Source organism: Diadema antillarum, unplaced genomic scaffold (genome assembly GCF_040938485.1).
Source record: "Diadema antillarum isolate AM-2024a unplaced genomic scaffold, OU_Dant_1.0 seq00001066_RagTag, whole genome shotgun sequence".
NCBI classification, from domain to species: Eukaryota; Metazoa; Echinodermata; class Echinoidea; order Diadematoida; family Diadematidae; genus Diadema; species Diadema antillarum.
Genome location: NW_027271892.1, coordinates 421,231 through 558,629, shown reverse-complemented (window position 1 = coordinate 558,629; position 137,399 = coordinate 421,231). Strand labels below are relative to the sequence as shown.

Genomic DNA, 137,399 nt, shown 5'->3' with positions numbered 1-137,399 from the left:
TAATCTTCTTCTTGTTATTGTGTGTGTGGTCATTGCTAGTTGCTCCATCAAACGATGACGACACTCCAGAATACAGGCCACTGCCAATTCACATCGATCGCTTCACAAGCAGTCTTGGACCCCAAGAGGATGTTGGGTCAGTGCATTAACCTTCCGTCTGCACTAGACAAGCTCTGAGCCAAACCACCCATGTTTTTTTTTGTGTGTGTGTGTAGTGGCACTCTCCCGTCGCGTTGCAGGGAGCTTTAGATTTCCCTCTGCAAGTCGTGTTTTATATTCCACAGAGGATCGTGCGTGGAAAATTGTGTCCTGAAATTTTTGTCGGTCTCTTTTGGGTTCAAAGCAACCAGATTTGTAGATTTTATACGAGGAGTGCAAGAAACGTCTTTCTTGTTGCAAACAGCAGGATCTTCTCGGAGAGTTCATTCCCAGAGTATGGCTAGTTGATTGAGGACGTATCTTTTCCCTTTATTGACGTCGCAAATGAAAGGGAATTCTGTATTTCTTCCCTGAATAATTCTCTAATGCTGTGTTAAACTGGCACAGAAATCGCAAACCTTGTGACTGTGAATACCCTGAATGACACGTAAAGCAAGGAAATATTCCTTTCTCTCTCCCCCTCCCTCCCCCCCCCCCCCCCCCATATGGTTGGGGTTGCAATATTTGGCAGATTCTCTTTGAGTACTTTGGGCTGAGTCCTTTATACTCCGTTCCTATCTCAAATAGATCGTTTCTAGTATAATCCCACACTGTCGATAAAATCTCATGTCCTCCCCCCTCTTATTATAACCATAAATGTACAAAATTGTATCAGTCATCACAACACTGACCACACGTTTAATTTGTAGTTGTCGAAGCACTCTCTCAGCTCATTGCCAGTTGAGAAATGGGATATTCCCTTTGAAAATTTTATTTTTTATTGTTTCATTTTCTTTTTTTTGGGGGGGGGGGGGGGGAGGAGCAATGACAGGTACAGGGGTGTCTCCAGCCAGCACTTAAACTGCATTCCATCAAGATGTAAATGAAAGATTATTTAGTCAGGACCGGCTGAAGAAATTTTTCTTTCATGTACAATGGGTGGGTTTGTTTGTTGTTTTTTAAATCATGTCCAAATGAAAACACATACTTTGTATTTGAGGTATGTAATGATATGATAACTGCCACCGTGACAGACTATATAAGTTTGTCCTATTTTAGTTCATTGAATAGCTGTTTATTAGAGATGCTGAGTTGTAATGTTAAGAAATCTTGGCAAAAATACAGCCTGTGGGATGTCTGTTATACTCAGCACAGCTGTCTTGTGGAGATACGAATTGGGATGTTATGTCTGGACCCCCCCCCCCAATAATTTAATGATAGATAACTGTAAAAGCATTCCCACCCCCAGCCCCCACCCCCATTCCCCACCCACACTTCTTTTTCTCATTCTGGCATGTAGGGGGAAGAGTAATCATATACTTCCACTCCTTGTCATGTTCACACTCCATTCCACTGCCAGTTTGCGAGTTTGAATTTGGAAACTTAATTTCCTCCCGTTCCCGACATTTTCCTTGTAGCTCTCGCAATGTAAATATGAATTGTTTTCTGCGATGTAATATATAGTATACATACATACATATATAGATATATATGATTGTTATTTTTTTTTTTTTTGCCCATCTTCCCACAAAATGGCATTACTAATAATTGTAAAGTTAGGCACCGTCAGTCTGCATCACATATAAAACGCTGTATTGGTCAAACTTTCCTTCTGTCTGTTTTTAAAGCATTTTTTTTTAAATTTCAGTAGTGTATGTTTATCTTGTACGGTCTACCAAAAACAGTCGTCAGTTGTTCGTTCAAGAATACTGTGTGGCAACCGTTGCGTGTTGCCTGTGAAATCTATATTTGTCGTTCACAATGTCGTTTACTGTTGTCGTGCACTACTTGTGCATCAAAGAAAAAAAAAGAAGAAGAAAAAAAAACAAAGAAATCATGTATGAGATAATAGAATCATGTGTATTACTGGAATACTACCGACACTTTTACGATTTACATTGGTGCTAATAGATGTAAAGATGATGATACAATGATTTCTTACTCAGAGATTGAGCATTCTTTTTTTCCTTTTTTTTTTCGCAAGAGAATCATTTTCTTTCTCCAGTGCTGCCTGTGTGGAAATTCACTCAATCAGCAAATACGACTACACCTTCTCAGGAAAAAAAAATAAGATCTAGACACAGCAACGTGATACGCAAAAAAAAAAGAAAAAGAAATGAGAACAAATTAAGGAACGAAATGGAGATGAAGTCGGCGATCTGTGCGTGTCTTTCGAGGGGGACGCACGCTACGCGTATGACCGCTGTGGAATTCTGGGAAGGGATCGAGTGCTTTGCCTGATGCTACTTTTCACTGCCGCATCTATCCGGGACGGATGACCACATCTGATATGATGACATGATTTTTTGTTTTTAGTGTCGATTTGGACGAGGAGGGCGTTCTTTGCCCCACACGCCTCTGAATATATCTCTTCTTACTCCATCATCATCTGCCGACACCGGTTGCATGCCACGACTGCTTGGGGATCCCATGCGGAGACAAAAAGTGCAGAGATGAAAGCGCATTACTGCTCTGTGCTGCCGTTGGCACCGAGATCGTCAGAGTGCGCCGGCGGTATGAGTTTTGACTCTCTCTATTTTCAAAGCACTTTGAACGTTTGGGAGTTGACACCATTCGCCGAGACATCGTTGGCACCCGGTGCTCAGAAGATGCATTGGAGGAGATACAGATGGTGAAAGATTCAAGAGGAGGAGGAGGATGAAATTCTTGGGTGTGGTTTAGATGCCTCTCTGTCTGCAATAAGCAGCAATAAAAAATTATTTCAAAAGATGTAATTGTGTGTTAAACATAATATGATGTTTCTCTCTCTCCTCTCTCGCTCGCTGCGTACGTGAGTACAATACTGCTGTAAGGCACCGAGCCAGGAGAAATTATATTTTCCCTGAATTCACACGTGCATTTGTACGTATGGATGTATAACAAATAGTGCTGGGAGATTGCTGAGCAGAGACAACACGAACTGAAAGAGCTGCTACCAAGTCCCCCTCATTTCTACGAACAAGACCCCGTGCTCACGCTTCACTCGGTATCTCCGCGATCCCTGACTCCCCCAGTGCATGTTTTTTCGGTTGTATGCACAAGTGTGGAGCTCTACCATACGCCATTCTCTTTGCTTACGCTCCTTCTCTTTGTCAAGTGCATTGAGCATTGTTTTTATCTTCTTCTTTTTTTGAGCGACTAGTTCTTTTACCACATTTTTTTCAGCAAAAAAAAAAAGAGAAAAAATGCTGATACTTTCTGCGAAAGGTCGGATCGTTACCATCCAAGATTCCCCGATCAATGTAATTGTGATGGGCTGAGTTGTTATTAGTTGCATGATTTTGTGAGGAAGGATCCTATGTAGTGATAATGGCAGTAACACTTAAATCAGATGTACAACAAAAAAAAAATAGTGTTATGTATAAAAGGGAAACAAACGAATAATTAAGTCAAACATGAACTGAAATACTATGATGTAGTCCTAAGGTAGGGGTTTTGTTTTGTTTGTCTGTTTGTTTGTTTGCTTTTAGGTTATAAAAAAAAAAATGGGATAATATTGTACAAAAGTCTGTAGGCATAGTCTGTTTGTTTTTTTTTAGAATAAAGTTTAAGGTACTGGATGCTTTGTTCATTGTCTTCTTCGTTTTTCTTCCTTTGCTTTTATTGCCAGAGCTTGCTTCAGGCTATTGTTAAACTGCTATGGTAACAATGTTGTTTTGTTTTACTGCACTTTAAAAAGAACAGGCATGATATCAAAGTTAGTTTTGGGGACGACTGTCGGTGAGTGGTTCAAAGCAGAGTCGCACGCACTCAGCTGTGGATTATGGGAGATATATTTTGAAGAATATAAGAAATCTATGGCTCAACAAATCTTATTATTGTTGTGCCTGCAGTACTAAAAAAAATTGTGTTAATAGTGGCTCAAAGTCACATGAAAAATATATCAAAGATTGCTCTTGGTTGGCTTAGAAAGCATTCTTGCCCTTTTATTTGTTTGTTACGGAAAGGACGTTTATCATTCTCATTTCAAAAACCATGGAGTGAAAGATTGGTGTCCTGATATTAAGCATTCGTCATCTTCATGCTTATTTCATAAACAACCTCAAAGGAGTAATGAATATATTACTGTTTCTGCAAAAGAGAACATCTTCGTGTGATAGATTTCTTGTGCTATGTCATGTATGATGAATTTAGTGTATTTTTTTTGTTTTGTTTCACAAACTGTTGACATGTTTTTAGTAATAGGATAATATCACACGGGCAAAATATTGAGAACAAATTACAGGTACACATGCATGTTTGATTTTGTCCGTAGTTTCGTAGCGAGCAAACTGGGCGATGGTTTGCACACCGTGGGGTAGTGCACAGTTACGATGTTCGGCAGTGATGTCTCCACAGTCGCTTCCTTGTTAGTGTGAAAGAGCCACCGATATGTACGGCTGTACATCAGACTTCGCGACAATGAAATGTTTTGTCCTTCCTATTCTTTCCAACGTGATAGCTAGCCACCAAAACATGTGATTTTTACCTGGACAAGCATTAACAATATGGGGAGTTGTGTCTTTTTTGCAGTTTTAAAAGCCATCTCATCCAAAGAGGGAAGGATATGTTTTTTTTTTCTGTTTTTTTTTTTCTACCCATATGAAGATGCTTCCATATTTGTCAAACCATGGATATGACGAATATAAACATTCTTGGCTCCCACAAGACTAGCCAAGCAGTCCAGAGACTATCAGAGCTCAGCAAGGGTAGGAATATCAGCCTGCTGAAGGCCGACAAGTGTCCAGTTTCTTATTGATGTTGTGTGGTCAGATCATTCGGGCCTCCCTCTTTAGTTTTTCCTTCAATCTACAGGTTGCGGAAATAAATTAGTGAGAAAGATATGTAGAGTTAGATTGCTTTATATACAAAGTGTATGTTCTTTTGTTTCTAGTAGAGTTAAGTGCTAGGCATTGACAGAGTATAAAACATTCTCCAGAATAAATTGTCATCGGTTTAGTTCTCCTCTCTTCGGCAACTGGTCCAAGAACTAAAACCAGTTGGTCAGGATGAGGAGTTTTGTGTCCATATTTCATATCCTCTTTCTGAAGCCCGAGTGTGATGTAAACTTGCTGTCAAACAAAATCACACAATTGTTGTTGGTGGTGTTTTTTTTCTTCTTTTTTTTGGTCATTGTTGCTAAGTTCGCAGGTCATGTTCTTTATAGCCTATGCCGTAACACACCAAAGAATGCTTGCGTGCCAGTTGAATGCAGTCGGAAATATTTGGACACGCACACAATTTTTGATGGTACACCAGTGCTAACAGTCTTTGAGCCTAACCCCGACTTTTGTAAGCAACACAGTTGGTCAGCACGCACCCTGACTCTTGCAGGGTGAGTGAACCAAAAGATGCAAGCAGTAAAACATCCTCAGTTTTCATCTGCTCGATGACACCCCTTCCCCAAAAAATTTTGTGTATGATACGTGACAATTAGTTTCATCACACGGGGCTGCAGCGTTCTTGCTTCTAGTACTCCCCCTATTGTCAGAAAGGTAGTGTTGGTGATGACGAAGAGAGTGGGTTCTGTATTTATGAAAATTAAAAAAAAAAATCCTATAGCGTATTTTTGCAGCTGGTGTCGTAATGTAAGAACTCACTGAAATTTGTAAACTAAATAAGCTTCATTTATTTCTCTTGGATAGCATAATTTTTCTCTCTTTTCTATTCATTTTTTGTTTTTCCTGAGACAGATGTGAATGTTGATATGAAGTAATATTTGTAGTATCATAGCGGTATGGATAGAATGCAGCGGGTAGTAGCGTAGTATATTAAGCAGTGTGTCAGGGTGTGCAAAGTTGGTAGGAGTTCTGTTTCTTCCAAACATATTGTGCAGAAATGATGCAAATTACCATTCTGAAGGCAGAAGATATTGAGACAGTGACGAAAGTGTTCAATGTGCTTTGTTGCCTTGTGTTACAAGTCACTGGAGAAGGAAAAAACAGACCACAAAATCATACTGCGAGACGCAATCTGTCATTGTTTTCAGTGTACATAAGGAAAGTTAAACCAGTCGCCAACATATCAAAACAACAGTAAAGAGGAGGGTGAGCGTGAGATGGTGATACGGTGCTCATTTCTTGTTCCTATGGCAACCGTCCGCATCCGTATTCTGCACATCAAGCAGACATCTCAGCCACGCAGATCTCTGTGGAGCTCCGCGTCTGAACCCAAACTGCCTTCCAAACAATGTGGTACAGAGTCTCTATGGAGGCATTCAGTGTTTCACGCAGATCACGTGTGAATGAGCGCTTCATTGTTGGTTGATAATGGAATGCGTAAACGATCGATTATTGTGTTCGATTAATGTTAATTAAGAAATGTTGATGACAACTCTAGGTGTTGTTGGATGCAACAGTTCATCACTCGCTCGCCGTCAGTGAGGGGAACATTTGATATAAATTGTAATGATGTATCTAATCTATGCAAACGTCCACTGTATACACTTTATGAGTGACGAAGAGACTCTATCGTGAGCTGTTGGCGGACTTGGCATTGCTAAGAGGATGTAGCACTGCTGAGATGAACTTACACTAAAATCTTTTCAGACGCCTCATGTTGCTTTGAATTATATCTATCGCCATAGGTTCGTGCCGTGAAGGTGCTAACTCCATGGAATGTGCGTTAGTAAAGAGTTGATGCTCTTGCTGGTGAACGAAACCACGAAAATGAAGATGTCTGGTTTTTTCGTCACACAGAGACTTGTAGACTCTGAATGTACAAATAAAAGTTAGGAAGTCACTATTCGTCTTCATTCTCTAGAGGAAGAACTCAAAAAGTAAACAGGCTGCCAAGATGCTCACTGTCTTATCTTCATTTCTTTCTCTCTTTTTTTTATTTTTGTGGTGTTGTTCTCATCACTACTTCTATCTAAAACATTTCCCTTTCATGTCTGTTGTTCCTTTCGCTATAAGGAAGTTGTAAATCTTACATTTATCATACCCTTCACTTTGCTTTTTGTGACTGTCAGACTACTAAAGTTGTTTGAAAGTTTGTATTTTACCGCATATTGTTTCACCTGTTTTAATCATTAGTCATGCTGTACTTTTTAATTGTTCCCTTTAAACCTTTGTTGGCTATTTGTCGTCATTTTTGTTTTTATGTTAACATGAATATATATTCTAAATATATATTTTGAATCATGACCTATGTATAATAATTAAAAAGAAAGAAAGCAGAGCCATTTTGGCCTCCTATTGTTTTGTAAATTCTGTGTTCACTTCCTTTACTGTTTGTATATCTACGATGTGACACTATATACGATAGATCACTCATTGTTAAAGAGATATTAAAGTATACAGAAGTTGAACTTAAATGTCCATGTTGAGGTTTAACTTGTGTTTGATAATTTGTGAAATATTTAAGATAATGCTTTTTAGCCGTAGGAAGAGTGTTTTATTTTGTTGATGATGGACAAGTGTTGGGGGAAAAGTTTGTAGAGATGGCAGAAGAGAGAAAAAAAGACATTACTGTAAGCAACAAAAAATTTACATTTTTGAACAATACAGATTAAAAAAAAAATGTGAAAAACAATATATCAGTATTTGGTGTGTTTCTTATGTCCAAGGATATCCATTGATTTCATGTGTGATGTGAGAGGTGTAAGTTTTATCATTTTTGTAATTAAAGGACCATCCACCTTCATATACATAAGGATTGAAAGAATGCAGCAATACATGTATTAGTAGAACACATCAGTGAAAGTTTGAGGAAAATTGGACAATCCGTTCAAAAGTTACGAATATTTTAAGTATCTGCGCAGTCACTGCTGGAAGAGAAGACTACTACAGTGTATGATGTCACATGCGTACAACTTTATAAGGAAAATAAAAAGAGAATTTCACAAAACTTTACTTTTTTAATAAAGTGCACATTTCTTCGACTTGCCACTGATGTATGTTAAGGGTAATATTCCCCCTGCCTTCTGAAAGAGAGAAGTCGAGTGTTCTTTTGTTATGCAAGAATAATGAAAATATGTTGAATTTTCTCTATTCTTTCTTTATATCGTTGTACTCACGTGACATCACAAGGTATAGTAGTCTTTTCATCCAGCCGTGACTGAGCAGAAACTTCAAAAATTCATAACTTTTTAACGGATTGTCCGATTTTGCTCAAACTCTCACTGATGTGTTCTACTAATATTGCTGTATTCACTCAACCCACATGTCTATGAAGGTGAACTTGTCCCTTAAATTTGACAGTCACGCTGACGACTAAAATGTAAACAAGTTGTAGACCTACATGGTAAGATCACAACAAATGGACAGACGTAATTTCAATCACAAGCTTTACAACTTTGCAAGTGCATTACATCGTACTTATATTACTTGCTACTGACAATACTCTCAATTTACATTCCTAAGAGCACTTTGAATTACATATACCTTAAAGGGATCGTATTGTTTTGGTTGAGATCTATCTCAGGTTTCTAATATTTTTTTGGTGAGATAATGAGAAACCTTGTACGAAATATGAAAGAGCATGTAAGCCCATGAGGAATTCAACGTTTATTTGATGAAAATTAGTTTTGAAGTGGCTGAGATATCTAAAACAGAGCAATCCTAATAAAATGTGGGATCCACCTTTTATTACTATCGCTTTGTTTTACTTTGTTTTTGGATGTTTCTGCCATTCCAAATCGATTTTCACCAAATAAACTTTGAATTCCTCTTGAAATGGTGTGCTCTGTACTATTTCATAAGTGTTTTCTTGGTATCTTGCAAAAAGTTGTAAGCCCATTCTCATCTCCACCAATACTGTACCGTCTCTTTAAAGACAGTGACCGACATGATCCATTTAAAACATACAAGTAATGCATGACTATGAGTGCAATGGACAGAATTTTCCTGAGGTGAAAGATGAAATAATCCATTCAACTCTGCTGCGCCTCGTTGAATGGATCATTAATTTCATATTTCACTGAATGAAATATTCTGTCCATTGCAAGAATGAAAAGCATTTGTTTTATTTAACACCTTGAAGATAGATTCGTCATTTGAGGTTAAATGAATGTAGAAATGAGAGATGTGTGAGATCTGAGATCGAGAGAGTGCTCACTGAGGGCTGTTCGCAAGTGCGCTGTATGCACACTGCAAATGCAAGCGTTTTACGTACATAGTTGTTTTATTTATTTGTTTTCCAATCATTGCATATCATTTGTAAATAATTTGATTATGTTTGTGATATGATTCAATAAATCATACAAATTAAAAAAAGAAATGAATGATGATGTAATAGTGAAGTTGGACAAATTATCAATATCAAACAACCACCAGTCAAATGACAAGGATCTACAATGTATCTAGGTGTTATATAAATCTCATTACCACATGGACTACGAACAAGCAAGTGGATTCCACTGCACAGTTATAAATATGTAAAGTGAAATGGATTCCATCTAGGATAGATCTCTGTCATAATGCTATGGTTACTTTAAACAGAAAAAAAAAATAAACAAAACTGAATTTAAAAATGTTACTAAACATTTACCGCTATACAGTGGACAAACAGATAAGGTAATGGAAATCCTAATGTTATTACAGTATTTTTTTTTTTTTTTGGGGGGGGGGGAGGTGTCCTCAAATGCTGTGGTCTGTTTTCTTGTTGACCTATAAATTTACAGGCTTTAGGTATTTGGGATTAAAGTATAGAATAAAAGCCATACAGTGGAAATTTATAGCCATGTATTTACAATCGTATATTCTCTCAGTATCAACACTTGAGAAAGAGCAAATCGCTCGAAAATTTGTGTGCAGAAATAACCTGTTGGTGAATACAGCATGAACTTTGTTCCAGTTTTGTTTTTTATCTTATATACAAATATATATAACGCTATTTTGGGGCATAGGGGAATTATATAATTTGTTAATATTTTTAATGATAATTCGGTAATTAGGGGGAATTTTATAAAAAAGACAAAAACAAACATTTTAATGAAATAATTGATCTCATAATTGATAAATGAAAACTAGTAGCCTAACTAAACTTTACTGTATAACAAAAGGATATTATTTCCTTTGTTTTATACGATTAATATTGCATCATAGATTTTTTTTTCAACTTTGCTCTTATTTTATTTCCATCATCACAAAGAAAAGAAAAGAAAAAGTTGACATAATCCAAAGTGATACAATTTTTTTTTTCATTTCTCTTACACTCGTCCGATAAAGGATTTTTTTTTTTCAATACAATATAAATTATACACGAATGATGTCGTAAAAAAGAAACAATGCACTTTGTCATGGCAACAAAAATAGTAAATAATCACAATGATGGAAAACAGTGTTCCACTAAAAAAGCCACGCTTGTAAAACGTGGAACACTGGAACAAAACAACAACAGCACCAATTTGTTATACCAATAAGACATATTCATTTTAAATTCTTCTATATACTATTGTACATTTTACTCATTGATATAATGATGTTGATACTATGAACAATACTTACTAGGATTTTAGGATGCAAACGTATAAACTATATAACATATCACATTTGTGGCACAGACACTATGGGGCCAGGTGTGCCAGGAAAATTGAACTGAAAGGAAGATATGCAATCGGCCACAAAAAAAAAACATAACGGCGACAACAACAACAACAATAACACAATACACAGAAACAACAGAATTTGAGGAAATGCACTCAGACAGATACTGGACAACGAAGAACGAGGAAAAAGGAGCAGGGAAGAATAGAGAAGGAAAAGGAGAGGGATGGAAAAGGTCTGTGGACACACTACAAAATCTCAAGGAAAAGTGAAACATGACGGGTTTTTTCATTGAACAGAATTAACTGGTATATTTAGAAAACAAATATTTTTTGAGTTTATACCTAAATGTAATTAACTTCACAGATTCTTTTAGATCATTATCTAAGCTATTCCAAAACCTTGGTCTGGTATAAACAAATGTATTTTGAGTGTGTACAGTTCTAACTAAGGGAAGATGAAATTCTTTAGATTGTCTAGTGGGATAGTTATGTACGTGGCTGTTACGGTGAAATAAAGAATAAAATATTTTGGGTAGATGATTGCAGTTGTAATTAAACATAAATTGACCAAGTTGAAACAAATACAACTCTTTTATTTTCAGAATTTTGTGCTCAAGGAAAAGCTTGTCAGTATGTGCTCGGATATGAAGGTTAAAAACGATTCTGAGCGCCATCTTTTGCAGAAGAAAAAGTTTATCTAACAATGTCGAATATGTATTCCCCCAAGCAAGAATTCCGTAATTCAAGTACGGCAATACCAAACTTGAATAAAGCGTAATCAAAGCCGAAGAAGGAAGATAATATTTCAATCTATTCATTATGCCTATGTTACGTGCAATTACTTTACAAATATTGTTTATGTGACACTTCCATGATAACTTATTATCAACACAAACACCTAAGAATTTAATAGACGAAACCTCTTCTAGGGGATTAGTGTCAAATATAACATTACCTGGTAATCTATCTAAAGAATTACTGAAAAACATATACTTTGTCTTCTCAATATTCAGTGACAATTTATTTGCATATATCCATTGTGAGACATTCTTCAATTCATCATTCACTGTACTAATCAAAGTATTAGGGTCAGGGTGGGAATAAAAAAGATTGGAATCATCCGCGAATAATATGAAAGAGAGTTTATCTGAAGATCTATAAAAATCATTAATGTAAACTATAAATAACAGTGGGCCTAACGAACTTCCTTGCGGAACACCACATTCTATTTTCTTCATAGAAGAATCAAAACTGTTCACATGTACATATTGAAATCTGTCAGATAAATAACTCGTAAACCATTGCAAGGCTTTTCCGCGAATACCATAATGGGATAACTTAGAAAGAAGTATACCGTGATTAATCGTATCAAAAGCCTTTGAGAAGTCCAGGAAGATGCCTATTGTATGCGAGAATGTATCAAGTGCATGTGTAATCTTTTCCACAAAGGTAAGTAAAGCGTGGGTGGTGTTGTGATTTTCTCTGAATCCAAATTGAAAATTCGTAAATATATTACTCATATTGAAAAATTTTACAGTTCGGATATATACTATTCTTTCCAAAATTTTAGAAATTGAAGTTAATAACGATATTGGTCTGTAATTATTGACATCATTTTTCTCCCCTTTCTTATAATTATAGGTATAACTTTGGCAGTCTTCATTTGACTTGGTACAAGCCCAGTACTAAGTGATAGATTAATAATATATACTAAAGGATCTATTATTTGAAGAATTATATTTTTCAACAAATAATTATCGATTCCATCACAACCTGGGCTTTTCCCTTCTTTCAAATTATTAATAATATCAATAACTTCTTCGTTATACGTAGGGTCCAAAAATATAGTTTTAGGATTAGGTATATCTAAAAAATAAAAAAACACTTTATTAGATGAAGGGATACTTTGTGATAATTTTTTCCCAATCGATGCAAAAAAATCATTAAAAATTTCGGCCATACCAGCAGGTACATTGCTTGAGGTATTACCCCATCGTACTTCTGAAATACTAGATGCATCATTAGATGTATTCATAACATCTTTTATTGTTTTCCAAGTATTCTTTATATCATTTTTATATTTCATTATCTGGTTGACATAAAATTTTCTCTTTTGTAAACGCAATAAATTAGTAAGCGTGTTTTTGTAAGTCACATATTTTTGTCTGTTTTTATCCGTAGGGTTACTCCTGTATTTATAAAACAAATTATTTTTTCTATTAATCGATCTTAAAAGTGATTGGGTTATCCATGGGAGTCTTGGAGTTCTTTTATAAGAACTTTTCCTTGTGCAAAACGGAATATGTTCATCAATTTTAGAAGTGATAGTTTTCATAAAATAATCATAACACAAATCAAGATCGGTATTGTTGTATACAAAAAACCAATCAATATCTTTTAAACTATTTTGCAAATTAATAAGATTATTGGCCGTAATCTTACGACGTCTCTGATAATTATTTTGCCTAGGAGATAACTTAATTGGCACTTGTGTAAAGATTGGATAATGATCAGAGATGTCAGATAAAACAATACCAGACTCGGGAATTGGGAGAATATTACAAAAAATATTATCAATCAAAGTGGCAGATCGGTCAGTAACACGGGTCGGCTTAGAAATTAACGGTAATAAAGAAACAGACATTAAGGTTTCTACAAATTCTTGCGAAATATGTTGGGAGTTACATTTCATAAGATCAATATTGAAATCACCCATTAAATATACATGTTTATTTGTAAAAATAGAGTTCTGCATTAAATTTTGTACATACAACAAAAAATCATTCGGATTCGATCCAGGGGGTCTGTAAACAACTCCAATCAGTATGTTTTTCCCATTCGGGTTTACCATTTCAACAAAAAGAGATTCAACTACATCAGTCATGACATTCAATTCTTCGTGGATAGAATATTCAAATTTGTTGGGGATGTATAAACCCACGCCACCACCCATTCTTTCTTTTCTATTTCTGTACACGAAATCAAAGCCGGATATAGAAAATAAATAACTTATATTGGGAGTCAACCATGTTTCGGTCAGACCTATAACAGAACAGTTATTACCAGAGTTTTCTAAAAATAATCGCAACTTATCAAAATTTCTACTTATGCTTCGTATATTCAAATGAGCTAACAAAAGATTGTCATCATCACTATTCATAACATATTGTTCATACTGATTTACAGTCAGATAAACACATGATGAACTTTGCACAGGATCTTCAGGATCAAAATTATATTCAAATTCTTGTGCTGAAGCATTAAGTTTGTTCGATATGTATGCTTCATATAAGGTGGAAGTTTTGTTTTCCTGCGCGGACGTAAAAGAGCGCCCAACTGTATCATAAAATTCATCATCGTTCACAGAGTTGAAAACAAATGTTGGATTAGCCATAAGTATAAAGAAAATCACACCGGAATCGACAAAAGTTCCACTTAGACCTAGACCTGGAGATTGTAGTTATGTAGGAATGTACAGACCTGGAAGAAGAGAAAGAGAAACGCATATACACAAACATGAAACACATACAAGAAACACACACATGAAGCATAGACATGAGACACAGACAAGACAAGACATTTTTTGTACATTAACAATTGCCCTTAGTGCATTAAAATGCGCTAAGGTGAATTATATGACAATCCATGTGGTGAAACATAGGGTGCATTAGGAGAACTCTCCTATAGGGCTCACACCTGTAAATAAAATGGACTGTCCCAGACCCCTTCACAAATTCGTACCAAAGATACCAAAATAAATGAAGAAAAAAAATAATTAAAAATCAATGATGTAGTTTGGCAAAAAACTGAATAGCTGTAGATATTGAGTATGAATTCTTCTACAAACTGCATTTTGGTTGGAAGATGAAAGTTTTTCTGATGGAATTTAAGGGGACTATATTTCATTGGGTACGTGTACGGAAAATAGGTGATTTTTTGAGTGACAAGAACTCGTAGTCTGGCTTTGCGGACCCCTGGACAGAATTAGAGCAGAACAACCCACCCTGGCAATCTGATGGATGAAAGGTAATATCTCACTTATTCAGGTTAGTGAAGATGAAACACCTCATTTCTCCCAGCTATTTTACAGAATTTTTTGAAATTTGAATTTTAACACACGTCTCTATGGGGAATTATTTACCCGTGTGAGCCCTATAGAGAATGCACGCAATACATGCAAGTCTATGGGAAGTATTCATCCCATACAAGCTCTGCTGGTTTATGTTGATCTTGTATTGTGTCAGATCTCTCTTCCTCCCTCCCCCTTCTCCTCCCTACTCCCCCCCCCCCCCCTCCCTCTACCTCTCTCCTCTACTCCCCCCCCCCCCCCCCCACTCTATCTTGCTACAATTTCTTTTCTTAATATTATGTTCTTGTGGTACTAGATCTTAGTAAATAGCAGTCATCAGTATCACACAACTTTGAATGACTTCTTGTATTGTGTATCTTGTATTATGTCAGATCTCTTCCTCCCTCCCCCTTCTGCTCCCTACCCCCCCCCCCCTCACTCTACCTCTCTCCTCTAACTCCTCCCCCACTCTTCCTTGCTACACTTTCTTTTCTTAATATTATGTTCTTGTGGTACTAGATCTTAGTAAATAGCAGTCATCAGTATCACACAACTTTGAATGACTGTGTTAATCTTGTATTGTGTATCTTGTATTGTGTCAGATCTCTTCCTCCCTCCCCTTCCCCTCCCTACCCCCCTCTCTCTACCTCTCTCCTCTACTCCCCCTCCTCAACTCTGCCTTGCTACTATTTCTTTTCTTAATATTATGTTCTTGTCACTAGATCTTAGTACATAGCAGTCAGTCATCAGTATCACACAACTTTGAATGACTGTGTTATTTTAATGTATTTCTTTGTTTTGGCTACCACTGAAACAGCTCAAAATACATAAAGTTAGTCTGTTTGACAAAACAAAGTCTTATCAAGTACTTTGTAGGCTATAAGGTGATGATGACACACCCACAATCAAGGATAACTGCCTGGATCTATGTATTCATCTTATGAAGAACTGATCAAAACTGCAAGATTTATTTTAAAAAAACCCTAAAGGGCATGATTTTCTAAAAGTGTCCCTTTGAGAAACTTTATAATCCTTGAAAGTGTAATTTTTCATATGATGTAGGGGCAAATATCATAAAAAACACATTTATGATGTTTAAAAGTCAAATAAGAAATATGACCTCCACTATAGAGAATACATGCAATACATGCAAGTCTATGGGAAGTATTCATCCCATACAAGCTCTGCTGGTTTATGTTGATCTTGTATTGTGTCAGATCTCTCTTCCTCCCTCCCCCTTCTCCTCCCTACTCCCCCCCCCCCCTCCCTCTACCTCTCTCCTCTACTCCCCCCCCCCCCCACTCTATCTTGCTACAATTTCTTTTCTTAATATTATGTTCTTGTGGTACTAGATCTTAGTAAATAGCAGTCATCAGTATCACACAACTTTGAATGACTTCTTGTATTGTGTATCTTGTATTATGTCAGATCTCTTCCTCCCTCCCCCTTCTGCTCCCTACCCCCCCCCCCCCCTCTCACTCTACCTCTCTCCTCTAACTCCTCCCCCACTCTTCCTTGCTACACTTTCTTTTCTTAATATTATGTTCTTGTGGTACTAGATCTTAGTAAATAGCAGTCATCAGTATCACACAACTTTGAATGACTGTGTTAATCTTGTATTGTGTATCTTGTATTATGTCAGATCTCTTCCTCCCTACCCCTTCTGCTCCCTACCCCCCCCCCCCTCACTCTACCTCTCTCCTCTAACTCCTCCCCCACTCTTCCTTGCTACACTTTCTTTTCTTAATATTATGTTCTTGTGGTACTAGATCTTAGTAAATAGCAGTCATCAGTATCACACAACTTTGAATGACTGTGTTAATCTTGTATTGTGTATCTTGTATTGTGTCAGATCTCTTCCTCCCTCCCCTTCCCCTCCCTACCCCCCTCTCTCTACCTCTCTCCTCTACTCCCCCCTCCTCAACTCTGCCTTGCTACTATTTCTTTTCTTAATATTATGTTCTTGTCACTAGATCTTAGTACATAGCAGTCAGTCATCAGTATCACACAACTTTGAATGACTGTGTTATTTTAATGTATTTCTTTGTTTTGGCTACCACTGAAACAGCTCAAAATACATAAAGTTAGTCTGTTTGACAAAACAAAGTCTTATCAAGTACTTTGTAGGCTATAAGGTGATGATGACACACCCACAATCAAGGATAACTGCCTGGATCTATGTATTCATCTTATGAAGAACTGATCAAAACTGCAAGATTTATTTTAAAAAAACCCTAAAGGGCATGATTTTCTAAAAGTGTCCCTTTGAGAAACTTTATAATCCTTGAAAGTGTAATTTCTCATATGATGTAGGGGCAAATATCATAAAAAACACATTTATGATGTTTAAAAGTCAAATAAGAAATATGACCTCCACTATAGCGCGATATTCTCTGCTGCCCTCTATGTTTCATTTCGTGCAGTTTCAAGAGTACAGGGGTACAGGAAAACTCGTAAACAAGCTTGAAAACGCTAAGGGGAATCAAATTTTTTCGCCCTACAGACGGATTCCCCTTAGGATACCTGGTTTTCACATGGAAATTCCCCGTATGCCCAAATTATATATATATATATATATATATATATATATATATATATATATATATTTGTATATATATGATATTGTGATTGTATTCTCAAAGTGAACTTAATGGCTCTTTTTTGAGTTGACCATTGTGTTACTACAATGTAGGTCCTATTATTTATCTTTCATGTCAAAATAAACTACCACCACCAATAATTCATTCATTCATTTATTTCCATATCAAAACATAACATCTACAAATATCAAAACACAATTGCCTTGGTACATTTATACATTTTGAATGGAGGGACCATACAAAGCACACACGAGGCTTGTTGGAAATGATCCCCTACAAACAATTATCAATACATTTCAACTAAACAATTATCATACAAACTACGCTGCAGCTGAAAATGCAATAGAGTAGAATTAAGCAAGCAGACTTGGAATGAGGAATAGTAAATTATGGAACTTCAAGGTTTCATTTATTTTCGTGAAAGACATTAGATATGACAATCCCAAATACGGATGTGAAATAGAAACAAATACTTCATATGAAATCAAATTATGAAGGTGGCGAAGCCAATATAATGTTCAAGCAAAAATGATGATGGTTGCATACCCTGCATATGACATGTAACCATGAGTAATTTGAATATACAGGAAAATACATTTTTATTTCATAGCAAAACAATCCACTTGTTTGTAACCCTGTCATCTCAAAGGATGAAATCTATGTGTCTCTCTTTTGGCCATCTGTAGGAAAAAAAAAAGGAAGAAAATGTGGAATTTTGGCATTTCTGTGTGTAGTTCATGATAGTTCGGGGTTGACAACCATTAAGTGGCAGTGATGACTAATGTGAATATCAGTATCTCAAGCTTTGATGTTGTTTTCAAGGTGCAACACTCTGGGGAAAGACTTCCCTTTAATACAGTGCACTCCCGTTATAACGAAATGCTCGGGACCGGCAGTTTTCTTTCGTTATAACGAAATTTCGTTATAACCGAACAAATACAATATATAACGAAAACAAAGAACCACGTATATATATCATATTATGTTTGCTTAATACTCATCAAACACTGGAAAGCTATGTGAAATGTGATGGGATAACTGTATTACAATTATAAACGCTAGTTCCCCTCAGAAACTGCGCGTGACACAAGGAGCGAACACACAGTGGTGTGAAGCATTCATCCATGCAGAGACGCTATAAATGCATGTTCCGCTACGTATTTTCGAAAGCAATTCGCATTTCGTTATAACGGAGCACATTTCTTTTGTTTTTCTTTGTCTGTGGCGCTCGGAAAAGACTTCGTTATAACGGATATTTCGCTATAACCGTGTTCGTTATAAGCAAATTTCGTAACATAGACTTTAATGGTGATAATTTTGGGACCAGAAGATTTACTTCGTTATAACGAATAACCGTGTTCGTTGTAACGGGAGTGCACTGTATATCCAAAACTAATACACTTGTAGGTAGAAATGCTATAGTCAGTGCATGAATACAGAGTGGTGTTTATAGTGAAAGAGATACATGTAACATTAGTACCGTCACCCTTTTGAAAACCTCATTCATTTCAATCAAGTTTGATATGAAAAGCAACTTTTAATTTTCAGCAAACATGACAATTGTTCTGTTGTTTGCAAACATAAAGAATTTGGAGGAAAGTGTAAAAGAAAAAGAAATACTTTTTTTTTTTCATTCTGAAAACCTTTTACAAGTTTCTCTATAAAATGTATGATAATAAACATGCAAGGGTAATGGAATGTGCACAGATCTGGAAACTAATGTCTACACAAGACTGAAAGCAACAATAACAATAACAAAATAAAAGCCATGCATATTCTAGCAATTCTAAGAAGACACTAATTTTCCATGACTCTGAGTGATCTATTTCGCTTCTTTTTTTTTCCAAGTTCATTAAAACTATGCATATGTGCCAACTATTAACACAAAAATCAGATAAAGTCACTGAAAATCAAGTTTCTGATTTAGGCATATTGTGTACAATGTACTGTCCAGATTCCAAAAACTTTCTAATGAGGCATAACGTGTCCCATTTCATTTGCCAAAACCTGCAAGTATCACAGAAAATTATGAGGGCTGACATTCAGACAATCCAGGGTTTGCAAATTGAATACTGTAAAACGTGATATATTCGTGGCATGAAATTTTCACGAATTGGAGCCGACAGCTTTTTTCGTGGCATGAAATTTTCACGAATTGCCACTGGCGTTCAATGCATATAGTGTAGACAAGAACTTTCGCGGGCATCGTATTTTCGTGAATCTTTGCACCCGTGAAATATGTGAAATTAGAATGCACGCAAACATTCCTCGTTTTACAGTATTAAAGAAGTTTTGATGCAGTGAATACACTATAATGTAGGAGATTAGATATTTAAACCCAACAGGGCCAAAAAATATCCCATGAAAACTTGCATCATGAGGAATGAAAAGTTTCTCTTCTTTTTTGTTTGCATTCTTTAAGTAGACTTTGACACTTGGAAAGAAGGAAAATATGAAACTTCCAATTTACGCAAGTAAAGTTTTAAGATACTGTAAAAGTGGAATTTTTCGCGGTGTTTAAATTTTCCCGCATTTCGTGCAATCCGAAATAAGCGCTAAAATAAAAGCATGCAAATATTTTTGCTTGTTGTATGTTCCAGTAGTTGATGTCAGGATTCCGCGGAATTAAAAACACACGAAACTCTTCTTACCCAGCCGAGCGTGGAAAATCAGTTGCGCAAAAATATCCACTTTTACAGTATTACAGCCGAATCACCTTATAGTCTACAACATAGGTTCTCAGCATCGATGTCTGATCTTACGAGGTACCAGGACTATGGGTCACATATACTGCTACACTAGCATGTCATTGCTTTTAGAGGAGAATGTGCTTTTACACTGCAGAGATACTTGTTTTATTGTGAATAGCAGTATTTGTAGGTATATATTTTTGTTGGTCAATACGGTGCGCACACATTAGTGAAAGAATTGGCGAACAAGAGAATGTAAACTTATAAGTGGAGAGAGAAGAGACAGTTGCATAATCACAAGGCACATGTACATTGGTGGTAGATCAAGATCTGAGCTCTCTGCATTTTATCTCTTTTGGAGACAAAATCCAAAATACTGTCAAGTAGAGTAAAAAAAAATACTGACATGAAACAAGGATGCCTTGTTTGTTGCAAATTATACAGACAAAGGTATAATACTCTTTCATCATCATTTACAACCTGCAACTTTTGAGAGTTTTTTCCACTCGCATCAAGATGCCTCCTCCAGTTTGTATATCTTTCTGAGGTGGCTGATGTCTGATCGTGTCACTCGTGCAACTGCGGGCGGGTCTTGAACACTGCTACCTGTTGTCTCCTCCGCTGGTTTTTGTTCACCTTTTGCATCATCTGCATCACTACTGTCTTGTCCTGAAATTACATCCTCATCAGCTCCACCACTTGAGGAGGATGAGAGTGGTGGAGGAGAAGGAAGAGGAGGAGGAGGAGAATTATCACTCTCTATGGCCCAGTGTTCAAGCTTCGCAAATAGACTCGTCAGCGTCTGCCGCTCTGCCTTGCTAAGAAAGTCCAGGGAGAGGCCGAACCTCCCCGCCCGTGACAGATGCAGCAAAATGTCCGCCACCTTTCGCGAATCGTCTGCGCGCGAGCCACCGTCAAGCACCGCCACGATTTCTCCCAGGAGCCCAAAACTGATCTCGGATCGGAAGACTTTCGCAAGGGCCTCTCCACCGATTTCCAGGAGGTACAGGTAGCAGGCGTCGGTGGAAGATTTCTTCCGCAATCTCCACTCCTTTACAAATTCATGGCCATTCTGGGGGAGCGTTTTCACCTGGCAAACAAATTCGAAGGAACAAATACAAATCTAACATTATGCCCAATATATTCCAGTGCCCGTAAATGGAGCTTCAATGGCATCAAAACACGTTACCTCAATTGTTCATGGTTGGTCAATCAAATCGCATCCAATGTTTGGATGTATATTCGATATGCCTCTACACTTGCCAAGTCCTGCAAATGTGTTCCTATTGCATTTATTGATAGGTTGAAACGATTCAAACAACAATAAAAATCACCTCATATATATATATTTTTTTTTTTTCCATGAAAAGAAGCAGAAGAATAAAGAAAGAGATTAGAAATAGTTTCAACTGCTAAAGACTACACACAGCAAAACGCCTCGGAGATCATATGAAATGAGTTACCCATAGAAATAACTTTAACAATCGGCCTGTGCTGATGCTGGATAAACGCTCTAAAGTGTGCATTCCTTCCCTGTACAGTAATTTCTTGTTGTTATGACAACTTGAGAGACACTTGAATCAGCTTTGAAAACAAAACATTTTTGTGAGTTTATCAAACATAGAGATGAACTGTTATATTTTGAGCCCTAATGTCAAATATCAAACATTACAAGTCACAGATTAATGTCAACAATCTTGGAGTTCAAAGAATAAGCGAAGAAATCCTTGATGAAATCTGATCAAACCTTGTAAGATCATAATTCATGAATGGGGCTAGCGATACAAATTCAGGAAAGATCCTGTAAAGGTCAATGGCACAAGGGATAAAAAGGCTGATTTCAGTAATACTGCTCAATTCTTTCAGACAATGGATCAGTGCTTGACTCTTTTTATTTATTTGTTTTAACAAGTGGAGCAGAATCAGAAATAAAAGAAACACAAAATTTCAACATCACACAAATATCAAATCAAGCCAAAACATATCACAAACAATATTGCCACTTTAAATCTCTCTGTTATGTGATGGATTTTGGTAGTTTTTTGGTAGGTTTTTCTTTGGTTGTACTCTCATTCAAGACACCTTTCTCCTTGGAGAACATTCAACTCTAAGGCTAATGTGCACATCTACCTGTTTGCTTGCAGTGTCGGGACATTCAGGCTCTTTTTTCGAGGAAGATGAAGAGTTAGATGATGATGAGGATGAAAAAGGATTCCATGGCTGTGAGCGTTTCCCCTGACCAAATTTGTCTTTCTTCTCCAGTGGCTGGATGTGAGCGGCCGCAACTATGTCTCTGTTCAAAACAGAGAGAAAGCAAAGATTGAGGAGTGAAACGCTTGTTTGAATGTGAAGAGTCCCTACAGCGGCTCAAAGAAGATGGAGAAGTCGTAGAGAGATCTTTGAAATAGCACGCTCAAAGCTCCTACAGAGAGCCTGTCTTCCTAATTGACATTGTAAACAACAAACTGAATTATTTCCCCAGTCCAGATGACGCAACAACAGATGCATGCAAACAAGATCTTACAGTATTAACCCGTTGAGGATGGACCTATATTGCTACAACACGCATTTCCCATAGACACCTGCACAAGTGTACTCGGGACTTGTCCTCAACGGGTTAAACATGCATTTTCCAATAGTAGGAACAGGTGGCTTGAATATGATTTTATTAAGGAAAAAAGAAGACGAATAAGTACAGTAGTTGTGATTTAACATTGTTTTGGAACTGGAGATACTATAAGAAACCACCTATGAATGAAATGACACAGAACATACAATCCTAGGAGGAATTCAAAGTTTATTTGATGAAAATCTATCTTAAAATGCCTGAGATATCCAAAAGTAAGTAAAACAAAGGGATCCCAATAAACGGTGGGTCCCGCTGATTATCATGATCCCTTAGTTTTGGATATCTCAGCCATTTCAAAACCAATTTTCATCAAATAAACTTTGAACCCCTCTAAAGAATTTCATGATCTTTCATATTTCATATTTTTCTCATTATTTCACACAAAAAAGCTTGAAACCTGATGTGCCTGAAGCCCCATTTCAACCAAAACTATCTATAGTACAATGTATATACCCATCCCTTTAAACCTCACAAAGACTGGCATGCCCTTTGTTCCCTAACCTGAACTGTTCGTACGACTCCACGCGCTGGTCTACTGCCCTCAGTTTGGCGTCGTTTTCCCTCCAGTAGCGAGCGTCGGCGTCGACTGCAGACAATAGCTCCCTCTCCAGTTTGTCAAAGTCTATTCTGTCCTCCTTTAGATCAGCCATGCCTGTATCGAAGGGATAGTACAGTTTTGGTTGAGATGAGAAATAGGCTTTCAAATTTTTGCAAGATACCAACAAAACACTTATGATATAGCACAGAGCATACCATTTTAAGAGGAATTCAAAGTTTATTTGATGAAAATCGGGTTTGGAATAACTGAAACATCCAAAAACAAAGTAAAACAAAGCGATCGTTACAAAGTGTGGGTCCCACACTTTATTAGAATCATTCTTTTTTGGATATCTCAGCCATTTCAAAACCAATTTTTATCAAATAAACGTTGAATTCCTCATAAAATTGCATGCTCTTTCATATTTCATATGAGATTTCTCATTATCTCACCTAAAAATGTTAGAAACCTGAAATTAGGTCTCAACCAGAACTGTACGATCCCTTTAACAAATACAATAACATCAACTTCCTCTAATAAAAATTTGATAAGATATAGAACCAAATTTACTAACATTCTGTGAGATACCATTCACAGACAAACAAACAATTTCCACAAATCAATGATGAAAGATTCTCAAGACCCTTGGGGAAAGAGAAACATTTTGCAATTGTTCTTAAATGCACATGACATACAGCAAACACATTCTCTCTCAAGTGTAAAGTACATCCAGCATGGAAAGACTGTACCAGCACTATGCAAAAAAAAAAAATTGAGCACAACAGGTAAATACATAATACATAAGTAATGTACTTTCAGGTCCCACTAAATTACTAACAGGTACTCCACAGTACAAGATCTTTCTGCTATTAAATGATTTTACAAGACATGTAGACAGGTTTTGACAACAGACCCTAGGTAAGAATTTACTATAAAGCGCACTTCCGTCACAATGAACATGTTTATATCAAGATTCTGGCTACAACAAAGTAAGAATCCAGTTCTCAACATCATCAGCTCCATGTTTGTTTGTTTGTTTGTGTGTTTGTTTTGTTTTGTTTGTTTTGTTATTTTTACCACCGCCAAGGAAGGAGGAAATGTGTTCATCGGTGTTGGTTTGTCTGTTTGCAAAATAACTCAAAAAGTTGTGAATGGACTTGAATGAGACTAGGAAAAGTCAATAATGACACAAGGAACAGACTATTTAAGTTTGGTAGTAATCCAAGAATTTTTACAGGTTTTTGAGGAATTAAAAAAAAAATCTTTTAGTACCGGTATACAAGGTCAATGAACTTGGGAGTTCAAGCAGCACATACTGGAGGTTTATATACGCGCTCTAAAGCACATGCTCAGCTTGGGCTAGGCGTGGTGCAGCTGGAAGCTGGGGATGATGACATACACAAAAGGCTTCTAGATATTTAAATTGCATGCATGGGTGGAAATCAAGTTGATGGCTTGGCGGAGGCTTGCGTTCAGTAACAGAAGTAGTTATGGGTAAACTCTTCCACTAGCGCCCTCAACAAGTGGCCAAGTTTACCCATAAATACAGTACAACAAAAGAAAATTGCCAGTTGCAAGCACTTGACTGTATTAAATTTACAACAGTAAGCAGTAGTAAATTACTAGTAGACTAATTGTTTGATTAGACCTAGATTATTTTCTATGTTTTCTTCATACGTACATGCTCATGCCTTAAAATATTAATTTTTTCGCCATTTTCAATTAGGTTCAAGGGTCTTTTACTAGTTTATCGAATTCTGCTGATAAAGTGAGATATCAAATATACAATTGGTTCCCCATACAATTTTATGTTTTTACTTGCAGTAAAAATGCACCTTCCACTTTTTATTTCAAATGCTCCCAAACGTCACTGTTGACCATTGACTGCACACTTTTGATGAACTAGTCTAGTCTACTTTGCCTTGGCAGCTCACCACAGCTCACACAGGAAGCTAACTACAGTATGAATTACATCATGTAAACTTACCGCTATAGAATCTGTAGAAGAGGTCTAGTCTAGGCCTAACTGCGACCAGCCCCAACGTGCATCATAGCGGCGCGGTCTCCGGGGCTAGTCTAGGCCCTACGGGGGCCATGGGGTGTGGTGATAAGCAATACCATCAACATACATTCCTAGCTAGCTTCGCTTGCTTCCAAAGCCAAGAGGCAAGACTGCAGCACTGCCAAGGCAAAAAAGGAATGAGGGCTTCAAATGTGGGGAAGGATCAGGAAAGTTCAAGAAATTCCAAAGTGCACTCGACAAGACCTGCGGGCTACCCTGCCTGATGTTGGGTACCTTTTGGTATTTCACAGAATCTGAATGGCAAATTATATCTTCTTCTTCTTCCGTTGAGTGCAGCTTCATGCCTGAAGATTACGCACTGTAGTGTGTGAGAGTGCTTCGAGCATGTTTCAGATTTCGTTCGAGCATGTTTCGTTCGAGCATGTTTCAGATCTCGCAAGACTCAAACCTCTTGCATGTCTTACTTAGTCCCACCTGTTTGTGATATAAATGGCGTAACTTAGGAGGTCCACTGCGGCACTTGACTGTCCACTGCTGCAGTAGCCCCGGAGACCGCGCCGCCAGGCGCGGTCCTGGCGGCTTCCCCGCAGTTTCGCTTATGTTATAGTTCAAGTATTCTGTGCGCTTGTGCAAGTGATTGTGAATTCTGTGAACATCGGTGAGCTGCTTATAAGACATCATTTTGTGCATCACAAGCAATGAAATGCATCAAACAGTCGCCGATGATAGTCATTTAGGTTTCATCGACCCATGTAAGTATTCCTAGTAGTTTCTGTTGAAAAATTAAGGAAATATAGCGCCGCAAAGGCACCCGTTTGTTCAACATGAAGATCTTATATGGGAGCACGGCGCAGCCGCCACACGCAGGTGGCGGCTGTCGCAGTTACTGCTGCAGGTACTTTGTACTACGTCTCACGTTGAACCACAGGATTCACATAGTACCCTGCAACGCGCGCTGTCGCGATTGACTTCTGTAGTATCACTGACCTCCGTAGTAGTGTGGTTGTGCGTCTACGGTCGCCGAGCTGAGTAGCTCGAGTCGAGCGAGGTCGAGCGAGGCCGGCCAGTTACTTTTGGTGGGCTTTTTGTCTCTGCCTTAGTTCGGTTGCACTCCGCTTGCTCACTGACACTGCAGCCATGCCAGCGTCTTAGGTCGGTTCGAGCGTCGTCGTTGTTGTTAAATTTTTTACGATGTGCGTCACCATTCACGTTGTCAGATTACGCGTCTTTGGCAACGACCTCCGCCTGACGATTTCGATTGCCGAATGAACTGCACACGTCACGTACGTTAAGCGCGCATACGGTACGTGTTCCCTTTGTGTACGCTGCCATTTCCTTGCCGCTGTGCACACTGTGGACGTTGAGGTCGCACTCCATTCAAATCACAAAATCGCCGAGAATGTTTACAAATGCACATGACGTCAACGAAATCGCGGGAATTTTGAAATTTGTATAAAATTTAATACAAGACTTCACATGAAAATCAGTAGTTATGGTATCTGACATTGATATGAGAAAGTATTACTTCACATAATGCCCACGTACCGACGCGACCTGCGCCGTCTCCCGGTACTCGCGATCGGACGGGGCACAGGCACTTACATTTCCACAGTAATTATATAACAAAAATCCACATTTTTCATTATCAAATTTCATACATTTCGTAATTTTTCTGTACTTGTCTATGTGTTTCATGTGATTTTGTGGTGTTTTCATGTCAGACTTGCAGGGATCTTGTATTCGTTAGAGTTTTTTGTGAGAAGTTACAGGGAGTTCATTTGCAGCTACAGTGTATACCGTATGGATAGGGAGGGGCATGACCATCATTTGTTTTGCCTGTCACAGCTGTGCAGGTTCTGTGGCAAGAGGTTAACGAAGGCAGGGGGGAAAAAGGGGGTGGCACATACAGTAGCTAAGTACAAAGAAGTGCTAAATTTGCTGGGCATAGATGTGAGTGATGATGATCAAGACTCACATCCTGGGAATTTTTGCCATGCTTGCTATTCCAATATCAAGGCTGCCGAAATAAAGAAGTGCAAGTGGCAACCTGCTGTGACAGGGTGGCCACGACACAAAAGGACAGGATCAAACTGTACAACCTGTGACATGTTTTCTGAATCACAAAAAAAGGGGCGGCCAAAGAAGGTGAAATATGGGGGAAGGCCGAAAAATCCTGGACAAAGTGTGTCATCCTTCTTTGACAGTTTGACAGAGAGTGGTAGAAAGGCTTCAAAATGTACGAGAGAGGGCTTTGTGGTGCAACCCTCCGACTCATTCCTTGTGTGCACCATTTGTAACTGTTTTGTCGCTAGTCCTGTACAAACGCCATGTCAGCATCTCTTTTGTGTTGACTGCGCTCGTTCTTTGTTTGCCAAAGTAAATTCACAGTGCCCAACATGCAATTTGAAGATCCACTACACTCAAATCACATCAGCACCAACATACATACCATCCATCCTCAACAACGTAACAGTGACATGCACAACATGCAAAATGACAACTCACCATGCAAATATGAACACCCACATCTGTACCCATGCATCACTCACTGACCACACCTACTCAAAACAAAAGACTCACACTTGCCTCACCCCAGACGAAGAGGAAAAAATCGGGAGCGATATCTTAAAAAGGAAATTTGCAGAGTCAGCCGATGGTAGGACAGCCGTCTTTAAGAGGCCTGGAAAGGTACAGTATATTTACAACCTCTGATACAGTGTTTTTATCCAGTAGGCCTACAAATAAAATGTGTACACATGCGTATCTATTATAATCACGGGTAAAGGTCATATTTCTATTCCTATACAGTAATACATACATGTACAAACATTCTTATGACAAAAAGGAGCTTGTGCAATATACTTGCACCATAGGTGCTATTACGTATGAAAAAAATTATTATAGGCCTATATGTATATATATATATATGATATATATATATATCATATATATATATATATATATATATATATATATATATATATATAGGGCCTATATACATCTATACAGGCATATATCTGAAGCAAGAAAATAATACACAACTTGGTATAAAGTCCTAAATAGTGGAGACATTGTATTTTACAGATGCAAAATATAACAACAATTTCAAGAGACATAGTTTCTTCTACCTTCCTTTTATTCCATACTTCTAGGCTCTAGTCAGGTCTTCATAACAATACCCTAGATACATTATGAGTGCCGGTAGTACATTAGTGCGTACATTTTCTATTTCAATACACTAGGAGTATTTACAAACTGTATGATCTTGTAGTGGTGAAGTTTACATCAAGGCATACTTTCAAAAAGGTTATGTCCCTCTCATCCCCAATGATTACCAAGATGCAACAATACAGGAACACAATAACCTCCATAAAATGCTGTGTCCAGTTCTCAAAACAGAACTCTTTTATGTTGACCCTATATACTGTATACCACGGTACTGTATGCTGCTATTCACATTTCCCTAGACATAGAAGATTTTAAAAAACACACATAAAATGGGATAAAATCAAGGAATGTTAGAAGAAACCCAAAATAGCATATGAAACATCTTTTCTTCATTTCTTTAGTTTGGTTTTTACTTGGCTTGAGATCAGCCATTCATAGAATTTTCATAGGAAATCCAAGGGAAACCTCCTTTAACCTATCGCTACAAACACTATCCTTTGGAGGGGAGGGGGGGGGGGGGGAAGAGCTGCATGCTTCTTTTCAATGTTAAATCATTGCTTTCTGTAAGTTTGAAAATACAAAATTATTACGCCATTATTGCCTGAATCACCTGCTCCTAAGGCTTATGTAGGCTGAACCTAAACAATATTTAAATATATATACATGTATACATACATAAATACATTTTTTCTCTCTCTCTGTGACACCAGCCCTTTATCACTACCAAGACTCTGAACCCGAAAACTCCAAGCGAAGAGTGTGCCACATCAACCCTACGGAAGCGCTCCCTTCAGATCGCTGGCTTCAGAGAAAGGGTGTCGTGCTGTTCGTCAACTCGTCAGCAGCTTGATGAACTTAAACATCTCCGTTCCGACGCAGAGGTGACAGACTTGCTGCAAAGTGGAGGAGCATTGCTGAAGATCCCTACCACCGACCTCGTGGAGCTGAAAAGTTTCTTCAACCTGAGTTGGACAAGGCTCCGAAAGCTGAAAAAGTGAGTGAAATTCATGACAGAAAAGGAGGAAAGGACACCTTTAGTTTATACTTGTATATCTGACATAAATATAAATATAAGACCAAGGTGACATCTTACTCAATTTTCCACTTTCTTGGGACAACCAGAGTGTATTTTTTTGTTTGTTTGTTTGATTTTTTAATATATTATCATGTTGAACACACAAACTAAACATACTGAATGTCAATCAATCTGATCATGTGATTTCTAATCATTGTAACTTTAGTACAAGGAGTATGGCTTAATTGCTGCAGTTTATTAGATTGCACTTCAATATTTAAACATGCGATATGATATCTGATATATCTGAATAGAGGAAGTGTAAATATTGATTGTCATTGAAAAAAATGTTTTTCGTATGTTAACCATTTGCATATTATCATGCTTTTTTATTTTTGCTTAGATGGCTTTATGAGAGAAAGATTTCTACTGCCAATGAGCAAGATGTGAGAGAGGCTCACAAACACATCATTCAAGACAATCTCGTGGGTGCTTGGCAACTATTGCACTTCTACACTGAAGAGGGACATGCCCAGGAAATCCGGAGAGCTCCAATCATCACTGTAAAGAGCATCAAAGACAAAGTCTTCTCTATCTTGGATGAATACAACGAGTAAGTTCTCATTGATTCATGACATTACTTGGTATTTTCCACATTCAATTGTCTTCATACAAAATAATGCACTCCTTTATAGATTACCAGGTACTCTATCTTGAAGAAAGAAACACAAAACAACAGAAATGATAAATATGGAAGTAAATAACCCCCCCCCCCAAAAAAAAAAAAAAAATACTTTACTTTTACTTTTCCAGAACTATGGTGTAGGACAGGGCTAGATCGTCGGTCATGGTTGGGTTATCCTCTGCTGCTGTAGATCCTTCCTGTAGATGAATCCGACTTCAGAGCACTGTAACCAATGACGGCCATACCGGGGGGGGGGGCTTATGCAATAAGACAAATACCACATTCTTTCAGTGCTCATAAATTTTACAAGACATTCACAAAACATTCTGAGGCCACATCATTTGGAAGAAAATTTCACACATTAGCCACTATGTACTTCCTCACATCCAATTTAGACGATATGATAATAAAATACAGTCAACCTTGCTTACATCAACTTCACATAAGTTGAATAATCACTGAAGTTGAAGTCTTTTTCTCTTTATATTCTATTGATTTCAGTCCATCATAATTTTCAATTTTTCTCTATGTCCAAATATTTTTTTTTTTCAGTCCATATAGATTTGACATTAAAAATGTAGGCATTGTTGACTGTAAAATACAATGACATTTATTAATTATATTACATTTAGTCATCCTTAAGCTGTATTGATGTTATCTAACCAACAGATTGAACCAGCTCACCTGGCATGATGGTGCCATCCCCACAAGCGAAGTATGGCTAAAACTTGGCGGGGACAAGGGAGCAGACACATTCAAGATGATGGTCCAAGTTGGCAATGTGGCACGGCCCAACAGCCTCTTCAACACACACACCATCTGCGTCTTTAAAGCACCAGACTCAGCCCTGAATATGGTGTTGGCCCTACAAGGACTGGATGAGCAGGTTGATGACCTCAGCAAATCAACCTGGAGGTTGGTTCTTTTCAATGTATACACATTTTGCTGTGGAAAAAAAAATGGAAAGATATACAAAGGAATAAAATGGAAAGCTTCACGACATAAAAGCTATCACAATTAATTCGGTACTAATACTGTTGCCTGAGCAGCCTATTAGATGAATTTGCATGTTTAGTTTCATTAGATAATCATAGAATGTTGTCACAATGTAATTGCATCATCCATCAGCAATTTGATTATAACTGTGACCTTACTAGCAGTAAAATAATACAGTTAACTGTACAATATCATTGTTTATGATTTTAACATGATTTTCCCCTCCATTCTTTATTTATCTATTTCTACTCGTGTAGAGGCAAGCAGATCCGGCTCTTTATGTTCGGTGACTACGAGTTTCTCACAAAGATCTATGGGCTCACTGGACCAAATGGTATGTGTGACAAGGTGCAAATTAATGGACAAATAATTAGCCTTTGGGATAGGTGAATTCTCGAAGACAGATTTTTTTCTTTTCTTTTTTAGGTGATCCGAGTATCCTCTCGGATCACCTTCTGTATCTGTACGGATTCTTTGTTTTTCTTCTTTATTTCTCCTCAAAAGTTGTGCAGAGGTTAGCTCAGAAAGTCCGCTGCCTGTCAATTTCAAAATTATATCATGTATGCATCATGTCCCAAAGACGGCAAATCTAATGTATCATTGTGATCAGTCGACCGTGACGTCACTATGACGTCATTATATGAAAACACATTCTCAATCATATCTCATTAATGAAATAGAATTTTTCAATGAAATTTACGTCACATATATTTAAAGTTATGCGCATTCTACTCATGTTCTCAAAATTCATATTTTCTCTTAAAACGTGCGCGTACGCGCGCGTTGAAATATTTGTATGCTCCAATCGAGCTCAAAATTTTTTTGCACACGTTTCAGACCATTTGGAGCATTTTTTGAAAAATTGAAAAAATCGGACGGACGCGTACGCGCGCGCGCATATACGCACGCACAGCTCATATGCAATTGAAATTTCCAGTTTTTTCACTTTGATCGCATGTCTGAAATGTCAAGGAATATTTATACCACGTTTCAAGTCAATCCAACTCAATATGACGTCATACGGGGCCGTCAAAGTTGAAATTCCGCGCGCGCGTCAATGGCGATATACAGTGCAACTATGCCAAAAAACTGCCAATTTTAAATCCGATTTTACTCGTCAGGATGGACGGTGACCCCCCATTTTCTTTACATATATTGAAAGCTGATGAGTTGTACATGTCATTTCATGGGTAGGCAATGCTGACAAAATGATTAAAAGATATCAAATTTCTTAATAAAGTAAAAAAAGTAAATTTTCAAAATGACGTCATCAAATTACAAGTTTACTCGAGCGTATCTCACTTATCCTCTGCCAATTTTCTCCCATATTTCAGTATGTTGTAGCTTATGAAATGTTCTTTCATTAATGTAAAAACAACATTTTGATTGGATGACGTCATCGCCTCGTAAAAATGGATTGAATGTATCCTTGTAGAATTTGACCAGTTTACGTGTTATCTCTATGGGAGAGCAGTTTTTCTGGCAGTGAAAATTGACATGACTCTCTTTTTCGAGCACTAGCTCACTTTTGCTTCGGTGAATTTTTCCCAGATTTTAGTATGTTGTAGCTGAGACTTTGGGCTATCGTAAGTGTGCCCTTCATTTTTTCATACGACGTCGGCATCACGTCGAAAAACTTGGTTGAAAATGGCACGTGGCTTCGATGCAGCGTCATTTTGCTTAATACACAGGGCCTATGGAGCATGAAATAGGTCATTGCATAGCGCATCCGACTCGTAATCCTAAGGTCCCTGGTTCGAGGCTCACCCCTGCCAATATTTTTTTTTCATTTTTTTAAACACTTTTTTTCTTCTTTTTCTTTAGTTAGTCTTAATCTCCCTTCCTAACTTTATCTTTTTCTGATTTTTTTATGCTTCTCCTTCAAATTTCTATAAAATAACATATTTTTTTCTTTATTTTTCTTTCTTTCTACTACTTTCTGTGCAATAGATGAACAACAACAATGGCTATCAATCCCATATTTTGCACATGTTTAGTTCATGTCACGTACATTATTTCATAAAATAACAACTACTTGATCAGACACCATCTTGGGTATGTAAATTAGGGTCAAAGGTCATAAATGTTTCATCCTGTATCTTGGTGAATACATGTCCTATCTTTCCCATATTTTGCACACACAAAGACCATGTAACAAGGATCATTTCACAAAATAACCACTTTTTGCTCAGACGCCATCTTGGGTGTGCAAAGTGAGGTCAAAGGTCATATGTACTTCTTTCTGTATTTTCGTTATGACGTGTTATCTCTATGGGAGGGATTTTTTTTTAATGTGAAAATCGACATGCTTTTCTTTATCGAGCACTAGCTCTCACTTACCCTTCGGTGAATTTCTCCCAGATTTTATGTTGTACCTAAGACTTTGCATTTTGCATCTTGGTGAATACCTGTCCTATCTTTGCCATATTTTGCACACGAATATAGACGATGTCGCAAGAATCATTTCACAAAATAACCACTTTTTCCTCAGATGCCATCTTGGGAGTGTAAAGGTGGGTCAAAGGTCATATGTATTCGTTGCTGTATCTTCGTTATTCAGTGTATACAGAATTGGTACCAAAGATGGCAGATATGACTCCCTTTTCTAAATGAGAATCCAAACCTCACACGGCCAATGTCTCTAAACACAGATGAAACTTGTATTGTCATGCCTATTACGATCAGGACTCGAATCATTGATTAAAAAAAAATCGGATCACCTTAATTTGTCAGTGATGACAAATTACAATCTCTAGTTTTACTTGTAGTTCAAACAAGGCAAAGAGCTTCCACATTAATTAATCACATTGATTAAAAGAAAAATACTTGATCAACATTATATTTGCTTTTTATCATTCATTATGTGTCTACTTAAATCAACCTTAATACATCCCTGTATGTATGAATGAGTGTAATGAAGATATTGCTTTTAACTGTTTACTGGGCAAATTTAACCACTCATTTCTCATTGCTTCTTGTGATGTTTGTTCTAGGCCGCCACTGTTGTTTATATTGCAAGACAACAAAGAAGGACATGGCAGTGCCTGAGAAGGTCCATGAAGAGCGCACTCTGGCAACTATGAAGGAGTCCCTAGAAAAGTTCCGTGAGAAAGCAGTCGCCAAGGAGTGCTACAATGTCATTCGCCCCCCTGTGTTCAACATCCCTTTGGATCAGGTAACTTCATGTTACTCAATCAGAGCCAAATCATTTATGATATTATGTCTGTACATGAATTTATCTTTGGCCTTCAAATTCTGACAAGGAATTGCATATTGCATCTATTATTGATACCGGGGTAATTAATGCATTTGTGTGATATAGAACACTGAAACCCAGACAAGCTAGATGAGCTACATCCTTCATCAGCAGGCATCAGCAGGCAGGATGAAGCTTTACCTTCAACACATCTTGTGAATCAACTGCATGAACCAACTGATCCTGGGTGGACAGATCAAATTGCTTCTGCTCAGTCACTACCATGTGCAGCTTGTCAATGTGATCAAAACCTGTATTAAAGCAAAAATAATGCAAAGAAACAAAGGATAACTTCGAAGGGAAAGAAATCAAGAAATTACTATAATACATGTAATCATATCTTTCATTCAACATGTCAAACACCTAACAATTCATTGATGTACACTTGTTTGCAACATGTGATTTTCTTCCATGAGGAAATAAATGCAGATGCAGTTAACCCTTTTGCAATACTCATGATCCTATGAGTAGTGTATTATCACTATCACTATATGCATTCTTCAATCCATAGGTGTGCCCACCCGGTCTTCATCTGTCCTTGGGCATCTTTCTCAAACTCTATGTTGCATTTGAGAGAGAATGTCATGCCCTTGACATGGCAATGGCAGGCAAACTTCAACAACAATCTGTCATCGGAGAAATGCGTCAGCAGTATCAAGAGGCAGTGAAGCACGCCCAGCTTGAGCTCCAGAGAGATGATCTGGCGAGAGAAATTGCAGAGCTGAAGGAGCAATACACCATGATTGGTCTACTGTACACTGACAGCGAGCCACCTGCCATGATTTTGGAGACAGCTGCTGAGAGAGAGCAGGAGTTAAAAGAAGTGGTGAGAGTGACATGCAGGCCCTATTCACTACAGTAATTCTAGATTACAAATTGCATGCAATAGAAAAAAAAAATGGAACAGGGAAATCTACCTGAGTAATTTTTGAATTTTGAAACAGTTCATATAATTCTGTAATGACATGCCATTGACATTGGAAAACATAGAGCCTTAATCAGTGCTAACAATGAATCTCCCCACTTATTTAAAAAAAAAATACTTATTTGAAACACAAGACATCAGCTTTTCCACAATGTTGCAACAAACTTAATGAATGAAATTCTGTATTTTCTCTTTGTGCTTTCAGGAAACTGCTCTGTCAAAGACAAGGGCCAACTTTCCGATTGAGAGTGGACCAGTTGTATGTGGTGTGGAGAAGGTATTACAAGATCTGAGTGTCCACCGTCAGGCGTACCATGGGAAAAGCTTTGTTGGCAACCACATCCACAAATGTTTGAAGGTAGATTAACATCGCAATATACATCTGTGTTCTCCCACTCTTTATGCAAGAGCTTGAACGCAGCTTTGAATGCTTAGTGTCCTAGTACTGTATTCTCATACCATTTTCTTGATTGTTCTGTTTCCAAAGCCCACCAATATCGACCGCCTGACTGGCCAGGTAGAGGAGACGGTGAGGTCCCTGTGTCCAGCACTCCATGATGAATCCAAGGCTGTTGCGGTGAAGTACAATGCCATTTTGAAGTTGTATGGCAGGTGCCACAGTGCCATGAATGCCGGGTATTTCCTGCCTGATCATGAGATTGATGAATTAGGTGAGAAAAGTATTATATATTTGTGAATATAATTTGGTGCAATCTTAAACATACAGTATATAAATAGTGCACATTTTTCATGTTAAACATTCTGACATTATTCATCATGTCTTACACCTAAAATTCAAGTCCCCTGTTTCATAAAAGCTAACAGCAAACTTGACATTTTTTTTTTGGCCCCCCAAATAGTTTTCATATCACTTGTACTCTATAAGAATTTCTTTCATGTTTTCTTTTTCTTCATACAGAGGACAACATAAAAGGCTTCTTCACCTGCTTCCGAACCGACTTCCATGGGGAAAGCACCACTCCCAAACTGCATATCATGGAAATGCATGTTGTACCCTGGCTCAGGAGATGGCATGCCGGTCTAGGCGTCATGGGAGAGCAGGGAGGTGAATCCGTCCACGTCCAGCTGAACACCATAATGCGGGACCTGCGTGGATTCACCAATGACCTGACCATCCTTGAGCATGCTGTGAAAGCTCAGTGGATACAGAGCAGCCCTCATATGTATGCAAAACATGCAAAGTAAATGAGAAGAATGATCACAGAATGCTGACAGTGTACATGGGAAAATGACTAATGAAGTTTTGAGCAAGTCCAAATGTACGGATAGATTTTCCATTCAGCCCATTTTCCAAGGGACTGTATGTAAGGTGTGATTGGTGTCCCGAGTATTAACCATTTTCTTTGTGTGTGTGTCTTTTTTTTGAGTGTGTGTCTAAGTGTGTGTTTTGTTTTTGTATTCCTGAAGATAGCTGGCATATTTTCCTCTTTTTTTTTGGGGGGGGGGGGGGGGTCAGATTGTGCAGTAATCATTCATATATATATATACTTCCCAAACATAGGGCTTTTTGCAGCTTTGATTATATTTGTGCCTGTCTTTATTGCAGCTTACACTAAACAATATATATTGGCAATCAATTAAGTATACCGAGAAAAAAGGTTTCCTCTTTCAATAACACAGCTCTTTATGAAGCAATGGAAACATGCCATACTGGTATGCAATCTTTTTGTGTGCTTATCTTTCCACTCTCCAGTACTGTGAATTTATTATATACAGAAAGACAGAGTTAGAATGACTTGATGAACTTTTGGATTCATCATACATTTGTAAATGAACCACTGTGAGCTACATGTACTCACAAAGATGTATAACTGCATGCACATTAAGTTCTTATAGACCATAATTTTTACTTCACTGATCTTCATGCTTGCAAAAAAATGATTTTGAGCATTTTAGCAATGAAACGACTGTGATCAGTAATTAAGTATTCGACCTTAGGGTATATGTTCTATTTGAATGCTGCAATCCACAAGTATAGTGGCAGGTGAGGGTAAAACCTTTGCCCATTTTGATGTACACACATTGTTGTGCTAACGACAAACTAGCATGCTATGTAATGTATGCCTATAAGACAGCCTTATTGTTGAATGTATCGATGAAAACATGTCTAATTGAATACCACGCATCATCCATGAGATAATTGGAATCATCCCCTTTAGTCTAGATTGTTATATGTGTTCCACGAAGCATAATTTCATTACATGCTTGCAGAAGCTACTGGGTTTGAGGCCTCAATATAGTGTTATGGGCCGTGTTATGTTGGCTCTGCCCATCAGGCTCATAAATTGTACGCATTCATGGATTTCTTGGCCCCGAAGGCATGGTGGTGTTAATGTGGTCACTGGTCATGGAAACAAATAAGTGACTGAAATAAGTAGATAAGAAAAAAAATATTGTACATGTATCATATTAGTATAGTAGGCATGCGGAGAATGTCTGTTACACTACACGGTGCACTAGTAGAACCGTCTACTGAGAAGTAACCACCGGGCGTCTTTCACACAGTTAGACTGTGAGTCTGTGGGATTGAGCTTTGTATTCAGTCTGGTTGCAGTTAACCGAGAGGATGTGATCACCATGATTACAGCATGTCATGCGTATCATTAGTAGTACGTAGTACACATGATAAATTAAAAGTCCGGTAATGCTGTGACTGTGAGTGTGATGTTATGAGGCATTGTCTATGTTTTATCATCACAATTAAGAATGTGTCAGTCATGAGTCATTTCATTCTTTCATCATTCATGATCACAATAACAAGATTCTGGTGATCGACCGACTGGAAGTTGGTTTCTGCTCTGGTTGTTTCATCTGTGATTCTAGCTTCTGATTTGTTTTCCAAGAAGGTGGAAAGAGAATGGATGAGAGGGACAAATTTATGGACATCGTATGACTTATTTATCAAATAAGACGTAGATAAACAAGACATACGATGTCATGTAATGTGGTAATTGTATTGAAAAGACTACGAGATGAGATGAGAGAGAGAGAGAGAGGGAGAGATACGTGGACCAGCAGAAACTGAGAAAGAGAGAAAATGTCAATTCAATCTTTTTTTTTTTTTTTTTGTACAAGCTATAGTATTACGTTGTATTAATATTAGGGGCTCCATCTCATAAAACCTACACCAAAGTATTACTTAGTATCGAATAGTAGTAACTTGTTATTGTTATTATGCAATAAGTTTGGCTTGGCAAAACCCACACGTCCACACGACACACACACAAGCGCTCACCCACACACACACACACACACACGTTTGATAATAAATTTTCATGGTGTTTTGAGAATGGACACGTTTCGACATCATTGAGAATATTGGGGATAGCAATTTTACCTCCATCTTATCATAAAACAAGTATAGGGTGTATCTAGGAAAGCAGGAGTGCATTTGCCCATTACGCGCTTCTGCGCGTGCACGAACATTGCGAGGTGGGACTAAAATCGCAGGCCGACAGACCAGGCGATGCGACAGACAGCGACCGCTCAAAAAATTTGTTCAGCGGCTGCCTGATACCAGTTTCTTCAGGTGTCATTTTCGTACCCGCGTTGAATGAAACAAAACAACAGTTTTTGTGATTGTTTGAGGGCCTATACTTCACTTAAATACCAAAATTACACACAAAATCGATACTACAACATTCAAACAACATTCATTTCAACTCACAAGCATATTTGGCTCACATTTTTACGCAAAATTCGAGTTTTCATATCTTACTTTGGTTGCTCCTCACAGTAAGGGAAAAACTCTAACGCACAAGGTTTATGTAGGACGAGGTTATGTCCATATCAATAGCCATCTAATTTTTCAAAGAGAGAAAAAATTACTTCATAAAGTTATTAAAATTAGATTAAAAGTATCAAAATATTCCGTAATTTACAGTAGTATTTTTGTTTTTGTAAGGTCAAGTTCAAGTGGATAGAATTTGGCTAACTTATGTTATTTTTGTGGCATTTCATGATATTTCTTTGCAATACATATTCATCTCATGAATATTCATCAAAAGGTGATATTGAGGAATTTCATTGGCTGTAATTATATTGATTGACATCTGCCTTGATGTGAATGAAATAACAAAACATAACCGAACGATTATTCAAATTTTTGTGCGCGCGCGTGCACAAAATGGCTCCGCCCACTAAGAGCACAGCGTTCCACAGAACTCTTACACATAGAAGAATCACTCGCCACCCGTTTTGTCGCCGTCGCTCGACTCATTGTCACGTACTGTCGGCTAGCGCCAGCCGTGTTGCCATTACAGTTTCCATTCGCCATACACACCGCACCCGTGTACCCGCGCGTACGCACTATACACAGTCACAGTTTCAGATGGCAACACGGGTGTCTGTCTTTTATTGAATAAAAAGTGTATTTCTTGATGTGTCATTGAGATGGCAACACGGCTGTCTCTTAATGAAGTAAAGTGCATTTCTATATGTGTCATTGAGATGGCAACACGGCTGTCTCCTATGCTATGGAATAAAGTACATTTCTATCTGTTAAATATAGATGGCAACACGGCTGTCGATCTCTTATGAAGTAAAGTGCATAGTGTCGTTGAGGTGGCAACACGGCTGGTTGCATGCTGAGCTGAGCTGGTGATTCTTAAAATTATCTGCAAACATTATGAAAGAAGAGATTGATGAAAATCAGGTCATTGGGAATGGGTATACCGTGTTATTTGGAATTTTCTAATCGTTTTCATATCAAGTCGACCCCAATGACGATTGCTACAGCTACGGCTACGCTGATGATCACCGTTCTTCAGTAGTATCAGTCAGTCTACCGCACGCACACATGCCGGGCAGCGTGTTTTTTTTAGACGGCACAGATTGGGGAAACTAAAAATCTATCGGGGACCCTATCCCTAAACCTAACCCTAATCCTAATCCTAACCCTAACCATCAAACCCTAACCCTAACCCTAACCCTAACCCTAACCCCACCCTAACCCTAACCCTAACCATAACCATAACCAAAAACCCTAACCCAACGTTTTTCCCATAGGTTTAACACGCGCCATGCCCCAATCTGTGCCGTCTTAAAAAAAAAAACGCTGCCGGGCACTTCCTTAACGGACCAATGAACGGATGGCAACACGGCTGGCGCTAAAAAAAAAAAAAAAAAACACGCTGCCCGGCATGTGTGCGTGCGGTAGACTGACTGATACTACTGAAGAACGGTGATCATCAGCGTAGCCGTAGCTGTAGCAATCGTCATTGGGGTCGACTTGATATGAAAACGATTAGAAAATTCCAAATAACACGGTATACCCATTCCCAATGACCTGATTTTCATCAATCTCTTCTTTCATAATGTTTGCAGATAATTTTAAGAATCACCAGCTCAGCTCAGCATGCAACCAGCCGTGTTGCCACCTCAACGACACTATGCACTTTACTTCATAAGAGATCGACAGCCGTGTTGCCATCTATATTTAACAGATAGAAATGTACTTTATTCCATAGCATAGGAGACAGCCGTGTTGCCATCTCAATGACACATATAGAAATGCACTTTACTTCATTAAGAGACAGCCGTGTTGCCATCTCAATGACACATCAAGAAATACACTTTTTATTCAATAAAAGACAGACACCCGTGTTGCCATCTGAAACTGTGACTGTGTATAGTGCGTACGCGCGGGTACACGGGTGCGGTGTGTATGGCGAATGGAAACTGTAATGGCAACACGGCTGGCGCTAGCCGACAGGAGGTTGTCGGCTAGCGCCAGCCGTGTTGCCATCCGTTCATTGGTCCGTTAAGGAAGTGCCCGGCAGCGTTTTTTTTTAAGACGGCACAGATTGGGGCATGGCGCGTGTTAAACCTATGGGAAAAACGTTGGGTTAGGGTTTTTGGTTATGGTTATGGTTAGGGTTAGGGTTAGGGTGGGGTTAGGGTTAGGGTTAGGGTTAGGGTTAGGGTTTGATGGTTAGGGTTAGGATTAGGATTAGGGTTAGGTTTAGGGATAGGGTCCCCGATAGATTTTTAGTTTCCCCAATCTGTGCCGTCTAAAAAAAACACGCTGCCCGGCATGTGTGCGTGCGGTAGACTGACTGATACTACTGAAGAACGGTGATCATCAGCGTAGCCGTAGCTGTAGCAATCGTCATTGGGGTCGACTTGATATGAAAACGATTAGAAAATTCCAAATAACACGGTATACCCATTCCCAATGACCTGATTTTCATCAATCTCTTCTTTCATAATGTTTGCAGATAATTTTAAGAATCACCAGCTCAGCTCAGCATGCAACCAGCCGTGTTGCCACCTCAACGACACTATGCACTTTACTTCATAAGAGATCGACAGCCGTGTTGCCATCTAGACATTTAACAGATAGAAATGTACTTTATTCCATAGCATAGGAGACAGCCGTGTTGCCATCTCAATGACACATATAGAAATGCACTTTACTTCATTAAGAGACAGCCGTGTTGCCATCTCAATGACACATCAAGAAATACACTTTTTATTCAATAAAAGACAGACACCCGTGTTGCCATCTGAAACTGTGACTGTGTATAGTGCGTACGCGCGGGTACACGGGTGCGGTGTGTATGGCGAATGGAAACTGTAATGGCAACACGGCTGGCGCTGGGGGTACACGGGTGCGGTGTGTATGGCGAATGGAAACTGTAATGGCAACACGGCTGGCGCGGCACGTATTCAGCGTGCGCGCATATACGTACGTCGCCATATTGATTATGACGTAATCGAACTTGACAACATGAACAATTCGTCGCTGATGAGCTCTGCATTTTTAATTACCCCTGTATTGAATTGCAACTGGAAAAATAAAAACAAAATAAGGGTGGAAAGTACAGGTCTCCTCACTTCATGCATATTCATATGTTCAAAACACTACATTCATAGTTGCAAGATCTTAACAAAATTTCCATATAAGTGTACATTTTTGTAACCCTAATTTTATGCATTAAATATGACTTTATGCAAATTATTTATAGCCTATCAATAACATGTTAATAATAATTTTTTAACAATTTTTTATATCTATTCCTTTTAAATTTGAATGAAAGAGGTCACGTCTACCTGTTTCATGCAGTCGGCTTCCATCCTACAGTTTTTTGCTCATTGACCCAGCCTCCCGATAGAGGGGTATAATAAGGTTTCGTGAACCCTGTAGGCTACTGAAATATGACCTGTTGCGTTGCTAGCGTCAGATTTTTATTATATTGAGGTGATATATTTATGATCTCGTGTCAAGTTATTGTTTCTGTTATAACGATCGAGTAGACTGCCCTTGATATTGCATTTTTTCTCTGTAGCGGAAAAAATAGTACGTTCTTTCCTGACAAAATAGCCGCAGAATTTTATTTCTATCGGTTTGGCGCTCGCGCTTCCCCCTTGTGCGTAGGCGCAGCGATTTGGTCCCACGTCGTCCATTGTTCGATGCGTGAACGTGCATTTTGGGAGTTGGCGCATGCCTGTGGCCGCTGCATTATGACGCGCTATTTTGCTGGTTTATAGGCTAGTTTGCATGCAGAATGCATGTTGTACCGCATGGTTCATTGGTCAATAAGTTTTTTTTTAATTAAAAATAGACCAGAAAGGACTAGGTTCCTATGTGTAGCCAGCTAGAGACTTATTGTTTATAGAGTGCTAACAATTGCTACATTAGCAGTGATTAGACTGCAGTCTGTCGTTGTTATAGGTCTAGACGTAATTTAAATCAGATCATCAGTAATAAAATAGTCGGCCTACATATCAAACCTAAGGTATTAATTCGTGCATTTACACATTGGCTTTGCAATATCTTGTATTGAGTGTAGCCTGTATATAAACTAGTAATAGGGTCTAGTATTTATTTTGATAATATTAATAATATATCTACTAGGCCCTAACAACACTGATAGTAGACCTACGTGTAGGTTGCTACAGGCAATTTGCTACATGTGTCTAATAATATACTTGCCAAAAAAGAAATTAAAAAAAAAGTACCTGGTACATATTAAATTTCTATAGCAAATATACATGATACGTTACGTGATATAGGAGTCTAAAGTGACAGTGCATGCGAAGGTTGTTTACTTTGTATCTTTGTTGATGAATTTGACAAAATGCACAATAATAATGTGACGTGACCTGAAAAAGTACCGGTATTAGCTACTGCTGTAGTGATGTTTTTTTTTTTTTTTTTTTTTTTTTTACAGTGTTGCACAGAGAGATGTAATTTCCTGGTCCTTTGTTGAAAGTACAGATTTTTGCGCTGCAAAACCATGCAGTTGATGCAATGAAAGTTCGTCAAGTTTTTTTTTTCTTTTTATTCAGCGACCAAAGTAATGAAAGGTGATGGTGTTAACTATATTATATAGGGGTAGGAAAATAGTGGGGTACCGGTACCCAGTGTTGAACAAAAGTTTCTTCTAGCAAAGTACTACAGCTGTACCACAAGCAATCACAGTCAATGGGTTCAAATGATATTTGTAGCATAGTCAACTGTTCATAAGTTGTTGAGATACTGCTACCACACACAAACAATCATGGAATCAATTGGTTCAAATGACATATTCATGATATTTGTAGCATAGCCATCTGTGATAAGTTGTTGAGATACTACTACCACACAAACAATCACAGAATCAATGGGTTCAAATGACATATTCATGATATTTGTAGCATAGTCCTCTGTTCATATGTTGTTGAGATACTTCTGCCACACAATCATAGAATCAATGGGATCAAATGACATGACATCTGTAGCATACTTAACTAGTACTCAACTGTTCATAGTTGTTGAGATGTACGTACAATATAATGTGCAGCAACAAACAAATAATTTGAACTAGGTGTACTCGTATGCCAGATGAAATTATATTGCACTGTATCTTTTGATAAACAAATTAATCAAATTACAGCTACCAGTATTTTCTGCTTTCCTGTAAATTGTCTGCAGTCTCAATTTGATAGTGATACTGGTAGTGGTACCACCAGGTACATATCACTTGTAGTTGTATTGTGATGATAATGATAATCAGCATGGCAATAATGAAGTTATGATTTCAAAGTAGATTTCACTTGCATACAGAGTTGTGCAGTCTTGTATAGTGCTATGTGCAATCCAGTCTTTTTTAATTGAAGGAAGTTTGATTGATTGTAAGCTTATGACGGCAGCAGCACAATACAGGAAGTAGTGTAATGAATATTGACACACTCCTTTGATCCATCCTCCCTCTGCCTACCCGCGCCCGGCGCGGCCCGGCCCGGCCCGGCCGCGCCCAGCACACAACCCGTGTCGGGCGTGTGAAGCAGAGCCCGCGCGCGGTGACCATCTATTTGATTTGCCGTAAGCGTGAATCGAATAGCCCTGAGCAGTAACACAAGGTCAAATGTAAGGGGCATAAATGATTCACAAAAAAACTGTAGGATGAACAGAAACCACAGATAATTGTCAGAAATGTCCTAAATGATGTCAAAAAGACTATCACATTTCACAGAAAATTGCAACTTAAGATATGAAAAAGTCAAGAAAATGTGTTGAAATCTGATGCTAATTACGATCCTGTCTATGTGTCCCATGGGACCGACTCATGCACGATAGCGACACATGGTTGAAACATCGAGCATTGTGAAGTGAATATCCAGCTAGGAACGTTCTGATTTTTTGTGAGAGATTGTGTATGTGTTGCTCCTTTGGATTTTAGTTTTAATATGTTTGATAACTGTCAAACAAGCGTTCAAAGAACCAGTCATGACTCAGTCAGTTTGAGATAACAACATTCAATGTGAATGATACAATGGCTTTTATTCTCCCAGCTGCCGTACTGCAAACTGCCGGCCCAAGGGCATTGCAAGATCTTATAACATTCCACAATACGCGTTACCATAGTTGCGTATATAAGTGAGGCGCATATTGACAATGACATGCGCGTGAACTGCGCATGTGCTTAACACATTATTACATCCCTCCTTTCATATAAAAAAAGAAAGTGTACTTGAGGCGTTTCAGAAATATACATCACTTGTAGCCTTTCTACCACTTTCATTTCTAACTTTGAATTGGATATTGAAAAATTCAAAACCTTTGCCAAAAAGATTATACATGTATGTAAATACAATCATATCAGTTATAAGCACTGAACATTTACCATGCATGTACTGGAATAGCATTCGTGCAACAAATGTCATTCTTACTATGTACAATAAAATTGTAACAACGCCTTTAACACTGTGCATGAGAAATCTTTATCACACAACATGTTTACTTGAGCAGGAATATAATCAATCATACTGGAAATGTACAGAATTTCAATACAGCATGCACACAGTTATCTTCAATAATTGCATATGACTTAACTTCACTCTTTTGAACTTCTTTCATTTTTTTTTTAAGTTACTGTGTGAATACATGTTTTAATTGAAATTAACATGCAAGCTTAATCATTAATGTTTTCAAATGCTTTCGTCAGACATTTCAATATACATGTATGTGGCTTGAGAAACCATTCTGCGAATTATACATTGTAAATATTGTGCAATCCATATTACTTATTCTGATACAGAATATATTCTATCAAATCATGTCAATTGCTAAACAAATTCCTGTAAATTATACGTCTCATGGATGAACACCATAAGTGCAGAACTGTACAAACTCATCATATACAATATCTAATCCAAATCATTACCACTGTTAAACCAGTGTATAAAATTAATGCTCAATTAGACGATCAGGCTTCTTGATCAAGCGTCCTGATCTGGTGCGGTAAGCTTTGTTTGTTTGCTTGTCACTTTCATGTGTTGTCATGTTGCTTCGAGGAAGTAAAGGTCTGCTGTCTTCCTGATCATCTGGAAATTGATCTGCAAATCGAACGCGCTTTTGTTGCATTCCAAGACTACGCAGGTGTCTTCTGTTGCGGCGTAGAACACCTCCGTTGGGGGTTTGCACAAAGTATGATCTGGGTTCCTGGCATTGTCCAACTACTGTTGCAGGATTCCATGTTCCAGATCCATGATCAAGCATTGTGACCTTCTGACCCACAGAGAGTGGTGGTAATTCACGAACACCTTTGGAGTCAAAGTCTCGTTTCTGTTTCTCTTGTCGATTTCGAAGTTTCTCGCTGACCTCATGATGGTATGATGAGTTGCTCATCTTTATGGGTAAGTCACTCCGAAATTTCCTCCTCTGTAGTAGTTCTGCTGGTGAAGGCAAACTACTGTCAATTGGTGTTGTTCGTAAACACAACAGGGCAAGATGTGGATCACCTCCAGACAGTTTCACTTTCCCCAGTGTCGATTTGACTGTCTGTATCGCTCTTTCCACAAATCCGTTGCTCTGTGGATAGTGTGGGCTTGATGTCACATGTTCAATGTTCCACTCATCGGTGAACTGCTTGTATTCTCTGCTGGAGAATTGGGGTCCATTGTCACTGACAATTTTCATAGGAATGCCTTGCTCACTGAAAATGTTCTTTGTGATCTGAACAATTTTCGAGCTATTGCAGCTACCACTGATCTTCCGGACGATAGGAAACTTCGACCAATAGTCTGTCACTATGAGATACTCATCACCGTCAAAGTGGAAAAGGTCCGTTCCAACTGTTTCCCAAGGATGTCTGGGAACATCGTGTTGAAGGAGTGGTTCTTTCTGTTGAGCATTCTGTAGCTCGTTGCATGCTCTGCAAAACCTCACCATATTCTCAATGTCCTTGGATAGTCCATCCCAGTAGACACATGTCTTTGCTCTGAGCTGTGTCTTTGTCGTTCCTTGGTGGCCTGCATGAAGTTTCTGCAAAACTTCCTGCTGCATAGGCTTTGGTATGAAGATTCTTTCCCCCTTCATAATGAGACCATCCTCGACTGTCAAGGAGTCCCGACACGACCAGTAGTGACGCACCTCTTTGGGGACTTTCTTCACATCTTCAGGCCAACCTGTGTGGATGACTTCCTTCAGTGTACTGAGGTCACTGCATCTGTCTGTCTCTTCTTGTAACTGTCTTAGCTTAGTGGGAGACACATAGATTGCATGTATTGTCTTGTCGAATTCCATGGTTGGTTGTTTCTCTGGATTGATCCTAGACAAACCATCTGCCAAGGCAACTTGTGGTCCTGGTTTGTACACAAGCTCAAAGTCGTACGGTTGCAGACGGAGAAGCATCCGTTGCAGTCTAGGTGGAGTGTTGGCCAGATTCTTCCTATGGATACTTTCCAATGGCTTGTGATCAGATTCCACTGTGAATCGTGATCCGTACACGTATGTGTGGAACCTTGTGCAGCCAAACACAACTGCCAACATTTCTCTCTCAATGTTTGCGTATCGACTCTCGGTCTCTGTCAATGCTTTGCTTGCGAAAGCAACTGGTTTCCCCTCCTGGAGTAAAGCGGCTCCAAGTCCTCTGGTGGAGGCATCTACTTGTATTGTAGTGTGCTTCGAGGGGTCAAAGTACGTCAAAGTACACATGGATGACACTAGAGACTTCATGTGCTCGAACGACTTCTGGTGTGATGGCGTCCATTGCCATTCACTGTCCTTCCTAGTCAACGCTCGTAGGTTCTCAGCATTCTCTGCGAGATTTGGGATGAAGGGAGACATGTACTGCACCATCCCAAGGAACTGCTGTAACTCTTTCAAGCAACTAGGTGTAGGAAGGTTGGTGATGTCTGCAATCTTTGCAGGATCTGGGTGTACACCTTCTTTGTCATAGAGACAACCGAAGAACTTCACCTGTGATATCTTTATATCACATTTGTCTGCGTTGAAGACAAGTCCATACTTCCGTCCAACAGTCATGAGGTTGTGGAGGGCTTTGTCATGTTCTGCCTCATTCTTCCCAAAGACAACTATGTCATCAGCGATGCCGATAGTACCTGGACACTGCTCAAGGATTTGATCCATCTTCTCCTGGAATATGTCTTGAGCCACTTTGATTCCGAATGGCAGACGCTTGAACCTATACCTGCCAAAAGGAGAATTGAATGTCGTCAGGTAACTTGATTCCTCGTCAAGCGCGATGCTCCAATATCCATGTCTGGCATCGAGCTTCGAAAACACCTCGGCTCCATGTAACTGGTGGGTAATCTCCTCAAGTGTTGGAGTCTTGTGATATGTGCGTTTACACACCTTGTTGAGGTCCTTTGGGTCAAGGCACACTCGTAGTTTTCCATTGCTTTTTCGGCTAAAAGCAAGTGATGAGACCCAATCGGTAGGCTTGGTCACCTTTTCTATGACCTCGATCTTTTCCATCCTGTCCAATTCTTCTTTCAGTTCCTCTTTTAGGTGGATGGGGAATTTTCTTGGAGGATGAACAACAGGCTCAGCGTTTTCCTCTAGAGTGATATGGTATTCACCTGGGAAACGTCCAATGCCGTCAAATCGATCTGGATATTGCTTCATCAGATCATCTTTGGATTGAATCAAGTTGTCAATTTTCTGGTGCAACTCGCAGTTCACCTGGACTAGATGCATCTTGACTGAACTCTGCAGTCCGAGGATAGCAGGTCCTCTTGTGTCCACAATGAAGAAACTATTGCGGAACCACTTTCCATCTTGGTACCTGCAGGGAAGGTCGACACAACCATATTGAGGTATTACTGTCTCGTTGTAGGCAAACAACTTGACGTGCTGCTGTCCGACAGCATATTCTAGAGGGTATCCTTTATCATCAAGAAGTTTAGGAAAAGCCTGCCTGAAATGACGAAGTGGTAGCACATTCCCCTGTGCTCCTGTGTCCACCTTCACTTTCAAGGTATGATTTCCTGGAGTGTCCTTCAAGTGAATGTTTAGAGTGGCAAAAATCTCATCACGTTCCACCGGAACACTGTCAACCTGCACATCGCCGACTGTGATAGATTCAAATGTCATTTCCTCAAACCCTCTCTCAAGATTATCTTGGCTTGCAATAGGATGAAGATCCCTTGTTGAGGCTGGGCTACGGCTTCTACTGCGTCCCCTTGAACCTCCTTTCTGAGAGCTACCTGTGTGTGCTCTGTCTTGTTTATTGTGTCTCGACTGTGAATATCTGCATTGCTTCTTCCAGTGTCCTGTCTTACCACATTTGTGACACTTTGATTTGAATGCAGGACATTTCTTTGGTGGATGTCGCAATCCACAATTCCTACATGGCTTTGATTTGTGCACTTCTTGCACCGAGGCTCTATCCAGACTGTGCAGTTGATTCATATGAGAGTCACTGGCCTCGTGTGTCCTGGCAATCGTTGCAGCTTCATCTAGCTTCAATGTTTCGTCTTTGCTGAGTAGTACCTTTTGTACTTCGGGATGTCTGATTCCCGCAATCAAGACTTCAATAATCCTCTCCTCGATTGTTGCATCAGTCTTGAAATTGCACTTTGCTGCTTTCGTGCGGCACCTGAGAATAAAGTCATCTACGGTCTCTGTTGCCCCCTGCCTGTATCTCTGGAATTCTAACCTGTGGATCCGAAAATTCTCCTGGGGCTCTATTTGGGCAGAAAATGCCTCCCAAATATTCTTTGGATCCTTGAGTTGTTCTTCAGACAGCTTCCATGTGTTGAACATGCGAAGACCTTCTGTTCCTGACCACAGGATAATGTAAGTGTGTTGTTCTTCTTCTTGAACTTTCTTAATTGCGAACCATAAACCAGCAACCTGTTTGAATTCTCGCAATGCTTGCGAACGGTCGGGGTTGGACCAGTCCATTCTGGGACACGGTATAGACCCACTTGCCATGGTGTATTAAATCCTGTAACAATTATCTCTCTAGAGAAATGTCATACCACGTACTATTACTCCAATAGTAATTTTGACTTGTTACATATGTTACAGATCACGTGCAAATACCTGAATTGTCATGCAAATCGAACGTACAGGAAACATTTTTCAGTTTACACATATAACTGTAGACCAATTTACGTATAACGTAAATTCCACGATAAATCTATTCATTTAGAACATTTCTTCAACAATTATGCATACGACCATAGCATAGCCTTAGTGGATAGCTACACGCTCGATCTAGACTACTAGTTTCGGATTCCTTAGTCTAGACAAACCAGATTTGCATCACATGTATCGACAATTCACTATAACATCACGGAAACATGGCAATCACAAATGAATTTTTTTTTTTTTTTTTTTTTTTTTGCTGCTAGTTCCTGGAACTGCTCTGGATTTCACAGCATAGCGTTCATTCGAAAATAAACTCTAAGCTAGGTTTAACACGATCCTATTCAGTTCAGAGTCAGACTTTAGACATTTCTATACAAACAGCTTGTATTTCTGATGAACTTGGTATTCAACCTGTGAGTTATAATGCAATGGTTAGCGTTAATTGTAGCTTAATATGTCAGTCAGTTCAATAACTCACGTAACTCTAGATTGCTTGTTTGTTATCAGGCTCTATTCAACTCTTGCAATTTAACTTATCGCATTGAGTAGATAGGTCATCACATCCTCCTAGTCCTAGGTCGCCCAGTCACCGTTGTCACTACTGTAGTAGGCCTGCGGACGGTCGTTTCTGCGACGCGCGATGTGTAGCAAGAGAAGTCACTCCCGTCGCCTCCGAGGAGTCAGCACAAACATTCAGTTCTGATCCAGACGTTGATCAGCTACGGTAGTTTGAACATCCGGTTCTGTCCTCAATCATCTCTGGTAGATATTGACATCTAGTTCTGGTTTAGACCTCTAGGCTAGGTCTAACTCGAAGTAACAGTTATAATCTATTCGTAGACTCGCCCGATCCATGTCCGTCTCACATGTAGGCACTGTAGACAGTCTACGTAAATCCATAAACACGTAACGTTATAGTCCTCCGTAGATGCAGCTGTAAATTATCGTGCAAAAAACGCGAAGTTAATGAGACAAATCTGTCCAATTCACGATAAAATTCTTTGGTTCCGTCTTTAGCCGCTGCCACCATGTCAAACAAGCGTTCAAAGAACCAGTCATGACTCATCCCGGCGCTAGCCGACAACCTCCTCCTGTTGATCCCTGCAGCGTTCACGTACGTGACACTGTTATGGAAATGCGCATGTGCGATGAACTTTGTGCACGGGTGGGGAAAACCCTCTTTCGGAAGCTGCCAGAAGCTGGTACATGGTCTGCTTTTACGCGTCATCTACCGGCACCAGTAAGCTAGTCATAATCAGCAAGAGGGACTTTAGCGTATGAAAACACATTCAGCACCATATTACAGTTACATCTATTTTTACACTCACCGGGAATTTGTGTAGCTCATCCACCGCTGCGCTGCTTAGCAAAAACATTGGAGAACGGAGAGGACAGAAGATATTACTGACTTAACAACAACAAGACGAGACAGACAGAGTCGAATCAACGAATTTACGAAATTAGCTGGAAGCAACTTTAATCAGCGTGCTAATCTACAACAATCATGCACTGATCCAGTTCAAGCGAAGGAGGGAGGTGAGCAGTGTGATTTTTAAAACTCTTCTGTCAATTCGTGCATCAGCACAGCACTATTAAACAATTTAGAGAGTTTGCTGATACAGTGAGTTCCGATATATTGTAACACTGGTAGATATTATACTTTCTATCTGAAATGTTTTTCTGCTGTAGCTGTGTACTTCCATGCCCATTCATTATGAATACAGTGCCTTTACCAATGGCAATGAATGCAAAAACACATAAGTCATTGGTATGGTGATCTGCACTAGCAACTCTATAATCTTAGAAACAAAATAAACCAAATAGATTCCAGATGAAGATCTTCACATGGGTAGAATATTTGTTTTGTCGGTAGGTTAATTCTAAAGCAGCCTGTAACAGTATAATGATAAAGTGCACAATTGCCGAAAGAGTATTATTTGTATTAAATCATGACATCTCCATCGGATTGTATGGAGGGTATCAAAGAAATCCTTATTCAGGCAGCAAAGTACAAACCGCCGTTGGCATATTTGATTATTACTTGTACATGTGCTCTTCAATTGCCCAAATGAAAAAGGCGGGTAAAAAACTCACTGCAAATTTGAGCTTGGCTACATGTAACAAAGACAGTGAGAGGCTTGATGATCTGAAATTTGTCTGGATTCCCACATTTAGGGATGACAATTGCTGGTATGAATTTAAGTGTTTATCTGGGTTGTTGAGTGGCCCGTGAATTACAGAGTAGTTCTGTATACCATACACACTCTTTGCTGAGCCCTTCTCTCCCACTGGAAAGACTTCCATATGTACCCCCCACTATTATACACCTACATTGTACATTGTTCTATGAGCTTTCTCTAAAGTCCGCATTTCCCTTGGACACCGAGATCAATGACTATACCCTAACCCTAACCCTAACCCTAACTCTAGGCTAAACCCTAACCCTAATCCTAAACTGAGTAAACTCTATCTAATCCTAATCCCAAAGCCACCTAAACTTATTCATGTTAGCGATTGATGACATCACTTATAATGAATCATGATGCATAGCGGGGGGTACATAGGCCCTATGGAAGTCTTGCCCTCCCACTTTCTATTCATGAGAAAATGACTCAAGAGTAGAGTGGTTCATGTTCCTATGTGTATTTGCCTGTGCATGTTGCACTGTTTTAACAGGAAGTGAAAATGTGTCGGTGCTGTCTGCATATAGCCTCTGCCTGTAAAAGTTTTACTTGTTTTTACTGCATTGCAGTATTGGTGATAGCAACACTTGCAAGTTTGATGAGATGGTGATGTCATAATACACCAATTCTCTTCTATTGTTGTACACTCATACTCAAAAAAATGTGTACGTTTTTAGACAAGGTACCAACTACAGCTCTTTTGATTCATCAGCATATTAAAGAAAAGGAATGTTTGGATTAAAATGCAATGACATTTGATATATAATGATGTCCTTTTCATATCATAATTGTAACTGAAATTAGTATTTTGTAATCAAGATGTGTTTTTCTAATTTTAGGTAGATCTACCGTTGAAATAAAATCTTCACCAATTTGAATATGATTTTGAATTGAACATGGAGTAAAGTTGTACTCTACTCTTTTCTAATTTAATGTGTTTGCTGATGTATTATTTCAGATAATTTATCCTAGAACTGGCATAGTTTGAGAAAAAAAAATGGGTGAAATTGACCATAAATATAATTATAACTATAAGAACTTGGTTGATGAAAATTTCACGCTGCAATTGATATAATCTCAATCAAGGGAAAAATATCTGTACTGTAGGTGATTAATATGCAAATATGCATAAACTATGTCTGTTCAAAGTATTGCTCAAAGGTTAATGCAAGAATAAGCCACATTGCTTCCTTTATACATATACCATGTAAGGTATGTTATGTTCAATCATTTTCTTAACGTAAAAATGACTGTTTTCCTCTAAATAATGTTTCCTTAATATAGGGTTCTGGTCATTCAACTTAGATAACAAGTGTTACCTTTTCACACAAGTCGTGATCTTCGAATGAGAATGGCGAGTACTGGGCCTTATGGTAGCAGCAATGTGCTAGTCAGTGGAGATGTGTGCAGCGACGCGAACCCGGGGAGCAGCAGCCTCCAGTATCGGGGCATGCTGAAAGAGATCGACAACGGGCTTGGGATGCGCGACATGGACAAGCTGCGGTACTTGTGCCAGGACCTGGGCGTTGCGCCGCGGAAGTTGGAGACCATCACCCGCGGCATCCACCTGTTTGCGGAGCTGGAGAAGCTGGCGCTGCTGACGCCGGACGACATCTCCCTGCTCGTCTCTCTGATGCAGGCCATCAACCGCTTTGACCTGATGAAGAAGCTGAAGTCGTGGAGCGGTAGGGAGGGAAGCTTGGCGCACAGGCTGAGTGGCTACAGGTGGGTTCACACCCCTACTGCCCTAGTTTCACCATGCTTCTCCTTACATTATAATCCATATTCAATCTCTTTCGTCGTACCATAGTATTCATGCAAAGGAAACAAGTGGACAAATCTATTTTACTAGAACAAGTTATGATACTGTGTATCATATGCAGCGGGTATCTTTGATGTGCATGATATTTTGCAAAGTGTAGACTTTAGAAATGAGGATGTTATATTGGTATTATCCTTTTCAAGGAGCAAAACTAGGGATTAGGAGACGGCCTTAAATACATGTTTTTAGCCCCTGTTTACGCTCCGAGTTTTCCAAAATGGACATAATAAATGGCTGCATTTCAGATTTGTAAAATCAAACATATATTTTGGCATTCTATTCACATATCATTATGAGGTTGTAAAAAGTAAATTCGTGGTTGTGTGCGTTAGTATTATATCATCCTGAAATAACCATTCATTTGCATACAAATGTGTTGTCCTCATTTGCAGGATTTTGGTGGCAATCTAGTATGTAACAAATTCCAGACAAATGATGTCTCTGATTTTAGATTTTAAAAAAAACCCAAAAAGACACGAAATATCATAACTTTGCCATCAATCGACTCTGCATTTGTATTCCTCTATTTCTGCTGCTCCAAGATGTTATATCGCATTGTAAAAGAAAAATTTTCACCATTTGTGTCAAGATCTGGGTGGGGTCATCCCTCCAAAAATGTGAAGTCCCGTACAGCATTTGACTACTCTATGAACACCTTCACTTTCTCTTACACTTTCTCTTACAAATGTTGATTGCATTGCTCTTGCTTGCATTGGCCTGGTAGTAAAATGTTCCTTATTATTTGCCATGGTTCGTAGGAGACTCATGCTGAAAATTGCTGACAGCTTGACCCGCGACGAGCGAGAACAGCTGAGATTTTACCTGAGCGACGGCGACACATTGCCCATTTCCGTCATTGAAGACTGCAAAACCCCCCTCCAGGTAAAAACATGCAACCAATCCAAAGAGAATCCATGTGACCCGCTGCAACAAAAGGAACTGAAAGTCAGGGGAGGACAATTTTCTAAAAATGTCATGACATTGTTCCCTTACTCTTCTACTTTAATTTCATATATAGGACAAATCATAAAAGTACTCGCTTGCGGAGATATCAATGATTTTATTCGCGCATGTCAAGTACTGTAGTTGTAGAAATCGAGAGTTTCGAGAAAAAAAGCCTTCAAATTTTTCCTTCCCATGCTACAGTTTTTCAGACAGTTTTCACAGCTTGACAGTAGGAGGTATGCTCCTAGCGACCTCCACGATGTTCATTCAAGCTTAGCGCCAGGGGTCTACGCACAACCAATCAGTAATCAGGATGCCATGCACTGACCAATAAGACCACTCCCTTGTTGCTAGGGGCAGAGTCTAGCTCCGGCGTTAAATCCAAATCTTCGGACACGTTTCTGTTACGTTGAAAGTCGAAAAATCGTGGCCCAGAAAAACGCTGATTTCTTTCCTTTCCTTTGATCATTTAGCTTCAAAATTTCAGCAGATGGTAGACAAAACATTAGACTACAAAATTATGCCAAAAACAAAACAAAAAAAAAAAGAACAATTGTTTTGACCGATTTTGATGATGTGACTTCAAACTGGATTTTCTCGGCTCAGCCGTCAGCAACTTTAGGATCCTGTTTTTGTAGCGGGTCACATATTGACTCTTATTTTGAAACCTACGTCTGGTGGATTTAAATGAATAATATACACAAGATTTTAATACATGTACCATATGCACCAATTATTTCATGAATTTTTGTTTCACGAATTTGACGAGTCGGGTGCTATTCGCAAATTTAAAAACGCATGCAAATATCAACTCTGAATCCGACCTGAGTGTGATGTGCAAACATACATTTCTCTGTTCAGTTCTGTACCCAACAATTTCGCAAATTCAACCATGCACTGGCAAACTTGCTTGGAAGTCCCAATTGGCAAAAAATTAGACTTGCTAAATATATGGCGTATACATTATGATACATGCCATGAGGTACAAGTAAGTGTTATTTGAGGTAGTGGAAGGATGGATGAAGATTGGGTTATAGCCCAACCAGTAAGTTAGATTATCATCTATATAGGACGTTTTAGGATGCATTAAAACATATTATTATCTTCTATATAGGATGTTAATAGGGGGCATTTAAAACGTATATCGTTGTCGGCCCAATTTTTACCGTTCAATATGAGAGCATATTGAACGAAATGCACAGGCAAGTGTATTAACTCCCCATAGGCTACCGTTTTAACTGGAATACACCGCATTATGTCTCGCCTGTTGCGCAAGCTCTTGCTGAGTGTGCAAAAGCTTGCTACTAGTGCGCGAAATCTTGTAAAATTCACAAGCATGCAAACATCTTGCTACAATGTAGTTGCTTGCTTCATATGCAGTTACATGTAGTTGCGTAGGGGCTATTCTTTTTCAGTGCTGAGTCAACTGTAAAGATGGGTAGAAGTACAGTACTTTTGTGCAGTTTATACTTTCTCTACGTAATGATTATAGATGAAAATAACATTACATTTGATGGTATTCATGGAATACCAGGGAATATTGCACTTGTTAGGGACAATTTTGCACTCATTTTTTATTCATGCAATAATGGCTCTAACTCTTGTGATATTCCATGGTATCCCATTCATAGCCATCCAATCTAATATAATTGTATTATGACTGTGTCATATAGATACTGTATTTAATTTAAATTGTATTTAACACTTTCCTGTACTTTCATTCTGTTTCAGCTCTTTTCTCAGATGGAGAGATATGACATCATAGGCCCTGATAATGTGTCCTTCTTGGCACAGTTGATGCACGTTGTCGGAAACTCAGCACTTGCTGCAGACATACAGACCTACACAGGTAAAGAGAAATATTGACAGGGTGCTGCAAACCCACTTGACCATGAGCCCAGGGCAGCTGAATCTCACTGTATATAGTGCAAGTTAAAGGACAAGTTCACCTTCAAATACATGTGGATTGAGTGAACGCAGCAATATTAGTAGAACACATCAGTGAAAGTTTGGGGAAAATCGGACAATGTGTTCAAAAGTTATGAATTTTTAAAGTATCTGTGTAGTCACTGCTGGATGAGGAGACTACTATAGTGCATGATGTCATATGCGTGCAACCATATAAAGAAAATAAAAAGAGAATTTCACAAAACTTTACTTTTTGAATTAAGTGCACATTTCTTCGACTTGTTACTGACACATGTTAAGGGTAATATCATTCCCCCTGCCTTCTGAAAGAGAGAAGTCAAGTTTTCTTTTCTTATGTGCGAAAAGTGAGAATATGTTGAATTTTCTTTATTCTTTCTTTATATCGTTGTACTCATGTGACATCACAAACTATAGTAGTCTTCTCATGCAGCCTTGAGTGAGCAGAAACTTCAGAAATTCATAACTTTTTAACGGGTTGTCCGATTTTCCTCAAACTGTCAGTGATGTGCTCTACTAATATTGCTGCATTCACTCAACCCACATGTCTATGAAGGTGAACTTGTCCTTTAAATAATTGGGTGTCTGGGTGTGAAAGTGCAGTATGTCCCCCCAAAATAATTACAATCAGATTTTCGCATTGACGACACTCAATATGATTAAAGTATCTAAATGCTACGTCAGGGTCTTGAAATATAACATCTTAGCTCTATTTTGCTGAGAACCCCATTCAATGTGGTTAAGCGGTCACAGAGAAATGTGGATTGTTGTAAAGCATGTCATGAGTCTGATTCTTCCAAGTTTAGCACTTGGATGCTCTTGTGTGTGAACAAAATAGACAGAACTTGGAGGGAAGAGATTCCTGATGTGCTCTTCAAAATTCCTCATTTCTCTTTGACCACTGAAGCAAATTGAATGGGATTTACTGTAAGATGTGGGCAATGAGTTATAGTTCTGTACCCTGAAATTGTATTTGGATTGATTCACTATTTTTAAAGTTATCATTGCGGAAAGTCCCATTGTAATTTTTTTGGGGGACATGTGGTACAGGACTCTTTCCTGAATGCCCATTATGGGCGAGTGAGAGGAATAGAATTTCTGAATGTCCTGATTTGATATGAAACTCTTTCAGTGGGCAGATTATGTGCACACCTAAAATCACCTTAGTGCCTATGTTACATGCCTAAAATGTGTTTGTCAGTGTATTAATGATTCCGTTACACTTACCTGATACTGCGCACCGCAATACTAGTAAGTTTATATCTTTTTAAAAGAGAAGAAGAAGAAAAAGAAAAAGAAAAAAAAAGAAATAGTACATTGACACCTTTAACTACCTGTGATCGTCATGTGTGCATTACATTTCACATTAGTTCAGTATTTATAAAGCATTAGTTCAGTATTTATAAAGCATTAGTTGTCATGATTGGGAGTGAGTTTGCCAAGCAGTGATTACCAGTAAGAGTTCAGTGGGGACTTGTGTGTATATGTTCATAAATTATTAAGCTGAGATTATATTTACTACTGTTTATGAACATGTTCCAGAATACTACCGTATTGCACTTGTGCAGTCAGTATGAGAAAAATAATGAAGGTACAGTATTCCAGAGATAGCGCAGTCTAAACTTTGAATGATAATGAGTTGTTGAGAAAATGAATTGTGCATATGAATTCTTTGAGTGTCCAAGTGATATTCATAGTCCTAGAGCAAGCTGGCTTTTATGATGGATAAATGGTTCTCTTCTCCACCGGATTGTGGCCTGTGCAGTGTCATAGCCTGCAGACACACACAACATTGGTTCACATGACATGAATTCACTCATCTGTATCAATCCCCTTCACGTGAACTTTTGAACAGCATCACCCTTCAACCGAACCACGTCAGCGCCGCAGCTGCCTCCACCAGCTCCTGCTCAGCCCCTCCGGGCATTTGGTAGCCATCGCAACTCGCATCCGAGCTTCTATTCCCCGGCTGTCCACCCGACTGCAGAAGTTTCGGGACCAGGTTTGAAGGTACAGTGTCTGTCTGTCTGTCTGTCTGTCTGTCTGTCTGTCTCACCTTGCCAAGTTTTATAATAATCATATTTTTTTCCCCTGCTCTGCTTCCAAAGGAGGTAGTTTAGAGGGTATAATTTAGCTGCTCAAATGTCTTCCTGCTTTGGATTGTGAATAAGAGATGGGGCTGTGTCATAATTTTTTTTTTTCCCTCTGAACACTACAGTCCAACCTCTCCTATCTGGACATCTCAGGACTGGCGCTCATCCAGATAAGGGATGAGCGCCGGATATGGAAGTCTCAATGTTTATACGGCCGGATATGGAAGTCTCAATGTTTAATACACACAGTTCCCTGTCCAATGGTAGCTAGATGTACATGTGTCAATCTTGCGTGAACATATCAAATCCTCGTCAGCTAGTCTGCGTTCAGAATTTTCCGATAATTCGCTTAATGAACGATGACCTATACCATGCCCTAATTTCATGAAAAAAAAAAAAGTTAAGTACAATGTTGGGAATAATATGACGTAACACATGCAAGTTTGTGCAGGAATTTTGTCTGAGTTTGGAATCTCCCCTTTCCCTGTAATTATTCAATTGAAAAAAAAAAAAAATCACGGAGAGGTCGCGTCTGAGTGATAGTGAGATCCGAACTAAGGGAGGCTGGATAGGGAAGATTGGACTGTATTTGATCTTTTGATTCATTGACATCAAGTACAATGTATCTCCTTCATGTTTTATAACCCACTTGTAGGAAAGTTTTATATTCTCATCCAGCAAGCATGGATAATCTTTCAAAAGCAAACAACAAAATTAGTATAGATTGTGAGTGTGATGGGAATTGCATTCATGTACTGTGTGTATGTGCGTGAGAGCAAGCTTGAGCAGGCAGGTTTGAATGTACACGTGTAGTTTGTGAAAGATGATTAAGAGTGAGGGTGGCCAAATTAATGTATTAGCAGCAGAATACTCAACAATGAAGGAAAAGGCAAACTCTGAGATATCATTTTGTCATCTGTGAACAGGTATCAACTGTATCATGCACACACAAGACTCTTTCTTTGAAAGCTTGTAAATGCAACTGGGGAAAAACAGTGATATGACTGAGGGCAGTATTTGTCCTGCTGATTATGGCAGTTGTAATAACAATGTTTATGTTATGATAGTGCTAGCATTACAGGAGTGTGAGATAAAATTAATCACCACTTTCTTGTTTTGTTTTAGTTAAACACTGTTCCAAATACTGATGTCCATGATAACACTGTGAATCTGCCACTTGTGATACTTCTTTTATGGAACAGCCTTTTGAAATGGAAGCACATCGCAGGGAAAAATACCTGGAGGTACTGCTAAGGGAAATGGAGCGATCAAGGGAACAATTGGGGGACCCAGCAGTGGGCCAACAGCCTGCATCGTCCCAAGGCACTTTCCCTGACAGGCGGAACGGTGGAGGGGGAACCAAGAGCATGGAACAGTACTCGTGGTACATTGAAGCTGTAGAGCAAAAGGGTGAGATGAGCCGTGGTCACACTGGAAAAAGATTGCCAAGTTCAAGATCGCGAAGTCTTTGCAAAGTGTGCTTGTCTATCCACACTGGTAGACTAACTTTTTCATGTAAAAGTTCTCAAAGTTTGGGTCACTGGTGCGTGTGCACACAAGAAAGAAGGAAGAGCGTGCCGTCTGACAGTGATTGATTGTGACGTAACAATGCAAGCTTGTACATCACAATGATGGCGCGTTTCAGAGGCATTGCCAGTAAACCGATGGTGGACTGATCACATGACAAACGCTGCAAAGTTTCAGTTTCTAGCGTTCACACTACCCAAACCTCTAGAAGATTTGTGGGGGGTCTGGGAAATTTCCCTAGTTTGAGTGGGAAGTTTTGCGTAAAGTTTCGCAAGAAGTTATGGGAAGTTTTCAGTCCAACAGGCGAAATCTAAAGATCATAAAGGATGGTATAGTTTTGGTTGAGATGGGGCTCCAGGTTTTTAATTTATCTTGGAAGACAATGAGAAACTATGCGTGAAATATGAATGATCATATAATTCTAAGAAGAGTTCAAAGTTTATTTGATGGAAATTAGTTTTGAAATGGCTGACATATCCAAAAACAAAGTGGTCCTGATGAAAGTTGGGTCCCACCTCTGCGTGAATATAAATCCTATAAATCTTGGGATTGTGTTTCTGTATTCTATACCTAAATCTAGCTAGTTTTGGATGTATAATGGTAAATTATATAAATCCTAGCTCTGTTTATTTCATGTGTTTCTGTGTCCTATATCTGCTAGTTTTGGATGAATGAAACTAAATCCTATAAATCCTAGCTCTGTTTATTTTATGTGCTGCTGCTCTCATAGGCAAGGATTATGCAGATGCATTGTGGGAGCGGGTGATGTCGATGTCCCATGAAGACCTGCAGAAGAAGATGGCCAGCCTGCACATCTCACAGGGAGACGTTTCCATGGGAACGGGTCCTCCCAGCGATACCACATCCAGCACTGTGTCTTCTGACACCTCTTCCTATGCAAGTGCCGTACTCAATGAGGAAGAAATGCACAGGGGAGCAGATACGAGTGGTGAGGCCATGTTTCATTCCATTAGACTTCTCGATCTTTCTGTGGAACAATTTAGTCAGAATTCTATGGTTAAGATAGTATAGTGTCTCACAGAGTGTTTCTCAGACAATTGTGCTACCCACCCCTGTCTAAACACCTCAGTAATGGACCCTAAATGACATATTACAACACATCAAATTTTCACTCCCAAAATGCTTTCACACCTGTAAAACGTACCCAAAATGGTGTATTCTGTTATTGTGCCAAGTACAATTGTACAATATCCTTCATGACATATTTCACTACTGTACTCTGTACAATATCTTAAGTGGCATTTCTTTTTTTTTTTTAATAGATGCTTCTGATAAAAATTGAAAAATAGTAACGAGCACTTTCCTGATCTACAATAAGGTGTTCAGTTGAACAGATGTCAGATTTGATTGTACGTGTTGTAAACACAACAGTATACATAGTGGTGACAGTGAAAAGCAAAAATGTATTTTGTGAAATGGGACCCCTAAATGCTGATGGAAAAAAAAAAAAAAAACCCACTCCCTTTCAAGGGAAAACATCAAGGACACGAAATGTGTGAAAAAAATACCCTTTTGACGCTTTTTTTTTTTACATCAGTGCAGAGCAAGTCAGATGGAGAATGATTATGCCCCCCCCCCCCATGAATGTAGCATATCAGAAAAGTTGCAAAATACCTTCTACGTCGTTATGCTACTTGTACTCAAAACTTATCCTGATGAAATCATCAATGGATTATTTATCACTGATGCAAAGAATTTTTCATTGTAAGTATTGCTCTGGTCGTTTCTGAATGCGGAAAGAATGAAAAACGCATAGCAGGATAATGCGTAATCTGTTGTAGCCAGTCTGTTTCTCGTTCTACAATAACAAAGGTTTCATCACCCTTCATTCAGATTCTGAGACACAAGCAAGAACTGCCCCACCACGAGTAGTACCGGCACAGACAGCTATGGTGCTGAACCAATCAGAGATGGGTATGTATGCAAATTGAAGTTTGCTGTCATGCGCGCCAGAACACTTTTGGTTTTGTTTTTTTTTTTTTTGGGGGGGGGGGCAAAATCTCGACGGGGGCACATTATGTGACGGTGTGAAATCCTCCGCGAGGGAGCGAAGCGACCAAGCGGAGGTACCACAGTAGGGACTTTTTGTAAAAACAGAGTACAAAAGTCGCGTTTGTAGAACAATTAAAAGCAAATTCCTTGGAAAGTACACATAGTGATGTGAGATCCTCGGCAAGGGAGCGAAGCGACCAAGCGGGGGGAGGTTGTGGGAGGGGGATTAAAAGCTTAAATGTGATCGCATTGTTCGAGCAATAAAAATTATTCTTATATTGCTAAAAACCATAGAAGAAAGGGAAAATGTAAGGTTTACTAAAGGTATGTTTCGGGGGTACACATGAGGACACAAGGCTACCATCTAAACACTAAATTTACTCATAGGTAAATATTAGTGTATAGATTATTATTACTTTTTTTTGGGGGGGGGGGGGGGCAAAACTCCAAGTGCCCCCCCCCCCCCCCCGGCTACCGGCGCCCTTGTTTGCTTTTCTATCAAAAGCTATCTCAAGTTCCTTTTGTTATAGAATAAAGGAATCCCCAGCCCCCCCCCCCCCCCCCCCCCCCCTCCACCAGGGCAGGTGTCTATGGGGAATGTATGTTATAGAAAAATCAGTCCATCTTCAACGGGTTGAAGGAGACTGAAACCCAGATACTTGTACCTCATGTGACCTGCCACAACAAAAGGATCCAAAGTCGCTGATAGCTGAGGTGAGGAAATCGAGTTTAAAGTCACATCATCAAGATCGGTCAAAACCATCAAATTTCTGTTGTTGGCATGATGCTGTAGTCTAATGTTTCGTCTATCATCTGCCGAAATTTTGAAGCTAAATGATTAGAGGAAAAGGAAGATTGTGTCGAAAAGAAAACTTTGAAGGCGGTTTTCTCGAAACATTGATTTCCTAGACCACTTAACATGGTCTCATAAAATCATCAATATCTCCGCACCCGAGTACTTCTATGAGTCGTGTTATATACGGAAAAGTAAGGGAATAATGACATGCCATTTTCAGAAAATTGACCTCCTGCGACTTTTGGATCCTTTTGTTGTAGCGGATCACATATGTGGATTGAGGGAATGCATCAATATTAGTAGAACACCTATGGTAAAGTGAAGTTTGAGGAAAATCAGAAAATCTGTTGATAAGTTATGAATTTTTACAGGTTAAGTGCTGTCTTCACGGGGAAGAGAATAACCGCAACATTTTGTGATGTCACCGCAGAACAATAATGTTGAGAAAATATAAAGAGAATTTTGAAACATTTCATTTTTGTAGCATAGTCAGGGCTCGACACTAACGGTGGCCCGGTGGCCCGGGGCCACCAAAAACGCACGTCGGGCCACCAAAATTTCAGAAATTAAGATTTTGGTGGCCCGATCGGGCCACCTCGGGTGTTTGCCTTTACTTTTGGAAATGAACAGCGGTAACAATCGGCTCCGTAAGATGCTAAAATACTAGTAAATGTTGGATGATTGTTTTTACAATCAGAATGAATAATGGTAACTTTCGGCTCTTACAATGCTAAAACAAAATGTCGGATGTTTACAAATGTCTGCAAATGCTCCCACTTTCTCATTTCGAACATAAGTTTTGACCACCTAAATATGCATCAAGTTTTATAATAATCTATAAGCCTATTTGATAAATCGTAGAACTCAAAATAACGGTAAGATGATTGAATTTTCTATTCATTTATTTTAAACATGGGTAACTGTATATATCACTTCAGTAATACTTAACATTTAATTTTCTATGTGTAGGACCGATTTAGTTTTTCTTATGTTTTTCTTGATTTTTTTTCGGGCCACCAGATTTTACTTTCGGGCTACCAAAAAATAAAAAGCAATGATTTTGGTGGCCCAATCGGGCCACCAAAAATAAAAGTTAGTGTGGAGCCCTGGCATAGTGAAACAGCAAATGACAAACTTCTTTCAGAGAGCAGAGGTAATGATAATATTGATCTTTTATGAGTGCCAGTAACAAGTTAAAAGGAATGTGTTCTCTTGATTTGAAAAAAAAGAAACTTTATGGAATTCTCTTTATGTTTGCTTTGAAGGGCCCAAGTTCTACAAGCTGTGTCTTTTTAGTGGGTCCCTCCATTTTTCACACTTTATGCAAGATTATACATGTACTTTACTTTGACCACTTCTATCTGTTCCTTGTTTTACTACAATGTATGATTACTATAAGGTTCTTCAATTATTGCAAGTCTTTTCATTCTACAATGTTCTTTTTACTTTATTCTCTGTTATCAAAGGAAGTGAAATACATATCTTTTGTCAAAAAATGAAATAAATTTTGAAATTGAAAAAAAAAAAATTGTATCATGTTATGCAGTGGCATCACAAACTGTTGTACAATCTTCTCATCCAGTTTTCGTAATCATTGCATAAATTGCCTGATTTTTTCTCAAACTATATACTGATGTGTTCTACTAATATTGCTGTACCTGCTCAATCCATATGAATATTTTGGGAAAAATTCCCCTTTAAAGTATGACAGTTATGGATTTTCAGAATATGACATTTTCTGAAAATAGTAAAGAGATAGATTATGTAATGGCTTCACAAGTGTTGTAGGAACTTGTGTCCAAATCTTCAAATAAGACTTGGTTTTACATGAAACTAGGAAGAATTGTGTCCGCATATCAAATTTATGTAGTCCTTTGATAGGATATCAATGATTATTTTCCCCCAAAGAAGATTTTGTAGTGATTAACTTATTGACAGAAATGAATTTTTTTGTCATATTTTTTTTGGACGAACCAGTGGCAGAGTTAAAATTCCCAGAACTATTGTGTCAAATTTTCACTAAAGACTAACCAGTCTTTAGTCTGATTTTACTCTTCTTAATGTAAACTTGAATGTTGATTGGAATTGCACAGTTAAGGTGAATCTGCTTGAGATGTTAAAGAGGTTGATTGACATTACAGTGAACTGCCCACGAACTCATTTATTTTTCCCATCTGTGCAACTTCCAGAGATCCCCAGATACCGAATGGACAGGATCCCGCGCGGTTACTGCATCATCTTCAATGCGAAGCACTTCCGACGACAGGCTGACGTGAGCTTGTCGCAGCGGGATGGGACGGAGAAGGATGTAGGTAAGTGTTTTGCGCAGACCGATCTTGTTTTATGCCTCCACTGTGAAGTACAGTTACAGTATTGCCAGAGGCGTTATGTTTTCTGGTTGTCTGTCCCTCCATCTGTCCTTCCATCTGTAGATCTTTCTGTTCGTAATCGATTTTGTTGATAGTGTGACTAAAAATTTGTTTGAGGTATCCAAGTGAAACTTAGCTCATGTATGTACAGTGTATATGAGAGTGGGTGATCCTGTGCCTATCAATTATTGCTGCACACACTTAAAGTTAAAGTTCAAGGTCAAGTTCTTAATTTCATTATTTCCCAATATCTCTGTAATGCCGGACTGTGCTTTCATGAAATGTGTATATATGTACTCCGGGATTAAGATTTTCTAGGGAAAGTTTTGGGCTATTAGACTACCATGAAGTCCGAAGTCAAAGGTTACGTGAAAACGCTAAAACTTTTTTCCTCCATTTCTCAAAAATGGCTCTAGGTATCTTCAGGAAACTTAATGTAATATGCATGTAGTATATTACAATGATTCTTTGTGGAATTTAGTTCCATTGGGTCAAATATCAAAGGTTAGGTCAAAAATCCTAAACTTTTACTTGATGCTGAAATGACACTATTTTTCCAATCTCCATCACCTTGGAAATTACTCAATGCATACACTTAACCTAAGTAGTTCGGGCTAGTTAGGTAGCCCACCCCCCCCCCCCCCCCCCCCCCCATCTCGCCCATTGACTGCGGGATCACGACGAAAATTGGCACACACATTGCCTATGACATAATCTAAAGTACCATGAAGTTAATTTTAGAAAAAAAAATTATCATTCCGAACGAGAAAATATGTTATTAATTAATTTTAATTACTAAAACCCCAAATTAATCATGTTTTTTTGAAATTTGCCTGTAAACACAGTTTGCATTGAAATTGCACTCGAATTCACGCTTTTGAGCAATTTTTGGTCTGACATGCCATGCACATGGTACTTTAGATTACGTCATAGGCAGTGTGCCAATTTTCGTTGTGATCGCGCGGTCGACAGCCGAGATCTGGAGGGGGGCCTGGGAGGCCCTCCCGGCTCTATGATCTACCTAAATATCCCGGCCTGGTTAGGGTTATCTGTCTTGTTAGCCGGGTCAAAGTTCAAACCTTCATGTGCTCTTTTCAGTCACTAAAGGCATCCCTTGCATTTCCTCTTGTCCCACCCAACAGAGAGGTTGCTGAACACATTCGGAAATAACCTGAAGTTCAGAACCCATGTGATCCAAGACCCTCCAGCCCACGGCTACATAAAGGTCTTGAGAGACTTCCAAAGTCATGATCATTCAAACTTTGACTGCTTTGTCTGCATCATACTCTCCCACGGCGCCAAGGATGTCGTATACGGGAGCGACGGCAAGACCACACCCATTGATGCTATAACAGGTTTGTGTTTTACGTTGTGACCTTTTAACCCTGATATCATTAGAATGTACTGGTCCTCTCAGTGGCTCATTTATGCTCCTTCGTTTTTCTCAAACTTGCAAATTTTGCTAATTTCTTCATTTTTATGCCTCCGCTAACGAAGTGGCCGGAGGCATTATGTTTTCGGGTCGTCCGTCCGTCCGTACGTACGTCCGTCCCGTTTTGTTTTTGTCGATATCTCAAGAACCGTATGGTGGTTTTACATCAAACTTGGTATGAGGGTATATCCTGGGGGGATAATACTTTGTTTGGATTTTAGGGTCACGGGGTCAGAGGTCAAAGGTCACAGGTTATTTTGTGAAAAAAAAGGTTGAAAATTCATGTTTTTCTCCATATCTCACAAATGGTTCAAGGTATCTTCATGGAACTTAGTATATATGCTTGTTCCAATGGGCAGTGATTATCTAGGGAAGTTGAGTGTCATGGTTCAAAGGTCATGGGGTCAAAGGTCAAGGTCAACTCCTCAAAATATCACCACTTTCCTTTGTATTTATGCAATGCCTGAAGGTTTTCTTTTTTTTTTTTTTACTTGATGTATACATGTATTACCCAATATATATTCTGTGGGAAGTTTCTTGCCCCAAAGGTCAAAAGGTCAAGTTAAAGTGCTGAATTGCACTTTTTCCTCCATATCTCAAAAGTAACTTAAGGTATCATCATGAAACTTACATATTTATGCATGTTCAACCTAACAGTGATTCTCTTTGGAACTGTGAGGTCAAAGGTCAAAGGCCAGGTTTAGATTATGCTATTTTCCCATTTGATACTGAAATTATACTTTTTCTCAATACCTTGAAAATTACTCAATGCATAAACTTATAAAAGGGTCAAAAGTCAAGTAAAAACCATCAGTTCCCCAAATACCTGCACTCTGACATTTTAATCATTCATCCAATTGAACCTAGTTCTAGGAAAGTGAACATTCAGCACATTTGTGTCAAACCTGTCATTTTAATATTTTGCCAATTGTGTGAAACTGTCATCACACATTGTCAAGATATTGTACTGTAGACCTATTAGGAGAACCATGCATTATGGTGGAGGCATATCAGTCGCCGTAGCGATATATCTAGTTTTGTTTTTGTTTTTGTGCAGAGTCAATAACTTTTAGCTTATTCCATCTACCTGGTAATCTTTTCCAGTCAAATGCAGAGGACCCAACCTGAATACTTGCGTTATTTGTCCCAAACACCCCAAAGACTTGAAGAGTTTAATCATCATTACACACATGTTTCATTTGGCCTTGAAGAATTAGAGAAATATCAGACAAATGAATCGGTAGAGATTTCATCAAAATCAATTCTAAACTAAAGAAAGTTACAGAATGTAAACTCCTGACTAGCTGTCAAATATACATTTTTTTTTTTTTTTAATAGCACCTTCAAATCATTTCATTTTGCAGTTTCTTGACCATAATGTGTGCTAGTTTTTAGGGTAACATGATAATGGATCACAAAGAACTGCATTATTTCTATTGCTGCATCATTCTAAAGTGGGTGATCCTTCATTTTTGATCCAGGATTATTTCGAGGGGAGTACTGCAGGTCTCTTGGAGGGAAGCCCAAGCTCTTCTTCATCCAGGCCTGTCAGGGCAGGGAAGCCCAGAAGCCAGTGGACATCCAGCAGGACTCCCACCAAACTCTCCCGAACGACGCCGACATCCTCGTCAGCCTGTCCACGGTTCCGGGCTTCTCGTCCAATCGCAGCGTCTCCCAGGGCTCGTGGTACATCACAACCCTCTGCCGCGTCATCGACACATACTACGCCAGAGTGGACCTCCTCACCATGCTGACCATGGTCAACCAAGTGCTAAGTCAAGCCGCTGACCAGCAACAATGCAAACAGATCGGAATGCCCATGCATACCCTCAGGAAACAGATCTACTTTAACAAAGTCTCTTAAAGACTTTGGGGCTTTCCAGCACTAGAGGAAAACTCTAGTGGATGCAGCCATTATCTTTTACAGGTTGCTGTTGATAGAGACGTCATGCTCAAAGCCCCAGCAGCACAAGGAAACACAGGTGGCTGGATTGAATTTGCCACCCACCGGGGGTATTCGAAAACAATGAATACCGTTAGTGCCTATCAGCCATGTGCCAGTGAATATGTGCATTGAAGCACACACTCACTGGTAACAATTGACTCCAGTGGAAATTCTTTGGCTGTCTGTGTATGTCTACTCACATAGAGATTAGTGATGAAGCTGTTCACGATTTGTTGCAGGAATTCTCAAATATATCTGAACTGGATCCATCTTGCCACTCCATCTCTGGTGTGAAGTCTCCGAGTCTCTGATGACAATGTTACGGTTGTACTGAGTTCTAATCAATCGAGTCATTTCTTTTTCTGGAAAAAAACTCAAGCACACCATTGGGGCTGTTGACTTGCTATTTGAATTGAAAGCGATCATGTCGGTATATGTAGATGTGATGAATTTACATAAACACACACAGTTCACTCATCTACTGTAATTCTATGTGAACTATTTGGCTGTTTTGTTGCTTGATCAACTGCACAGTCTTTTTTTATGCCTCCGCCAACGAAGTGGCCGGAGGCATTATTTTTTTTTGCAACATCATATAACTCTGTGGAAAGAGAGTGGAAAATAGTACAATGTAGAGAAACAAGGAAGAGAGAGAGAGGGGGGATTAGAAAGGGTGTATGTTAATATAAACCAGTCCAGTACTCTTACCCCCCCCCCCCCCCCCCCGATTTCCATTGTATACTGAAATAGAGTGAGTTTGCTAACAGACTGGTATGGGAAGTCATTGCACAATATATATTGATATTCCAGTGGTACTCATTTAATGACCCAATAGTGTGGAGAAAAGTTGGTTTGCAAGATTTTTAAGTGATTTTCTTTTGCTGCTCACTGGGGTACACATACAATTGTACGAAAACCTTGATTAGGGCATGTCTGCTAGAATAGAATTGCGGGTCAGCCAATATGTGTGTCAAAGTGTTCGCTCATCAGTAAAGGTTCTTCAGCTAGCTGCAATAAAGCTGTGCATGATTCATGATCTATTACCTACACAGTGCACTCCCGTTACAATGAATAAGGTTGCAACAAAATTCCGTTACAATGAAATGAAAATTCAGGCCACAACATTATCAGCTCAATGTTGTTGTTTTTTTCGATATAACGAAAGAAAACCGCCGGTCCCGAGGACTTCGTTATAATGGGAGTCCACTGTATTACAGGTATCTATCCCCTATCACTGTAAAGCAAGATATTTTTTGCGGCATTAAATTTTTGTAAATTGGAAGCTGCTGGCCTTTTTTGTGGCATGTAATTGATCATGAATTGCCACTTGACAAGAACTTACCCATACATGTTAATTTTGCATGGCTTGACTTTTGCGAAATTCATGAAATTAAATTGCACCTAAACATTTCTGCTTTTACAGTATGTACAAGTCGGGACAGCTTTACCATTACATGGTATCCCCCTGCCACTACTGAAGGTTATAATCGATGATCTTGCTACACTTGTACATTGATATGTTGTGCACTGTCTCTCCTACTTGCATCTAGACCATATTACCTAGCAACATCCAGTCGCAATGAGGTCGTCTTTCTCTTCTTACTGTGCCTACAGAGATAAAGTATGTCAATATAACCCCCCCCCCCCCCCCCCCCCCCCCCACTGGTGTGGAAGTAAAACACATGTCTGTAGGCCTATGCTGCTTCTATATTATTTCAAAATGGCAGAGTGGAGAGGGTTATTACACATTCTTTATTGACAGCAGAATTGGAAGTTTACTAGGGTCTGATCTTGAATGAAGTTTTTATTTGTGTAATAAAGCTACACATACTGTTAAAAACCAGACACTTCGGTGGTATGAAACTTTCGCGAATTGGAGCCTTTTTTTGCAGCATGAAGCTTGAGAGAATTGTCACTGGCATTCAGTGCATTGTGTATACTGTAGACAGAACCTTTCATGTGCATTTTACTTTTATAAATTTTGGCTCCTTTCAAAATTTGTAACAGTTCTTGCATGCGACCATTTCTGGTTTTTACAGCATAGCACATTGTCATGCAAGAAAGATAAAGTCACCTTTAATTACTAATTTTCTATATTTGATTGTATATGAATTTATCAGAGTATTATATAGGCTTACTGGTGGTAGATAATTTATCAATTGCATGTGTAAACAAGAAATCTCGCGAAGAATTGATTTTCTGCCATTAGATAGTGGAACAAAGTTTTGAGAAAATTTGCTTCAAAGTTGTATGGAATTGCCGGGTGGATGGGGTTTAGAGGGCGCTTTCCACTACACAGAGACTCCAACTCTCCCGCTTTTGACGGGGGATCTCCCGCCGAAAGCCCATTTTTGCAAAATCTCCTGTTCTCCCGCTTGAAATGATTTCTTACTAAGTGTCATCGTATATTGAAAAATAAGCCTTAGATGGCACGAGATAACATCGAGAACCCTAGAGCTCGACCCCAGCCACAAGGAACTCCGTGCTTCGCGCACATCAAGTTGGAGTCTCCCGTTTGCTATGGTTTTCAGGTGGGAGAATCTCCAGATCAGAAGGTGCTTGGGGTGGGACTCTCTGCTATCAGCCCGGGCCAGCACAGCTTCAAAGTTTCAGTGAAGGGTTTCAGACAAATCTACAGCAATACGTTTAAGTCTTCCAGGAGCTTAGTCCCATGTACAGTATAATGTGCAATGTATTACCACACAGATTAATGGCAGAGGGCGCACACAGTTGTGATAGGCTCCTGAGTGCAAGAAGCCAAAAGTGAAGATCGTCATTGATAATGCATCTGTCAAGAGCAAGTGCTCACATTTCACAACTCATCTGACATTTAGACTTTTATAAAGAAGAACTCTGGATGATTTTCTGACTTTTGCATCTAAACATCTATATATTGGTTATACCGAGTACAGGGTTACAAAATTTATAGTGATTTGGGTAAGGAATAAGAATAATTTCAAAATTTATAACCATTTATGAACAAGAATGATGACGTAGCAGCTTCAACATAAGAATGCAGGATTGGGTGCTCATGGAAGTAGAACAAAAGAAGAAAGCATGGATTAATTCTACACGGGTGAAGTTGTTAAGCAAGTGGTTTTGTCATGGAATCACGTTGCTACATTACTGGAATATGTGTCTCTAATGTCATAATCCTTGTTCAATGCAATTTGTTAGGGTTTTTTCAGATAGTGGTTTCTCTGCTCAAGGACCACAATAAATTCCATGAAACTATATGCGACATTGTCAATTTATGTACTACATGATGTGAAATCATGAAAATCGTCTGGAATTCCCCTTCAACAATGATGTCAACTGAAAACAAAATGTAGAATGCAATCAGGCAAGTCTTGTTTCAGGGTTTAGGTGATAGCTGGGGTTCTTTTGGGGTTCCTTTTTTCCCCCATTATTTTAGGAAGTGAGCTTCATGCCAACATGTAACCTTAAGCTCATCATTATCCTTATCTCCAGTAAAAAATGCAAACTGTGACATATTTTTTATGCTTGGATTAGTTGTTTTACTAAAATTATGTCTTTCTTTCAATATTCTTTTGCAAAAGTAATCTGAAAAGACTCTTGTATGATACATACAAATAAACATACTTTGCACTATGTTGTTTTTTTTTTCATGAAAAAGTACAAAAATGTGTTCAATATATCAGTGTTTATAAAGAGCACTGGCATCTGAGGATGCCAGCTGCAATGTGTATTATATTTGCTGGAGAGAGAAAATAAAAATACATATGACAGATTACAATGTGCATTTATTATGAAATCTAAAAAAAATGTATTTTTGTTTTTCTTTCTGTCTAATTATCTTGATTGAATGAGATATTTCTTAACCCGTTGAGGACGAGTCCCAAGAATACTCGGGCAGGTGTCTGTGGGAAATGCGTTTTATAGCAAAATCAGTCCGTCCTCAACGGGTTAAGAAAGGGACAAAACAAAAGCAGCATCACTCTTTTAGTACACTAAACCAGAAAATATGAGATGTAAATACACAGACACACCCACACATACATCTATACATGCAGACACAAACACATACTGGGTACATAAATGCATACACACATACACACAGACAGGCATTCATACATACAAACACAGACACCCATTTATACACAAATACATTCAAACGTGCAAACAAGCATGCACTCTCATAAACATACTAAAGTTGTATATACATGTAGATGTACATACACACAAATGACTGTACAAAATAGACAAAGGCAATAATGTAATACTCGTGTTTAAGACGTATTCCGTATTCAAGAAACATGCTGGTTTCTACTCAGTAAAGAAGGCTAAAAACTATACAGCGTAAAGTCAACCCATTATACATGTGCAATGAACGCACACAATAAGGCAGGGGGACACTTCTTCGACCTTGGTCACTCTTGTGTGCATTTACAGACTAACTGCATCTTTATAGAAAGAGATGAAATAACAAAGAAATCGCATACACAGATCTGGTGCTCACCCCTCAGCCCCCCCCCCCCCCCCTCCCCTTTTGTAACAACGCCAAGTGAGATTGTAATCTGTGGAGCAGGGACTTTCACATTCGCATGGATGTGCATTTCTTTCACACTGACTTGCCATGTTGTCGCCCAAGTACACCAATCTTGTCTCGTTATAACAAATGCCTCGTCATCAATGTACTAAACGATGACACCAGCTAACTACAGTAATGGAAAATTGAAACCGCTGATTTAACCCCAATAAAAGGGATGTAAGCAAGTTTGTCATACCAGTGTTTCCCAGTGGGATCATTTTTACAAGGGCAGTGTTTAAGGGGATAGCCAATGTAAATATAAGTTAGTCTAATAAGAAAGAGCAAAATATTACGAGTTCAACGGTAAAAATTTGATCGAAATTGGATGAAAAATAATTAAATAATGACATTTTCAAGTTTTGCTAATTTTTCAGGAACAGTTCTTGAATGGTCAATATGAATATGCAAATGGCATAAGTGAGCATGTCATTCCCTCACAACTTGCCATATACAATTGTAGTTTGTACATAGAATTTTAAAATTTCCAGTTTGTCATTCAAACACCATTATGCCCAAGGCTCAATTCCTGATATCTAACTGATCACTATTCTGAAGTTATTCAACCATGAATAACATCATGTTTCAGACTTCAATGACAGAAACATTGAATTTTTGCCATTTCTTTGTACACAATCAATGGAAAATTGTGAGGTTATGACATGGTCAGCTCACTCATTTGCATATTCACATCCACTGTACAAGAACTGTTTTGCAGAAATTAGCAAAACTTCAGTTTCATAACTTCCTTATTTTTCATCCGATTTTAGTCAAATTTTTACCATTGAACTCGAAAGATTTTACTCTTTTTTATCAGACTAACTTATTTTTGGACTTGATTTCCCCTAGACTGCAATTTAAAGGCGCATAGTCCCGGTAGTGTAGAGGGCGCTGTTGATGATACTGTCGATCACCGTTAGCATTAATACGAAGATTGCCAAAGTTGAGCTGTCATCAAGAGTAAACAAGTAGGTGTTGCTAAGTAACGTTGCCTTCGTTGTCTTCTCTGCGTATCACGCAGTCTGTAGTAATGCCAGGGTGCGTGCATATGTGCCTCTCAATATGACATCACAAAAGAAGTTTGCTAAAGCTGTCAGCCCCCTCAGCCGAATCAGACCACTGACTACAGTGGATTGGACTTCTTCGTACTCGGGGAAATGGGCCAAAGCGTAAGCGCTAAAGAGGAGTCGATAGCATAGGTCTCTATAGGAAACTTGCGCCGTGCGCCCGCGTACGCATTTGACTAAACCACCAGGACCATGTGCCTTTAAGGACATCTAAATCTGCATAACATCTTCACTGTAGCCATGAACCTGGGATGGACGAAGATATTATTCAAGTCAGAAAACATAATTTTTCTATGTTTTGCCTGAATTAACTCTCCCTGACTTGTTCTGTGAAATATACACAGTATCATGCGTAGAAAAATACAGTGAATAACAATCTTACTTGAATACACACCACCTGTGTACATATATACATACAAACAGACATTTTTTTTTCTTCTTCCAACGGTGGACTGAGGAACGATAGAAATTTGGTCTCTTTTCTCTGACAGTGTTAATAGAATGATGCAAAACTTCTTGCATCCGAATGGAAGTCACTGGATTGGTGATGAGAGTATCAAAAGTAGATATTTCACACATTTTTTTAAAATCTGATTCAATGTAAAGGGGAAGTTTCCCCCAAATATACATGTGGATTGAGTGAATGCAGCAATATCAGTATGTGAACTTGATCAATATCAGTAGAACACATCAATGAAGTTTGAGCAAAATCAGACAATCTGTTCAAATGTATAATTCAAGCTGTGGTGCTGCCATTGATGGATAAGAAGACTACACCAGATTGTGAAGTCACTGCAGAACAATGATGTAAAGAAAACACAAAGAGAATTCCACAAAATTTTACATTCTGTGGAAAAGTACACATTCCTTTGACTCGTTATTAACATACAAAAGGGTAACATTATTCCCCCTGATTTCTGAAAGAGGTAAGTCATATGCTCATTCATGATGCTTGAGAAATGAAATTTTCAAATTTTCATTCCACATGTATACTTGGGGGAACTTACCCGTTAATTTCACCATAAAGCTTGAATACTGCATGGTGTATACAGAAGCGAATCATACCATTATTTCAAACTACTGCCAGTAAACAAGTTTAATCTGGTACAAAAATAAATGCCTGTAGTTATGTCCATGTTGACAAGTCACTGCCTTCCATGAAGCATTATACAATAATGAAAGGTGCATTTCTGTTTTGTGCAAACCTCACTTTGTCATGTGAAAAATACTATTCATTAATCTGTGATTGGTGAATTCTGTGTGTTTGTGAGGTTCATGCCCAATGTGCACTATTTACAAGCTGGAATCATCTCCAATGAAGTTGAAAAGACTAGACCTCTACATCACAACTGCATCATATCGCGAGCCTCTTAGAGTTGCATTCTACAATGTGCAAAAAAGAAAAGAAAGAGAAAAGAGGCGTGATTGCCACAATCCGCCAGAAAATCATCACAAATGTTGGCCAGAAGCATCTGATTTGGGACATCTGAAAAGTACCAGCCTTGCTATTTCTAAATATCAAACATAATATCGTCGCTGGGGTGATAAGACCTTGTATCTACAATTTTGGTGAAAATGAGTTTTTTGGATTGATGGTCAAATAATGGATTAAGTGATGTCCTGTCCAAATCCCAACTGTCTTACTCCAAAAATGAAGCCACCACGGCATGTCAAAGGAAAGGCTATCCCATTCGGTATAGTGCTTTGGCATGTTTTTTGGCTCTCCTGAACATTTGACATTTTGTAGATACGAGGTCTTATCACCCCAGCGACGATATAATCCCCTTCTCTCTCTCGTCTCGTTCACGTGGTGAGTAAAAGTGGCGAGATGATGAAGTAATCTGACTTGAGAATAAAGAGCGAGAAGGTAGTCAAAATTAGGCAAACAGTTCCTCTGTTGTCTTGGAGACTGAAAAATGGATGCCTGTATCTGCTGGTATGCCTGCAGTCAGATCACAGCCAAAAATTTGGTATAATAGCGATAGCAGCATCTTTGCTGTGTTTTCACAAAAGGAAAAGAAAAAAGATCCTTGGTTCAAAGCCTTGCCCTTGCACATTAGCCAGCATTTTTACATTTTTTGTTCTTTTTTTTTTTTGCGATAGGCCGCTAGCATCCTCCTCTTCATCTCTCACTAAATATAATGATTATTACTCTACGACCACGCAAGAGCCTTTGGCACAATTGATGAAATCCATGGCTTGTGATCATCGACATGTTGTATGTTGGTACAACTGAATGAGATGACACTAGTAGGAGACGGAGCTGTTGCTGCTTTCTTCTTATCACTTGCCAGCAATGTATGGCACGTCCATCTCGCGCTCGATGCCAACGTACTTCAACGCATCCGTGGGACCGTATCTGCAAATATTGAAAAGAGCAGCGAATTACGAAATAAGGCTTAGAAGATATTTGCCACCCCCCCTTCCCCTTATTGGCACATCAAATACAGTATAACATGCTTGTTGTTGATAGGATGTAAAATGCATGGCCTGAAACAAGACTAGGGAGTCTGTTAAAGAAGGTGTAAATACTCACTCCTGAGTGATACACGCCACTAAAACCAAAACAAAACAACATGGCTACCAGTTGAATAAAGGCAGCCAACGGAGCTGCAAGATTATTGCCTGAGTATATTGAGTCCAGCATCCACACTGTTATCCTGCTATGCTAATCTAAATGTGCACTTTTGATAAAACTTTCACTTGCTTGCTTTTTTTGTATATCATTTTTTTTCCCCCATTCTTTAAAAGTCCACTTGGATATGAAGAGGAGTTGAACCCTAAAAAGGGGGGGGGGGAGATCCGTGCCCCTTGACGTTTCATGTAATAATTCTGTAACGCGAAAAGGCCTCAGCATAAAGCTTCTTGACTTATTTCTTTCAAGTCTTGCACAACTTTTGAGACTAAATTTGCCACATTTGCACATACTGTTACAAAGCCATGCCCATTTCTATAATGGCATGTCACCTCGAATTCCTATGGAAAAACAGTGCTCTGTCAATAACCTCATAAAAACCTATTTTTACAATTCATCACTTTGATTGATTAAATTTATGGTAATTATGGTAGAAAAGTGGTTCATGACATTTTCCATTGAAAAACAAAGAAAAAAAAACAAAGAAATTCCAAAAACAATGAAATACATAAGAATTTAATGCCTCATGGAAATTTTTATGATGTAAAAATTGTCGAATATGTTAAAACAAACATACAAACCAAAAAAAAAAAAATAGGGGGGGGGGGAAATTAAGCATAGCAAAAAATGCCCAGCCTGTTTAGGGTTAAGTTGAAGCAACTCGTGGACACGGCTCCACATACTCATTTGTTGATAGCTAGCTCCTGCTGAAGGGCCCACCCAGTTTCCAATACAGTGCCATTGGGTGCCATAAGAGAAGCAAAAGAACATCGAAGCACCATGAACTCTGTACTGAACATATTTGCTCCGCCACAAGTTCGTGTCGGAAAATCTGCCGAGCCACTCACCTGTAGTCGAAGAAGAGTTCGTCACCAACCTGAATGTTGCGCTTCGCGAAGATCCCGATGCGATGGTCGCCGTTCACCATCATCACTGAAATCCACAGAGAAGAACATGTTGGGAATGACACTTTTTCCGGAAGATATTTTGTGCAAATTAATTAAATTCTTGCGTCGGGTTGTTTTTATTGCAACTGATTGATCAACATAAAAAAAACCCAATTCAATGGAAGAATGTCATTAATTTGAATAGATACACAGTACCCGCTGCATGCTATAAGGATTAAATCCACCGCTGGCTGTTGAGAGGAAGCTTGAAGATGCCTGTCCAGTGATCAGGAGGTCGTCGGTTCAAATCCTGCCTGAGGATGTATGCCTATGATATCCATCATGAGTCTATTCATGACTACTACTCAACGTATGTTGTTGGTGTGTTCTAAAATCTACGACTAGTTTAACAGAGATGGTGTAGTGTCCGTTCTAGTACTCTACAGAAGGGATGTTGGGATGCGTTTTGATGGATGGACAACCCAACACAGAATGTCTCTGGAAGTGTGTATAACTCAGAGGAAAAGAGACTGACAGCACATACGAAGAGATGTGAAATTTCACCAATCTGTACTTCTTTGTGCATCTGTATTTCTGGTGTGCAAGGGAGTGTGCATCACAGAGTGACGTGGGGAAAGAAACGTTACCTTTGGCAAAACAATTTGGATTGTTTGAGTGGTTGGCAAAGCGAATCTTGTTGCCCTTCCTCGTCGCATCAACGACAAAGTCTGAAAAGAAAGGTGGAAAGGGTAGATTGGTCAGGCATCATTACAAGCCAAGTGTGAAAAGACAAAATGGCTGCTTCTTTAATATCCAATGCTGATCCTACCAACATATCTGCACCATCTAATGATGATCTGAGTCACAAAACAAATACCGTTTATGCCATGTACAATGTATCTAGAGAGTCTAAAATTTTCGCGAATCGGGACTCCCCGACGATTTCGCGAGTGGTTAAATTCGCGAATGTGGAGTACTGTGCTGAATGGAAAATAAATCTGAGCCACGTTCATATCGGGATCAGAGTTATTAGTTTTTGCGTGTCTTTGATTTAGAGGAGAGCACCCGACCTGCGAAATTTGCAGAAATGAAAACCTCACGAAATATTCGGTCAATACAGCAATGAGTGATTTTTTGAAGTATTCTTTTTTTTTGGGGGGGGGGGGGGGGGGGGGTAGAGCCTTGCTGAAAAAAAATTCTGCCAAAAAATATTGGTGGGATTTGGTGATACTTTGGTAGCACTTTGGAGATTTAGAGTCAAGATTTTTACGACCTGGATGTAAGAAAGATAAAAATCCCAAACCTCCTTTTTAGAGTCTCTTTTTAACAGCACAATGCAATATACTTTCCCCATCTCATCCATCTTCTGCTTTAGCAATCAGACACATCTTAGCCTGTTTAAGACTAGTCCCATGTATACTTGGGCAGTTGTCAACGGGAAATGCGTGTTGTAGAAAAGTCAGTTACAGGTGTAGCTACCTGATGGGGACTATAGTCCCCATCTGGTTGAACTACTAAACATATTTCATCTATTCACTCATCTGACTTATTTGTTTTTCTTTTATTCCTGTCTCACTGAAATGATAATGCTCAAAGAATCCACATAATTGCAAATACAGCCCGACCTCTCCTATCCAGCCTCCCTTTATCGGGATCTCTGTATTATCCGTATGCATGATTATGGTGCAATTTTTTTTTTCCCAATCTACTAATTATGGGGAAATAGGGATTTCAAACTCAAAACAAAACTCCTACACAAACTCACATGAGTTACACATTATTCCCAACATGATTAACACACATTCACATTTAATTTTCATCTAAATAGCATGCAATTAGACATTCACTACCCCCAAATCACGGCAAGAACATGGACAAGAAACTTTTCATTAAATCAGGGAAACATGGTACAGGCGATCGTTCATTGAGCAAAATCTGAACGCAGACCAGCTGACAAGGACGTGACATGTTCACAGAAAATTGATACACGTACATGTAGCTACCATTGAGTAGGCAGCTGCATGTACTAAACACAACAGTGAGTCTCCCATATCTGGCCAAATCCTTCATCCGGATGAGGGCATGACATGTCCGGATAGGAGATGTTGGACTGTATGTCATGCACTGGTACCAGGTAATGCATCTGGTAATCAGGATTAAAGGCATATCATGACAAATGCATGAAAAGTAAATGAAAAGATCTAATGAAGCACCACCATACAAGAAACAATGTTCAGAAAATGATGGCTGTAAGATGCGACTCACCGTTGTTGAGGTTGAAGAGGAAGCTGCACATATATTTGTCGTAGACTTTGCCTCGTCGATCCGCCTCCTCCTGGGATATTATCTGTGCAAGATAGACGTTGAGACGATGAGAGTTAAAGGGGTGGTAGTCTTGGTTTAGATGGGGCTGCAGGTTTCCAGGGTTTTTTGTGTGTGTGTGTGTTTAACAGATAATGAGAAACGTCTTATGAAATATGACAGAACATGCAATTCTTAGAGGCATTCACAGTTTAACCGATGAACATAATTCACGTTTGAGGTGACTTAACACCACATATTGCCCCTTAGCACTGTTTGAAGAAATACCCAAATGTTCATGGGAATAGAAAAAAAAAAACAGCATGGTAAAAATGATATGAAATAGCCTACAAGACGCAGACTGACAAATACATAAAAACACATGGGCACACACCTACATGTAGCCTTTCATTAAAAAACCCCCACATATTACAATGTATATGGACGATGCACCCATTTACACACAGACACTCAGAGACCGATTGAGTACCATGCATCCCTGTCACTGTTCGCCAGTCATCCTCAGTGGAATCATTTAAAACATCTCTAAAAACATACCTGGGGGGTGTTTCATAAAGCTGTTCGTAAAGTTACAAACGACTTACGAGCGACTGGTGATCAGTTCCTATGCTGAATTATGGAAATTCTGATAAATATAGCACATCAGAACTGATCACCAGTCGATCGTAAGTTGTTCGTAACTTTACGAACAGCTTTATGAAACATGGCCCGGTTTAATATGTGGTAGGAAACAAAAAAGTGAAGATGTCATATATTTCCTTTTCTTCTTAATCTTCTTCTTTTTTTCTTTCTCTTCCTAACCTTAAAGACTAAAAGCGCCATGAGCATCTTTTTGATTGATTGCTGTGCTATTGTTGAACATTGTTGAACAAGGTGCATTATCGTGTCAAATGCCAGAAGTACAACTTGTAGATGGTGAAGTCATACACCACTAAGAGATTAGTCGGGAAATGACCAAATGACACCATTTGATGTAACGACCGAGGCTGACACACACTCACCTCCCCACAGTACTCGGAGATGAACTCGTTCTTGGCGACAGAGTCCGTGATGTAGATGCCCCACCCGGCAACGTCCGATGGGGCAAGGAGGAGATGCTGCACCAAAGAGGAGAAAAGACAATCAACAAACTGGTCCTCATCGCCTCTTCAATCAACTTTCTATGACAGATAAACTTACTTTGTGCACTTCTCCTGGCATCTATGACCTGTTATTTTTACTGAAAGCTAACAGGCAATCAAGTTTACAGCCACAGTACAGAATGGCACAAAAGTCACTTTGGGGCCAATCTGTCACTGCAGCAAAATAAAAATGATTAGAACCCTTTCCCCACAAATGAGCGGAGACAGCTTCGAAGGAAGGAACAAAATATTGAAGTATCGTGAAACAATACTGTCCATTTAGCTCAATCATTTACCCTTTATCCAAGTATTTTCCCTGTTAGATTCATACATTGCTCAGTAGTTCACTTCAGTCTGTGTTATATGCACGGATTAGAAAGGAATGTAGTAATCAAATGGAATGGAATGGAATGGAATGGAATGGAATGGAATGGAATGGAATGGAATGGAATGGAATGGAATGGAATGGAATGGAATGGAATGGAATGGAATGGAATGGAATGGGATGGAATGGAATGGAATGGGATGGAATGGAATGGAATGGGATGGAATGGGATGGGATGGAATGGAATGGAATGGGAGGGAATGGAATGGAATGGGATGGAATGGAATGGAATGGAATGGGATGGAATGGAATGGAATGGAATGGAATGGAATGGAATGGAATGGAATGGGATGGAATGGAATGGAATGGAATGGAATGGAATGGGAGGGAATGGAATGGAATGGAATGGGAGGGAATGGAATGGAATGGGATGGAATGGAATGGAATGGAATGGAATGGGATGGAATGGAATGGAATGGAATGGAATGGAATGGAATGGAATGGGAAGGAATGGAATGGAATGGAATGGAATGGAATAGAATGGAATGGAATGGAATGAAATGAAATGAAATCAAATGAAGTAAAATCAATTGTATTCCTTACCCTTTTCCATCCCCTCTGAAGACTGACGTTCTTGCAGGAGATACTTTCACTGGTTGATTTCTCGGTGAACACACCTGAACAGGACAGGCGGAGGGAGAAGATCGTGTGAGGAAAATTAAAGGGATCGTATAATTTTGGTCGAGACCTAACTTCTAGTTTCTAACATTTTTTGGTGAGATAAAGAGAAACCTCTTACGAAATATGAAAAACATGTAATTCCATGAGGAATTCAACATTTATTTGATGAAAATTGGTTTTGAAATGGCTGAGAATCCAAAACAGAGGGATCCTAAAATGTGGGACCCACCTTTTATTACAATCGCTTTGTTTTACCTTATTTTTGGATATTTCAGCCATTCCAAACTTGATTTTCATTCAATAAACTTTCAATTCCTCTTAAAATGGTATGCTCTGTACTATTTCATAAGTGTTTTCTTGGTATCTCGCAAAAACATTCAAAGCCCAATTCTCATCTCCACCAATACTGTACCATCAGGACGATTCTTTGCAGTAGAAAAATAAACAAAATAAGTGTAGTGAGTTACAAAATCTTGCAAAAAAAGTGACAAAAATATATAAATATACAAGAAAGAAATTATTGCAGTGCATGCCTTTGCCACACAACTTTCCTAAAAGCATATGTCAGAAAAATGCATGCATGTATATTTCATTTAAGCATGCGAGAAAACATGTCTCTCATTTATGTCTCCATTGTACAGGGATTCTGTACAAAGTCAGCTACCAAGCTCTACAATATACTGAAATCTATCACTTGATACTTTGTTGCAACTACACACATGTCAAGTAGTTTGTTAGCCCATTTCATGTTATCTGGGTTCATTTTTGTCAAATCTGTATCAAATTCACGAGAAAGACTCATTTTTGGGAGTGCGTGCTTGCGAGTGCGTGTGCGGATAGATGCCTTTCTATTTCCCGAACTGACACGGCCACAGAAGGGCCTAAGCTGCTGATCACAAACAGCCGAGAGCCACTCACTCGCCCCGCAGGTCTGGCAGAGGTCCGGGTCACACTCCCTAACAGCGAGGTAGCAGGGGCACTGCTTCGTGTTGCACTGGGCCTTGCAGCGACACCCCGGGAAACGGTTCTGGCCTGACAAAATCATACAATGATAACGACAACAGTAACAATAATAACCAGTGGCGGATCCAGAGGGGGGCGCACCGGGCGCGTGCCCCCTCTTTATTTTTTGTTAGAACAAATGAAACTTTGTAAAGGCGGCTCCCCTTTACGGAATTCCTTGATCCGCCCCTGATAACATCTTTTACAACAAGGAAAAGTAGAAATTACGCGGTGCGTAATATATGTCCCCGCCGGAAGTAGCATCTAGTAGCAAAATGTACAATATAGGTAAAAAGATGAAGGTCAAAGGTCAAAGAAGTCAAAGGTCAAAATTCTATGTAGAAGTTTTGAAGCCCTCACCTAGTGCCATCACATAAAGCAAACGGAATCGAAATCGGGTTAGAAATGGCGAAGGAGTAGCATTTTGTAGCCAATGTACAATATAGGTAAAAAAATCAAGGTCAAAGGTCAAAGAAGTCAAAGGTCAAAATTCTGTGTAGAAGTTTTGAAGCCCTCACCTAGTGCCATCACTTAAAGCAAACGGAATTGAAATCGGGTTACAAATGGCAAAGGAGTAGCATTTTGTAGCAAAATGTACAATATAGTTCAAAAATCAAGGTCAAAGGTCAAAGAAGTCAAAGGTCAAAATTCTGTGTAGAAGTTTTGAAGCCCTCACCTAGTGCCATCACATAAAGCAAACAGAATCAAAATCGGGTTAGAAATGGCGCAGGAGTAGTATTTTGTAGCCAATGTACAATATAGGTCAAAAATCAAGGTCAAAGGTCAAAGAAGTCAAAGGTCAAAATTCTGTGTAGAAATTTTGAAGCCCTCACCTAGTGCCATCACTTGAAGCAAACGGAATTGAAATCGGGTTACAAATGGCAAAGGAGTAGCATTTTGTAGCAAAATGTACAATATAGGTCAAAAATCAAGGTCAAAGGTCAAAGAAGTCAAAGGTCAAAATTCTGTGTAGAAGTTTTGAAGCCCTCACCTAGTGCCATCATATAAAGCAAACGGAATCAAAATCGGGTTAGAAATGGCGAAGGAGTAGCATTTTGAAGCAAAATGTACAATATAGGTCAAAGGTCAAGGTCAAAGGTCACAATTGAAATTCTGTATAGAAGTTTCAAAGCTCCCATGTAGTGCTATCATATAAAGCAAACAGAATCAAAATCGGGTTAGAAATGGCGAAGGAGTAGCATTTTGAACATTTTGATCACACACGGACGCACACACGGACGGACACACGGACACACGGACGGACACACACACGTACGGAGCCCGTTTCATAGTCCCCTGCTCGAACTCGTTCCGCAGGGACAATAACATCAAGACGGTCAACAGGTGCAATTAATACTGATGGGACCACTGAGGCGCTTAAGGTATTAGACACTAAAACATAAACTTCCAAGTTCAAATCCCGCCCAATGCATAAAACATCCTTCTTGGATGGTTTTTTTTCATGATTTGTAAGTGCAAGTCAGATCATCAATATTGAGCTCCCAATATCTCCACCCTATCCCTTGAACAGTCGAGATAAGACTTTCAGTGTCACTGAAGTCCAGTAAAGTCATTAAGATATTATGTAGGTTTTCATTCATCCAAGCAGTATGATAAAAGCACATAACTTAAATCTGTCGAATGGACTTATAATTGTACATGTGAAAATCACGTAGAGAACAGCTTCGGGAATGCTCGCCAGCCAGCCAGAGCTGAAGTGACTCAGACGAGTCACGAAACTGTTCTCTCTGTGATTGTCACACAAATTTACATGCTTTTTAAGTCATCAAGGTATACAAATGTGGAAACGCAAATACTTCAAACAATTACGGCTCTATTTCCAAGTAAAAATATAATACATTGTGCATGACATACTGTTTAAGTACTTATCTATGCATATACAATCTCCTCATTTCACAAGAATTAGGGTTTCACTAAACCATTCAACCACACTTTAATACTCTGCTTTGTGCCACAGAAATTCTACCTTGTTTGTGGCTGGGGGATGGAGGTCCCCCCCCCCCCTTTTTTACAGAGGGTGTAACCACTTGCCTCCCCCCCCCCCCCCCCCCCCCCCCCCCCACTTATTTTATTACCCCGGAAGTGGTGGCACCCAAAAACAAAAATAATGTTGTCAGCCAGTGTCCATTGGAAGCCCATTGCATGTGTTACCAAAGCTATTTTTCTTTGTCAGCTGACAAAACCTTGAACTGGAAGCGCGGTAAGGGTGTTTTTTTTTTTTTTGGTGTGTGAGTGTGTGTGTGTGTGTGTTTGTTTGTTTGTTTTTTATTTTTGCTTGTTAGCTGATGAAATCTAGGAAGTGGCAACAGAAAGTTGCGCTGAAGGCCTTTTATTTTTCCTTTTTTTTTTTTTTTTTTTTTGGGGGGGGGGGGGCTTGTTAGCTGATGAAACCCAGAAGTGGCACCAGAAATACAAACTGGGGCCCCCTACTTTTAAAAACGTGGCACTGGTCATGTGTGTTACCTAGCACCATTCAAGAGATTGACGATGAACTATTACCGAGGGTGAAATCCACAAACTTCCTGGCAATCACTACTTGCTATCAACTATGTAAGATAGATGTATGATTACTAACTCAGTATGAGTATTGGCATCTTACGCAAAGTTTAAACAAATTTACCACACCAGCGCTACATATGATGTAGCTTGCACGTTCTATATATGCTAACAAAAAAGGGGGAAAAAATCCTGCAGTGGTCTGATGCACACTACACAGCTCACACTGACCCCCTGTAGCTTTAAATTTATCATCACCAGATAAATTGATTCTACTCAAAGCTATTATCATTTACCTAATTTTCCCCCTTGTTTCTGTCCAAATCAAACTACCACTCTTACACAAAATTTTGCCCAAAACCAATCAAGTAGATTTTGTAGCTCAAATGCTTCAAACAATTCACCTAGCACTTTCAAATGTTGTAATGTTCACAGAAGCAAGAAGACTTAAAGAGGAATATTCTTTTAGACAAATTTTACATTTATAAGATGAAATAATAATTACCTGTTATGAGATTTCTTTATTTTTTTTCTGATTGCAGTCACCAAAGGGAATGTTAAACTAATGAATAATCTATCCTAATGTTTGTTTGTCTCAGTATATGTCATCAACATAGCATTAAACATGATAATTGTCTACATCCTATATAATCTATCTTTTTGTGTACAACTACCAAACATTAACCTTCATTTTAATGTGTTGCAGAAAGGAGGCATCTTGCTTTACACAAACAATCAGATCCCTCCAGACATAGCCTAACTAGTCTCATGGTATTGTTCAACTACTTAAATAAGCATGGTTAAATTGGTTAGGGCAAAAAACAAAAACAAACTAGAAATGTCGCTAAGGCGACTGGTATGCCTCCGCTATAATGCATGATTCTCCTAATAGGTCTATAGTACATGTGGACAATGTGTGATTACATTTTCACAAAATTGGCAAAATATTAAAATGACAAGTTTGTCACAAATGTGTTGAATGTTCACCTTAGTTGACCTAGGTTTAATTGGATGAATAGGAGAGCATGTATTTGGGGATTTAAGGACTTTAACTTGACTTTGCCCATTCATAAGTTTATGCATTGAGTAATTTTCAAGGTATGGAGAAAAAGTGCAATTTCTGTATTGAAAAGTACATTGTTACCATTTTCATCAGGCCATATGACCCTAAAATTTATAGGATGATCACTGTCAGGCAGAACATGCATAAATATGTAGAAAGTTTCAAGATAACTTGAGCCACTTCTGAGATATGGAGGAAAAAGTTAGTTCAGCACTTTCCCTTGATCTTTGACCTTTTGACCTTTGAGGCAAAAAAAAAAAAAAAATGGAAAAAAAGTTTCCACATAATCTCTATTAGGTTATACATGCATACACCAAGTGTAAAAAAAAAAATAATCCTGCTGGCATTGCATAAATATGAGGTCAATAGTAAAATGTTGAAGTGTTGCCCTTGACCTTTGACCCCTGACCTTTGACCCCCATGAACCCTAAATTCTCTCGATAATCACTGCCAGTCAGTACATGTATATATACTATGTTCCATGAAGAAACCTTGAACAATTTCCAAGTTACAGAGAAAAAAGTGACGTTTTAATATTGTTACTTGACCTTTTGACCTTTGACCTCATGACCTCAAACTTTCACCAGAGAATCTTAATTGTGTAATACATGTATACACTAAGTTTTAAGAAAATATCTTCAGGCATTGCATAGATATGGTGGAAATAGTGAAATTTTAAGTATTTGACCTTGACCTTTGACCTTGAGCATGTGCACCCAAAAGTTGATAGGCACAACTTCACCCCCTAATACACATACATGCCAAGTTTTATTAGGATACCTCAAAAGGTTTTTTAGTTACGCTGTCCACAAAATTCATTACGGATGGAAGGACGGACGGACGGACGGAAGGACGGACGGACGGACAGACAACCTGAAAACAGAATGCCTCCGGCACCACTTCGTGGCGGAGGCATAAAGAGAGTGTGTGTGGGTGTGGTGAAACACTGGCCACATACAAAATGTAGACTTACAATCTGGACTGCACTGACAGAATTTCTCGCAAAAGGTCTGTAGCATGGCGCATGTGCATTCGGAGTCGCACGGCTTGCCCGGGTGGTCGCAGGGCTGGTAGTTGTAGACGTGAGTTGAAGAATTTTCTGTTCACAGACACAAGAGGGGAAAAGGGGCATCAGTTATCATTATTCCTACTCACTGGGCTATTGTGAATGCCCAGTTGACCGGAGGATTACTCTATACAAGATCTCGGAGACAAGACAGCCAGACTGACATAAGATAATTTGTGCGGTGATGCAAGAATAATGTATCCTCTCCCTTTTTTTTTTTTTTTGGTCATAAAATTATTTTAATGTATACCATATATATACATATAAGACTCTACACTAACAGTGTAAAAGACCATAATGTAAAATCTGAACACATGTTTGGTATGCTGTTATGGTGGTGGGATAACAAAATGTAGTTTGAAGTTCTATAACATCTCCATTTAATTACAAATTAAAAAATGACTAATTCACCAATGTGGAGCAACCTCTTACTCACTGCAAATTGACCTTCAAATGCCACATCCAATCATCGAAATTTCAGACGATTAAAGTCATGAGAGGGGCACGACAGAGTGGAGTTGGTCACTTTTGTCCGAAACCAGTCAAATAAAGTACTGAGAACATTTATGAACTTTATCATCCCTGGCTCATGAATCAAGGATTGTATGCAGACTGTGCAGAAATAAAGTCTTTCCTGGAATAAGAAAGCACACAAACAAACAAACAAAAAATATGTCAAAGAACCTGATGATAGGCCAAGTTTTTAGCCAAGCAGCTGCATACCAACACTCACCTTTCTTGAGCTGTATTTTCCTGCTGTGCATAGACCACAACCTGCATTAAAGACATATAGAAATATCTATTTATTAATACAGTTAAACTCGCAGAAGTCGATCTTCTCGGGACTGAGTAAAACACATCGACTTAGGCGAGTTTCGACTTGTGCGTAAGTCGAAAAAAAAAATTGACTTAACAACAGTCACACCACACGTACATTATGTATAATGTACATGTATGTTGTCTACTCTGAAGCCGAGAGCTGGAGAGGTGTGCCGCAGCACGTGTCGCCCGGCAGGGCCGCGGCGAACTTTGCATGGACAGTGCATTAGCATTGGCACAGGTCCGATTACTTTACACCCTTGTTAAACCTTGGGGAAGTGAATATGAACGATATTTGAGCAGTGATTGATTCCAGTTTACCATATCGTGGCTTGAAATGTGTGTAGAGGTGTACTTCTGATTTACCCGTGCCCGTAACTTTCCCCCTACTTTCCGCTTTGAAAACTCAGCAGCTTCATCCATCCACTGCACAGCGCAGAGTGCAAACATACACAGACTATACACAGCCCAGTCGCTGTACGCACAATTATACGCAGCCCAGTCGCTGTACGTACGTAGCGCTAGCGCGACAAGGCTGTACCAGCGGACCTCCAAACACGAAGAGAGTTCAACAATCGCATGCGATCGCTTTGAATTTTGATACTTTAGATCATTTTTTTGTCACCTGTCTGGTCGGGCTAGTTCTTACGTAAACAAAAATTGGCGTCTCGTGATTTTGACAGTGATTTATTGCACAACAAATCTTATTCGACTTAGGCACAGTGAATTTAATGGTTTTTCCGTGAAAGTGTTCTTGGAATTTCATCGACTTAGGCGAGTATTCGACTTACAAAATTCGACTTGTGAGTGAATTATTACACGTAAGTCAATGGGGAAAAGTCAGGACTTTTTAAAATCATCGACTTGCGCGATTATTCGGCATATGTGATGTTGACTTAGGCGAGTTTAACTGTATATGCATTTTTTTTTCCTTCACATAGTCGGTGGCGGTAGTGGGGGAGACTTGAGGCTGCCAGATAAGATTCAACGTAAGTTGTGGCATCGTCCAAAAGTCCTCCCCATTGTCAGCACCTACAATTGTGCATTGAGTGGGCCACTTTGCCGAGGCTGAGCACATCTTGAAATGTGGGGACGTGATTTTCTTTCAAGAGCCAGGAAAAAGCCTAACCAGCAAGAGTTATGGCACAGTTATACTCTGAATGAACTGAGTTACTTCAGTTATGCAGAGGTGATGAAACATTTCACATGAAAGCATTATACAATCACACAAAATTTCATCACAACTGCACTGTGTCGTGGAGAGGTGCCTTTAAGGACAGAACTTCACAAGAATTAGGACACATCTGTGGACAAGGCTAATCACTTTCCACAAAAGTTACACAGATACAGACATAGACATACACACTGACACAAACAGACATGCATCCGGATATGGACACACACACACATTAAGACAAACAGACACACACGCAGATGTACACACACAAATAAACACAGACAAAAACAGACACACATCCAGATATAGACACACTCACAAGATAAACACAGACACAGACATAGACACAGACAGAAAAACAGATACAAACACACACAGACAAAAACGCTGACACAAAGAGACATACAAACAGACACACAAACACAGACACAGATACAGAGGAGACACACGACATAGACACTGCAAAACATGTATAGACACAGACATAAATATAACAAACAAACAAAACCAGACACAGACATGAATATACAGAGAAAAACAGACAACGGCACAGACAAACACAAACACAGACACACAGACACACACACATACGAAAAGGAGAGACAGAATGCTTACTTCTGCTTTCTCTTCTTCTTCCGTGGCGGAGTGGTATGTTCCGGGGACAGTTCCACCACCTCTCCTTCCTTCGTGGCAAACTCGGCCACCTGGGATGGAACGAAAACCGGTAGACACACAAACAGGTGAGACATAGTAACGAGCTATAGTTTGAGAAACTGAATTTGATAAGGATGGCTGATCATATCGTTCTCTGAGTAAGAACTTAACTTCACTTCCCAACAGAAAATCCATAAGTCACTTTGTTACAAAAAAAAAAAAAAAAACGCCCATAAGCATATAGATTTATGAATGGTGAACATGGAGCTGACCACAGAACATTAACAACAATCACTTCATTAAAATGATATGATCAAAATCAGGTACAAAATCCTCTCAAAAGATGGCGAGATAAAAAGTTCTTGAACAGATTACGGAGACAACGTCTCCCGTCTCACCTGGGCACAAGTTTTGGTCTTTATCAACTTGGCCATGGTGCAGTAGTTGTTGTAGTACACTGTCCTCAGTACACGGAACAGCGACATCTCTCGCCCCACCCACTCCTCTGTTGTCATGACTACCGTATCCGCTGGGAGGCTGTCATTGCTGCTACTCTCTGGCTCTGCAAGAGAGAGGAAAAGAATATTGTATGTGACTGCTAAAAAGTAAATTTTTACTTCTTACATGTATGCAAATACAGAATACCAACGCAAAGAAAAACTAAATTTGGACGCCACCACAAAGAGTGTCTGGACTTTAATATCGTAATAATGATGGTAAGGATGAAAGATGATGATGGTGATGATGATGGTGATGATGATGATGATGATGATGATGATGATGATGATGATGATAGTAGTAGTAGTAGTAGTAGTAGTAGTAGTAGTAGTAGTAATAATAATAATAACAAAAATCACCACCATCATCATCACCATTATAATAATAATCATAATCATAATCATAATCATGGTGGGCACACCTGAGCTTCAAGACAAATACAGCCCTGATTAAGCTTCCCTGTACTTCCCCTTGACATGCTTTAAATGAATTGTAAAAACCTCTTTTTAATACAGAGGCCTTACAAACAATAAAACTCCAAGGGCACAATTGACAGTTACTGTACTTCTTTTTGTTTCCCAGAATTCTTCTGATGTCTACAGCATTTTCACCAAAGCTTTAATTCCACATCACAACAAAAGGCATCAACATTTAAGCTCGATTGACGTTCATAATTATCATAATCAATAATTTCACTATAACCGCCGTCTACTCAGCAACGATGACAACCGCCATCATCATCATCATCACCGCCATTGTCCCCAGCATCACGGACATAAACTCCATGGTACCCACCTATAAACGGTTTGTCAAAAGCCGGGAACTCTGGGTCCACTTCGCCGAGGAACTTGGTCGGGGTGCTGGTGTTGGACCGAGCTCCAGCCAGCTTCTTGTGGCTCGGGCGGAAGGGGGAGCCCTTGCTCTTGTCCGCAACGGGTCCCGGAAGTTCTGGAATGATGTACTCTTGCTGCAGTGCAGGGAAAACAAACGTTACTGTAAAACAAGATATTTTCGCGGCATGAAAATTTTTTGCGAATTGGAGCCGACGGCCTTTTTCACGGCATGAAATTTTTCGCAAGATGTCTCTAACATTCAATCCATAATAGTGTAGACAAGAACTCTCGCGTGCACTTTAATTTCGCGAATCCTGGCGTGAAATTCGTGAAATTAAAATGCACTCAAACATCCCTCGTTTTACAATATATGTGACCACTCACGATGCCACTCTTATAAGGTTGCAGGCAGTGTAGCTGGGAACACTGCAAAATTGAGATGAATTGGCTGACCATATAGGAATGTGATACTGGTTCAAAAATTGAAAGTCCTATACCTCTTGTGTGAATATTGCTGGTAAGCATGTCCCCCTGGAACGCTCTCTCTTCCAATAGGGACAGATGTCTGGAAAGTAATTGCCAATGAAAAGGGATTACCTAATCCCCATATATCCCAATCATGTTACCATGGCCTTCCTGGTTAGACTGAAGCACCTCTTATGCCTGGGTATGTTGGCCAGCAACTCTCAACTGAAATCAAATTGCAGTTTCTGACACTGCATAAAATTCTGATCACACTCGGACATGGCTTTTCTCATAACACACTCCTGCGGTGTCTCAGAACTTATTCCAAAAGTTTCCACAAAATGTGTCATCTTAGAAATGATGGAAAATATGTGCCCGTTGATAATGAGAAACCAGATGTATGCGAAACAAGATTTTATTATTTTTTTTACCCTATCCCCATAGAATATATGTGACCCGCTACAACATAAGGATCTGAAAGTTTGGGGAGAACAATTTTCAGAAAATGACATGACATTATTCTGTTACTCTTCCACTTTAATTTCATATACAACACGACTCATAAAACTACTCAGTTGTGGAGATATCGATGATTTTACAAGCACCTGTCGAGTGGTTTAGGAAATCAGCATTTCGAGAAAACCGCCTTCAAAGTTTTCCTTATCCCGATAGAAAATATGTAACCTGCTACAACTAAAGGATTCGAAAGTCAGGGAAGAACCATTTGCTGAAAATGACATGAAATTATTCAGATACTCTTACTCTATAATTTCATATATAACTCGACTCATACAAGCACTCGGTTGCGGAGATATCGATGATTTTACAAGCACATGTCGAGAGGTTTAGGAAATCAGCGTTTCGAGAAAACCGCCTTCAAAGTTTTCCTTCCGACACTATCATGATCAACGGGAGGCAAGACAGTTTCCACCTCTTGACAATAGAAGGCATGCTCCTAGCAACCTCCGTGATGTTCATTCAAGCTTAATGCCAGCAGTCTACGCATGACCAATCAGTAACCGGGATGCCACACACTGACTAACAAGATCACCCCCTCGTTGCTAGGGGCGGAGTCTAGCTGCGGCACTAAAGCCAAGTCTCTGGACACGTTTCTGTTCCATTGAAAGTCGGAAAATCATGGCCCAGAAAATCGCTAATTTCTTGCCTTTCAAGAATTTCGGCAGATGATAGACGATACATTCAACTACAAAATAACTAAGGTAAAAACAGAAATTTGATCGTTTTGACCAATTTTGATGATCTGACTTCATACTCGATTTTCTCGGCTCAGCCGTCAGCAACTTTAGGATCCCTTTGTCGTGGCGGGTCACATATAGGCTTACTTTGTGCATGAAGCAGTTAGGTCCACACGGCTCCGTCCCCTGGCGAAACTCCTTGTTCTTGGGCTTGGTTTGACTCGGCGTCGGGTGGTACGCTGTTTGAGAAAGACAATCACACAGAAAGACAATCATACACAAACACACAAACTGGGTGTGAGAGCTTTTTAACCTATTGAGGACGACCTGCTTTAGCTATAACACACATTTCACATAGACATCTGCCCGAGTATACTCGGGACTAGTCTTCAACAGGTTATGATACAGCAAATCGGAAGCTTAAAGTCATCCAACAATACCTGCCAAATTCTGAGTACCCACGAATGCTGCAGGACTCACTGTGAGCTCCAAAATTCAACACAATCCTTGTCAAGTACTCAAAGCTCTTTTCCTTTCGAACGGGAATAGTAAGGAAAAAAAATCACTCAGTCACTGCAACAAGAACAAACCTGTAATCTTTCCCCAAAAATATCAAGATAGAAAAAGAGCACAAAATTTTGATACTGAACATAATGGGTATTATATCATGTATGTCATACCACATCAGTGATTTTTATGTTTGTTCCAATAAAATTTTGCCACACATCATTCCTGTTAAAAAAAAAAAACCTAATTTTTTAACGCATATCATGAAAACAATAGGAGTCATTGAGATCCACTTTGGTGTTTTCTGTTTTGTTTCCTCTCCCTGGATACTACTTTAGTCTTAACACAAGAGGGCGACATCACTTACGGTGCAGGAAGCAGTCGTACTTGTAGCAGCGACGACAGAAGAGAGTGTGGAAGGAGTGCATGGTCTCATCCCGTGGCACCGACTTGGCGTTGGGTCCGTCAATATTGGGCGTGCACTCTGGAGGCAAGATGTTTGGATCCTGCCGTTCTGTCAACTCACGATATCTGTGTTGTGCAGTATTTTTGGATACAATATACTGTTTACGCCGATTACTTCATGAGGTTTTTATTTTTGTGAGATTTGCGAGTCGGCTGTAATTCATGGAATTAAAAACAGGCGAAAATATTGACTCTAATGCCGATATGAATGTGACGTACGCGTATACATTTCTCTGTTCAGTACAGGACTCCACAATTGCGAATTTAACCACTTGCGAAATTGTCGAGAAGTCTCGATTCGTGAAAATTTAGACTCGCGAAATATATGGCGTATACATTAATCACATTCCGGGTATTTTGAATCTTAACTGCAATGCATCTTGAATGCATCTGAGTGGGTGCCAATATGAGGATATATTATGGACAGGAGTAAGAGAATGGACTCATAGTTTTACGGTTTTAGAAATTACATATACGCCGGATAACAAATTAGTTGGTTTTATTGGTGCCCATTAAACTCGGCATCAAAATGCACAAGAATGTTTTTAAGAAAGGAAATTTTTGAATGTTAATTTAGAAGAATAGTACCCCAGTTTCATACATAAGGCAACGATAGCATTTGAGAATATCATAACAATGACAAATTTACTGTAAGAAATTATTGTATGCTGTATGTGTTTCAGAAAAATTGGTATTTGCCTAGTCACTTGTTTTCTTGCTATGTAATGTCATGATGTACTGAGGAATGACGATTCATTCCTCGTTTCAAAAGCACCTTGATGAACAGAAATATTAACATGTCCACTTGTTTGGACGAATATTCTACTTATGATAGAGGATAATAAACATTTCTGAGGGAAAAGGGAAAAAGAAATTATTTCAAATCCTCTGCATTATTTGAATGACATGAATCTTACCTTCAATACCATTCTAAATCATGTTACATCTAGAAAAGGCACAGAGCAAGGTTAACCCGGTGTCAACTGGATCCCATGGAATACCAGCTTAGCTTAGCTGACTATGGGCTATCCAGCCATCTTCTCAGAAGGAAACAAACAAATTAAACTGATCTGTCTTGCATGTGGACTTCCCCTCTCCTCAAAACACAGGTGACTGGCAGCCTTGTAAGTTAGCTACATTACCACCTCCACCAGTTTGGTTGCTCCTACTATCACCATTTTGCAAAATCATGTGAAACTCTAAAAGTTCATGAACTTTCTCACTTTACATCAGAATTTGATGAACCTTCTACCGCTGAGTTCATCTCAGCAACTTTCATTTATTGAAGCTGATTCAAACATGGTGATGGAAAAAACAATCAACACAGTGGTGTGGAATTTCATTTGCAGAAAAAGATGACAAAAAAATTCTAAATGGCTTCCTCCGTCTCACCTCTCCTTCAGTTCTTCTGTCGATCCTCTGTCAGGGAACATGCTGGCGATGGCCTGGAAGACGATATCCTGGGGAAACTCAGTCGCCATCTTGTCGCCCGCCTCCTCCTGAGTATCGGCACAAACACCACCAGCCACGTCGCAAGGTGAAGCTGTCGAGATTTGACATGTTACGCTGGTCATAGGATTCACAAATTCATGATACGAAATACTGGACACATCGAATATTTCGCGAGGTTTTTATTTTCGCGAATTTTACAAAATTAAAGGCACACAAAAATATTGACTCTGATCCCGAATGTGAATGTGACGTACGTGTGTACATCTCTCTGTTCAGTACAGGACTCCACGATCGCGAATTTAACCACTCACGAAATCGTCAGGAATTCCCTATTCGCGAAAATTCAGACTAATGAAATATATGGCATATGCAGTAAGTCATGGCATGGGATCTATTTTCACATTCATACAAGTTATTCTGTCTATTAGGAAATACTTAGTATACACTGCACTCCCATTATAACAAACATAGTTATAACGAAATTCTCGTTACAACAAAATAAAAAATTCAGACCATAGAATTATTGTCTATATATGTTTGCATACTTTATTGTTCAGCGTTAATGACATTTTGACATAACGAATGAAAACTGTCGGTCCCTAGGACTTTGTTATAGCGGGAGTCGCTTGTACAAACATCGATATAATAATGCAAGGCACTTCCAAAACGTACCCCATCTTGATACACAATTCATCAAGAGCAGGGCTGCAAACATTTTATGAATCAAAATTCAGAGAGATTTCATAGAGCGATTCGGGAAATACTTGTGCAAAACATGCATTTTAGGGGGGGGGGATCTATGAATCAAGAAGATTTTTATATTCTCTTTTCTAGATATGAGAGGATGTTGGAAGTTTTTAGGAAGACTCCTACACAAGCAGGGATTCTCCAAAGCTCTGCAGAAGAATATAAACAACCGCTGGTATATCAAAATAATGACTTCACATCGTATATTTGTGGCAATCACTTAGCCCATGGGAGACCAGTCCAGAGTACTATAAATCAAGAAATATTTGCAAATTGGAGCCAATAACCTTTTTCATGGCATGACACTTTTTTCGCGAATTGCCACTGGCATCCACTGCTATATAGTGTATAGTGTATTTTTTATTTTTTTTTAATTTTCTGAATCTTGGCTCTCACAGAATTCGCAAAATTAAAATGCATACAAAAATTTGTAGTTTTACAGTACACTCGGAGCAGGTGCCTTTGGGAAATGTGTGATGTAGCAAAAGCAGCTCATCCTCAAATGGAATAATGTGATCACTCCAGGAAATAATGCTTTGTGTATCTTTGCTTTCTTCAAATCTTCTTGGATTCTACATACCGCTCTCGACTTCTTGCTGCATCGTCGACATGAGCTCCGTGGTAGCAACGCTCTTCACCAATTCAACGAAGACCTCGTCATCAATGAAGCCGCCCTCTGGAGTTGACAGGGAGGGCAAAATACAAATGAAAATTAGGACTGTTCGACTGCAGAGCTGTTTTGGTCTGTATTTGTTTTTGTTTAATGTGCAAAGTGTAACTTAAGTGAAAAAGCATATTTTCATATCTGGGCAATTAAATACACCACTGTATTTCATTGCCTGCATTACAACTGTCATGCACGCAGCCTTCATGTGTGACTGAAGTTTGGGTAAAGAAGATATTTACTTGGCAGTACGTTTGTTATGAAACAAAAATGCATAGATGAGATGAAAATAAATCAAACCTGTGACCTTCAACTCCTGGAAGTCCACATGACCATTGTCACAGTAGGTCTTGCCGCAAAACTCTGGCATCTATCTAAATAAAGTGCACTACCATTGATGGGACTCATTTCTTTCACTGTTGCTTGAGCCAAACTGCACCTTGGAGTAACTTACATCAGGATTGCCATCACAACAACAATGAAAACCCTAATAACTTGCAACCCTCTTACTAAAACCAAATTGCATATCTGATGCCGGAATGTAAGTATACCACCGCTGCTAGAACCAGCGTTAACACCAATGTTGTAGGAACAAAATTGCATTGCTGTTGCTTGAACTGAAGTACCAGGGGTCGCACTTAACTTTTTTTTTTAACTAGCCAGACGGACTACTTAGAATCAATTCTGACACTGAAGCAATATTTTGGCTAGCCAGACGGACTAGTTACTTCAGAATTTAATGATTTTTAGCTAGTCCGACATGATTTTGGGTGGCCAATGGCCAGCGGACCATCGCCAATTTTGAACCCTGAGTATATGTACATTCTCGTCGCTACTGCACTAAATGATTCCACTCCTATCCTCGTAAACAACTAGTAATTGGGCAAAACAAACAAAACACTCAAACAAACCAGAAAAGAGATCCACCCCTGCCACTGGACCTGAATCCTACCTCTGTCTCCGTGCACCTTTCCGTCATAGTTCTTGATGAGCTCTTCGATGAATGTTTGTTCCTGCTCCAAAACCTCATCACCCATGTATGGGATGTTGTGGAGAACAGTCTCATCCTCAACCTGCAAGATGAAGTTGTATTTTTCGCAAAACTTTTTAGCAGATGCATTCATGTGGAGAAATTGGGTCTCTGCAATCTTGAGATCATCGCATCCTGAATATCTATTCACAGCCATCATTGATCTACCCAGGTACACACAAACTTAACTGGGCATTGAACTGTGGCAGTGCAGTGGTCTATTGGACTGAATACTCTGGCTTTCAATGAGAGGGTTCAGTGTTCCATTTTTGTCTAAGTACACCTGTCTTTGAGAGTAAGTGACGACAAGTTTGGGGGCAGTGCAGACACGAAGTGGATACTTCTTTGCACTTACCATGAAGTTCTGCTGAAGCGGGGCCCAGGTGTAGACACAAGGCACGGAACTGACCCCATTGAGAGTGTAGAGAGGTGCTGTCTGCGTCTGCTTATTGTTGCCAATTTCGATGGTGCACTGTGATCAAGAGAAAATTAAACATTGCCCCCTTGGCGCCTTCAGGTTTCTTTACCCATTACATGCCCTGGCATTTACAAGCATAACTCAATAAGCTTTTTTTCATCGACGTTCAGTTAATCCATCCAAACCTGACCTACATATAAAGTTCGCAAGTCCACTGAGGTGCAGCGATGTGCCTCAGTGAAGGACTGACCTAGTGACACAAAAGGGGTTGCGGGAATTGGGTAATCTTTATTAACTGAAAATTAGTGTCAAGATATCTGTGCCATTTGATGAACAAAGCACAGGAAGATTCACAAACTGTCAACCTTTAGAAGCTAAGATCTTCACACTATGCTTGCTGGGGTGTAGAGAAATATATTGATTGTGAGTGTTCATTATTCATGGGGATGAAAGGTAGAGTGTAGGGCTAAACAGGAATGACATTAATTAATGGGGGGGGGGGGTGTTACAATTCACCACAAGTTGTCTGATAATAGTTTCACTTCCTGAGACAGTACCAGGTGATTCAACAACTGCAAAACATTCAGTAGAACACATCAGTGATAGTTTGCGTAAAAGTGGTTCATCAAATCATAAGTGATGAACTTACAAGTGCAATGAAATCCGACATACCCTAATCAAGTTTTTAAGCATTTTTCAGAGCTTGATCAGGACCGCAATCTGCGTAACGAGAACATTTTTTCTTTTCTTTTTGAAAAGCGTGGAAGACAAGAAAGGTTGGAGGATGGGAAAAGGTAAAGGTAAGGGAAGTGTTGAGGATGAGAAAGGGGAATGATAAGGTGGTTGTATTATACGTGTACACTGTACACTTTTAATTCATGAGTATTCATACCCTTCTTGTGATGGGAAGCTGGTCAAAAGAAGCTGCTGTGTGGATGGACTGGTACGGCCTCTCCTGGTGTTTCTTCTCCTCCACTTCTGTCTTCTCTTCAATGTTTTTTCTGTTGCTGGCCCAGATTGTCTGAAATAGTTATTGTCAAAATGCCCTTCAGCTGCTATAATGCTCACATACAACTTAACACTTGCCATGGTGTCGGATTCTCGTGTCAAAGTGTGACTCAGCACAGTGTTCAAGATGGCATAACCTTCTGTGTTCTCTGGGAGTCGTTTGGCGCAGGTAGAAAGCCTTCTAGCATTTCACACCCTGTCAAAAGTCCCTGCCAGAGAAAGGCTTAAAGATTCTTCTGGAGCATCATCACACTGACAGATTGAAATAGGTTTCACTAGATAAAATGCTTTCATGAAATAATGTTGCAACTACAATATGTGAAATACGGTAAATAAGGTGATACTCCTACATCAACATTTGGTGAAATAATATGAATCATTAAGATTCCAAAAGTTTTTTTTTGTTTTTGCTTTTGTTTTTGTTTTTTTGAAATCTCAAGTCTGAATTTGATGCTCTTCTGTTTCATACAATAACAGAAATTAACTAGGATATTGTACGGGATGCATTCATCATGAATATCCCAATAAAAAAACCCAAACAAATAAACAAACAAACAAAAATCATAGTCTGCTTTGACAGAAATAGTCATGATAAGTGCCCGCTCAGTTACAAAAATATGGGAAAAAAGTATGCATTTGATAATTATTGCATCACTTGTTACCATACAAAAGCACTGCAAAACTAAGTGAGGAAATCTGTGTGCTCACCGCCAGTGATTTCAACTATCATATCAAAAGGAAAGGGAAAAGCTGTACAAGCAACCTCATGACAGCTAATTTTAAATCTCACAGGCCTCATGAACATATCAGTGACTCCGCTTGAAGTACAGTAATGTTTTGAAGGCACGGAGACATGGACATTATTTACAGCACAGGAAGCTGGGTCCCAACAGTCTATAATGCAATGTTTGGAGCACAATCATACTGCACCATTATCCCATGATGGCTTCCAATCACTCAAATGTCAGTCGTAGAAATAGCACACAAACCACAAATCTCCACCTGTGGACAAATCTCCATCTGTCCACTGAAGCTCAGTTTGCGGTGGCTACGACTTACAGTACAAGCTATGGGGTGCGTTCGAGCGCTCTCCTAAAGCGAACTGTATCGTACCGTACCCGCGCCAGATGAGCATTCGAACGCTCCTAAGGTGTACCGTACTGTACTGTACCGAGCCAAAAGTGGACCATTTCCCGATGTGCTCCAAAAGCGTACCAAAGCATACCAAAAGTGCGTTGTAAAGCATGCGTGTATCATGCGCATACGTCACAATGCAAAGACATCATTCTCTTTGTTCGGGGCATGTTCGGGACCGCTGTAAGCAGTTCAAGCACCAGGTGAATGACACTCTTGCTGTAAACAAGCGTGACCTTTTCTAAAACTAACTCGTGAGGTACGCCTTCTCCACAGAGCGCTCGAACGCTACAAAATTGGCATGGGACGGTACGGTACGCTTTAGTTCAGTTCGCTTTGGTTCGCTTTAGAGCGCTCGAACGCACCCATGGTTCCAAATGAAAATGGAGCTGAATCTTGACACCCCTTTTATCTCTGTGTCTCTTCTTGAAAAGCAATTTTCAAGTTCCCCTGTATTTTTGCTGCATAAGAGTGCTGGGTCGAACACTGTGATCAGCAACACTCACCCGGACTTCTTCGGCCCTCTTGAATCGTTTCAGCTGGCGCAGTCTCATGTACTCGGACTTTACTTTGCGCTTCAGCTCGGTTATGGTGTTCCTTGAGGCAGCGCTCTTCTCAGCCGTCTTCTCTACCTTCTCTGGTGTTGCCGTGGCCGATCTGGCCCCACTGGAGGAGGCCATAGTGTTGCTTGAATCTTTTGTTGGTGTGTGTGTGTGTTTTAAATCGAAAAAAAGATTTGGATAAAAGCATTCTAAACAAATCTGGTAAGCACTCAAAAAGAATTTTTAACATTGGAATGACCTTGTGGTTGTACAATTAATGACTGATTCCAGTGTCGTGATTGGTTGGATGACATACATGTCTACATAAGAGATATCAATGTATAAATTTATCATTTTTTAGAACTGTATGTGGTGCAATTAAAGTTCTTACAAACATGACGAACAGTACATAAGTGTTAAACTTTTGTCATATAATGATTTTTCGATTTTCAAACCTATGATCTTAACCCCGATGCAGGGCGCTCTTACTAGTAACATATGTTTTGGGGTTGCTGTTGCGGTTACTATGACCTTCGCATTAGACTAGTCTTCCAAAGATGCGCTTGCCACACAAACTACCAAATCACAATAAGCAGTAGAAAGTGTTCTAGTCTGGCTGGATAGCGCATCACTATAGCCTGTGTACGAATCGCGAGTAGATTATAAATGTACCCTACACACGGACATGGTACACCTCACTCAGAGTCCCTTTAGGGAAAGAGTTCCTTATGTCCCATCTCCCCCCCCCCCCCCCCACTAATTTGCACAAAATAAATAAATTACTATTTTTTTTACTAATAATAAACTAACTAAAGGTTATGCCATTTATGGGAAGACTTTCTTTTGAGACAGTCACCCATTAGGGTGCGCGGGACCCCTGTGATTAGGGTTAGTGTTAGGGTCAGTATTAGAGTTTAAAATAATGTGAAGGCTTTGTGGCCGGTGGTTGTCATAAAATTTTAATTTAAACAAATTGTAATAAGATCTTTGATATTTTCCATTAGGCCAAGTAAAAAAAGAAAGTAGTTTCTCGTCCGGGTTTTTTGAGCAAGGCGATGAGGGAGGTCCTTACTATTTGATATTTTACTATTTTTTCGAGGATTGTCAAAATGAAAGTAACATGCGTTTCTCGTCCGGTAATTCTGAGAAAGGTAACGAGAGAGGGCTTTACTATTTTCTATATCCAATTTATGAAATGAAATATCACTCTGGTATGCGGTAGCTGCGTTATGAGAGACCACTGGTCCCAAGTGTATGTCTTGCCAGCACTCTGTGCATTTTCAAACAAATAGATATAAATATTATGTACCATACTTGAAATGAAACTTCATGCATGCAGAAATACATTTGCTTTTCCTTTCCACTACAGATGTCAAGGGAAAATGACCATCTTAATACTGGTATTTAGTGTTGTAATGGCATTTCTGATACCAGTGTACTTGCAATTCTGATGTATTGTGCTATTAATTGAAACAGGTATAAAACACTCTATCAACAAATGTACGACTGAAATAAATTCCATGATATTCAAAACACTGTTTTATTTATCATTGGTGTTTGTGACTTTTTGTGTCCACACAGCTGCGCTGTAGGCCTATCTGCATCTCTTCACAGTACAATGTAGCACATTCAAGTGGAAACTGGCTGGTACATGGATGTCTAAATGATACTGTTATGGCATTATAGCATTAAACATTTAAAGATGTTTCTTCATGTTCTAAAAAGACATTTGATAATCACTCATCATTTGGATGATGAATGATTCAATCACACTACAGGTGATACGACTCACGGCCGTGTCCATGAATTTACATCGTATAAAGAAAAGTATCCCGCAGAAATACGAGACAAACCAGAATCCGTGGAAGAGTTATTCATTTTGTAGATACACCCATTTAATAATTCTACATTTGCTGGAAAAGCGCATTCATATTCTCTTCAAAATAGAATACTAGTATAAATTATATCGCCGTCAGATGCAACGTTACAGAGCAGAGTGTTTGGGCCTCTACACATTCGAATGTGTTCATGCGTGCGTGCAGACAGCTGACAGACCAGGGGGATGGGGACCCTGACAGCTACAGTACAGACACGCATACGCGGCCGGCACGGCCACTAATGCACTGGCACCGTACTTTCCGACACTGCACACACATGCACATAGTCACAATGACATGAAAATGTATACATACAAACTCGATACAATCCTCACAAGCATTTGCACAGTACAATTCATCCGCTTAAAATATGAGAAACGGGGAAAAATACGAACAATGCGCGAAATATGCGTGGAATATCAGCGATTGTTCGAAAAAAAATGTTGCCGCTATTGCGTTCACAATGTACCGAGTGCGCTGTACATTGCACAGCCCAGGCCCGCCGCGCGCCCATCCAACTACAGTTCGACTGCTTTGTGGGTCATTCCTTCTTGCCGAGCTCGCGCAGTGTGAAATGCATGCGTTACGCACTACAGAAGCTACAGCTGTACTAAGTAGAGGACGCAAGGCGTATTTAGCAATGAGAAATCCCGATTGGTAGGTGAATTGTCGATATTTTTTTTTTCGGCGGCCGAAAAAATAGTAAATATCAAAAAAGTCGATGCGGCAACTGAAATTCGATGCGGGCGGGGAGCGGGATGGGACGAGAATTATGAATTTCTTGGTATTTTCAGCGCCATTTTGAAAATAGTAAATAGTAAAAAAATCGATGCGGCGGCCAAAATCGATGCGCGCGAGGACGAGAAACTGGTTTCTTTTTTTACTTGGCCTTAGTTTGTGACAGGGCTGTAAAGTTCAGAAATATCCTCCAGCAATGCTGCAAACAAATTAGTGGGGGGTGGGGGGACATAAGGAACTCTTTCCCACCTGAGGACCTAGGCCTACTTTCCTTTGTGCTTTCCTGCTGCTGCCGTTGCCTGGAAAACTGCCACTACCAACTAACGTGTTAGATCTATCACTCTAGGCCTACAGTTAGAAAACACTCTCTATAAAATAAGGTGGACATGGTGCAATTAATTGTAAATTTAATTTAGGCCTAACAAGGGTCCTAGCGTTACTCCAACAAAGCGTAGGACCTAAATCCCCTTAATTAACCTGTAGGCTACTAGTAATAAGTGTAATAACCAGCCTGTTCCTTCGGCCTTCTCTGTTAATGTTAGTGGATGCATATATTATAATCACTGATAAATTAATTAACGTTAAATACATGATTTAGACAAGTCCAACCAAGTTAGATTAATGTACATTATGTAGTCGTAGAGGACGGCCAGATCCAGGTCCAGAACCAATTCACGTTTAGAATTTAATTTTGAAATTTGGCCAAATGTCAATTGAAGGAGGCAGGAGAAAGAAGAGACTTGCTACTCAGTAATTTACAAAGTGTCAAAGATCATGACATGATCCGCCGGCCGGATTTCCGTGCAATCCAAAACTAGAACTAACTGTGCTGTGGTGTTACTGTTAGTCTTAACGTTTAGAGTACCGCCTACCGGTAGTAAATTTACCCGTAATTTACATCGCGATCATGAAGGCTGCCTATAGGCCCTAATTTAGTTTCGGTCAATGTTGCCTCAGTTTCACAAATAACGTGTTGAAATGCAGCAAAATATCGTTTAAGTCTCAACATGGATGTTTTATGTAGCTCCATGGTCTCAGTCAGTTCAGGATACAGTTTCCTCACGTTGAATAGTTGCGTGGAAAACTGCACGTGGGACTATTCACGTTAGAACTAGTATCTACAAGTAAAGAATTGGATTGTGATTTCGATGGTACCAACCATGGTAGGACTCTCGAGGCCCGACTCCACCGGCAAACTACAGCATAAAAACGATCATTTAAGATTCTCACCTTATCCTAAGCTTATGGAAGTCGCGAAAAGGTTTGATTAGGCCTATAATGAGTAAAATCATTTCTCCTTACCAATCGCTTCAGCCAGACTGAGCTCTCATAAATACGCACATAACATACAACAATGGTATCTTAACGTCTCTGGCCACACGGCATGCGCATTTATGCAAGAGTAAATGTGTACGTAATACGAGTTACAGCTGCACGCAACTGTACACATGTGTGTGTACTTGTACACGCTCTAATTCAATCACAACGCGGGAATCAATCCTCGATTCACTAGAATATAAACGTAGCTGGCGCTTGAACATCAAAAAAATCAAAACAAAAACAAAACAACACAAAAATAAAAACAAAAAACAAAAAACAAAAAAACAAAAAACAAACAAAACAAATCAAACAAAAAAAAAACACACAAAAAAACAGAGCCCTTGAAAAAATACTGAATAAAAATAAGAGAAAGAGAAAAATAGAGCTAATTCTTCTCAAACTTCCAAAATGAAACGGAAGAGGTGTTTCGTTTTTTCATACAAAGTACCGGTACTCTCTAAAAAAATCAAGTGAAAATATTCACTCTTGAAGGGGTAATTACAGTAAAGAGTGAATTTAGAATGAAATTGGACTGAACTTTGAGTGAAAATGTTCATTTTCACTCATTTTGGAGTGACCTCAGGCATCACTCGAAGATTTGGAAGTGATCCCTGAGGTCACTCTAAAACGAGTGAAAATGAACATTTTCACTCAAAATTCACTCCAATATCACTCAAAATTCACTCCAATTTCACTCTAAATTCCCTCTTTTTTTGTATTCACTCCTTCAAGAGTGAATATTTTAACTCGATTTTTTTCAGAGAGTATCAGAGAGTAAAACAAAACGACACAAAAGAAAAAGAAAGCAAAAACAAACAAACAAACAAACAAAAACACACACACGCACAAAAGTGTCAAGGTGAATTCGAGTGTCCACATGCTTTGAAGTAGGGCCCTACAGGCATATACAGTAATTCTGGCAAGGGCCTGAAACTCCGTTTAGCACCATTTCATGTTTGCTTGCAATATATCTAAAGAGTCTACCGAGAAACTTACCTGGCTGACGATTTGCCGGGATGATGAGTTTATTTGCAGTATTCTGAAATCAAAAGCGCTGGATGATGAAAGTCGGTATACCGATATTTTTTTTTCAATATAAAAAATTCCAGAAGGATCCTGGCTAACTCGGTCTTAGGGACAACTCGGCCCTATTTCGGCCCTATATTGAATACAATAGATATAAAAAAAACCTTGAATAATGTTTACTCTTTATTTATCTAGCGATCCACGTTCCACAAGCTTTTCTTTTTAGTAGATCCCTATTTTCCATAATCGAAGTTATTTTCCGAACGCTCACGAAGTATATAATGCATCGTTCCTCGTAATTATTGTGTATCTTATACATATGTTGTTGTATACTATTTATCTCACATACTACATGAATCTTTTGCAAATGTTTGAACAATATCATTTCATGACATGTATACTTTGTATTATGTTTTGATTTTCGTTGATTGGAAATAAACTATGATTTAACTGAATTGAATTGAATTGAATTGAATTGAATTTCAGATACAGTAATTCATACGCAGTTCGCGATCGCCATGTTCAGGCGCACATTCATTTTGTATTCAATTCAATTCAATTCGATTCATTCAATTATGGGTGTAACATGAAGTGCGAACTCCTTCTTTTGAAATAAATTCTGTAAAAACAAAAAGGCAACAAAAGACAGCAAACAAAAAGGGTAATGATTCTCAAATCTATGTATATTCACTCTTCGTACAGTGTGCCAGCAAGCTACTTCTGAAAGTGTATTTCAATTGGAATGGACTTACCATGCAACAAACACAACGATGTAGAGCACTTCCTTAAGCACCCTATTCAAATAAAATGCCATACGGTATCATCATGATTCTAAATTAAAATACACTGCAAAGGCGTGTAAACAAACAGTTCAACCCTTACGCCATTTTTTTTCTTACTGTCTGTCTCTTTGAGAATGTTCATGCTCCATATTATTTGAAAATAATAAATGATGTCTCATATTTTATTTCTCTCTACCTCAAAAACAGTTGTGAACTATCATTTAGATCTATTTGATTCTCATTCAAAATGACCACTACAACAATTCTCCGGGCATTCGCACTTTAACACAGAGTATCATAATTCTTACCAATAGACATTTCCTATTCATGAAGGAAATGAGAAGCGTCGGTGACAACATGGACCAGGGGAAAAACTGCAAACATTTATGTTTGTTTGTTTTATTTTGAAATTTAAAAAGACATTGTAAAGAAATTGATGTTTAAAAAAAAACAGTCAACACACAAACACAAGCTGTATAATAAGGTACTTACATGCAATTATCACAAATATTGGAAAAAATGCTTTAGCATAAACAGGTAACGAAGGAATGATTAGAAATAATCATAATATGTTGCTTTGTAGGGCGGAATGATTACCGACACACGCATTTATCCTTAGAAAACAACAAACGCACACTATATTCAGTAAAGTTCCATGTAATTGTATTATGTATATTATGGGCATGAAAATATCATTTACCGCTATATTATTTATTTTTAATATATTTCTTAGACCTTAAAGTATTGATCCGCGCAACACGGCAATCAAAGCAATTTTTTCGATCCATAATAGTAATTGAACATGCAAATATTCCCCTTTTCTTCGAGAATAAAGTTTAATTCAATGATACCCTCTGAAATGTTCTAATTAATGTTCTAAAATACCTTGGGGAATTATCAAACTTTGCAGGTCGAAGATCAATATTCCCACAAAATATGTCTCCCCTCCTCTTATCCTCCACATGGATTTCATTGACATCTCTTCTGTTGCACAAAGTTAAACCGTATCAACAATTCAATGAAAAAAAAAATCATACCGACAAACATACCATTCATGGAGTAGTTATATCTGAATTTCTATATTTTACTTCATGCCAGCATTAGCTCACTTATTCAGGAATATTGTTCAAGTATTTCTGTTTGTTTTACAAATCCCATAACAGCACACTGTTCTCGGATAAGTCCCTCCCCAATATTTTCCCGCTTTCTTTAAGTTTTAGGAAAGATGCTTTATAGTGAAAACCGGTACTTGGCGCAAACAACGTCTTTGAGAATTATCAAATTCCAAAGGCCGAGGATTACAACTAAGTCGGATCCCCCTCCCCCCCCCCCCCCCCCGTATGCCGACATTTTTTTTTATACGAACATCATTCACACATTGTCAACTGAAACAGTTGACTATCCTGTACACACAATCCCAGAACTTTAGACATGCACATGAAGGATAATAACATAGTGAATTGTATAAGAAATATATAAAAATCGAATCATGCAATCATGTGCATAATTCATATCATAGGTCCACTTAAACATAATTTTCACACTTAACCACCTTAAAGAAAATGATAATTGTCACCTTTACCAGAAATGCATATTAGTATATACGTATCTCATTGCAAATCAATTATCTATTTCTACTGAAATAATAATACAAGATAATCTATTACAGACTATATTCCGTACAGTATTAGAGTATATATGAATATTGAAGAGAATAAAAATTACATTACATTATAGGCCTACTTAAAACATAATTTTCACATTTAACCACCTTATAGAGTATTGTCATTGTCACCTTCACCAGCAATGCATTCGTATTTCACTATATCAATATCTAGATATTTCTAATGAAAAAAAATACAAGGCAATCTATTACAGAGTCTATTCCGTACAGTGTTCATGGTGTTAGAGTAAATATGAATATCGAAGAGCTTGAAAAATTACATAACATCATAGACCTACTTAAAACATAATATTCACACTTCGCTACCAACTTAAAGAATATTGTAATTATCACCTTCAACAGCAAAACATTCTTTTTCATTGAAAATCAATATTTAGACATTTCTACTGAAAAAACAAACAAACATGATAATCTATTATACGGATTATTACGCACAGTTTTAGAGTTAATATTTAAAAAAATTTGAAAAATAACAAATTATTATAGGCTACTTAAAACATAGTTTTCATACATAACCACCTTAAAGAAATTTGTCATTGTCATCTTCACCAGAAATGCATTCGTATCTCATTGAAAATCAATATTTAGATCTACTTTAAAAAAAAAAAAATATCCATTTCAGAGTATATTCCGTATATATACAGTGTTAGAGTAAAATAACATGAATATTGAAGAGAGAGAGAGAAAAAAATATGTCTGACCCGGCGGCGAATCTGGATTACTGATTCAAAAAATGATGTTTATTCAATTCTAATTCTATCGGAGTAATTGTAATATGAGTGAATGATTGTGATACTGGTATTGATAACAGCAAGTAATAAGATAATAATACATGAAAATCAATTTTTACTCCTCCTGCTGCTTACTTTTACACAGATCCCTTCTCCTCCTCCGCATCATGATCATGGCAAGATAGACCTTGCCTGACGTACTGATAGATGTAATGCAATGCTCACTCAAATACCAAACATGACCATACACGAAAAAAAGTAACATATAAATGTACCAAGAGCAAAAACCAAACATACAAATGCTGGACAGTAGATAACAGCAATGATTCCTGTTTGATATGATTTGATTTGAATTTTTTCAACATAATTCCACACATAATTCAAATGTCTTTTCAGCAAAACAGAAAGTGTCAATTTGCGGATTACAAAGTAGATATGATTCGAAGAAAGGATGTGTGTATCAATCAATTATGATAATTATTAACTAATGCATCTAATTCTTTTTGCTAGAATTTTAAACAGGCACAAGCAGACAGTTTTAAATCCTTGTCCATAACTTTCATTCTGTTACGGTTACGCCTATATAGTGTACATGCATTACATGATAGAGGAAATCTTCCGTTACATGCTTCACAACTACATTACTTCCCAAACTTTCTTTTCAATCTACTTCAAAGAATGTATCCATATTATATATATATATATATATATATTATATAAGATTACGTTATTGCTTAAGCTTGCCACCGGTCTTCATTATAGGTTAGATTACTGGCTCCAGAGAGCATAAGTCACTGCCATCATTTCACCGGGAGTAACAGATTCGCCCCCAGTCTGCTGGCTGCCTTGGCAGCATAGGCGCCGGAAGTGGGGGGGGGGGGCAAAACGCATTTTTGCCCCCCAAAAAAGCCCCCCCAAAAAAAAAAAAAAAATAAAAAAAATAAAAAAAATGATAATGATAATAGAAATAAATGAATAAACAAATAAAATAAAATAAATATGTATATATATGAATAAAAGGGAAAAAATATGGCTACAAACGGCAGCTTTTGGACTGTAAAATGTCAAAAATTTCAAGCTCGCTCGCTTCGCTCGCTCGCATCCAGCAGTTGAGCCCGGTGCGCCTCCCCCTTAATTTCTCATAAAGCGAAAAACATAGCTACGACGGCAGTTGTTGGACTCTAGAATGTCAAAATTTTCAAGCTCGCTCGCTTCGCTCGCTCGCATTGAATCGTTATGCCATTCTCCTAATGTTGCTGACAGTAATTGCCAGTAGTTGCGCCCGATGCCCCCACCCCTTAATTTCCAAAGCGAAAGATAAATATAGCTACAAACGGAGTTTTTTTGACTGCAAAATGTCAAAATTCTCAAGCTCGCTCGCTTTGCTCGCTCGCATTGAATCGTTATGCCATTCTCCTAATGTTGCTGCCAGTAATTGCCAGCAGTTGCGCCCGATGCGCCGCCCCATTAATTCCCAAAGTGAAAGATAAAGCTACAAACCCCAGTTTGGGGACTGTAGAATGTCAAAATTTTCAAGCTTGCTCGCTTCGCTCGCTCGCATTGAATCGTTATGCCATTCTCCTAATGTTGCTGCCAATAATTGCCAGCAGTTGCGCCCGATGCGCCCCCATTTATTTCAAAGCGAAATATGTAGCTGCAATTAAAACTCCAGTTTTGGAACTGTAGAATATCAAAATTTTCAAGCTCGCTCGCTTCGCTCGCTCGCATTTTATTGTTATGCCATTCACCTTATGTTGCTGACAGTATATAATTTGTCGATCGTTTCACCCCGTCATTCCATAATCCATGTAAGGAAAACTTACAATGTTCCTCTATGACTGCGTTGTTGAATGTATCACATTCCGTAATGTATTGTAGTCCCATTATTGCTCACGCACACACGCACAAGCATACAGACCGTCAAAATTACTTTATGGTTCCCCCCATGTTTCGACCCACCGTTCGCCACTTTATAATAGATGTGTGTGTGCGCGCGCGCGCGCGCGCGTGTGTGTGTATGTGTATATTGTGTAACATATGCATGGTCTAATCTTGAGCCCCCTCCAATGTTTGCCCCCCCCCCCCCCCCCCCCCCCCCAATCCAAAACTGCTTCCGGCGCGCCTGCTTGGCAGAGATACCACTTCTCATCCATTCTCTCACGATGTAAGCCGACGCTATAATACCAGCAGCGATTCCACGTGAGGGAACTCCTCGGTGAGACCGGTAACCCGGGTTGATTCCAGGGGAAGACGGTCTACCGACATAGACTTCGCAAGCTGAAGACAAAGAACGATGAAATCAGATACACGCTTAATTGATTGATTGCAAAGTACATGCATAAGTATAAGCTGCATTCTTGATCATTTTTTTTTTTAATGTGTGTGTGTGTGGTTTTTTTTTTTACTTTTTTAGAAAGGCAGTACGAGATGGGTGTACGAGCGGAATTATGTTCTTCAATTTAAATGACGAACCTAAAATACGACATAGATCATGTGCAAAATACATTTAAAGCCACTATAGTGGTAAGTCTCTCTGAAGATGAGGTTTATTTGTTGGCCCCATACGTTATATACATCTTAAAAACATGTTGCTTCTCATTATTATTTGGAGGTAGTGGATGTTGAACCTTTCACACATATTAACGAATATTCACATAACAGTTTGAATCAACACGCAGTCGACATCAGTTGTTCCACGACCACCATGAATGCATTTATGGTTTGTATTTGCATAATTTATAATGTTAATGTATTCACTTCCATTTAAACAGTAAACATTATGATCTGTTGCTCACGTTCTCCAAGTTTATCGTATCGAAAACAAACTAAATGAAGAAAATTATACTCTATCCCTTTCTTCAGTCATCTGATGTACATTGCTCGTTATACCCTCCATCTTTTTAACAGTAAGGAAGCAGGCTCTTATTGGTATAGGCCAATTTTATGATACTAAAATGAAACTCTGTAACATCCTTTTCTTTCCGGAAACATGCCACCATATGCATGGGATAAACACACCCACACACACACCCACACGCAAACACACAAGCAAACACACAGACACACAAACACATAAGCAAACATGAGCACATAGACACATAATAAATGGAAAGGAAGTACAATGTATTACCATCTCCATTAATGCTAATCTCTCGGTCTCTGTGCACTGCAGCAACTTATCGCGCTGGTCTTCACTGAGATCTATAAAAAAAAGAAGAAAAAAGACGAAGACTTGCAAGACATAATAGTGTGGGCACAGTGCATGGGCACTCGGATCGAGTTACTTCAAAACCTACACTAGACCAACAGCCAAATCTCTTTTGGAAGAAAGTCATGCAGAAGGGGCAAAGTAACCACGGGTTGCACGTCACTATCATGATCATATCATTTGTATACTTCTTATTGTTGTTACTGTCATTATTCCCGTCTTATAAAATATGAGACTTTTTTTACCCTCAAAGCTTTAAACACTGGTTAGTGTCTATCTAAGCCCCCAAACAGGCGCTGCTTGACAAAATAACGGTTTCTATAATATATACAAATAGATAGATGAAACTGGTATTGTAAGTAAATGCCTATCAGATTTTTTTTTTTTGTGTGTGTGGGCGTATCAGGATGAAGCAAATTACATAATGAAGATAGGAAGAGACTTCATTGATTACAACTCTATGGCATAAAAACAGTTTTCTATCAGTCGAACAGCATACTATCTGCAATTGTCATACTTCTCTCTCAACGAGGCCATCCAAAAGAATATTTCACGAATCTAGGCTATAAGAGAAACGAAGGCATGTACCAATTTCTTTGTAGTTCCCTTTTTTATCGTTGTAATTATCATAGTTATCATAGTCAGGATCATTTCATCATCGTTATTGTTACCACTGTAATGTTCTATATCATTTCAATATGTATCAATATGTGTATACCTCTTCTCTATTACATATTATAATGTATATACGCATAATACACACATACATATAGAGATGTACATATACATTATATATTTATACATGTATATATATGTATAAATATATATTTAATATATATATATATATACATATATATATATATATACATATATATATATATATATATATATATATATAATACGGCATATACATATATCACTCATTTTCAGGCAATGGAATTTGAATATTCAAAGCCGAAATAACTAAATTTAAGCAACACCGGAAAGATACCAGAAAGCACTAATTACTTGCTTTTGATCATCCCCGGAATTTCATTACTTCTTTTGAAGTTTCAATAATTAATGATAAACAACCAATCGTTATCTCTGCCGATAACTAGACATTATTGTGTTGTATGACAATACGCATAGGAATATCATTTGTCGTCAGATGGTGAAATATATCTTATATTTACGAAAAGAACTTCGAGCAGTCTCACCGGCCATGACATCCAGAAGGTCAGCTAAACAGTTGAGCACGCCATCCCTGTCCGAACCAGGATACGTCACTTCCGATTTCTGTGAATTCGCAAAAATAAGAAATTCTTGGTTTTGTTTGTTATTTTTCTTTCTGGTTTGAATTCAATTCAATTCAATTCAATTCAGTTCAATTCAATTCAATTCAATTCAATTTAATTCAATTCAATTCAATTCAATTCAATTCAATTCAATTCAAAGCGGCCACCGTAATCGTACACATTTCAAGTCTATACTTCACAAGAAAAAAATGATTATTCAGATATTTCGCTTGTGTCTTTATAATTGGCATTAATCAATAATTGATATACACGGTCCTATGTCGTTACTCAGATTTAAAAACCATTTCTTGTCATTATTATGATTAGGATTGTCTCGGAAATTGGAAACTGGGGGCACCTTGATAACTGTTATTGCACGTTTGCATCGTCCTCCCATGGGCAAAACATTATGAGACTATTCTTCCATTTCTTCCGCTGGATAACCCATGTGAATAATGCATCAATATTTTGCCAACGCCCCTCATGGCTCCCAAACTGCTCCCTTGTTATTTAGTTCTGTTTAATTTGTCACGACGTCCTTGTAAAGCACGTCGTACATTAGAATTAAAAACCCAGAAGACATGATATATTGTGCTCATGCCTTTCTGTTGCCTCGGAGTTTTGTATTAAAAAAAAAAGGTCTGAAATACGGAACACATATATTGATTGGATATCTAGGTAACGGAGGGGGAGGGGGTACTGTACTGAGGATAGATTCTCACCCCAAATACAAATCCCGCCACTCTAAGGAGATCCTTATGGGCATTGAGACTGACTCCTCCGAGCATCTCATCCAGAGCAGCACATGACACCTTCGAAGTTTCATCGCCAACGATGAGATGGTTAACAGCCGACTGAAACTGAGAAAGTGTGATTAAACAAAACAGATTCATTTGTATTGATGAAAAGCGAAGTTTTGCTGTCATATTACATCGATGCTTTGAATATACTCTTCGCTTGACGAAGAATAGAAGACTTCAAACGGTGACTCGTAAGAATACAGTTAACGAAGGTATCCCCTTTAGATTATCCTGTAAATGAACTGGGTCTTTGAAGTGTCTAGTTTTGAAGGAACCAAAGCTTTAGTAAACTGTGACGCAATGGAATTTCCCCATCCTGTGCTCCGAGTGCCATTAGTAGAGAAAACCAAAAATGTTTGTACATTCTGTTCGAAGTCAATGGCACCAAATGGGTGAAGGAAAGTCCTAAGACCTCATTGTGACTACATGTATTTGAGTTTCTCATCATCCGATTTCTGTTCATTCTCTTTCATGTACAAATCAGTTTGTCTGATATGATCGATCAAGCAAGGTTGAAGAAAACAACGATCGATAGTTATGCCTCTGTTGCAGCTGGCATAAAAGTACAGGCCCTGTTAGATTTCAAAATCAAGTTTTCTCCGGATGTTTTTTTTTTTTTCAGAAGACGAAAACAAAAATCTTCCCGCGCCCGAAATTTTCATTTGGCCTATTTTAGAAACTGTTGAAATACTATTGGCTGTCAATAAATATGCTTCACCATGCAGGTGTATATAAAATATTATTATGTGATATAACTTCAAGACCCAAAGCTTCTACAAGATTTTAAATGAGATGAATGATGACCAAAAAAAAAGAAAAACTAAAACATGAACTAATATCAGTTACAAATTGGAGTAAGTTGCCTTTTTGGCTATCTGTGCTATACACAATAAACACTGACAAATCGAGAATTATCAAACACTATTTTTTACCTAAGAATCGCACTTTTGCAATATTTTCACTCGGTTTTATTACAGTAGAATATTCTTTTGAAAACGAATGGATTTTACACGCACAGCACATCTTACCAGTTCATTTAGCTTATCAAGTGGCGTCGTCATTAGCTCAATAAGAGACTTTCTTATGACACTCAGTCCGTCGTCTGGTAAATCAAAGATGGCCTCCATTCCTTCTGTGATTTCATTCGAAAATTCTCTTCCTGGAACTTCTTTTCCTTCTGCTTCTAAATAGGGAAACGTACAGGAGAAAAAGCTGCATCATGTTTTTGGTGCGTTCAAGCGCTCTCCTAAAACGGACCGTGCCATCTCTTTGACTGTACCATACCCGAGCCAGAGGACAGCTCGAACGCTCCTTGACCCATTGAAGACCAGTCCTTTATTAATATATTCCAGCAGGTGTCTATGGGAATGCATGTTGGAGCAATATCAGCCCGTCCTCAATGGGTTAAAGTGTAGAGTTTGAGACAAGCCCCCCCCCCCCCCGTTTTTCTCGAAAGGGTGCGTTGGGCGGAGTATGTTCGATAAACGCACCCATTCGAGAAAACCGGGAAGGGGGGGGGGGGGGGACTAGTCTCGAATTTACGCGTAATAAATAAGCTAGCCTTAGCTAGTCTATGACACCTTTCTCTCTCATCCACATCATTCGGCGTCATTCCTCTATGAAATTTACAATCCACCCCTAAATTGCAATATTCTTCATTTTTCTTCTGCACCCGTATCAGTCTTGTCAGCGGAAAAACCTTTACAAAGGGAACTGAAAAGGAAGCAATTGATTCATTTCACACGAAATCCACACTATATGCAGTAAAATGCAAATAAAATAATGTAATCATGTGACTTTCCGTAAACATCTTTGAGCCGGGGAGCCCGTAGATTACAGCTGACAATATAACCGAAAAGTTCATCAATGAATACACAACAAAGACAACAATACACACAAAAAAAACCCCGTTGATTTAAGGTGATTTAAAAGGGTCGGGCTCCGGTATTTAGTACTACGTATGTAAATTCAAAGTTCATTGTCCTGTGTGGGTAATTGATAGGGTTCTTTATACGAAATAACGGACCACAAAATGATAATCAGTTATGTATCTAGGGATTCAGCAAAGGGGAGGGCGCCTTTACAAAATTACAGGCGGCGCACCCCTCCCCCCCCCCCCCACTTTTCTTTTTCTATTGCATAAGATATGTTCAAACAAAAAATAAAGGGCACGCGCCCAGTGCACTCCACCTGGATCCACCACTGGTATTTTATGAAAGAGTATAAATCAAGTATTGTAACAATGAATTTGGGAATTATGATTATTGAAACCAATAATTGGTCCCTGAGGACATTTTTTGACCTTTTTCGGGCTGTAGCGCGAAATCACATTTGCCGAGAAGTTCCGGGATTTGCCAGAGCGGGTCTCAATTTTGAAAGAAATCCAATACACTGATGCATTATTGCGCATTCAAATTAAAAGAAAAAAATCAGACAACAATTCTTAATCATTTCCATTGAACGTTAAACAATATATCCATTTCTCTTTCAGTAGCATTCAGTGCCCACACAAATCCGGTCGATGGATCATTGATACCGTATACAGAACTCTCATCACCCGACACCCACCCTATACCATTCCGAGGCGCTGGCAAACGCACGGTGGCTGTAAACCTTTTGTCAAGGCCCTCTCCCTGTGAACCGGCCAGCGAAGCGAGTCCAGCGCTCGCCTTGGCTCTCTTCACCATAAAGCTAGAGGGCCTTGAGAAAATGTTATTTGATGGCTACATGCACCTGACGCACCCTTGGTCCACGACATGATGCCTGCTATAGTATCTTCATGGTTGGTCGATCTGGCTGCAAAACGTGTGAGACTCTTTTGGATCCACAGATATAGAAACGTCCACAAATAATGTAGAAACGCCCATTGGTGTAGAAATACATCAACCACAATGTACAAATCGCCCATAACCGTAGAAAATTCCAACCACAAGCATAATGTAGAAACGAACAGCGCCCACTAATGGAGAAACGCCCACTATGTACGTGGTAAGAAATTTGCATATCAACCACAAAATAAAAACGTACACCTAACTCTGGTTTATTTCGGCTGTACTACCTGTATACGGTTCATTTTTTTTCCCTTAAAATTTTCTGAAGAGTTTTGTTTGTTTGTTTGTTTTTTCATCGGCTGGTTTTTGCTATTATAGGCCTTCCTAATTTGGGGATCGCGTGCTTAACACGAATCCTAACAATGGCAAAACAAAACTTTAACAACTGCTCCTTATAAACCACCCTAAGCAATTTACTTTGAAATTCTTTCTGATCTCCGATTAGTAGGTGACGTTTGCGAAATATTTTAACATCAGTGCATGTGGCGTTTCTACATCCATGAGCGCTGTCCAATTTCTACATTACGTAGGAGTTTTCTGCATGTGATTGATGTGTTTTACATTAGTGGGCGTTTCTACATTTGTGGGCGTTTCTACATTGTGGGTTCAACAAACTCCCTCTGACTCGTGTCCAAATAGCTTTAATGAGGCACGTTTTCTTCACAGAGCGCTCGAACGCTGATAATCTGACATGGTATGGTACATCTTTGTATGGTTTGGTTCGCTTTTTGATCGAATTTCAGCGCTCGATTAACGCCGTCTGACTTAAATCTCGTGAGTGGGACTGAGCACCTTTTTTTTTCAATATTTCATCTGCTACATTTGTTTATCAAATTTCGAATTCGAATTCATTTTATTTCACATTCTAAAAAGAAAGCATCACGTTTACAACACAAACAGATTGAACTAGTTGCACGCCTAATATATCTATTCATAATTATGTATATTATTTATCAGTAGGCAGAGCATGATAAACTCATATTAATATTATATGATTTATCAGAATATTTTCTTCAATCAAAGTTGGTGGACTTGAACTCCTAATACAAGACACAGAAACATTGGAACGACAATTCCCCTCACGTACAACCCATATATCAATGGAATAACAATACCTGATGGGGCAATCGGGATCAGATCTGGGTCTTCCATTTCAGTAAGCAGGGAAAGTGGTTCTGCCGCTCCCAGCTCCACTCCAAAAACCATGTCGTGTGGACAAGAGTCGGAAAAGCTCTGCGCAGCCGACTTGCTTTTCTTTTCTGTTGACGAGATATTTGGAATTGAGATTTTATTCAACATGCCCAGGCAAAAAAGAAACTTTTTGAACCAACTCACAATGTCTTGGAATCTCTAAAAGATTTACATATTATAATATCATAATGTGAAAAGAAAACTTGACAACAGTTTCGACGGGACAGTATAAGTATTTTCGAAATATCAAAATAAGCGGTATAACCGCTATCAAAGCGGGAGCTTACTGGAAAAGTGGCATATGCAGAGCTACCAAGTCTCACGCGTTCTGCGTGAGACTCAAGCATTTAGGGGCCGTCTCACGATCTCACGCATGGCACCCATTTTTCTCACGCATCGGGCGAAGTCTGCAACTTGGGCCTATAATAATGAGCATAGCTCAAAAGATTAAGATGATAGTTGCAATTGAAGGTATATTTTCCTTTTGTCTTTCAAAATAAGTAGAAAATAGTCACTTAAGTATGCACCTGGTCGCATCATTAAGAGCGAAAAATTGAAAAAGCTCCCTACCGTGGGAGGCCGGGGGGGGGGGAACCCCTCCCACACCCTCGCTCGCGCGCGCATTCGCTCGCCAAGATGCCAAGTCATGAAAATCTCACTCATAAAACTTGGCATCCCTGCATATGGCATCTTTCTAATTTGCTCATCTAACACAATATTATGTTTGCACAGTGTAACTCCAGAAGCTCATTACCGACATTGCATCACGTTACAATGTATCATAGTCTATGAAAAAAAAAAATAGAAACTTGAAAAATTAATGATGTTTATCCTGCGGTATACGAATATACCGACATTGCATCACGTTCTAGTAGTCTATAAAAATGAATAGCTTAAAAAATGAATGATGTTTATTCTGGGGTATACGAATATAGAGACTTATATACACGCCAGGTTCGGCAATAGCGGTAGTCTGATGGCCTGGTGGCCCTGGGCCTCTGGAAGTTCGTGTTCGGTTACCAAATTCATCCTTTAAAGCCAGGGTAACCGAGGCTTTAGCCAGGGTTACGACAGAACTGAATTCGCCCGAGTATATATTTGGACCGATTCTGCCCAAATATGGCCTGAATCGGATGGATTCGGTGGATTCAGAACCTGTTCGTCTCTGATTCGGGGAGCTCCCCGAATCAGAGCAGAATCGCCAAGAATTGACCTGAATAAATTTTGGCCATCCCGAATAAAGGCGAATGCTACCCCGAATAGTGGCCAGAATCGAGCAGTGGCCCGAATGCCCCGATTAAAGCCGAATAGAGCCGAATGACGACCGGAATGTCGACCTGAGTCCGGACGAATATGGCCGAATGCGAGAGAGATGTTATCACGTCGAGTGCTACAGGAGGAATGACGCAGAGGCTTCCCTGCACGCGTATAGCCAATCTAGCTATATCCGCGAGACTATTCGGGTCATTCTGGCCACTCATTCGACCTGTTCGGCTGCTACTCGGCCGTATTCTGGCCTATTCGGCTCACTCGCCTGTATTCTGCTCTGTGTTTAGGTAACGATTCGGATGGATGCGGGGACGTATTCGGGCATTTTATGGGCAGATTTGGCTCTTTTTAAGATATTCGGGTCTATTTGGCTAAATGATTCGGACCGTTATTCCCTTCATTATACGAATAGGCCCGAATCTGCCCAGAATGCCCTGAATGCCTCCCCGAATCCAACCGAATTTTATACATCCCGAATGTGGCCGGAAAGAAATTTGTCGGTACATGTATTTTTGAGGGTATGTCCGGCTGGTTTTGAACATTTGAAAACGAGCCGAATCCCTCCACGAATGTTCCCGCATCCCTCCCGAATTTTTGCCCATTTGGGGGAAGGAGAACAGAATGCTCTCGAATTCACCCGAATACGCGTATTTCGGGTGGATTCGGGGTGATTTGTAGCCAGGGTTACACCAAAGCAAAATTCTCCCGAATAAATTTGGACCGATTCTGTTCGAATATGGCCTGAATCGGATAAATTCACTGGATTCGGAACCTATTCGTCTCTGATTCGGGAGCTTCCTCGAATGCCTCCCCGAATCCACCAGAATTCCATCCAAATACATCCTGAATGTGGCCCGAATGATATTTGTCGAGGCCACATTTGGGAGTAGTTTTGAGGGTATTCGGCTGGTTTTCAACATTTCAAAACGAGCCGAATCCCTCCACGAATGTACCAGAATCCCTCTCGAATTTTCGCCCATTCGGGGAGGAAAACAGAATGCTCCTGAATCCAGCCGAATACGTGTATTCGGGTAGATTCGCAGCTGATTCGGCTCAGGTGTAGCGGATGCTTTACGGGCCACCAAAATTTCAGATGTAAAGATTTTATAGTGGCCCGAAACAAAACAAAAAACGTTACAGAGCTGTCATAATCATGTATGATATGTCATGTGTGTATGTATAGGCCTATGTATGTGTATAATATGTGAGTAGCTATTATAATTATTAATATCGCATGTTAGAAGATAAAAGCTGCTTTCATTATTTTAAAGTAACTTTAGTCGTTGTTTTTTTTTTTGCAATGCCACCGCACTCGCCATATAACAAGAAATAAATCATTTTCAGATGTTGAGATGTATTCTATTAATCTTGAAATGCCTCCATTTGAGACAACTGAATATACCTGATTTCGCATTGAAACTCTGTCTTCTTTGAAATGTATAATGTCATAAGGAAAACTATACTTTGTAAAAAAAAAATCGTTTTGAGAAATTAAATAAAACCCGTCATAATCAATACAGAGGAAGGGGCATATCTTAAAAGTAAAATTCCAGACCATGCAATAGTATTGTCTAAAAAGAAAGAGGTAACATTTCCCTCATGATTTTTTCTTTCTTTTTAGACTAATTTTTGACAGGTATACAGACTTCCCCTTTAGACATGAAAAACAATTTCGTTCAACTATTTACGGCCCTGGTAACCGAAAAAACACAAATTGTTCTTGATTTATAGTAACTTAGTGAGTGAAAACAACCTATACATGTATCAGGAACTGGATTCCAAATTGAGAGTAATGGAGAGGGTGAATCTAATAGACCGAAAAGCTATGTCACTATACACCGCTGAGTCAATAGACAGGCTTAGAAAAACACCTTCATATCAATTCGGCTATTTTCCCCCGAGCGTCCAATAATCAGGAGAAAGATATTTCATTCCATTTTATTCATTCAAATCTGTTTCATTTCCAACAATGGATATGGAAGAGGTACCGCTGATATTATAGGCGGGCATATTGAACAGCAGGGAAGAGTTGACTTACTCTTAATAGCGTGACCTCCAGTAGATGTAAGTTTCATTTTCTCGAAACCGCCCTCACTGCCCGGAAGTAGAAGAAACTGCATGGTTTGGTCAGCCCTGATGAGTAAATCGTGCATACGGAATGCCATGGCGGTATTGACGGGAATTTGCAGACATCGTGTGCCTTCTGACAACACTTGCCCACAAACGTCAATCTGATATACGATACAATGAATTAAGTAACTGTCAGGGATCGTATGTATAACCACGTGTGACCTTGAAGCATTTTGATATGCTATCCAGTTGGAGAACTTTGTGTATGTGCAGTGTGTGTGTGTGTGTGTGCGTGTATGTGCATGTGTATATATAATGAAGAAGATGTTGATTAATTTGATCAAGCTGATCAAGATAGCCTTTTTTTCTAAGACTTATGCAGCATTTTATCTATTTTTTTTTGGTATACAAAGAGGTATGCTCTGCTAACAAGAAAAAAAAAAGGTATGTGAATAAAGAAGCATGCCTCAACAACACAAGTGTTTGTGTAATGAAGTAGATATGGATTGGCTTGATTAAGTTGATCAAGTAACTTTTCTCCTGAGGTTCATGCAGAATTTTATGCCATGTTTTTATGCCATTTGAAAAAATCCCCACAAAATATATTGTACTGTATAAATGTTTTTAAAAAGATATGATTTAGCAGCACAAGAGAGAAAAATACAGCTGCTCTTTTTTTTTTGTTCATATCTATTTCATTGTGAACATGGGCCTGATATCGAATGAAATTCGATAAAATAAAGAATATCATAAAAGAAAAATGTGTGTGTGTGTGTGAACAATGAAAAAAAAGTTCAAGTGATGAAACCCACACACACACACGGACACACACAGACACACATTACATTGTTTACTGTTTCACTCAGAAAGAAACGAAGTACATCATCATCCCATGGCAGTAAAATGGTTAAATTACGACACATTCAACTTTTCAAAGCAGAGTATTAGCAAAATGTAAATAAATAAATAAATAGACAAATTAACACAAGAAAACTGTTCTACCATAATCCATGCAATAGGCCTATACAATCTACTCTTATCACGGAGGACCTAAATTTTACAATGTTTGAGCAGAACATATTTTGTAATATTATTGCAAAAACGAAAATTGAAATAATGAGATAATGAGTAAAAAAAATGAAAATATATGGCTAATTGTACTTTTTGAATATAAACATACAATGATATATGCATAATACAAATAAGATAAGAATGGAAATGGAAATGGAGGGTCCAACTTAACAGCAAAGCTTATAGATTACGACATAGGACCCTCAACTTCCAATCTTCGGGTGCCACTTCCTTTACACACACACACACATACAAAAGTGGAGGGGTCAAAAGTGGTTACACCCTTTGTATTCCAATGTATTGTGAAAAAAAAAGTGGGGACCCTCACCCCCATCTTTCCGTCAGTTTTGTGTCTACATATATCGTTTTCTTACTTACCATCTTTGCTCCACCCACACCAACGCCGGCGTCGCCGTCAACCTCTACTTTGTTTATGGTTTTCACATCCACTTCCGATTTATTGTTGAGTGACGTCACCACCAGGCAAAGGGAATTCCGAGAATCCGACATTGCCTCACGAACTAAGGCATGCGAAGGATCTATTTTTCTGAGTAAAAAAAAAAATATATAAATTACCCCAAGAACATTACTGTTGATCTCTTGAATGTATAGAGCAAAATAATGCTAAAAAAACCGAATTGAATGTATTGCATAATTTCCGCTTTAACTCTCAATTATAGCAAGGACCACACACACTAACACATTTAACTTTGTTACTGGAACCTAACTGGCCTAGAAGAATTTTGCCTGCTATGATCTCTTAACAATACCAATTGCACTTTTTCTTTTTCTTTTCAATCAGGAGAATGAAAATGTCAGTGTGTGAGGAATAAACATCAGCATCTCTTATTTTCCCTGTCGCTCGTGTGGTGGACCACTTCTTCGAATGTATTAACAGCAGTGTGCCTACCACGGACGTTATTTGCTGCACAAATTGACGCCTCTGCAAGGCGACAAATTGTGCTGCTTGTGCAGTTCCCAATTTTTGACCCCAATGGCGACAATGCGTACAGGTAAAATGAAAAGTAGGTGCACAAATTGTCGTCGGTCGTTGTCTTCAAGCTGCAGAAGAAAATGCCAAGATGCACTAATCTAAGTGATTTGGAACATACTGGAAATAGAAAAAAGACATCATTACGACATTAAAAAGTTAAAATTGAATATGTTACAGTTGTTAGATCAATTTCATAATTATATTGTTATGACATGATTTTTACCAGAGTTAATGCTTGTGACTGGTCGTAACGACGTCATAACGACGTCATACGATTCGTTGCTGTATTGATCATGAATATTTATGAGATTGAATTAAATATGCAAAAACTAGTGAAAATAAGGAAAAAAACATTAATAATCACAGTATTTATACTGTGTCAGAAATTGTACACTTTAGTCTTATCTTATTCGAACTAATCCAACCTTGTGTTATGAACACATATTTTCATATTTAATTGGGCTTCTCACAAAATTGTGGCCTAGTTTAGTAACCATGTCATGCAGCATTACAACATTTTGCCCTTTTATATAGAAACAGAAGAGTGATACAACAGTCCAGTAACTATAGGAATAGGTGGTAGGCATATGCACAGGAATAGAATTTAGGTCCTTAGGAGTAGACGGTTCGAGTCGTAGGATTGTACCTGAAGATGCCCACACCTTAGTTAGATCTTGTAATTAACATAGTAGTTAATGTTTCTCGGTTTAAAACGACGTCAAAACTGACGTCTTTTTTCATTGTTTATTTTTGTCAAAGTGACGTCGTTAAGACGCCTTTTCTCTGTACCAATACAGAAAAGGTTATAAATTGACGTGAAAACGACATGTTTATGTTTATGTTTATGTCTTCCAAGTAGTAATCTAAACGTCATTAAGGCGTCTCTGTAAGACCACCTAGACGTCAGACAGACGTCACAAATATGACGTGTTTTGACGTCTTACGTTTGAGCAAAGATACGATATTTTGACGTCAGTCTAAGACCGTTAAATGACGTCCTTTATCTTTGTGTATTTACGTCGTTTAAGGACGATATATTACGACGCCTTTCTGACGTCTAAATATGACGTCTTCCATTTGAGCAAAATTGCGTATTTTTGCCGACAGTTTACCATGTCTTCCTGACGACAGCGCTGACGTGAAATTGACGTCATTCTGACGTGTCTCTGCTATCATGGATGTTAATATGTATGTATGTGTGGATGTATGTGTGTATGTGTACATGCATGTATGTGTGCATGTGTTCATTCTACAATGTGAAACGCAATGTGAAACACAGTATGAAATCTCTTTACATTGTTGAATTTAAATTTAAACTTAGATTTGAATTTAACAGTTCGAACGCAATATGAATCATCAATTCACAATGTGAAACAGGACATCAGTACGTGGACTCTCTGTGAAAACCACACCACAGTGTGAAGTCATCTTCACACTTAAATTCGAGCGTTTTTACATAGTCGACTATATCATGTATGTGACCTCATTGTGAACACACTGTGAGACACTATGAATGCACTGTCAGACACTGTGTACTTTCCAGCAGGGATGTATGCATGTATGTATGTGTGCATGTGTGTGCGTCTTTTTGTTTGTGTTTTTTTTTTTCGAGCCCAGGGAGGGGAGAGTAAGGGATCACCTGCGACGTCCGTCAGGCGTCTGTCCGTAACGCTACAAAAACTTGAATAACTCTGTATCCAGGGCTTCAATTTCAATCAACCTTGGAATACACAGTTTCACATTTTACCAAACATGGAGATCACCTCAAGGTCAAAGGTCTCAGACATGGGTCAATGATTTTTTTGTTTGTTTGTTTTTTTTTATGGGCCGTTTCTATAACGACCAATAACACCATGCACACAGACTCACACACACACACATACAGACATCCATCACGCAAACACATGCGCGCGAGCTCATCCACCCAAGCACACACACACACACACACACACACAGACTCCAACTCTCCCGCTTTGTGTGACACACATTTCCCTTCACTCACCCATCATCCACCCACTCCACACACATACACACACGCGATCAGCGGTTTACGCGTTGTCAGTGTGGAGTACGGCTGTCACATTTTGTGTATGATATTAATATGCGTGCGTGAGTGGGGAAAAGCGAACGATTAAAATCGGTCAGTTTAGTATCAGAATCGGCAAATTTGTCAATCTCCTTGCTCTTTTTCAAGAGGGCTATTCAAAGGAGATGAAGACCTACTACTAATTGGTGGGTCTTTAATTTAACTGTTCTGTCTCCCTCCCCCCGGGCCTCTCTCTCTCTCTCTCTCTCTCTCTCTCTCTCTCTCTCTCTAGTTTACCTGTTGTTGACAGCGTTCACAAGGCTTGGGACATCGAGAGAATTATCAACGATGTCGCCGAGATCGAACGATATGGTGACTGAGTTTCCGCCTCCCAATTCCACGTCTACGTATCCTTGCGGCACGGATGCCTCAAAATTTCCTAGAAAGCACAAAAGTAGGAAAGGGGATCAACATTATCTTAAAGAATAGGCATATATTTATTTGCATTGCCCTAAATTATTGGAACTCCCTATAAAGGTATATATCATAAGATAAGAATCGCTCCTTCTGTGTTTTCCAAAAGAGACTATGAAGTTGTTTCCTTTACAATCTAATGATTAAGATGGGGTCAGGCCTAATTGTAGGTGTATTTCGCTATTCTCTCGCAAAAATACATACTGTCATTTTGAAAGTGGAGTGAACTATAGGGCTCACACCAATAAATAAAATGGATTGTCCCAGACCCCTTCACAAATTCGTACCAAAGATACCAAAATAAATGAAGAAAAAATTAATTAAAAATCACTAATGCAGTTTGGCATAAAACTGAATAGCTGCAGATATTGAGTATGAATTCCTCTACAAACTACATTTTGGTTTGAAGATAAAAGCTTTTTCTCATGGAATTTGAAGGGACCATATTTCATTGGGTACGTGTACGGAAAATAGGTGATTTTTTTTTTTTTGAGTGACAAGAACTCGTAGTCTGGCTTTGCGGGCCCTTGGACAGAGTTTGAGCCGAAGAACCTGCCTTGCAAATTTGATGGATGACAGGGTATAGCTCACTTATCCAGGTTAGTGAAGATGAAACACCTCATTTCTCCCAGCTATTTGACAGATATTTTTTAAATTTGAATGTTAACACACGTCTCTATGGGGTATTATTTACCCATGTGAGCCCTAAAGTGCCGCTACCACATCTTTTGTTCAGTTTTGTCCCTCATTTCACTAAGTAGGGGAACCCGGGTTGAAAGTGGACCAACATTTTTTTTTTTTTTGCCTAGCCGGAAAGGGAATTCAAAGCAGAGTAAAGCATGTTTTTTTGGTTTGTAATGCACTACCCAAGGACTACCGCTAGCAAAAACAAAAAACCAAGAAAGAAAGAAAGAAAATAAAAGAGGGATTTTTTTTCTGTCAAATTATCAGTTTTATCAAATACTGTCACCTTAAAAAATAAAGATAACATAAGAAAAAAAATTGCGTGCGGCAGACCTTCGGAGCAAAGTGAAATTCTGCTATGTAAAAACCATACACGAACTGCTAAATTTGCTCTTTTATGGCCTTGTATATTCTTGTATAGTTTTGAATGGCCTGTTTCCCTAGAGACCTTCTTTTATTATTCATAGTTAAAGAGTATCTATAGGCCCTATATAAATGACTTTTTTTTTTTTAATGTTGTAGTGGTGGAATTTTCCACTGGAGAATTTTAAGCGTTTTCTGAAACTGCAACTGAGAAACAAATAATTTGCAACACTTTTCAATGAATTGCATGCAATTTTCGTAAACTGTCATGTCACGTGACCAACCTCAGACCAATGATACAAGTCTGGTTCAGATAGGACTGCAGGTGTCCAACTTGTGTGTGTGTGTGTGTGTGTGTGTGTGTGTGTGTGTTTGTGAGATATAGAGGAATTCACATTTTTGTTTGATGAAAATTGGTCGTGAAATGTTTGAGCTTTCGAATAAGAGCGATCCTAATAAAATGCGACAGGCCACGACTTTTATTGAATCTCTTTGTATTGTTTTTTTTTTCATCAAATAAACTTTCAATCCATCTTAGAATTGCACACATCAAGGAGCGCTTTCTAAATGTTTATCAAAACGTTGCTAGCTGAATCTTCACCTCAACCATAACTCATAACTATACCATCCCTTTAGTAACGTATAACAGTGAGTCGAGGTCATACTCTGCTATCGATTCATATCTTGACACAATATCAAACTGCATCTTAAGCTTAGGCTATTGTCACAACTCAGAGCGGCGACCGACCGATGTGTAGCCGGCTCATACCCCTTTCAGTAATCCTCTTGGCTCGGACCAGGAGCGGGCCAAGTCAAAAAATTTTGAGTTTATGAATGGGTCGGGCCAAAGTGGCCCACGCCCGGAGCGGGCCAGGAGCGGGCTATTTTGGCGCTGCTGCAGCTAGCACCAGGTGCGGACCAGGCACGGGCCTGGCGCTGATCGAAGAGTTTATGAACGATAGCAGCGCCAGGCGCGGGCCAGAATTCCTTTCACGGTCAAAGATCACAGCTTACGCTGCTCAGCTCATAAGCACGCGGCATGCACATCAAATATCGCGCAAAAATGCACTTCCGCTCTGTCCATGACGTGTTCAGTTACCATGGCAGTTATCCCTTATGTGACCAAGTTTATGAATGGGTCATCATAAAAGTAGCGCGGCTCTGCTATAGTTACTGAACGCATTTTTTATTGCTTGGCGCAGGCTAATTTAGCTCGGACCAGGAGCGGGCCAAAAATGTGTGAGTTACTGAAAGCCAGCAGTTTTTGGAGATGGCTATAAAACCCCAGCGAGGCCCGAGCGATGCCCTGTCGATTTCCCGTCGGTCACCGGCCGATTTTACGTGAAAAAATTGCGAAATATATGGGGATCCTCTCCGCGCAGAGTCTGAGCAGTCATCGAGCGATGCCCCATTGGCAACTAGACGATCTCCCACCGGCCACCGGCCGATTTTTCCGAAATCGCTCAGAGACCGATGGGTGATCGATAGGCCCGTAGGCGTATACCGGCGGCGGTATACGCCTCTTGAGCTATCTGGGTTTAGGCTACGATCACAAATCAGAGCGGCGACCGACCGATTTGTAGCCTGCTCGGTTGCCGCTGAATTTTTTTCCACCGCCCAGCAGTTTTTGGAGATGTCGAGCAGGCTATAAAATCTCAGCGACGATCGAGCGGTGCCCTATCGATTTCCTGTCGGTCGCCGGTCGATTTTGGGTAAAAAAAAATTGCGAAATATGGGGATCTTCTCCGCGCTGAGACTGGGCAGTCACCGAGCGATGCCCCATTGGCAACTGGACGATCTCCCACCGGCCACCGGCCGATTTTTACGAAATCGCTCGGCGACCAACGGGTGATCGATAGGTCATCTACCGGTTTCCCAGTCAGACCGCAGCACGTATGCTAATGAGCCGATCCGGCAAGATTTATTCAGCACTCTCGTTGACGATCTTTGCGTTTGAAAGGTGTCTCGCACGTACGAGATTTTGCGAGAGTTTGACAGGGCTATTGTTTTCACAGTGTAGCGATTTACATACATTCATCATGGCTACAAGTCACTGTAAATTGTTTTTCAGACACTGATCTTTATTTTGATACCAAATTTGCGTATAATATCGGTTCCTATCATGACGATATAATCAGCTGAATTTGCGTAAATTTTACCTGCTTTTCACGGAAGATTTTGTCGTCTAAAGTTCGTTTTTGGTTCCTGACCGGATTAAGAAACGGTTGTTTCTGATTTTTTAGTCAAGGAGACGCAAGCATGATTTAAACTAGTTTTTCCGTTTTGAAATGTCTGTAAAATTCACTCCTAAGCAGGAAGTATGCTCCACACAAAGTATACAGTGCAGAGCGCGAATTTTTCAGCGCTTGAACTATACACGCGTGCCTGTATGCAAGCATGCGCTATGCACACACGTGGCATATAGTGGGGTGGCTTAGTGAAATTATCGTGACACGGCGGACAAAAGCATGATTTTTTCACCAAAGGTACTTCATGATGTACCTTCTCAAAAAATAGGGTGCTCCAAGAAAATTGATGCTGGGAAGGAGGTCAGAGGTCAAAGGTCAATGACCTTTATTTGTGAAATAGGTTTTATGGCTATTTCTCAGGTCAGGAATATCCAATCTGGATAAAACTTGGCAGGAAGAATATTGAGAACAAGTAAAATATTTTGATTGAATTTGTAGTGAATTTTCCAAAGGTCAAAGGTCAAAGGTCAATTAACTTTTTCTAAAAATCATGTTTTTGTTTATTTCTCCAGGTAGGAAGATTCAATTTTCACAAAATTTGATATGAACGTTGTATAGAAGGTAGCAAGAGTATAAACCAGGGGTCAAATATAATTGTTGATTTGTGCGTTGCCATGGCAACCCAAAACTAGGGTTTTTAATTGAAGTTAGTTACAGGAGGCTATTTTCCAGTTTGGAAGAGATTTCATTTGAATAGGTACAACCGATCGACGGGATGTATAGAGGTTTGAAATACTTTTCATTAGTGTTAAGTGGTATGTTGCCATGGCAACTACATATATAGATTTTGGTTAAACTTAAAGGAGACTTCAGAACTTATGAATTTGAAGAGATTTCCATCAGGGTTGGTATAATTGATCAACAAAAAAGTCGCCAGACAAAGATTTGTCACCTTTATAGCATGTGGGTTGAGTGAATGCAGCAACAGTAGTAGAACACATCAGTGAGAGTTTGAGGAAAATTGGACAGTCCGTTCTAAAGTTATGAATTTTTGAAGTTTCTGCTCATGCAGTCGAGGCTGGATGAGAAGACTACTATACCTTGTAATGTCACATGTGTACAACGATATAAAGAATGAATAAAGAAAATTCAACATAAATTATTTTCGCTTACAAAAGGATACTCGACTTCTCTTTCAGAAGGCAGGGGGAATAATATTACCCTTGACATACGTCAGTAGCAAGTCAAAGAAACTATGTGAACTTTAAAAAGTATGGTTTTGTGAAATTCTCATTTTATTTTCCTTAGAATGTGCGCATGTGACATCATACACTGTGGTAGTCTTTTCATCCAGCCGCAACTGTGCAGATACCTTAAAAAATCATAAATTTGAACGGATTGTACGATTTTTTCCAAGCTTTCTGTGATGTGTCCTACTAATATTATTGTATTCACTGAATCCACGTGTGCATGAAGGTGGACTTGTCCTTTAAGGACAGATTCTGAAAGAGCAGACTGTAAGATTTAAAATGATGTATCACACAATTCAAAGGGATTCCCCTAACCTATCTAAATAATAATACCGGTACTGGAAAGAAAGCACACACTCTGGATAAGCATGAACTGAGAAAAGAGGCTGCATTGTCTATTTTAGCGTTTAATCTTTACCAAGCTGTCTCATGTCATAATGTTCGTCTTTTCTCCCCCCCCCCCCCTCCAATTTTCATTTGATTTTGTCATTATTAATTTTTGATGATAAGAACGATGCCACAAGGCATTGTTTCTTAAAAATGCTTCAACTGCTCCTTCAGGTCCAAAATCTACATCAATATATATAATTTTCCTGATCTCCTCAACATTTTCCAAAAATAAAGCATACACCTTTTATGCATTGAGTCCTCCTTTTTGTGGATAATTAAAGGCAAAAACCCAAAATTAGTGCTTGAAAATTATTCTTAAGTGTGAGTTACGGATAGAAAGAACCTCTGTAAAAAAAAATGAATCTGTATAATCAATGTTAAGTATTGTTAATAACACAGAATGTGAACAATATTTCTATGATAACATGTTTCCAGACTAAACCGTCCGCATTTATGCTTTAATGAGAAAAATACTGATATCTCTTTATATGTTTGCTTTGATTGCAAAAACTGTATATGGTAGGATGTCTTGTGATACAACAGGGGGGCATTTCATGAAGCAGTTTGGTCAGATATTTTTTCTGACAAACTGTTACAAACTACAGAAATCCTTGCATCTGATTGGTAGAGAGCAAATTTGTCCGACAACTTGTCGGACAAAATGCTTCATGAAATGCCCCCAGACCTACACATATTATGCATAAAATGTGATATCCTGAACATTTTTTTCAAGTCACTCTCCCAAAAGTGTATATATAGGACCTTGAAGTTTTTCTTGTGTTTGTTCCTGGCAGATTACTAGTACACAAATGCTCCAATCCATGATGACCTAACGGAAATTAAGGAAATTAAAATGAATATACTGAAAACCAAAACTACAGATACTAATAACTTACTTCATTCTTCTCTCCCCACCCCACCCCACCCCTTCTTTTTGGTTTCTTGATATACTAGTAGATCTAGCTGACTTTGATAATTGTCATTATGTAACATCATCCTCAATTGACAAGGCGATAAAACTTAACAATAATTTCATTATGCTGCTGGACTAATGGGGTTAGTTGAACTATATTATTTTTAATGTACTATACTTTTTCCTCCTATCAATCACATGTATTTTGGGTGGAATGTATTTTGACATAAAGCATCATAGAATCAACCGCCTTTGGGGTCGGGAATTTTGTCATATTATATTGTGATTTAGATTCTGCTCTAAGCCGATTTTGTTTTATTTCTATCAACTTTTTAAACTTCCCCATAGACTTTGTTCACCAGCCAACTACATCCCACCCTCTTTGGATAATGTGAACCAATCAAACATTGCTTTTACTTTTTAATAACATGTCTCTACATAGCTATCAGACCAAAAATATTCAAACCGCTTTAAGTCTTTATGAGTGAAATTACAAATATCAATATATTTTCAAAAATATTCAAATTGTCTAAATTCAACTTCATCTATGAAAACAAACTTTTAACCTTTTTAAACATTTGAATACCCCCCATGAGAAATAAGAAACATATAGAGAGGGGAAGTGCAGACTATAAAAATTGCTTACGGTTACCAGGTAATCCCTGCGCTAAACCTATGGAATTCACACAATCTTGGAGGAAACGGGTTAAATTTGTTAGGAAATATGTAGGGCAATACCCAAAACCTTAAGTTCTCAATGGGATATGCAGCTCTTCTACTGGTAAACTAGTAGTTCTGGGAGAAAAAAAATGAGCTGTGACATAGTCCTACATCTGGCTCAGTCATTGCCCAAGATTTAAAGTATCTGAGCCAGAGTCACATGTCACTCTTTGCCATTTCTCTACAGGAGGTAGACAGTACTAAAAAAATCCATTACCAGAAATTATATCAAATTATTTAATGAAAAGGTGCTTAAGAAAACTGGACTATTCCAACACACCTCTCTCAGGTCTGCAACACAGACTAACCACCTGTTACCATAGGAAAACCAGTAAAAATGGTGTATTACTGTAAACATGCACATAATATGTCGTATTATGGGTCTGAATTTTAAGACTAGCAACCGTGTACATCATTGCATTGCATTGTACAGAAACCTAGCGAATGCCCTGTGTATAGTCTTTGAATTCAGACATTATTGTTATGTACAAATTAAGGGCATTTTCTCATTTTTTCTGTTAGCGGATTTCTTGGAGCACCCCCTAATTTTGATCCTCATATATATACAAATGTCTGAGGAAAAAATGACACTTTTGTCCGGCGTGTCACGATTATCAATATATTTGTCACTAAGCCACCCCACTAATAGGCTATATTTTTATTTCGAGTATGGTAGGTGTGCAACCCACCGACCGGGTGCATAACGACCGACCGCGCATTATAATGGCATTGCGCGTACAGAAAGAAAATGTACGCATGGGACTACGCGCAACGGTGTTCGATTCTTCACTGGGCTACGCTACCGAGTAAAATGAGGCGAAAACAAATATATTCCCTCTAAATTAACGAAATTTAGCAAAATCGAATAAGATTTATCGTGTAACTACATATAACTAGGCCGGCAGTGGCCTACCTTTGCTGACTCGTTGTTAGATGTAGAGTATCCTTCCGTAATAAATTTGACGATTTTGACCTCAAAATTGTCACCGCCGCTTGTACGATCGTGCACACACGTTACACATACACATTGACAAAATTATTTTGTCGCCCACTACGACCGTACGAGTTGAAGCAGAAACGAGAAATGAATGTGAAAAAACAAACCGACTCATCTAATCTATTTCAATTACGATGAAAAGTTTCCTAATGAAAATCAATTCAAATTCATTAAACAGTCCTTCAAAAGTAATATCGAAGGATTCAAAATATATTCAAATATTATTGGGGAAAAAATGACGGCTAGAAAAAAAAAACAGCGGCCTGTCGAAAAAAACGCATTTAAGTGCCCTTTATACGCATTGTCAGGGTGGTCGGTTGAAATGAGCAGGGCAACTGAGTGCGGAAAAAATGAGACCCCACGCGTTCGAAGCCGCCGTCTAGAGCGCGTACCTCAGATCGCATTTTCAGTGCGCGCTTGTGAATCCGGAGTATTTTCTCCACACGTGAGTAAAATTTCAGGCAAATTGTGAGATTTTTCACGTTTCTATTGATAGAAAAACGTTAGGTGGCCGGTATTATGAACACCCAACCATACACTGTATAGGAAAGTCACTAGTGTGTGTAAAGTCTACGGCAGTCTACTGACAAAAAAGGAGTGAAACCTAAGACTATAGGGACTCTACCTAAGACAAATTGTGTTCGCATACTTCTTAATTACAATGACCACGACGCTCGGCATCGCCTCGCTTTGGCATGGTGTGTTAGAGCTTGGACTGGTTACTAGAAGGTCCGTGGTTCGACTCCCATTCGGGTTCTTACACAATATCTTGTTTTAATTTTTCTCTTAAAGGTGCATGGTCCCGGTGTTTTAGTCAAATGCGTACGCGGGCGCACGGCGCAAGTTTCCTATAGAGACCTATGCTATCGACTTCTCTTTGGCGCTTACGCTTTGACCCACTTTCCCGAGTCCGAAGAAGTCCGATTCACTGCAGTCACTAGTCTGATCATACTTCGGCTCATGATTCGGCTGAGGGGGATGACAGCTTTAGCAAACTTCTTTGTGATGTCATAATAACAAGCACATATTCACGCATCTGGCATTACTACAGACTGCGCGATGCGCAAAGAAGACAACGAAGGCAACGTTACTTAGCAACACCTACGCACTTTACTTTTGATGACAGCTCAACTTCGGTTATCTTCGTATCAATGCTAACGGTGATCGGCAGTTTTATCAACAGCGCCATCTACACTACCAGGACTATGCCCCTTTAATTTCTAAAGTATATTAATTTTCGTCATGCGCATGGCAGATTGTTGTTAGCGCACTTCCGTGCGCATGGCAGAATGTTGATAACCCTATGCGCACTCCCACACCCTAACGACAATCTGCCATGCGCACTCCCACACTAACGACAATCTACCAGGCGCAAGGAAGCGCTGTAATGACAATCTGCCACGCGCACGACGTTTTATAACGGTTTATTCCGTCAGGCTTAAGGCTAGAGAGAGTAAAAAAGTCAAAGACTTGATAGAAAGTCACCAAGACAAATAAATGCCTTTCCCATACTGGGAAAAAAAAATATCGCAAACAGTAGCAGCGTAATGACGTAATGCAAGCGCTGAATGCAAGCGCTGTCCAATGAGAGAGCTTACTCTTGAGATTGCACGGTTTCAAGCTGACCAGCACTGACATCGATTTATATTTTACTGGTTCCTGACCGGATTAAGCAACAAATTGTTAAGATATTTACATAGATACAAAAATTAAGAGATGGACTACCAAATAATACATTTTCATTGAGACGCAAGGTGAATTTGGTATTCTTTTGACGTCTTGAACGTGTACTATACGGATCACTTTTTCCATCATTTTTCAAGCTGAAATTGCACTATGATATTTTTCATTTGAAATAATTTGAGTAACATGTGACGATAGCTTACATATTTTCCTTGAATTTGACACCAAATTTGTGAATATAAGGTGTATTTTTGTTGCCGAAAGCCCAAGGACAAAAGCTCACTACGTATGCAAGCCTCGAGCGGGCTTGCATACAAGTTGAAAAAATACGAGAGAAATATCGGGTGCTACGGTCTGACTGGTCCCGTAGACGTACCGGTACCGGCGATCGCCGACGGTCTCTACGGGAAAGTTCTCAAGATCTACTCTTTAAAAAAAATCGAGTGAAAATATTCACTCTTAGAAGAGTGAATAAAAAAAAAAGAGTGAATTTAGAGTGAAATTGGAGTGACTTTTGGGTGAAAATGTTCATTTTCACTCATTTTGGAGTGACCTCAGGGATCACTCGAAGATTTTGGAGTGATCCCTGACGTCACTTTAAAACGAGTGAAAATTAACATTTTCACTCAAAATTCACTCCAATTTCACTCTAAATTCACTCTTTTTTGTATTCACTCTTTTTGGAGTGAATATTTTCACTCGATTTTGTTTAGAGAGTACCTGGGTTTGTTGATGTACCTTTATGTGATTTGTGATGTCATGATTATAAGATAAAACTTGAGGCTAAAGAGTTAAGAGTTAAATCACCAACTACCAAACCTCACTTATGTCAGTATGTGTAACCACAGATAACTACAAATTAGGAAATCAAACAAAATGGAGAAACCCAAGAAAGAACAAA

General features: G+C 39.1%; 3 protein-coding genes across 3 annotated transcripts; 1 reads left to right on the top strand and 2 right to left on the bottom strand.

Moving 5' to 3' along the window:
• Positions 1-20,476: 20,476 nt before the first annotated feature.
• LOC139743297 (dynein axonemal assembly factor 19-like) lies at positions 20,477-23,244 on the bottom strand. Its single transcript, XM_071653791.1, has 3 exons — positions 23,096-23,244; positions 22,096-22,258; positions 20,477-21,055 (listed from the first exon to the last, which is right to left on the bottom strand). Exons 1-3 carry the CDS (start codon positions 23,242-23,244, stop codon positions 20,477-20,479), a joined length of 891 nt encoding a protein of 296 aa, XP_071509892.1.
• A 28,082-nt stretch (positions 23,245-51,326) lies between these two features.
• Positions 51,327-69,751, top strand: LOC139743296 (uncharacterized). Its single transcript, XM_071653790.1, has 11 exons — positions 51,327-51,581; positions 53,513-53,953; positions 54,809-54,932; positions 56,727-56,844; positions 58,777-58,931; positions 60,217-60,424; positions 61,272-61,490; positions 62,396-62,476; positions 65,540-65,662; positions 66,862-67,074; positions 68,633-69,751. The coding sequence occupies exons 2-11, from the start codon at positions 53,574-53,576 to the stop codon at positions 69,013-69,015; spliced, it is 2,004 nt and encodes a 667-aa protein (XP_071509891.1). The 5' UTR covers positions 51,327-51,581; positions 53,513-53,573; the 3' UTR covers positions 69,016-69,751.
• A 7,189-nt stretch (positions 69,752-76,940) lies between these two features.
• LOC139743305 (histone-lysine N-methyltransferase EZH2-like) lies at positions 76,941-105,873 on the bottom strand. Its single transcript, XM_071653798.1, has 21 exons — positions 105,858-105,873; positions 101,905-102,092; positions 100,149-100,277; positions 99,194-99,310; positions 98,761-98,881; positions 97,725-97,820; positions 96,338-96,488; positions 94,848-95,011; positions 94,121-94,212; positions 92,275-92,446; positions 91,380-91,543; positions 90,943-91,031; positions 89,065-89,105; positions 88,239-88,364; positions 83,602-83,715; positions 82,606-82,679; positions 81,558-81,653; positions 80,500-80,581; positions 78,882-78,962; positions 78,196-78,280; positions 76,941-77,071 (listed from the first exon to the last, which is right to left on the bottom strand). The coding sequence occupies exons 2-21, from the start codon at positions 102,076-102,078 to the stop codon at positions 76,996-76,998; spliced, it is 2,244 nt and encodes a 747-aa protein (XP_071509899.1). The 5' UTR covers positions 102,079-102,092; positions 105,858-105,873; the 3' UTR covers positions 76,941-76,995.
• Positions 105,874-137,399: the final 31,526 nt, after the last annotated feature.

Coding starts and splice junctions, on each gene's coding strand:
- LOC139743305 (XM_071653798.1), bottom strand. CDS start 102,078: ATGGCCTCCTCCAGTGGGGCCAGATCGGCCACGGCAACACCAGAGAAG. Junction 100,278..101,904: donor AGAGGGCCGAAGAAGTCCGG/GTGAGTGTTGCT, acceptor TAACTATTTCAG/ACAATCTGGGCCAGCAACAG. Junction 77,072..78,195: donor GAACTCTTCTTCGACTACAG/GTGAGTGGCTCG, acceptor CAATATTTGCAG/ATACGGTCCCACGGATGCGT.
- LOC139743297 (XM_071653791.1), bottom strand. CDS start 23,244: ATGGCTGATCTAAAGGAGGACAGAATAGACTTTGACAAACTGGAGAGG. Junction 22,259..23,095: donor GAGTCGTACGAACAGTTCAG/GTTAGGGAACAA, acceptor TGTTTTGAACAG/AGACATAGTTGCGGCCGCTC. Junction 21,056..22,095: donor CCGACACTGCAAGCAAACAG/GTAGATGTGCAC, acceptor TTTGTTTGCCAG/GTGAAAACGCTCCCCCAGAA.
- LOC139743296 (XM_071653790.1), top strand. CDS start 53,574: ATGAGAATGGCGAGTACTGGGCCTTATGGTAGCAGCAATGTGCTAGTC. Junction 56,845..58,776: donor AGACATACAGACCTACACAG/GTAAAGAGAAAT, acceptor ACTTTTGAACAG/CATCACCCTTCAACCGAACC. Junction 61,491..62,395: donor CAGGGGAGCAGATACGAGTG/GTGAGGCCATGT, acceptor CCCTTCATTCAG/ATTCTGAGACACAAGCAAGA.